At 44.3% G+C, this 144,179-nt stretch overlaps 2 protein-coding genes, 1 long non-coding RNA gene and 1 other non-coding gene across 10 annotated transcripts; 2 read left to right on the top strand and 2 right to left on the bottom strand.

Annotated features, from left to right (window-relative positions):
• Window positions 1-7,116: 7,116 nt before the first annotated feature.
• On the top strand, window positions 7,117-13,307 carry LOC124016616 (uridine-cytidine kinase 1-like). Its single transcript, XM_046332147.1, has 7 exons — window positions 7,117-7,308; window positions 7,596-7,755; window positions 8,014-8,110; window positions 11,601-11,743; window positions 11,886-11,980; window positions 12,394-12,442; window positions 12,529-13,307. Exons 1-7 carry the CDS (start codon window positions 7,222-7,224, stop codon window positions 12,714-12,716), a joined length of 819 nt encoding a protein of 272 aa, XP_046188103.1. The 5' UTR covers window positions 7,117-7,221; the 3' UTR covers window positions 12,717-13,307.
• A 185-nt stretch (window positions 13,308-13,492) lies between these two features.
• Window positions 13,493-107,997, bottom strand: LOC124016614 (rap guanine nucleotide exchange factor 1-like). Of its 7 annotated transcripts, none has more exons than XM_046332140.1 (28): window positions 107,630-107,997; window positions 64,041-64,186; window positions 51,938-52,116; window positions 49,258-49,414; window positions 48,706-48,794; window positions 48,470-48,622; window positions 45,612-45,671; window positions 39,808-39,922; window positions 39,306-39,492; window positions 36,950-37,492; window positions 34,294-34,511; window positions 31,359-31,526; window positions 28,049-28,210; window positions 27,630-27,713; window positions 25,748-25,833; window positions 25,352-25,454; window positions 20,112-20,187; window positions 19,658-19,742; window positions 19,422-19,514; window positions 19,059-19,173; window positions 18,892-18,962; window positions 17,200-17,284; window positions 16,987-17,081; window positions 16,120-16,198; window positions 15,904-16,005; window positions 15,661-15,758; window positions 15,394-15,522; window positions 13,493-14,678 (listed from the first exon to the last, which is right to left on the bottom strand). In XM_046332140.1, the coding sequence occupies exons 1-28, from the start codon at window positions 107,655-107,657 to the stop codon at window positions 14,528-14,530; spliced, it is 3,657 nt and encodes a 1,218-aa protein (XP_046188096.1). In that variant the 5' UTR covers window positions 107,658-107,997; the 3' UTR covers window positions 13,493-14,527. The 7 variants fall into 7 exon arrangements, with proteins under 7 accessions (XP_046188096.1, XP_046188095.1, XP_046188098.1 ...); XM_046332139.1 differs by having other exon boundaries at window positions 28,049-28,240; XM_046332142.1 differs by lacking the exon at window positions 107,630-107,997 and adding an exon at window positions 72,149-72,251 and having other exon boundaries at window positions 28,049-28,240.
• On the bottom strand, window positions 78,557-78,632 carry trnaa-ugc. Its single transcript has one exon. It is a non-coding gene; the product is annotated as a tRNA-Ala (tRNA).
• On the top strand, window positions 107,167-109,440 carry LOC124016617. Its single transcript, XR_006835408.1, has 2 exons — window positions 107,167-107,774; window positions 107,848-109,440. It is a non-coding gene; the product is annotated as an uncharacterized LOC124016617 (long non-coding RNA).
• Window positions 109,441-144,179: the final 34,739 nt, after the last annotated feature.

The raw sequence follows: 144,179 nt of genomic DNA on the forward strand, positions 1-144,179 counted from the left end.
CTCATTGCAACTCCCCTCCATGTCTCCGACCACTACCTTGTATCCTTTTCCCTCTCGCTCTCATCCAACACCTCCCACACTGCCCCTACTCGGATGGTATCGCGCCGTCCCAACCTTCGCTCTCTCTCCCCCGCTACTCTCTCCTCTTCCATCCTATCATCTCTTCCCTCCGCTCAAACCTTCTCCAACCTATCTCCTGATTCTGCCTCCTCAACCCTCCTCTCCTCCCTCTCTGCATCCTTTGACTCTCTATGTCCCCTATCCTCCAGGCCGGCTCGGTCCTCCCCTCCCGCTCCGTGGCTCGATGACTCATTGCGAGCTCACAGAACAGGGCTCCGGGCAGCCGAGCGGAAATGGAGGAAAACTCGCCTCCCTGCGGACCTGGCATCCTTTCACTCCCTCTCTACATTTTCCTCCTCTGTCTCTGCTGCTAAAGCCACTTTCTACCACGCTAAATTCCAAGCATCTGCCTCTAACCCTAGGAAGCTCTTTGCCACCTTCTCCTCCCTCCTGAATCCTCCTCCCCCTCCTCCCTCTCTGCAGATGACTTCGTCAACCATTTTGAAAAGAAGGTCGACGACATCCGATCCTCGTTTGCTAAGTCAAACGACACCGCTGGTTCTGCTCACACTGCCCTACCCTGTGCTCTGACCTCTTTCTCCCCTCTCTCTCCAGATGAAATCTCGCGTCTTGTGACGGTCGGCCGCCCAACAACCTGCCCGCTTGACCCTATCCCCTCCTCTCTTCTCCAGACCATTTCCGGAGACCTTCTCCCTTACCTCACCTCGCTCATCAACTCATCCCTGACCGCTGGCTACGTCCCTTCCGTCTTCAAGAGAGCGAGAGTTGCACCCCTTCTGAAAAAACCTACACTCGATCCCTCCGATGTCAACAATTACAGACCAGTATCCCTTCTTTCTTTTCTCTCCAAAACTCTTGAACGTGCCGTCCTTGGCCAGCTCTCCCGCTATCTCTCTCTGAATGACCTTCTTGATCCAAATCAGTCAGGTTTCAAGACTAGTCATTCAACTGAGACTGCTCTCCTCTGTATCACGGAGGCGCTCCGCACTGCTAAAGCTAACTCTCTCTCCTCTGCTCTCATCCTTCTAGATCTATCGGCTGCCTTCGATACTGTGAACCATCAGATCCTCCTCTCCACCCTCTCCGAGTTGGGCATCTCCGGCGCGGCCCACGCTTGGATTGCGTCCTACCTGACAGGTCGCTCCTACCAGGTGGCGTGGCGAGAATCTGTCTCCTCACCACGCGCTCTCACCACTGGTGTCCCCCAGGGCTGTTCTTGGCCCTCTCCTATTCTCGCTATACACCAAGTCACTTGGCTCTGTCATAACCTCACATGGTCTCTCCTATCATTGCTATGCAGATGACACACAATTAATCTTCTCCTTTCCCCCTTCTGATGACCAGGTGGCGAATCGCATCTCTGCATGTCTGGCAGACATATCAGTGTGGATGACGGATCACCACCTCAAGCTGAACCTCGGCAAGACGGAGCTGCTCTTCCTCCCGGGGAAGGACTGCCCGTTCCATGATCTCGCCATCACGGTTGACAACTCCATTGTGTCCTCCTCCCAGAGCGCCAAGAACCTTGGCATGATCCTGGACAACACCCTGTCGTTCTCAACCAACATCAAGGCGGTGGCCCGTTCCTGTAGGTTCATGCTCTACAACATCCGCAGAGTACGACCCTGCCTCACACAGGAAGCGGAGCAGGTCTTAATCCAGGCACTTGTCATCTCCCGTCTGGATTACTGCAACTCGCTGTTGGCTGGGCTCCCTGCCTGTGCCATTAAACCCCTTCAACTCATCCAGAACGCCACAGCCCGTCTGGTGTTCAACCTTCCCAAGTTCTCTCACGTCACCCCGCTCCTCCGTTCTCTCCACTGGCTTCCAGTTGAAGCTCGCATCCGCTACAAGACCATGGTGCTTGCCTACGGAGCTGTGAGGGGAACGGCACCTCAGTACCTCCAGGCTCTGATCAGGCCCTACACCCAAACAAGGGCACTGCGTTCATCCACCTCTGGCCTGCTCGCCTCCCTACCACTGAGGAAGTACAGCTCCCGCTCAGCCCAGTCAAAACTGTTCGCTGCTCTGGCCCCCCAATGGTGGAACAAACTCCCTCACGACGCCAGGACAGCGGAGTCAATCACCACCTTCCGGAGACACCTGAAACCCCACCTCTTTAAGGAATACCTAGGATAGGATAAGTAATCCCTCTCACCCCCCCCCTTAAGATTTAGATGCACTATTGTAAAGTGACTGTTCCACTGGATGTCATAAGGTGAAGCGTCTGCTAAATGACTTAAATGTAAATGTAATATGGAGAAAAAGGAGTCCGATAAGCTCTATACAGACAGAGAAGAGCTCCAACTTTATAATCATAGCCTCAATTTTGTCCCACACATTGAATGTAGTTGCGGAGAGTCCCTGTTATCTTAGATTCAGATCATTCAGGTAAGAAAAAACCTCACCCAGATAGGCCAGTTGTGTGAGAAACTTGTCATCATGCAAGCGGTCAGACAATTGAAAATTATGGTCAATTTAAAAAAAAAGTGTCAATACTTTGCCCCTTGATAACCAGTTGTAAAAGCGTTACATGGTCGCTGCCCATATCATTACATAGTGCAGATACACAAGAGTACACAAGAGTTCAGGGGCCTTGCTTTAACAACATTAACTATTTTCAGTGTAGTGTCCAAAACGTCTTTCAAACTGTCAGGCATTCCCTTGGCAGCAAGAGCCTCGGTGGTGCAATGTACCCAAGTAGCTTCGGGAGCATCTGCTTGCATGTGCTTTACCACTCCACTATATCTCCCTGCCATTGCTTTTGCTCCATCAGTACAGATACCAACACATCTTGACCACCAAAGTCCATTTAATGTCACAAAGAAGTCCAATACTTTAAATATATCCTCTCCTGTTGTCCAGTTTCCAGAAGAGGATGTCTTCCTTAATTGACCCTCCATAAACGTAATGGACATATACCAGGAGCTGTGCCAGGCCCGCCACGTCTGATGACTCATCCAGCTGTAACACATAGAATTAACTGGCTTGTATTCGAAGCAGTAATTATTTCAAAACATATCCTGCCATGTCACTGATGCATCCGAGCTGACAAGGTAAAAATCTGTCGATCTGCCCCTGAACAAGGCAGTTACCCACTGTTCCTAGGCCAACCTTGAAATTAAGAATTTGTTCTTAAACTGACTTGCCTAGTTAAATAAAGATAAAATAAATAAATTGTCTGTAGTTTTTTTTGGCCTTTTCCCTCTGCATAGTCCTAGCCACATCCGCAGCAGCAGGAAGAATGAAGTCCTCCACAATAGTATGGGGCTTGCCTGTCCTAGCCACTCAGTATCTCACCATATAAGATGCTTCTAGCCCCTTCTTATTAATGGTATCTGTTGCTTTAGTACATGAGCACGCATGAGTGAAGGTTTCATCAAGTTGTGAGATATATGTGCAAAAGTACTAACACACTGTGGCTGAGGAAAGGCACTACTCCCAATATAAGTGAACCCCAAATCAATGTAGTTCTCATCATATTTGCGCCTCTTCGGTGGTCAAACATCCCTGTCTGTTGTTCGGTGCTTTCCGGGGCAAGGGGGCAGTAGCTCATCGGCTGCAATCAGATTCACAACTGTCAGTGTACACGCTAGCTGGGCTAACAACAAATGGAGAATTACTGATGCTAGCATTGGATGTGCTCGTGGAGGCAGAACAACTTGTGTCGTCGACAGGTGAAGGTGTAGTACTGCTGGTAGTAGACGTACTACCAGTAGAGCTGGTATTTGTCTCTATGGACGTGTGCCTTACTTTAAAAAAAACATTTATCAATTTTCGAGCAAACCGAATGAGCAGCAGCTACGTTTGGCTGCATACGGACTGTTAGTGGAATTCCTGCGAGAGAGTAACGGTGAATGTGATTTTATGTTAATTATTTGACTAGTCTACCTGTATTTGACATTGTGTTGTTATTTCGCTGAACACTAGATGGTTTCATTTTATTTTTGGGAGTAAACGAGGCTACTCAGGCGAGAAAAAAACCTCAGCCAAACGTATAGCCCCGTTAGAAAACATAAATTGACTGTTTGAAAATGTGAAGAATTTTTTTTCAACATTTTAGATTAACATTTTTATTTGGCGTACCCCCTAGGGTGTTTGGGAATACCTGATATAGAGTATCAAGAAGGTATAATGTTGACACTAGATCAAGCCATACTTAGTTCAATTGACCATGAATTGTTAGACTGGACCACTTTAGAAAAGGAAGACATACTGAGCATACAGATTGGGACTTAGAGTGAGGCTGGGGAGTTGTGAGAAGTTGTGAGGCTGGGGTGTTGTGAGCCTGGGGAGTTTGGGAATCGTCCTGTGCAGTCTGATTGGCTAGAAAATTAAAATAATGACAAACATGCAGTCAGTAATAAGAGGTTATCATGACACAAGCTGGTCATTTTCAGTCTTAGAAAAGCTCATATGTCAAAATTATGATTTTAAAGCACTGGAGTTTTGACTTTATGAAGGTTGTGAGAAAGAAATGAGATTCTAACCATTCTTATGATGAACCTCGGGAAGGAGAACTTTTTCATAGTTCCCTTATTACTGTAATCCTGAAAAATAGACACTATGGCTTATAAATCTTCTTACATGATTTAAATAACCTCAATTAAATTGTTCCACTAAATCACAAGTGGTCACAACTACTTACCACCAAACACTTCAAAATAACCATCCAAGATATAGCAATGATTTTGAACCCGAATTGAACTCTTAAGTGACAATTTGCAGTAAAGTGACAGTAATGCTATGGCCAACCACTTAGGCTGTCAACATCTCTAAATTATGACGTAAAGATTGTGATGTGATGTAATAATCCCTTCAGTATCCACGAGCACAACCGTTCCGATTTTAACTGGCGGCATTATTCTGTAGTTTTAGTCAGAATTATCACCTTCCGTGAGAACTATAAAGTAAATGAAAAATACACTCTTACAACCTTATCTTACGAGTGACTTATTAGCTTGGTATAACTCTGAAGTGCTTACATACATAACAGTTTAACCGGCTTTATAACGAGTTCAGAATAAACACATGAATAAAGGAAAAAATTCCTCATTGGCTGCTTATTACAGAAGGGAGGAAATCAAACTTCACACTTATTATTCCTGGCATGAATTCACACTACATCCTAACATACACGCTTCAACCTTTATGAACTACACCCGATGACATGAAAACTTATCTAACGCAGCGCAGGATTGCCTTCCCTCCAAAGGTGTGTTGCTACAATAAGGATCCCCGTTACAACAGTATTAGCTACGTAGTTCCGCTTGTATTATCATTTCCCCCGCACAGCGGACAGGTAAATAATTCAAACAAAAGACAACGACATAACCTGTAAGTCTAACTGTCAGTTACATAATGTTATCATGACCACACACCCACCCTGAAAGACAACCAATCACCAGACCAGAGCGATATAAGCCTATTTTCATTTTGTTTTTTTACAAAAACTATATTTTGTTGTTTGTTTCATTAGTCCATTGCAAAATGCATCATACAGGTCAGGTCTGTGTTTTGAAAGTTAAACATCTTGAAAACTCGATTGCTGATGTGCAAAACATTTTGGGACTATATCAACAGTTGACTAATGAAACAAATACCAAAAGATGGTTAAAGGAAAACTACACCCCAAAACTAATTAACCACTTCTATGCTTGAAATACAATATATCTCATCAAAATAATAAAAACCATACTGTAACAATGTGTATAACTGCACAGCTACGGTCAATGATACTGTACATATTGAATTTGTGTTTTCTCATAGTCCAAGATGCAGTCTGGCAATGTCCTAAAATGGCACCCTATTCCCTACATTGTGTACTACTTTTGACCCGGGTCGATAGGGCTTTGGTCAAAAGTAGTGCACATTACAGGGAATAGTGTGCCATTTGGGATGCATCCTAGAACTATGTAAAAATCACTTCAGACCTCTTCCCCTACAGGCTATTTACTAGTGGGGTACCTGTAAAGAGTAGGCTATCTATGTGAATAGGCACTTCAGAAAAAAAACACCGACCATTCAGTCTACCAGGATATCTTTGTAGGCCTATCTTGTGTTTAGAGGTAGGCTAAGAGCCTAAGCTCCTCACAAGTATATTCTTATAGCTTGTCCACACAATCAGCTTAGCCTCGATATTAAATATTTTTTTTCCAAGTGGAAATTAAGAAATGTCTATAGAAATTCTGGGACAACTGCAATTAGAAAGAAACATGTATTCATTAGAAAAAAATCTAGGCACCTAATTGGGCACCTATTAGGGCTCCCGAGTGGCACAGCGGTCTAAGGCAAACGGTCTCAGTGCGAGGCGTCACTACAGACACCCTGGTCCAAATCACCCTGCCTGCATCTTCGGGATGCAGGCAGAGTTTTGAAAAACCATTGCACTGTCTCTGCAGGTTTTTTAAATACTCATTATGACATAATTGTGAGGTCATATGGGGGACACCTGGTGCATTCAAGACAACTGGGAAAAAACAAGCCCTGACTTTCCTACCTGAAGAGGTCATGATTTGACCCCAGTTCCCAGTTGTTTTGAAAGCACAAACTTTGTCTGAATTTGGAATTTCAGTAGATACTGTGCTGTGTGCAGTTCCCCCCCCCACCCCCTTAGACATTTGAGTCTAAAATAGCCTACATGTAGAAAACGAACACTGGAACAACCGTTGAGTGGTTGTTAATCATCATCGTGCATCCCTCTACATAAGCATGGCATTTGATGCAGTTTATGATTGTTTCTATGAAAACTATATTGGGCTCCTCCTGGTGGTCTCCTGTGTGTATTTTGTCCCTGCTATCTGGGATCCTTGGAACGTCGGTCCGCCCCCCCAGATAACCAGTAGACCTAAGCAATATAAACATGATTATAACAGCTGAATGGTGGCCAATTGAATGGCAACATTACAGAATAAACACATTTAAAGAGTTTCAAATGAGAACTCTTATTTTTACAAATATTAGTTTTGCCCCAGGAAGTGCTTGGCCGTGTTCTCGCGTATTTACAAACATTAGTTTTGCCCCAGGAAGTGCTTGGCCGTGTTCTCGCGTATTTACAAATATGAACGGGAACAGATGATTGTTTTGGAAGAGCAGCTGACTAGCAACAAACGCGTGCTGTTCTTCGACAATTGACCCGACATGACTGCTGCCAGACCGCTTGAGATGGAGCGGCCAAGGCACCGTCCGTTTCTGATCGGTGTTAGCGGAGGAACTGCCAGTGGCAAGGTCGGTAAACGTTAACTAGCTACATAATAATAGCTATCTAGCTAGCTGTCTGGGTAGCTAGCTAGGTCGATTCAACAAATCAGTAATGTAGCCAGCTAACGTTAGCTAGTTTTCGTTTTTCCTATGAACTGAAAGCAAAACACTGAACGCGGACACATCAGGATGTCACTATTAAATTGTCTTGTTTTCTGTCTGTCTGACAGTTTTGAAATGTGCCAGCTACTTCACTCTGCTATGGCTATGCCCCAACCTTATCAAAAAACTCAAATTATGTTTCTTATTTTTAGTCAACAGTATGTGCAAAAATCATGGAGTTGCTGGGCCAGAATAAGGTGGACCATCGTCAGAGGCAAGTGGCCATCATCAGCCAAGACAGCTTCTACAAAGTCTTGACACCTGACCAGAAGGCCAGGGCACTCAAGGGCCAGTACAATTTTGACCACCCAGGTACTACAGGCCTGTATGGATATTGTAATAACATAAGTATAATTGTTGTAATTAACATACTCTATCAGGCACTTATCACTCACTAGATTACATTCATTCAATTAATTCATGCATTTACATCAAGCAATGGCAAATGTTCTTCTAACTATAGCTACAATGTGAAAACTGTAGGTTAACTTAAGTAATCATTATTATAAACATAAAATAAATGCATATCTGGGTGGAAAAAGTGAATAAACGTTGAAATGTTTATTACAGATGCTTTCGACAACGAGTTGATGTACCAAACCCTGAAGCATATTGTGGAGGGGACAGTGGTTGAGGTGCCGACATATGACTTTGTCACACATTCGAGGTGAGGTAAACACTCCATACGGAAACATACCACGGAAATGCCCTTTTTGAATTCAGACAGACCCTACACATTCCAGACCTCAGATTGTTGACTCTTGAACATGACCTTTGACCTAAGATGTCTCTAACCCAGCTCATCTGCAAACACACCGAACAAAAATATAAATGCAACATGTAAAAAAGTATTGGTCCCATGTTTCATGAGCAGAAAATGTTTTAATAAAATGAACACGCACATCAAGCTTATTTTTCTAAAATGTTGTGTACAAATTGGTTTACATCCCTGTTAGTGAGCATTTATCCTTTGTCAAGATAAAGAATCCACTTGACAGGTGTGGCATATCAAGAAGCGGATTAATCAGCATGAACATTAGACAAGGGCACTCTAAAATGTGCGGTTTTGTCACACAACAAAATGCCACAGATGTCTCAAGTTGAGGGAGCGTGCAATTGGCATGCTGAATGTAGGAATGTCCACCAGAGCTGTTTTTAAAAATGTATTTAGCCTTTATTTCACTAGTCAAGTCAGTTAAGAACAAATTCTTATTTACAATGACAGCCTACCAAAAGGCAAAATACCTCCTGCGGGGATAGCGGCTGGGATTAAAAATAAATAACATATAAATATAGGACAAAACACACATCACGACAAGAGAGACAACACAACATTACATAGAGAGAGACCTAAGAGAGAGAGACCTAAGATGACAACCTAGCAAGGCAGCAACACATGAGAACAACAAGGCTTTACGGCAAAAGCACACCATGCGATTATTTGAGGACAGCGCCCCGCATAAAAAAAACATGAAAAACATATTTCCACCAGGCAGGTGTGACACAGCGATATAATAAATGCCTTACCTTTGAAGGTCTTCTTCTGTTGGCACTCCAAAAGGTCCCAGTTACATCACAAATGGTCCTTTTGTTCGATAAAGTCCTTTATATCCATAAAAACTCAGTTTAGCTGGCGCGCTTCACTCAATAATCCACCCAGTTTCCCTCCATCAAAATGCATACAAAATGAATCCCAAACGTTACTAATAAACTTGTCCAAACAAGTCAAACAACGTTTATAATCAAACCTTAGGGAATAGTGTGCTAAACACTGAAAACAGACACCAAGCCATCTATTAAATTATTGGCTTGTTTTCTTTCTGTCTGTCTGACAATTTTGAAACGTACCAGCTATTTCACTCTGCTATGGCTATGCCCCAACCTTATCATCAAACTGAAATTTTGTCTCTGATTTTTAGTCAACAGTATGTGCAAAAATCTTGGAGTTGCTGGGCCAGAACATTTACGTACCCTAATACATAAATAAACAATACAATTTAAGATGGAGAATCGTTATTGTCTTTGACAGAGAAAAATACAGAAGAACGCGCTCTCATTCACGCGCTTGGAAACACTACAGCCAAAATGGGAGCCACCTAGAAAAACTACAATTTCTGGCTCAGAGCTTCCTACTGCCTGAGCTGTTGTTGATGTAAATTAAGAAGAGCGTGGTGCTTAGGATTGAGCCTTGGGGTACTCCCTTTGTGACAGGCAGTGGCTGAGACAGCAGATCCCCTGACTTTATACTTCCTATCTTCTTTGAGGTAGTTAGCAAACCAGGCCAAGGACCCCTCAGAGACACCAATACTCCTTAGCCGGCCCACAAGAATGGAATAGTCTACTGTATACAAAGCTTTGGCCAAGTCAATAAAAATAGCAACACAACATTGCTTAGAATCAAGGGCAATGATGACATCATTGAAGATCTTTAAGGTTTCAGTGACACATCCATAACCTGAGCGGAAACCAGATTGCATACCAGAGAGAATACTATAGACATCAAGAAAGCCAGTCAGTGGATTATTGACAAGTTTTTCCAACACTTTTGATAAACAGGGCAAAATAGAAATAGGCCTTTAACAGTTAGGATCAGCTTGATCTCCCCATTTAAATAAAGGATGAACTGTGGCTGCCTTCCAAACAATGGGAACCTCCCCAGAAAGGAGAGACAGGTTAAAAAGATCGGAGATAGGCTTGGTGATGATAGGGGCTGCAACCTTAAAGAAGAAAGGGTCTAAACCCTCTGACCCAGATGTTTTTTTGGGGTCAAGTTCCAGGAGCTCCTCTAGCACCTCGGACTCAGTGACTGCCTGCAGGGAGAAACTTTGTAGCGGGGCAGGGGAAAAAGAGAGAGGAGCATCTGGGATAGTCGCATTAGAAGGGGTGGGAGATGAGGAAATTTTGGGCGGGCAAGGAGGCATGGCTGAGTCAAATAGGAATCCGACAGAGGGGATCAAGCTGATTCTGTACCATTTCACAGAGGCCAGTTCATAAAGGAAGGCTTGCTCATTAAAGTTTTTTATCAAGCATCTATGACAATCAGAACAGGTTGTTTCACTGAGCAGCCATTATGAAAACAGGCTGTAAAACAGTGATCACTTAAGGTCATTACAGAAAACATCACACTGATAACTATCAGGATTATTTGTGAGGATAACATCAAGAAGAGTAGCCTTTTCTGGGTGTTTGGAGTCATACCTTGTGGGACTGGTAATAATCTGAGAAATATTTAGGGAGTCCCATTGCTTTAGGACTTGGTCAGGTGGTTTAAGCATGTCCCAGGTTAGTTTACCTAGCAGGACAAATTCAGACTTGGTGTAAGGGGCCACGTTTAGGGCAGGTAGGGTACAGGAGAGCGTTTAGGGCAGGTAGGTTACAGGCCGGTGCTGATGGACGATAGCACCCAGCAGCAGTCAACAAAGAGCTATTTGAAAGTTTAATGCTTAAAACCAGCAAATCAAATTGTTTGGGGACAGACTTGGTGGAGAACACCGAGCACTGAAGGTGATCCTTGGTAAAGATTGTCACTCCCCCACCTTTGGAAGATCTGTCTTGTGAACAAAGAGCCGCCCCATGGTGGTGGTGGGGTTATGCTACGGGCAGCCATAAGCTACGGACAACAAACACAATTGCATTTTATCGACTGCAATTTGAATGCACAGAGATACCGTGACGAGATCCTGAGGCCCATTGTCGAGCCCACTGCCGCCATCACCTCATGTTTCAGTATGATAATGCACGGCCCCATGTTGCAAGGATCTGTACACAGTTCCTGGAAACGGAAAATGTCCCAGTTCTTCCATTCCTCTTATACTCAGACACCAGTCACCCATTTGGGGTCTGGACCGATAACATGTTCCAGTTCCCGCCAATATCCACCAACTTTACACTTCTTGAGGTGTACGGTGGTCACACCTACCTTTTAATTTGTTAAGGTATCTGTGACCAATGGCTGAATATCTGTATTCCCAGTCATGTGAAATCCATATATTAGGGCCTAATGAATTTTTCAATTGACCGATTTCCATATTTGAACTGTAACTCTTTGAAATTTTTGCATGTTGCGTTTTATAGTTTTGTTCAGTAAACATACCAATCATGAGAGTTTGTCTGTGTATAGATTGTGTCATTGTGTGTACTAAATGTGTGTGTTCCAGGCTGCAGAACAGGATAACAGTGTACCCGGCAGACGTGGTACTGTTTGAAGGGATCCTGGTTTTCTACTCTCAGGAAGTGAGGGATATGTTTCACATGAAGCTCTTTGTGGACACAGACTCTGATGTCAGACTGTCTCGCAGAGGTACTACTGACACACAAATTAAGAGGATGTACCATCTATAGATTGTCACGTGCACTTCCATACCCATACTTCACTCGAGCATCTTGGATATACATATGTCACGTCTTGGTCCTGATCTGCTTGTTGTGGATTTTACCTGCAGTTCTGCGGGATATGAAGAGAGGCAGAGACCTGGAGCAGATCCTCACCCAGTACACCACGTTCGTTAAGCCAGCCTTCGAGGAGTTCTGCTTGCCTGTAAATGTCCAGCGCTGCCACACTTAACAATACACAAACAGATACTGGACACGAATACATTATCAATAGGCCCAATTATATACACAATATGACACATTGATTTACACAATGAGACGTCAATGAGACGTTTAAATGTGACTCAATTACAAAACTGTCAAGGCAAAGGGTGGTTACTTTGAAGACTAAAATACATCATATATTTGGATTTGTTTAACACGTTTTTGGTTACTACATGATTGATTCCATAGTTTTGATGTCTTCACTATTATTCTACAATGTAAAAAATAAAGAAAAACCCTCGAATGAGTAGGTGTGTCCAAACTTTTGACTGGTACGGTATATTCTGCTCAAAATCCGGTCTTTTCAGAGAATTCGCTACCAAAATGAGATTGATAATGGTTATTTTTTTCCAGACCAAGAAATATGCAGATGTCATTATTCCTCGAGGAGTTGACAACATGGGTAATAATAACACTCATGAATCATGAAGAACCTCCATCCCTCTCTTCTTCCCCTTCCCTCATATTAATCTGCCTTTCTCTCCGCAGTGGCCATCAACCTCATTGTGCAGCACATCCAGGACATCTTGAATGGGGACCTCTGTAAGTGGCACCGTGGAGGAGCAGTCAACGGGCACAGCCGGGGCTTCAAGCGGGCCGCCTCGGAGCAGGGGGACCTGGCCAACTTCCCCCCAGGGAAGAGGGTCCTACTAGAGCCCAGCAGTCGCCCCCACTGAGACAAAAATCAGTGTTTACTGTCTGTCAGTCTGTCTACTATATATATGTGTGTGTGTTTTGTAGTATGTATTTAGAATTGAGGGTTGATGCTTTTACTGACTAGGTTTGGGAGAGCTGGGGGGGACTAGCTCCTGTAACTCACCTGCAGACTGCAGAGCATCCAATCAGATAGGGAAGCCTTGAGAATACATCCAAGATAATTCATTAATATATCACTGATATAGATATCATGAGCAGGTATGACAACTCTTTTTAATTTTTAAAAAATTACTCCGTCTTCCATGTGTACATTTTTAGCCTGCAGTGGTTTGACTACCTCCGGCTGCCATAGGAGTGAGATGGTGGAAAAAAAAGAAGCTTTGTTTTGATTTTGGCTTTGTTTGCTGCTTAAAATGTGTTATATTGCACCTGAACATGTGGAAATCAGATAAGTACAATATTTATCACCTAATGTGTAGGCCTGTTTGGATTGTGACATATTTGCTGGAACATCCCTTGATGCCATGGTAAATTCATGCCTTGTGAATTTATTTTTTAAAGCATTTTCCTAATGACCATGATATTTAAGAAATAAAATACGTTCACTATCAGAGGCTTGTGGTTATTTTTTACCCTAATGTGCGAGCACAACAAGCCTCCCATTGACATCAATGCACGGTAATGTAAAAGTTACGAGTGCAGATCTTGTTGGGATTTGGCCCATAACGAGGAAGTAAGTAGCATAGTATGACAAACCTCTTCCATTCAGTAGAGTAGTAGATGTAGAGTATAGATGTATAGAAACAGAGCAGTTTTATTGGAGTTGGAAAGCACAGTGTGATGAGTTGAATGACACCATTATTCCAAAGGAATAATGAATAACTACAGCACACAATGGACTGAGGAACCCAGACACACACCCCCCCTTACTGGGACACAGGCCTGGTTGCCTGACAGTTCTCTTACTCAAACATGGCACATGATGACAGCATCTTTAGTACTTCTCTTTTTGTGGGTTTAGTTTTTTGCTTTGCTTTATTTGAGTGCACATTTGTATGGCACTTCTCTTAATAGACAATCCTTTTTAAGAACAAAAGGAGCACTGTATATAATAAATCATAACCATATATGATTCATAATATTAATAATAATACACTCTTGTTACAAGTCTAGTCCCTTTGTGGTCCTCCACCTCGCCTAACCCCTCAAATGTCCATTTCCAAAACCACATTCCTGCCCAGTCAAGTCTGCATTGTGACAGAGTTCATGGCAGAATATAGTCCGGAATACTGAGGATTCCAAGGATACAAGGAAGTTAAGTCAGGAGAGGGAGCAGTCGGGACTGACCCCAGGATGGCCCACACTCTGTAGGGCGAGGGAGACACGCACGTTTATACATTCAAATGGGAGAGGACAGGGAGCAGTCTCTTCAGTTGTTTGACATCTCCACCTCCTCTCCTTATATGAAGTCCTCTTCTCCTTGGCACCAGTCTTTCTCCTACCGTTGGTTAGGAATTTGTCTCCTGCCAACTGCAGTTCTGGGTGGAGAGAATCCAATGTAACCCCCAGTCATAATCTCCCCATAATCTCCCAGTGTATTTGAGCAGCGCAGAGTCACTGTAAACCATGGCAGTCTTTTCCGCCCTACTAGCCTACTGTATATCCTCTGGTCTGGTCCAGCCCTAGTCAGTCTTTCTTCCCCTGTTAGTGAGGTCCAGTTGATTGTGTCCATCCTTCTATCCTTTCTGTCCATCTGTAGCACAGTGGAGGTCCCTCGGCGAGCCCTGGCTGTGGTCTCGGGGGCCACGCCGCACCGCTAACCCCCCCCTTCCTAAGTCTTCTCCTCGCGCTCCGTCCGCCGCCGGGTGATGTTGCGAGGCTTGATCTTCAGTGAGAGTTCCCACAACGCCTCCTCGGCCAGATGGTCGCTGAAGTCGTTGAAGAAGCAGACTATGTCGTCGTTGCGCTTCAGCTCGTAATGCCTGGGGTGGGTGGGAAAGACAGAACGAGTCGATCAAAGAGATCCCTATGTCTTTCCATGACTGACTGACCAGGTGAAAGCTATGATCCCATATTAATGTCACTTGTTAAATCCACATCAGTCGGTGTAGATGAAGGGGAGGTGACAGGTTAAAGAAGGATTTTTAAGCCTTGAGACATGGATTGAGTATGTGTGCTATTCATGTGTGCCATTTCTACACTGCTGGGTTTTTCAAGCTAAACAGTTTCCTATGTATCAAGAATGGTCCACCACCCAAAGGACATCGAGCCAACTTCACACAACTGTGGGAAGCATTAGAGTCAACATGGGCCGGCATCCCTGTGGAACACTTTTGACACCTTGTCGAGTCCATGCCCGACGAATTGAGGCTGTTCTGAGGGCAAAAGGGGGTGGGTGCATCTCAATATTAGGAAGGTGTTCCTCAGTGTACACGGTCAACCTTCTGTTGTATGGGGGTTAACATGGAGGTTGTAATGTACACTGTGGATCACTGCTTACCTCGTGGGATAATTATTGTAGTCTTATTGAATTACATTAAATATAACATATTCATCTATCATAATGTGAGGTTACCACACTGTCAATCTGTTTGGAGTTTTGTGGATGCAGTTCTACTCACACTTGTCCCCTCATATCAAATGGGTCTCAATGGGACTTACCTGCTTAAATAAAGGTTAAATAAAATAAATACTCACACTTGCTGGAAGCGCCTCATGCTGTCCAGGATGTTGAACTGCTGCCAGCGCTTGGAGAAGTTGACCTTCCCGTCGATGAGGTCCGGGTTCCCCAGGTGGACGAAGGTCAGGTCCTGCAGGATCAAACCACTGGAAAAGGAGAGAAGAAGAGAAATGGAAGAGATAGAGGCTAAATATAGACAAACAGTCCTAGGAAGAACAGGCAAAACACACAAACACTTTCATTCAACATTACCTAGCTCAGTTGTACATGAAACACAGACTTACAGGTATGGGATGCACGGAGGCTCCACGTAGGCCAGAGCCGCCCGGTAAGCTCTGAAAGACGACGAACTGTCAATCAACGTACAGTATTCCTCCAATCCCTGTGAGAGAACAAGTGTGTTATACCCATAGCACACCACGATACCGGAGTATATTAAAAGTGAGACTCCATAGAAAGTATTGAAACACGAGTATGAATATCTAGATCTCTCTATGTCAGACTTGATCCACTACTGTCTGACTCACCTCTGAGGTCTGTTTCTGCCACTCCAGCCTGCGGATGGGGGCCGAGTCCAGGGCAGACAGTATTGCCAAGTACGAGTTGAAATTGTTCAACTTCCGTAAGTGCTACATGGGAAAAAGAAAAACAGGACAAGAACAGTTGTCCAGAGAGTTAATCATCAACTAAATACACTAGTTAAGAGGAAGAGCTGTGGTTGTATAAATGCCGAGATTGGTTACCTTCATGATCTTGATGAACTTGAGGAGCAGCTTCTCTCGGTCCTGGCCTTTCTCCTGCTGAATGATTAGAGAGCGCACCCTAGAGGACAAACAAAGTGTTGCGTGTGAGAGAATTAGAATCTGAAAATACTTGGAATCAGTTACAGAACCCATTGCCCTTAATGGTTGGGGTCCGCTCACCAACCAAGAATTCACAAAATGGGACAAACACCAAATTGAGACTCTGCATGCAGAATTCTGCAAAAACATTGTGTACAACACAAAACACCAAATAATGCATGCAGAGCAGAATTAGGCTGATACCCGCTAATTATCCAAATCCAGAACAGAACAGCTAAATTCTACAACCACCTAAAAGGAAGCGATTCCCAAACCTTCCATAACAAAGCCATCACCTACAGAGAAATTAACCTGGAGAAGAGTCCCCTTAGCAAGCTGGTCCTGGGTCTCTGATCACAAACACAAACAGACCCCGCAGAGCCACAGGACAGCAACAGCAACACAATTAGACCCAACCAAATCATGCAAAAACAAAAAGATAATTACTTGACACATTGGAAAGAATTGACCAAAAAACAGAGACAACTAGAATGCTATTTGGCCCTACACAGAGAGTGAACAGTGGCAGAATACCTGACCACTGTGACCAACCCACCCCTTTAATGAGTAGGTGTTCAAACCTTTGACTGGTACTGTATGTTTCCCATGCGAATAAAGCCTTTTGAATTGAACTGAAAGCGAGATGGTGTGTGTGTGAGAAAGTGAAAATGTGCCATTGTGAGATGTTGACTGGTCATTACAAAGCCAGGTGATTTATATGGTAATGCATAGACAGGCTGTATGTATAGGCTCAGGTCCAGCTCTCACCAGTAGCTCATGTTGTTAAAGTGCTCTGTGAACTGAGTCAGATTCGGACTCTTCTCCTCATTCTGCTCCTTGGCCCAAAGCAACACCTCAGGAATCTATCAAAATAGAAAAAAATAAGGAGAGATTTGAGTTAAATCAGTCACTGGAGCAGAATGTCAATTTCTCTGCAGCGAAGGTGAAGAAAAGCAGAGATAGTTAGTGGCTCTCTGGTACCTCAATTTTGTAGAACAGTTCTGCATCCAGTAGTGTGAGCTGATCGGCAATCTCATGGCTGCGGAAGTCATGCAGCGTTCCGGGCCTGGAGTATACACAAACAAGTTATGTCCTTCTATTCTCGTGAACCTAAAATCAATTTCCATTCAAAATCCTTTTTTCCCTAACCCCTTACCCTAATTCTAACCCTAAACACTAAGCTTAGAATAGACAATAAAATACAAAAAAACATGGACAACCCTTCAAATGAGTGAATTTGTCCATTTCAGCCACACCCGTTGCTGACAGGTGTATAAAATCGAGCACACAGGCATGCAATCTCTAGACAAACATTGTCAGTAGAATGGCCTTACTGAAGAGCTCAATGACTTTCAACGTGGCACCGTCAGAGGATGCCACCTTTCAAACAAGTCAGTTCGTCAAATTTCTGCCCTGCTCAACTGTAAATGCTGTTATTGAGAAGTGGAAAACGTCTAGGAGGAACAATGGCTCAGGCGACAAAACAGGACTGCCGGGTGCTGAAGCAAAAAGGAAGCGCGTAAAAATCGTCTGTCCTCGGTTGCAAAACTGACCACCGAGTTCCAAACTGCCTCTGGAAGCAACGTCAGCACAATAACTGTATGTAGGGAGCTTCACAAAATGGGTTTCCATGACTGGGTAGATAACACACAAGCCTAAGATCACAATGTGCAATACCAAGTGTCGACCGGAGTGGGTACCAACAAAGCTAAGTGTCGAATGAGGCAATGCCAAGTGTGTTTCCTAAGGCAATACCAAGTGGTACAAAGCTAAGGCAATGCCAAGTGTCGACCGGAGTGGTACAAAGCTAAGGCAATACCAAGTGTCGACCGGAGTGGTACAAAGCTAAGGCAATACCAAGTGTCGACCGGAGTGGTACAAAGCTAAGGCAATACCAAGTGTCGACCGGAGTGGTGCAAAGCTAAGGCAATACCAAGTGTCGACCGGAGTGGTGCAAAGCTAAGGCAATACCAAGTGTCGACCGGAGTGGTACAAAGCTAAGGCAATACCAAGTGTCGACCGGAGTGGTACAAAGCTAAGGCAATACCAAGTGTCGACCGGAGTGGTACAAAGCTAAGGCAATACCAAGTGTCGACCGGAGTGGTGCAAAGCTAAGGCAATACCAAGTGTCGACCGGAGTGGTACAAAGCTCAGGCCCCTTAGTTCCAGTGAAGGGAAGTCTTAACAATACACCGTACAATGACATTCTAGACGATTCTGTGCTTCCAATTTTGTGGCAAATAATTGGAAGCACAGAACATTCCGAACACCTTTGGGATAAATTAGAACGCCAGGCCTAATCGCCCGACATCAGGACACGACCTCACTAATGCTCTTGTGGCTGAATGGAAGCAAGTCCCTGCAGCAATGTTCCAACATCTAGTGGAATGCCTTCCCAGAAGAGTGGAGGCTGTTATAGCAGCAAAGGGGGGACCAACTCCATATTAATGCCTATGATTTTGCAATGAGATGTTCGACAAGCAGGTGCCCACACATATTTTTAGTCATGTACTATAGCTCTCGTCCTCCATGAGACGTGGGAAATGTCCCCCACGAGGGAGAATGTTCCTTGATTTCCTGTCCTTGTGGATAGAATAACCAACCCACCCACATACACAAATGCAAGAAGAGGTCCCATACTCTCCTGACCCTTGACCCCGTGTTGACCCCTACCTGGCGGACACACCCCGGGCGGCCAACGGCTTGAGAGAGTTGGTGCAGCGCAGCAGCTTCTTCTGCTCCACCTGGACAACGGTACGTTTAGAATGACAATGTATTTGACCTGCAGTAGATCGTACGGTGCCTTTCATGTCCAAAGTAATGTGAACCAGAAAACAGACCTTGTCCAGGATGTTCTTGCGGAGCACGCGGGCCAGGCTCAGCTCGCCGTTACACACCAGCCTGAACACCAGGTCCATCAGCTGCTTCAGGATGTCCTCGGTCATCTCCACCAGACTGGGAGGGAAGAAACGAGAGAGAGGAAAAGAGCAGGGGACAAGTGAGGCAACGCCTCAACATCTGGCCATCACCATCCATCACTGTAATATACATGTGTTTAATAACGTGCCAACTAATCCTGTAAGACCAACTTGACAATAAATAAATCATTCCTTCAAAATGTCTTCAATCTGGCTACAGGCCAGAAAAACAGTTGCAGACCCTTTGTTGGAGTAAAAAGCCATTTGTGGGCCATCCATACTCACCACAGCTCATCCACCACTCGAACCAGCACAAAGAAGGTGTTCTTGCTGACCCTCTTCTTAAATGTGTCTGGACTGTGACAGAACCTGGTATATGTGCTTGGTGGTGAAGGAGAATATACGTATTCTCAACTCTTTCTCCTCAATAGTAAATGCACACATTTTCCACTGCCTTTTCCAACACACACAGTATCTAGCCATCGAGACACTGGAGGCGACCAGCGCGTCCGAAAGGATATCTGTAGTGCAGCTTCTTAATGAGGTCCTCTGGGCTAATGAATGTCCTGTATGTGGTCAGGAAGGCTTCACAGTACAACACCAGATCTGTCGGGGAGCAGAGGAGAACCGCTTTAAGTCTGAGGTCGAGAACTAATGATGGATCCTATGAACTTTAGAAAGCATGGAGAGGGGACATTGAATAGATAGGTAAATAGGTAATCTCCATTCTGACAGAACGACCTGGAAAACAGGAATGTTCTATCTATCGCGACATATATCTATTTTATAACTGTTCACGTCAGAGTGAAAAGGAGTAATATACTGACAGACAATTTAACAGACAGAAAGTGTAAATCGGATCCCGTCCAGTATGAAAACACCCACACACACCCACACACATACACAGCCTGTGCCACTGACCCAGACCCACAGTCTAATGGGGGCTGCTGTCAAACTGTGATAAATGCGACCTACCTTTGCGTTCCGTCTCTGTGGCGTGGACTAACAGAATATCCCCTGATCCAGCACGCACGTCAGGACCATCATCATTCTGAGAGAGAGAGAATGAGAAAGACAGATGGAGGGAGAGATGAATAGATGGAGGAAAAAGAGCACGGGGGGCATAGAGGGATAGAGAGAGGGGGGAGGGGTGGGGTAGAGAGAGAGAGAGGGTTAGGTAGAGAATTGATGAGGATTAGGGCAAAAATGCAGTCTAGCCCAAAATGCAGCTCTCTCCTCTCTGTCCATGCTCACCCTCCCTCCCTTCCAGCCCTGCACCAGCTCCACTGACGAGTGAGTGAGTGAGAGAGAGAGTGAGAGAGTGAGAGAGTGAGAGAGTGAGAGAGTGAGAGAGTGAGAGAGAGAGAGAGAGAGAGAGAGAGAGAGAGAGAGAGAGAGAGAGAGCTGGCTGGCATATGCAGGACACAGGCTGATCACACAAGCTGACAGATCCCCAACAAAAATACCCTTGTTTACCGCTACAGCTGTCCTTTGTTGTTTAATCAGACCTCCCTTCTCTTATCCCCTTTCCTCCCTCCCTCCCACCCTTTCCTCCCTCCCTCCCTCCCTCTCTCCTACCCTTTCCTCCCTCCCTCTTACCTTTCCTCCCTCCCTCTCTCCTACCCTTTCCTCCCACCCACCCTTTCCTCCCTCCCTCCTAACCTTTCCTCCCACCCTTTCCTCCCTCTCTCCCACCCTTTCCTCCCACCCTTCCCCTCTCCCTCTCTCCCACCCTTCCCTCCCCCCTCCCTCCCTCCCTCTCCCACCCTCTCTCCCACCCTTTCCTCCCTCCCACCCTTCCCTCCCTCCCTCTCTCCCACCCTTCCCTCCCTCCCTCTCTCCTAAAAATCCCTCTCTCCCACCCTTCCCTCCCTCCTACCCTTTCCTCCCACCCTTTCCTCCCACCCTTTCTTTCCTCCATTTCTCTCCCACCCTTTCTTTCCTCCCTCTCTCCCACCCTTTCCTCCCACCCTCTCTCCTAACCTTTCCTCCCACCATTTCCTCCCTCCCTCCCACCCTTTCTTTCCTCCCTCCCTCCCTCCCACCCTTCCCTCCCTCCCACCCTTTCCTCCCTCCCACCCTTCCCTCCCTCTCTCCTACCCTTTCCTCCCACCCTTTCCTCCCTCCCTCTCTCCTACCCTTTCCTCCCTCCCTCCCACCCTTTCTTTCCTCCCTCTCTCCCACCCTTCCCTCCCTCTCTCCTAACCTTTCCTCCCACCCTTTCCTCCCTCCCTCTCTCCCTACCCTTTCCTCCCTCCCACCCTTTCTTTCCTCCCTCCCTCCCACCCTTTCTTTCCCCCTCTCTCCCACCCTTCCCTCCCTCCCTCTCTCCTAACCTTTCCTCCCTCCCACCCTTTCTTTCCTCCCTCCCACCCTTTCCTCCCACCCACCCTTTCCTCCCTCCCTCCCCCTCCCACCCAACCTTTCCTCCCACCTTCCCCCTCCCTCCCACTCTTTCCTCCCTCCCTCCTACCCGTTCTTCCCACCCACCCTTTCCTCCCTCCCTCCTACCCGCCTCCTCCCACCCACCCTTTCCTCCCTCCCTCCCACCTTCCCTCCCTCCCTCCCACCCTCCCAACCTTTCCTCCCTCCCTCCCTCCCTCCCACCCTTTCCTCCCTCTCTCCTACCCGTTCCTCCCCCCACCCTTTCCTCCCTCCCTCCCACCCAACCTTTCCTCCCTCCCTCCCACCCAACCTTTCCTCCCTCCCCTCCCACCCAACCTTTCCTCCCTCCCTCCCACCCAACCTTTCCTCCCAACCACCCAACCTTTTCCCTTTTACAGCTGTCCTTTGTTGTTTAATCAGACCTCCCTTCTCTTATCCCCTTTCCTCCCTCCCTCCCACCCTTTTCTCCCACCCTCCTAACCTTTCCTCCCACCCTTTCCTCCCTCCCTCCCTTCCCTCCCCCTCTCTCCTACCCTTTCCTCCCTCTCTCCCACCCTTCCCTCCCTCCCACCCTTCCCTCCCTCCCCCTCCCACCCTTCCCTCCCCCCTCTCTCCACCCTTTCCTCCCTCCCTCCCACCCAACCTTTCCTCCCCCCACCCAACCTTTCCTCCCTTTTACAGCTGTCCTTTGTTGTTTAATCCCTCCCTTCTCTTATCCCCTTTCCTCCCTCCCTCCCCTCCCCTTTCCTCCCTCCCCCCTCCCCCTCTCCTACCCTTTCCTCCCCTCCCTCTTACCCTTTCCTCCCTCCCTCTCTCCTACCCTTTTCCTCCCACCCACCCTTTCCTCCCTCCCTCCTACCCTTTCCTCCCACCCTTTCCTCCCTCTCTCCCACCCTTTCCTCCCACCCTTCCCTCTCTCCCCTCTCTCCCACCCTTCCCTCCCCCCTCCCTCCCTCTCTCCCACCCTCTCTCCCACCCTTTCCTCCCTCCCACCCTTCCCTCCCTCCCTCTCTCCCACCCTTCCCTCCCTCCCTCTCTCCTACCCTTTCCTCCCTCTCTCCCACCCTTCCCTCCCTCCTACCCTTTCCTCCCACCCTTTCCTCCCACCCTTTCTTTCCTCCCTCCCTCCCACCCTTTCTTTCCTCCCTCTCTCCCACCCTTTCCTCCCCCCTCTCTCCTAACCTTTCCTCCCACCATTTCCTCCCTCCCTCCCACCCCTTTCTTTCCTCCCTCCCTCCCTCCTTTCCTCCCTCCCTCCCACCCTTTCCTCCCTCCCACCCTTCCCTCCCTCTCTCCTACCCTTTCCTCCCACCCCCTTTCCTCCCTCCCCTCTCCTACCCTTTCCTCCCTCCCTCCCACCCTTTCTTTCCTCCCTCCCTCCCACCCTTCCCTCCCTCTCTCCTAACCTTTCCTCCCACCCTTTCCTCCCTCCCTCTCTCCTACCCTTTCCTCCCTCCCACCCTTTCTTTCCTCCCTCCCTCCCACCCCTTTCCCCCTCTCTCCCACCCTTCCCCGCCCTCCCCTCTCTCCTAACCTTTCCTCCCTCCCACCCTTTCTTTCCTCCCTCCCACCCTTTCCTCCCACCCCCTTTCCTCCCCCTCCCCCTCCCCCCTCCCACCCAACCTTTCCTCCCACCTTCCCCCCTCCCTCCCACCTTTCCTCCCTCCCTCCACCCTTTCTTCCCACCCACCCTTTCCTCCCTCCCTCCTACCCGTTCCTCCCACCCACCCTTTCCTCCCTCCCTCCCACCTTCCCTCCCTCCCTCCCACCCTCCCAACCTTTCCTCCCTCCCTCCCTCCCTCCCACCCTTTCCTACCCCTCTCCTACCCGTTCCTCCCACCCACCCTTTCCTCCCTCCCTCCCACCCAACCTTTCCTCCCTCCCTCCCACCCAACCTTTCCTCCCTCCCTCCCACCCAACCTTTCCTCCCTCCCTCCCACCCAACCTTTCCTCCCAACCACCCAACCTTTCCTCCCTTTTACAGCTGTCCCACCCTTTAATCAGACCTCCCTTCTCTTATCCCCTTTCCTCCCTCCCTCCCACCCTTTCCTCCCACCCCCTAACCTTTCCTCCCACCCTTTCCTCCCTCCCTCCCTCCCTCCCTCCCCTCTCCTACCCTTTCCTCCCTCTCTCCCACCCTTCCCTCCCTCCCACCGTTCCCTCCCTCCCTCTCTCCTACCCTTTCCTCCCACCCTTTCCTCCCTCCCTCTCTCCCACCCTTTCCTCCCACCCTCCCTCCCACCCACCCTTTCCTCCCCTCTCTCCCACCCTTCCCTCCCCTCTCTCCTACCCTCCCCTCCCACCCTTCCCTCCCTCCCTCTCTCCTAACCTTTCCTCCCACCCTTTCCTCCCTCCCTCTCTCCTACCCTTTCCTCCCTCTCTCCCACCCTTTCCTCCCACCCTTTCCTCCCTCCCTATCTCCTACCCTTTCCTCCCTCCCTCCCACCCTTTCTTTCCTCCCTCTCTCCCACCCTTTCCTCCCACCGTTCCCTCCCTCCCTCTCTCCTAACCTTTCCTCCCACCATTTCCTCCCTCTCTCCCACCCTTTCTTTCCTCCCTCCCTCCCACCCTTTCTTTCCTCCCTCTCTCCCACCCTTCCCTCCCTCCCTCTCGCCCACCCTTCCCTCCCTCCCACCCTTCCCTCCCTCCCTCTCTCCTAACCTTTCCTCCCACCCTTTCCTCCCTCCCTCTCTCCTACCCTTTCCTCCCTCCCTCCCACCCTTTCTTTTCCCTCCTCCCCCACCATTTCTTTCCTCCCTCTCTCCCACCCTTCCCTCCCTCCCTCTCTCCTAACCTTTCCTCCCACCCTTTCTTTCCTCCCTCCCACCCTTTCCTCCCACCCTTTCCTTCCTCCCACCTTCCCTCCCTCCCTCCCTCCCCCTCCCACCCAACCTTTCCTCCCACCTTCCCCCCTCCCTCCCACCCTCTCCTCCCTCTCTCCTACCCGTTCTTCCCACCCACCCTTTCCTCCCTCCCTCCTACCCGTTCCTCCCTCCCACCCACCCTTCCTCCTCCCTCCCTCCCTCCCTCCCACCCTCCCAACCTTTCCTCCCTCCCTCCCTCCCACCCTTTCCTCCCTCCCTCCCACCCTTTCCTCCCTCCCTCCCAACCTTTCCTCCCTCCCTCCCACCCAACCTTTCCTCCCTCCCTCCCACCCACCCAACCTTTCCTCCCTCCCTCCCACCCACCCAACCTTTCCTCCCTACCACCCAACCTTTCCTCCCTTTTACAGCTGTCCTTTGTTGTTTAATCAGACCTCCCTTCTCTTATCCCCTTTCCTCCCACCCTGTCCTTCCTCCCACCCTCTCTCCCACCCTTTCTACCCTCCCTCCCACCCTTTCCTCCCTCCCTCCCACCCTTTCCTCTCTCCTTCCCTCTTGCTATTGCTACATCTGACCTTGCAGAGTGGGGACCACCATTTCACACAAATCACACACACACAGACTCTCCTGCCTGTCAGACTGCACCAAACAGAAAAAAGGAAAATACATTTTAATGGAGAAACGTGCCCTGCAGTTCCTGAGAATTTCTTCTAGAGGTCAGTAGTGGACTGAAAGTTCTTATTTGTAGTCTTTTGTTTCAGCGTCTCACTAACATTATGTATCATGAATACCTGGGGCCACGCATTCTTAAAAGGCTTAAAACGGATGACGAACTAGTTTTGAATAAAAGTGTCCGCTAAATGGACTATATTATATTGTTATTATGAATAGAATCCCATTGAAGGAAAGCGCAGTAGCCAAAGACAACCACATACTTTTCTCTATACGATGCTTAGCCAATAGACATTGGTGGTAATACTGTTAGTGCCGTAGTGAGGGATACTTTACCTCTTGTTTTAGTGTAATCCTGGACATGATCTCTTTGTGGTCAATGAGAGAGAGCTCATCCACTTCCTCATCACAAGGCGCAGAGTCTGTTGACTTCTGCCTCCTAGACAGACAGACAGACGCGCCATTAGATCAGTGTACCTGGATTTATATACATAGAAATAGAATGACTACCTATAATAGAATAGTCACCCATGAAAAATGTTCCATTCAAATTGATGAATGGACTTTGTCTCTTCTAATAATTCTCTCTATGCATATAGAATTGGTCATTAATCAGTATCCATTTAATTCAATTGGCGTTTAATCTTCTAGGATTTACCAGATCAAGTAATGACGTAACGGCTGAACGGGGAGAGTGTTTATGCAATGTAACCCTAGTGGTAACCCCGTTACCTGTCCTTGTCCAGAGCCGCCTTGCTATTGGAGGAGGGCATCTGTGGAGAGGAGTCTTCAAGGACTTCGTCAGCAGAGTTGGGCTCCTGTTGGGGAAGAGTGTCAAGGTAGGATGAGGAGCAGGACACATGGAACACCAACACATCATGTACACAAATGCAGTCTTCATAAAGTAACTGTTGGCACAGGTAGAATGGAACAGGTAGAAGACATTAACCACTGATACAGAATCAGATCTTTGATCATCCCCCTAATGGTTACTGTTAGGATTGTGGGTAGAATGATTTGATCCTAGATCTGTGGTGAGGACATAAACTCAGCAAAAAAAGGAAACGTCCTCTCGCTGTCAACTACGTTTATTTTCAGCAAACTCAACATGTGTAAATATTTGTGTGAACATAACAAGATTCAACAACTGAGACATAAACTGAACAAGTTCCACAGACATGTGACTAACAGAATTGGAATAATGTGTCCCTGAAAAAAGGGGGGGGTCAAAACTCAAAAGTAACAGTCAGTAGCTGGTGTGGCCACCAGCTGCATTAAGTACTGCAGTGCATCTCCTCCTCATGGACTGCACCAGATTTGCCAGTTCTTGCTGTGAGATGTTACCCCACTCTTCCACCAAGGCACCGGCAAGTTCCCAAACATTTCTGAGGGGAATGGCCCTAGTCCTCACCCTCCAATCCAACAGGTCCTAGACGTGCTCAATGGGATTGAGATCTGGGCTATTCGCTTGCCATGGCAGAAGACTGGCATTCATGTCCTGCAGGAAATCACACACAGAACGAGCAGCATGGATGTTGGCATTGTCATGCTGGAGGGTCATGTCAGGATGAGCCTGCAGGAAGGATACCACATGAGGGAGGAGAATGTCTTCCCTGTAACGCACAGCGTTGAGATTGCCTGCAATGACAACAAGCTCAGTCCGATGATGCTATGACACACCACCCCAGACCATGACAGACCCTCCATCTCCAAATCAATCCCACTCCCGAGTACAGGCCTCAATGTAACGCTCATTCCTAAGTCGCTCTGGTTAAGAGCGTCTGCTAAATGACTTAAATGTAAATGTAATAAATGCGAATCCGACCATCACCCCTGGTGAGACAAAACCACGACTCGTCAGTGAAGAGCACTTCTTTGCAGTCCTGTCTGGTCCAGCGACAGTGGGTTTGTGCCCATAGGCGACATTGTTGCCGGTGATGTCTGGTGAGGACCTGCCTTACAACAGGCCTACAAGCCCTCAGATCAGCCTCTCTCAGCCTATTGTGGACAGTCTGAGCAGTGATGGAGGGATTGTGTGTTTCTGGTGTAACTCAGGCAGTCGTTGTTGCCATCCTGTACCTGTCCCGCAGGTGTGATGTTTGGATGTACTGATCCTGTGCAGGTGTTTTTACACGTGGTCTGCCACTGCAAGGATGATCAGCTGTCCGTCCTGTCTCCCTGTAGTTCTGTCTTAGGCATCTCACAGTACGGACATTGCAATTTATTGCCCTGGCCACATCTACAGACCTCATGCCTCCTTGCAGCATGCCTAAGGCACGTTCACGCAGATGAGCAGGGACCCTGGGCACATTTATTTTGGCGTTTTTTCAGAGTCAGTAGAAAGGCCTCTTTAGTGTCCTAAGTTTTCATAACTGTGACCTTAATTGCCTACCGCCTGTAAGCTGTTAGTGTCTTAATGACTGTTCCACAGGTGCATGTTCATTAATTGTTAATGGTTCATTGAACAAGCATGGGAAACGGTGTTTAAACCCTTTACAATGAAGATCTGTGAAGGTATTTGGATTTTTACGAATTATCTTTGAAAGACAGGGTCCTGAAAAAGGGTCCGTTTCTTTTACCGCTGAGTTTCTGATCTAGGTTGAGTGTTACTTACTCTGAGGCAGAGTGGCAGCTCCCCGTTGGCCTGGCTGGATGAGTACAGGTTGACATACTCACCCTCGCCACCCTCGTCCACACTCTACGTGAAGAGAAGAGGGACGACCATGGAATTAAACAGAACACATTTTATCTCTATGGGGACAGCAAGCTCAGAGGTAAGATGAGACACGGAGAACCACTTCCACTCAACTACATTGTGTTGTATGGTTTCTACTGGACGTAACTGTCAATAATTGGCCACCAGGTGGTACTGGTGATTAGTGTTTAGTCTGTACAGTATTTCAGTAACATTTGTGTCTGTTACACATGATAGTGAATAGGAGAATAGAGTCACAAGGTAGGGTAATAAAATAGCCTAAATATAAGGTCTGGGAGTTAGATTTGTCTGTCTTGTCTGCCTGCCTGCAAGCTCACCACTGTCGAGGTGTGGAGGAGAGAGTCAGTGAGAAGAGAAGTGGTCTCAGAGGAAGGAAGACAGACGGCCACAGAGCCCAATAGGTCGGTCAGGGAACAGTCGGGCCCATCCCCGCTGCCAGCCAATAGGGTGGCATTGGCCAAGGCGACCTGGTCCGAGCTCTGCGATTGGTGGAGAGTAGGAAGGGAAACCAGGAAGAAGGAGAAAAGAACAAGGTAAAGACAGCAGATAGGATCAGGTCAAAGCTGAAAAGGAAATGAAGTTGAAAGTCTCCAGCACCTCCTAAGCTTCTACTAACTAATGTAATTCAACATACTATAACAATAAATGGAATGATATCAACCTTTCTATGCCTTTCACATAGCCAAGAACACACCTGAACATACAACACACCGAAAGCAATTATTTCACCATAAACACCACCAGATAAAGGTATATTTACAATGCACAAATGTGTGTGTTTGTGTGTCTGAGATTGTGTGTGTTAGTGTGTCTGAGGATTGTGTGTGTTCGTGTGTCTGAGATTGTGTGTGTTCGTGTGTCTGAGATTGTGTGTGTTCGTGTGTCTGAGAATGTGTGTGTTCGTGTGTCTGAGAATGTGTGTGTTCGTGTGTCTGAGATTGTGTGTGTTCGTGTGTCTGAGATTGTGTGTGTTCGTGTGTCTGAGATTGTGTGTGTTCGTGTGTCTGAGATTGTGTGTGTTCGTGTGTCTGAGATTGTGTGTGTTCGTGTGTCTGAGATTGTGTGTGTTCGTGTGTCTGAGATTGTGTGTGTTCGTGTGTCTGAGAATGTGTGTGTTCGTGTGTCTGAGATTGTGTGTGTTCGTGTGTCTGAGATTGTGTGTGTTCGTGTGTCTGAGAATGTGTGTGTTCGTGTGTCTGAGATTGTGTGTGTTCGTGTGTCTGTGATTGTGTGTGTTCGTGTGTCTGAGAATGTGTGTGTTCGTGTGTCTGAGAATGTGTGTGTTCGTGTGTCTGAGATTGTGTGTGTTCGTGTGTCTGAGATTGTGTGTGTTTGTGTGTCTGAGATTGTGTGTGTTCGTGTGTCTGAGATTGTGTGTGCCTGAGATTGTGTGTGTCTGAGATTGTGTGTGTCTGAGATTGTGTGTGTTCGTGTGTCTGAGAATGTGTGTGTTCGTGTGTCTGAGATTGTGTGTGTCTGAGATTGTGTCTGAGAATGTGTGTGTTCGTGTGTCTGAGAATGTGTGTGTCTGAGATTGTGTGTGTTCGTGTGTCTGAGAATGTGTGTGTAAAACGTTGTGCATATCAACCCCCGTCATGTTCCTGCATACATACCAGCACACACAGAGCAGCCAGCACATAGATCACTGATAAACACCACACACACACTGGCATGCATGCTCCCCCCACACACACTAAACCGACAGCACCTAGGGTATGCAAAAGAGGAGGGAAAACGAACTATGATGTTTCCACTGAAAACTTAAGGACAGCTTATTTTGTTTCCATCCAACAAATGTTCTCCATAAACGTACAACCATATATACTTGACAACACAGGTCTGCGCGCACACACAGACAGACAGAGACACACAGACAGACACAGACAGACCGAGACAGACAGACAGACAGACCGAGACAAAGACAGACAGACCGAGACAAAGACAGACAGAGACACCGACAGACAGACCGAGAGACAAAGACAGACAGAAACACCGAGAGACAGACCGAGAGACAAAGACAGACAGAGACACCGAGAGACAGACCGAGAGACAAAGACAGACAGAGACACCGAGAGACAGACCGAGAGACAAAGACAGACCGAGAGACACACAGACAGACACCGAGAGACAGACAGACAGACACAGAGACAGACAGACACAAAGACAGACCGAGAGACACACAGACAGACACAGAGACACACAGACAGACACAGAGACAGACAGACAGACACAGAGACAGACAGACACACAGACAGACACAGAGACAGACAGACAGACAGACAGACAGACAGACAGACAGACAGACAGACAGACAGACAGACAGACAGACAGACAGACAGACAGACAGAGACAGACACACAGAGACAGACACACAGAGACAGACACAGAGACAGACAGACAGACAGACAGACACACACACAGACCGAGACAGACAGACAGACCGAGACAGACAGACCGAGACAGACAGACACAGAGACAGACACAGAGACAGACACAGAGACAGACACAGAGACAGACACAGAGACAGACACAGAGACAGACACAGACAGACACAGACAGACACAGACAGACACAGACAGACACAGACAGAGCGTAGAATAATTATTTTCCACTGAAATTACATTGTTGGCAATAAATCAATTCCTTTAAATGACTCCCATCTCCATGACATCGCCTCAAAACATCATGCCCCGAGGACTTGAGGAATGTGAACATTCCACTGGCAAACACACAGGGTGGGGGGGAGGCAAGATATGTGTATCAGAGAGAGGAGGGAGATGCTGTGATGTTGAAATTAAACTAGAAATAATGTTGGATTTGATTTAAGGGGCAGAAGAGGGTAGAGCAGGAAGGAGAAAGGGGTAGAGTAGGTGGTAGAAGAATGAGAGAGGACGAAGAGGAGAAAGAAGAGAAGGACAGGAGGAGGAATCTGTTTTACATCAGGCCAGGTCCAAATGTCATGCATTCCTCTAGATTCCACAGGAAGATACACGCCACTTCTCTCCCCCCCGACCTCCTCAGTGTGCTCCTCACACCCAGGGGTCACACGGGGTCAGGCCACACCCTAAGACCAACATTATTCGATAGGAGGCGGATGGAGGTTTGAGGTTATGAGATGGAAAACCGTGTCAAGTGTTAACTCGGTCATGTGCTCAGCTACCGACCACAACCTCATTCATCACCAGGTTTCTATCTGCTATCTGCTATAGAGGTCCCTGCTTTGTAAGATTGTCATTTGGGACTCCTCTTTGACTCCACTTGTTCCACATAACCACTTCTGTGCCGGTTGTTTTCAGGAAAAATAAAAGAATAAACATCAGAAATGCATTACTTTGCATCTTATGATGCTAAACCGAAGTATTACAACACACGGCATTAAATACACAAGTCAGTACGAAGATAGCACACCGCTATCGCCATCAATGTCGGAACCATGCCAGAGACAAACAACAAAACACAGGGACCATGTGCCATTCAGGACAATCAGAACCACACCACGTGGATCCAGGGAAATCATACAGGCAGTTCCACACAACACACAAGATCACAGCACCAAACGGAACCAGAACACACAGCACACGGGAGGCCCAGCCTTTGGGCCACCGGGGGCCAATCAGGTAGACTCACCATGGGCGTGGTCAGCGAGGAGTGTCCACTAAGGTAGGAGGAGCTAGAGACCGATAGGCTGAGCCCCAGGCCAGAGCCCACCTCCTCTGCTGCCGCCACCAATGAAGGGTGGAGGTGGCACGGCAGAGAGGAGGATGAGGAAGAAGAGGGGGAGGAAGAGTGGGAGGCCTGAGGAAGAGAGAACGAATGAAAAAAAGGAGAGGGGATAGACAAATAAGAAGAGAGGGGCAGTGAGAATAGAGGGAGAAAAATAAGAATTAAAGAGAAGATGAGAGAGAAAGGTAGAAGACACAGAGAAAAAGACAGAACTTTATCACACTAAGAAGAGAAAGCAGTGTAAGATCAAATCCCGTTTCAGAATCAGAGCGATGAGAGAGAAGAAGGAACTGCCCTTGATCGTATCACTGCTCTCTAATAAGCTTTACGTATCGGCCTCACAGCCTTCGCCAGAGCTATAAAAGACAAGAGTTAAAGAGAGTTAAGATGATAGCATTAGTACAAAATGAAGTCTTGCAGAAACGTCTACCACAGAAGAAGAAACACACAGGAGACTCCTTGTTGCGGACACTGAACATTAAGCCAGCCACAGGGTCAGGAAAGGTCATTGCTAAGCGTCATCTCTAGGGGTTGGAACAACCCAAAAGAGCCGAGACCTGTTTGGCTCAAACAGTGTTTGCATCTGACCATCTTAAACCAGACGTCTTGCTCTCTGAACTGTGTTGCTTCAAAGAAACCAGGCCAAACTACACACCACGAAACAGGAGAAATGTGATTTTCGCTTTCTCTCTTGCCATCTTATTATCCGTCTGGCAGACCATCTAAATTGCTTTAATTTTCTCAAAGCCGTGTAAAGTCAGAGTTTTTAAAGCCTGTAACATGTTGGCTTATTGGAAGGCAGGAGGAGGACTAGGAGATACAAACAGGCTTATCCTACCCAGGCCACACCCTCTTCAAGCCCCCTTCACCACCAGCCCAGATTACCAGGAGAGACGCAGGAGGAGGAACGAGGAGAGAAATACAGTTGGACTGTACAGTACAGTAGAGTAAAGTGTACAACAGAAATCCTCAAACTAAAAGGTTGGTGGTTTGCAGAAGGAAAACAGCGGACCAGAGCTTTACTACTCTGTCGCTCAGTGGTAGGTTATGTATAGTATTGTACTGTAGTGAGGTCTGCAGCGTGAAATCCAGGCATGGAATTGGAATACATACACAAATCTCCCACAGACATCCATGCATGGTTTACACAAGTCTACTCCAGCAGACTATTTTCATTTTCTGGGTTTCTAGTTGTGGATAAATCCGGCACTAAGCGCAATATCCACTCAAGAATCCATTGCACCCTTACTGGCTCGCAGTCAATAGCCCATGAGTCCATTGAGCAGTCCAGTAGCCATCTAGTTTCTACCCATGTGTAGTCTTTAGTAAAAATGGCTGACAAACCACATGACACCAGTGTGTAGAATCTAACCTCTTTTATACCTCAACCCACAGCCGAGTTGAACCAATCTCCATTAACCTGAAGAAGGTTGGGCCAATCAAATCTATCTGACCACCCCCTGACCTCCTTAGCCCCTCCCCCCGGGTTCCCACCTCCATTGACTGATTGACCGAACGGACTGTCAATCAGACAGACGTCTCAACTAACCCAGGGCAACCAGGACTAAGATAAAACGACTGGATTTGATAGAGAGAATGATTTTGAGAAAGGCAAGTCTCAACTTGTCTGGTAGGGGTTATCACCGACATACACCACTTAGAGCGAGAAAGAGAGAGACTAGGCAGACTGCAGAGGACTGGGGGTAGATGGAGAGAGAGAACGAGAGACTGATCTGAACAGAAGAGGGGAGAGAAAGAGAACACTGATGAGGAATGGATTCCTGGAGGAAGGGAGCTCTGAAATTACTGTCCTTCCCAGCCAACAAGCCAACAACCACTACACTAGCACAAGTTACCTCAGAGTTCTTCTTCTGGGTCGTGTTCATCAGGCCTCAAACTGATGAACAAGGACTGAAACAGGAGAGGGACTACCTAGAATTGTCCAATAAGAAATGCTCTATTTAATTTAACTGTTATATGTTGCGTGCCCTCATGAACACAACCTTGCTTCACATTCACCTCCATAGGGGGTAGTTTTGTTTAATTAGTTGTACGGGATACACATGGTATACACCGTACAACTAGAGGCTTACTTGCAGGTTCCTTCTCAGTGATGCAACAACAATAAGAAATAAAACATAAGAATATGAACATTATAAGTAAATGGCTCAAGTAGAATAGAAAACATTTTGGCTTAACTAGAACACAGGAAGGCACCATTTGTAGTCTAACATTTATGTTTTGTGGTAGGGGGATTTGGGGGCAAGTGTTAAAATAGTTTATAGTTGACACATGTTCCACACCACTGGTTGCCAATGACATAGAGACAGGGGTCAACTGTCCTCTGGGGTGTTATACAGCATTTGACCACCGTGGGAATCGGACCTCTCACCTTTGACCTCCAGGCATATAACTACTGTTGTGATCTCCACAGCATGTAGCACCATGACCTCACCGTTTCCCCACAGGGGGCTTTAAACTGTCACCTTTTACATTTCCTCATTTAATTGTTGATTTAAAACTTAAGTTAAAAGTGTTAAATCACCAACCTTAAAACTCCTACAAGTAAAATATGTCATCATTCATTCAGCACTCAATGACATGACTGCATGGATGTCGACCTGGAAAGGAGACCTCACACAAGAAACCTTTGGATCCAAATTCTCCACGCTTTCTCAGAGTGCACTTGCTCACTCCACCATCATAACCACATCATAACCAGTGCATCAATCTCGACGGAGGATTGTGAAATTCCACTGGTGAGGTCTGAGGCGGGGTGAAATAATGTGTGATTGGGTGGTGAGGACTGGAGGAGGAACACACACACACAGACACTCACCAGCTGCCTCTGCTTGGGGGGCAAGGCGGGAGGCGGGAAGAGGGGTACGGGCAGGGGCTCGTGGACCGAGTCGGTGCTGCTGAAGGAGTCATTGAGGCCGCAGACATCCTGGAAGCGCTTGTTCCTCTGCTCGTAGATGCTCTCGCTCTGCGGCGTCTGGTAGAACACGGAGGGCTGGGGCTCCGAGTAGTCCTCCACAAACTGCATATACGCCAGGACTGAGGGGGGGCACGGCGAGACATTAAAAGTTATTTCAAGTGAAATGTTAATTTGCACACTACCATGCATCAATCATAGGTGATGCAGGGAATTATAACTGCAAGATTTAGCGTAATCATAGACACGATAACTCCCTTAAACACAATATTAGCTCTGCATGTTCCTAAGATAGGAGTGAGGTCATTTTATGTAATGTTAAAAGGGGTCAGTTTGACAAGAAATGGCATAGCTTGACAGGAAGTGGCATAGCTTGACAGGAAGTGGCATCATAGGGCAACAGTCCCGAGTGGATCAGTTGGTAGAGCATGTAGCTTGCAACGCCAGGCTTGTGGGCAATGTTCCCTCAAACATTTTTTGGCACTGAGCAAATTTTAGGTTTGCTGAGCGCAAAAACCATCAAAAACTATGGAGAAAATGCCTCCCATAACATTTTAACATGGACATATCTGTTCTATCATTCTGCCTACTATTCAGCCTTATTGTGTTGTTTGATGCAAGAAACCATTTAGCAAAATAAAATGCATTATTATTATTCCCATACCATTATTACAGAGAATCAGACAAATTATGCTGCCCTCTGCCTATTGGCCACTTAGCTTATTCAAGCCCGTCTCAAAATGCAACACTGTCCCTTTAAGGCAAAAAATAAGCTCTTTACCTGATTCACTTTTCATATATGTCTAGAAATGTACACATATCTATAACTGGACTAATAACTCACAAACTAGCAAAGGATATGAACAAAATGCATTCTTGTTCGGGGACATAAAAAAAGAAAAAAAGATTTCAAAATTTGACGTAGGCTATATGATCGCACTGGTAATCAATCTGTTGTGAATTGATCTACGTGTGAAGCACAGCTGAGTGAGCATACATTTAAAGAATTTGCTTTTTATTTTATTGGGCTGATGGTGCCTGCATCGAAATGGTCCGTCTCAGAGGAGGGAGAGAGCAGCAGACTGAGGGTCCACCTCTCATCATCCCTCCGCTATACCTGACCAATAAGGGACAAGAGTCTTCCAGATGATGGCAAAACTAGAGTCGCACCGCATTATTTCTGCCTCATGCTCAAATTCATGTTGTTACTCCAATGAACTGAGAAAGTGAAATATTCCTCAATATTAAAAAAGACCCCGGCCGCTAATCAAATCAAATGTATTTATATAGCCCTTATTACATCAGCTGAAATCTCAAAGTGCTGTACAGAAACCCAGCCTAAAACCCCAAACATCAAACAATGCAGGTGTAGAATAATAGATAACACCACAAGCCTATAGATACACTTTCCTACTCTTTCATTACTGCTGCAGTGCTTGTTGTAGCGCTCAGTGGAAATAGGAAGAACGTGCATTTTATGGCTTAGAACTGTCAACACTTTTCTGAGTAACAACTTCAACATGAACTCACTCATAAAAACAGCAGCTCTTCTCTCTATTCGTTGACAGTCTCTCTCCAGCCATGGTTTTAAACGTTTTGAAATCTCAGAGTATCAACTTTGCTGTAGCTTTCTTTGATGCCTGCTACATTACTGCAGACATGGTCATCTAAGCCATCTGATTGGCCAGCGGTAGGCCTATAGCGCAGTTGATTTGTACTCTGGGCACGCTAGGAAGGCGGGCCGTTCGCCTACCTGGAGTGCAGGGCAGCTGAATCGGTTGCATCTACAGCCAACAGAAATCGGATGCATCTACCGTTGTTTACAGAAATGTTTTGCGATCGACTAGGAATGCCTTGGAGATCGACCATGGTTTTAAACGTTTTTCAGAGTATCAACTTTGCGTTTTGATGCCTGCTACATTACTGCAGACATGGTCAGCAGTTGATTTTACTCTGGGCACGCTAGGAAGGCGGGCCGGCGCTCTTCGTTGGTGACCACTGCTCCAGAAAGTTGAGGAAAATCTCGTGCTTCTCTCTGTGGGCTTTTTATTTTATTTATTTATGAAGTGCTACTGCGCTCACGCAGCTTAGAGGGAACATTGGTTGTGGGTTCGATTTCCGCTCTGGAGCGTCCACTAAATGATAAAAATGTAAATATAAAAAATGTCAACAGGAAATGACATCATAGCTTGGCAGGAAGTTACATATTTGCGACCTCTGTACCCAACTGCCAGTGGATCAGGAGTCCATTGTGCTTGTCCTGGAGTTACCTCCCTCTATTCTCTGTGGCAGATTTCTTAAACATGAGTCATGCATGAATGACACTGCAGCTAAGTTAGCACTCTAAACACCTCTCTCCCTCAGTCTCTATCCTTTCCTCCTTCAATCTTCCTCGTGTTTCATTTCTCTCTCTCTGTGTTTAATCTCCCTAAACCATCTTCTTCCCTTCCTCAATCATCCTCCTGCTCTTTTTCTTTCCTTTTCTCTCAATTTTTCTGTAATTCTCTCTTCCACTCCTTCTATCCTTTTCTCCCCCACACCCCATCTCTCCATCACTCACCGTGCTTGTTCCTCTTCTCGGGCAGCGGCGGTGGACTAGAGGGAACGTCTGCGTTCTCGCTGGCCAGGTACTGGGCCACAAACACGCCCCCCGTTGCTCTGGGGCATGGGTGAGATGGGCGTGAAGAGGGGAAAGGGGGGCGTGGGGTGCAGCAGCTCCTCTTCCGACAGGTTATCGTACTGCGAGGGGAACCTCTCGTAGAGGCCCCCCCCCGCGAGGAACCACCCCAGCACCCGTCCGGATAGGGCGACACCTGGGCACTGCGCCGCTTCTTCTGGGGTAACGCTGGAGGCGCGCTGAGGCGGCAAGGGTGCAAGGGGCTGATGTGAGAACCGGGCTGTGGGGTCCAGTATTCAGAGTGGTGAGGGTGGGGGGCGGGTGGGGAGCTAAAGCGGGTGGGAGGAGGGACGGGGGAGGATGACTCGCTGTGGGACTCAGGGAGGGGCGACAGAGAGGTGACCCCTGAGGGGGCGAGGGGGTCCCCAGTGAAGACTGAGAGGTCCTGGTGGAGGAAGTCATAGTCTGGGTCGTAACTCTCCGTGTCTGAAGAGAAACAGAGGAGAGATCGAGAGAAAGAGGGAAACCGTCTTTGAAATGCAGTATTGGTGGTTACGGTTAAGCTGTTGACATTTGAAGTGAGTATTTTAAAAATAGAGTGCTCTCATGTGTGAGAGACTATGCCTCTGGGTATGATAAGTGCACATGTAAAAAAAATGCCCCGCCCCCAGAATTTGGGGCAACCAATCGCAGCACTCCGTTGGATAGTAACCGTCTCTAACCAAGCCCGTGTCCGTCATCCTCACACAAGCTCTCGTTTCAAATGCATGGAAGCCAATGAGGGCAAACTTCCGACATATATATATATATATGTCTGAAGTTTGCATACACCTGAGACAAATACATTTAAACTCAGTTTTTCACAATTCCTGATATTTAATCCTAGTAAAAATTCCCTCTCTTTGGTCAGTTAGGATCACCACTTTATTTTAAGAATGTGAAATGTCAGAATAATAATAAGACTGATTTATTTCAGCTTTTATTTCTTTCATCACATTCCCAGTGGGTCAGAAGTTTACATACACTCAATTAGGATTTGGTAGCAATGCCTTTAAAAAAAAACTAGGGTCAAATGTTTTGGGTAGCCTTCCACAAGCTTCCCACAATAAGTTGGGTGAATGTTGGCCCATTCCTCCTGACAGAGCTGGTGTAACTGAGTCAGGTTTGTAGGCCTCTTTGCTCGCACACGCTTTTTCAGTTCTGCCCACATATTTTCTATAGGATTGAGGACAGGGCTTTGTGATGGCCACTCCAATACCTTGACTTGGTTGTCCTTAAGCCATTTTTCCACAACTTTGGAAGTATGCTTGGGGTCATTGTCCAGTTGGAAGACCCATTTGCGACCAAGCTTTAACTTCCTGACTGATGTCTTGAGATGTTGCTTCAATATATCCACATAATTTCCCCACCTCATGATGCCATCTATTTTGTGAAGTGCACCAGACCCTCCTGCAGCAAAGCACCCCCACAACACGATGCTGCCACCCCCGTGCTTCACGGTTGGGATGGTGTTCTTCGGCTTGCAAGCCTCCCCCTTTTTCCTCCAAACATAACGATGGTCATTGTGGCCAAACAGTTCTATTTTGTTTCATCAGACCAGAGGACATTTCTCCAAAAAGTATGACCTTTGTCCCCATGTGCAGTTGCAAACCATAGTCCGGCTTTTTTATGGAGGTTTTGGAACAGTGGCTTCTTCCATGCTGAGCGGCCTTTCAGGTTATGTCGATAAAGGACTCGTTTTACTGTGGATATAGATACTGTTGTACCAGTTTCCTCCAGCATCTTCACAATGTCCTTTGCTGTTGTTCTGGGATTGATTTGCACTTTTCGCACCAAAGTACGTTCATCTCTAGGAGGCAAAGAGGCACTGAGATTGACAGTAGGCCTTGAAATAAATCCAAAAGGTACACCTCCAATTGACTCAAATGATGTCAATTAGCCTATCAGAAGCTTCTAAAGCCATGACATCATTGTCTGGAATTTTCCAAGCTGTTTAAAGGCACAGTCAACTTAGTGTTTGTAAACTTCTGACTCACTGGAATTGTGATACAGTGAATTATAAATTAAATAATCTGTCTGTAAACAATTGTTGGAAAAATTAATAGTGTCCTGCACAAAGTAGATGTCCTAACCGACTTGCCAAAACTATAGTTTGTTTAACAAGAAATTTGTGGGGTGGTTGAAAAATGAGTTTTAATGACTCCAACCTAAGTGTATGTAAACTTCCAACTTCAACTGCATGAGTGTGTATATATATATATATATCTCTATCTATATATGCCTGTGTGTGCATTCCTACCCAGTGTCTCACAACTAGTATTTTGGGAGCACCGTCCACTGTCCTGTTCCATGGAGCAGAGATGCTCGTCAGACTTGCTGAGGTTTCCCATGCTGCTGCAGGGCGAGAGGCGCGGGGAGTTGCCCCTGTACGACTGGCTACCGCCTGAGAAACGCCTCTGGAGGAGCTCCTGCTCATAGTCCTGCTGCTGCAGAGACACAGAGACAGACAGGCAGGCGGACAGACAAACACAATGAAAAACAGACACAGATGTCAGCAACACAGTTTCAGGAAATAAGACAGACCTTTGTGGAGATAGGATCTGTTAATGGCCTCATCATGTCTGATCACTAGTCTGTATCGGCCCATTATAATCCACCCGATTCAACACCATACTCTGACACAGTTTCTCTAGACCACTGTACTACCATTACCATTGGACAAGTGGAATATGTGGGTGTTACTCAACAATAACCTTACAAATTACTGGTATGTGTCTCTGGTGAGGTGTGTGTGTTGGTACCCGTCTATGGACGCTGCAGGACAGGCTGGAGCCACGGCTCATGGGGCTCACCACTGCCACCCGGGTGGGCGACGGGGCCGACTGGCGCTTCTTTGGGGGCAGGGCCGGAGGAGGACTGGAGAGAGCGAAGTAGGATGTATGACCATGAGTGAGAATAGACATTTTTCGGCAGTGTATGGAGTCAATTTGAATTTCAGTTTACTTTATGAATTGACTGACTTCAATTCAAATTGACTCCCAACACTGTTTTTCGGGCTTCTGATGCACAACCAGGCTCACAAATACAAGTAGGGGCATTGGTACACACACACCGTTTACTGCTCTTTGAGCTGGATGACAGTAGCTACATTTCCATCCAAAAGGCGACAGATTTTCATGACTCCACTACAATCCACATAAAAACAATAAGCACATTTCCCCGCCAGAGATGAGTTTCCATTAAATTGACCTGTTGCGGATGAAGTCCTCTGCGTAATTACCTAGTGCACATAAAAAAGTTGAATGGGTTTCCACCGTATTTTCAACTTCACTGATGGTTTTAATAAATGTTGTGTATATGCCCACTCTGGTCTTGGCACTCTAGCTAACAGCTGGCAGATACAGGTGGGATGACATTATTATGGACAAAAGAGAGAGATTATTTTTATTTGTCAAAAGGCAGCCAAAGCATCGATCATCATTGACACTAGAATAAGACCCTAGATATTTATTGGAAAGCAGCATTAATCACTGCATGCACTTTCACCACCTTGTGAAATTCATCATAACTTAATGAATGTAATGAATCTTTAATGAATGTATGTAATGAATGTAATCTGTGGCCTAATAAACTGCATTCTTGAGTATCGAGTTGTAGTGGGAGGACCACACAACATATCATCGCGTGAATCTAATTTGACTTCCATATCATGGCTATGATTTCAATATTTGCGCATAAAGGCATTTCCATTGCCATCTCTCGCGTAATACATGTTACAGACCTTGTCTAGCGGATTCTCTCGCGTAATACATGTTACAGACCTTGTCTAGCGTATTTTGTTTCGTCGACATATGGAAAGTTGTGCTGTTTCCAACATGTACTTTGCTCGCATAAAAAGGTTGGATGGAAACCTGGTTACTGAGGGGTTATTATGGTCAAATCCAGAGGTGGGACCAATTCACTATTATTAGAGTCACAAATCAAGTCCCAAGGTCCAAGTCCCAAGGTCCAAGTCCCAAGGTCCAAGTCCCAAGGTCCAAGTCCCAAGGTCCAAGTCCCAAGGTCCAAGTCCCAAGGTCCAAGTCTCAAGGTCCAAGTCTCAAGGTCCAAGTCTCAAGGTCCAAGTCTCAAGGTCCAAGTCTCAAGGTCCAAGTCTCAAATCAAGTCCCAAGTAGAACCGGTCCAGTCTTGAGTAAAGTCCAAGTCGTGCATACAAAGAGCAAATCAAGTTGAGTCAAGTTTTTTCAAGTAAAAAAAAATCTATACAGACAAGGACTTGTTCAACTACCAATCTTTGTCTATTTATTGAGGCTACCAGACAGCCCTTTCATTATTTTGTCTACAACACATTGATTATTAAATTTAAACATATTCCAATTGCAAGCTTCACAAGTAAATTATACATGTCAAGCAACTTTGACGTACCAAAAGCACAGTCGGCCGATGCTAGTAATTGTTGCTTGATGCCCCATTGCTGGTGAGCAAAGTAATGGGTTCATATTCTTGAGCACCTCGTTTATGTGGAGCTGAATATTCATTTATGGCAAGTCTCTCTCCCTACAATTTGACGTTTGCGCCGTACCTGATCCTACAGATCGCTGTACAGAAAATCAGCGATCTGTTCAGTAGTTCAGTGGTTTCCAAACTTTTTGACCTGGGACCCCCAAAAAGCAGTGGTTCAAAGCTTGCGACACCTGGGCATGCGCGCAATCACTGCCAAATTTAGCCTGTCATTACAGCCATAAACGCAGATGCATTTTCAAAACGCAAGACACAGAAATAAACTGCGTTTTACACCTGCATTTTGAGCTTAAAGCCATTCATGTTAGCAGTCAATATCAACTAGGGATGTCACATTGTCACTTCTCTGGAGTCCAGAGTAAGCAGGATGATATGGCCTACCTACATGCGGCAGAGTTTGCAGGACTGAGTGGAAAGCATGATCTGTCTGTAGCCTTTTTCTTCCCCACAAAAATGTATTTTCCAGAATATGTTACATCTTCATCCCGAAGGTAGTACAATGTATCTTTAGACATATAGCCAGTACCACCACTGAGGTATAGAATTATAACCCACCCAAACTAGGCCTATCTGAAATATGAAATCACCAGGTAGCCTATTGTTTTGGCAAAGATACATCCGTAGCACATTTCTAAATGGTACTTTATATGGATTGTATTCATTTAGGTAGGCTACTCTGTTTTCTGCAGGCAAAACCAGAGAAAATTAAACAAGCGCTTTCTGGTCTGCCTTTGTACACCAATGCTGATGACTGGCTATTGGTCAAGAGTCAAGACCTGCAACTCTTTGGTTCTAAAGCACAGATAAGATGTTTAAAAAAAATAAGAACTGCAACTCTTTGGTTCTAAAGCACAGATACAATGTTTTTTAAAAATAAGAATTTGGTCCAATGCCGTAGGCCTATGTTAGAGACCAGATCGAATAAACAAAAACGAAATACAAATGGTAGTCTATATGTAGCCCATTAAAATAACCTTCTCAATGCGCTAGCTTGTTGATTGACAATTTGCTGGTCAAATCAGAGAGCCGAGTAAGCGTTTCACTAGCCAACACACACCCCCCCCTCCCCCAAGTGTGATACGGTCTCTGGCTGCGTGGAGAGTAATCCACGGAGACTCTGTGCACACAAAAAGAGTAACAAACCTGGCCAGATCATTTAAAGCCATTAGTCTCAAGTCAAAGTTGAGTCCCGTGTCTTGACACTCCAAGTCAAGTCTCAAGTTAGTTTATTTTCTAACAGGTCAAGTCATCAAATGTAACTCGAGTCAGACTTGAGTCCAAGTCATGTGACTCGAATCCACACCTCTGGTAAAAATCAGCATTACGTGCTTAATGCCTCGTTTTCAATGACATCCGGAAGTTGGTCCTTCCAGGTTATCACACTGCAATCACCACAAGTCAATGACAGTTTAAAGGCACAGCATAAAATCAGCAAACCATGGAGACCATGACAAGGAAAGTAACAGGGTTGGGGTCAGCTTCATTTCAATTCCAGTCAATTCAGGAAGTACACTGAAATTCCATTTGGAGTACCTTTTTAATGTTACACAAAGGATTTGTTTTAATTTTTCTATTGTAATATCAGAAAATGTCCAATATCCATCTGGTGCTAATTGTGAAATGATAGTGTTTCACAGTATTATTTCCCCACTAGTATGATGGACATTCTCTGAAATTAAGAAAATCCTGTTACATTTACTTATACTTTTAAATGGAATTGACCCCAACCCTAGAAATGGATGACATTCAAGATGTGTACACACCATAGACATACATAGATACAGTTGAAGTCGAAAGTTTACATACACTTAGGTTGGAGTCATTAAAACTTGTTTTCAAAAAACCACTCCACAAATTTCTTGTTAATAAACTATAGTTTTGGCAAGTCTACTTGTGCATGACAAAAGTCATTTTTCCAACTATTGTTTACAGACAGATTATTTCACTTATAATTCACTGTATCACAATTCCAGTGGGTCAGAAGTCAATTGGAGGTGTACCTGTGGATGTATTTCAAGGCCTACCTTCAAACTCAGTGCCTCTTTGCTTGACATCATGGGAAAATCAAAAGAAATCAGTCAAAATTGTAAACCTCCACAAGCAATTTCCAAACGCTTGACGCTACCACGTTCATCTGTACAAACAATAGTACGCAAGTATAAACACCATGGGACCATGCAGCCGTCAGCTCAGGAAGGAGACGTGTTCTGTCTCCTAGAGATGAATGTACTTTGGAGCAAAAAGTGCAAATCAATATATCGGCATAACCTGAAAGGCCGCTCAGCAAGGAAGAAGTCACTGCTCCAAAATCGCCATAAAAAAAGCCAGACTACGGTTTGCAACTGCACATGGGGACAAAGATCATACTTTTTGGAGAGGTGTCCCCTGGTCTGATGAAACAAAAATAGGACTGTTTGGCCAGAATAACCACAGTTATGTTTAGAGGAAAAAGGGGAAGGCTTGTAGGCTGAAGGACACCATCCCAACCGTGAAGCACGGGGGTGGCAGCATCGTGTTGTGGGGGTGCTTTGCTGCAGGAGGGACTGGTGGACTTCACAAAATAGATGGCATCATGAGGGAGGACAATTATGTGGATATATTGAACCAACATCTCAAGACGTCAGGAAGTTACAGCTTGGTTGCAAATGGCTCTTCCAACTGGACAATGACCCCAAGCATACTTCCAAATGGGTCTTCCAAATGGACAATGACCCCAAGCATACTTCCAAATGGGTCTTCCAAATGGACAATGACCCCAAGCATACTTCCAAATGGGTCTTCCAACTGGACAATGACCCCAAGCATACTTCCAAATGGGTCTTCCAAATGGACAATGACCCCAAGCATACTTCCAAATGGGTCTTCCAAATGGACAATGACCCCAAGCATACTTCCAAATGGACAATGACCCCAAGCATACTTCCAAATGGACAATGACCCCAAGCATACTTCCAAATGGGTCTTCCAACTGGACAATGACCCCAAGCATACTTCCAAATGAGTCTTCCAAATGGACAATGACCCCAAACATACTTCCAAATGGACAATGACCTCAAGCATACTTCCAAATGGGTCTTCCAACTGGACAATGACCCCAAGCATACTTCCAAATGGGTCTACCAAATGGACAATGACCCCAAGCATACTTCCAAATGGACAATGACCCCAAGCATACTTCCAAATGGGTCTTCCAACTGGACAATGACCCCAAGCATACTTCCAAATGGGTCTTCCAAATGGACAATGACCCCAAGCATACTTCCAAATGGGTCTTCCAACTGGACAATGACCCCAAGCATACTTCCAAATGGGTCTTCCAACTGGACAATGACCCCAAGCATACTTCCAAAGTTGTGGCAAAATGACTTAAGGACAACAAAGTCAAGGTATTAGAGTGGCCATCACAAAGCCCTGACCTCAATCCTATAGAACATTTGTGGGCAGAACTGAAAATCCGTGTGCGAGCAAGGAGGCCTACAAACCTGACTCAGTTACACCAGCTCTGTCAGGAGGAATGGGCCAAAATTCACCCAACATATTGTGGGAAGCTTTTGGAAGGCTACCCAAAACATTTGACCCACGTAAAAAATGTAAAGGCAATGCTACCAAATCCTAATTGAGTGTATGTAAACTTCTGACCCACTGGGAATGTGATGAAAGAAATAAAAGCTGAAATAAATCACTCTTTCTACTATTATTCTGACACTTCACATTCTTAAAATAAAGTGGTGATCTAACTGATCTAAGACAGGGAATTTTACTAGGATTAAATGTCAGGAATTGTGAAAGACTTGAGTATAAACGTATTCGGCTAAGATGTATGTAAACTTCAGACTTCCACCGTATGTATAATTACATGACATCATTGGTACACAATCATGCACCAAGCTTTCCCCTGATTGGACGTGGGCTTCATTGTGCGCCATGAGGCAATGACGCATAATTAGGAACTCAAACGTGCAAGATACAGCACTCCACTAATCAGTTCCTCTAGCAATCAAGACACTTCTGGGATCCGGATTGGATAGTTATAAAGTGGGCGGGATTTCATGATGCAGGGGAATGACCCTATAGGCTAACATACGTGTCAGTCTTTGTGGATCTCCTTTGGGCAGCTACAAAGTGGTCAGTAGCCAAGTGTGCTCTGTTCTCCAACAGACATGGAGAGAGGGATGGAAAGCACAGAAAAAAATATGAAGTGAGAGAGCGGGAGGAAGAGGAAGAAGGAGAGGAAGAGTGAGAAAAAGAGAGACAGCAGTGCAATTCAAAATCCTAGTTGGCATATTATCTGATCTACTGGCTAAGCCCAAGGTCTATGGATTTGTCAAAGCTCTGCTTCCTTAAGCACATAGTGACCGAATAAGTGACTGCCTGCCTATAACCCTCAGTTTCCAACCTCTTATGACTATCCTTTTCAATTTAAGAGAGGAAGATCTTCTAGGCTTAACAATTCTAGATTATTAGAATTCCCCTTTGAGATAAAATGTTTTAAACGTCTGAACATAGTCTGGTTTTTCCACATTGACAGTGGATGTCCCAAATGGCACCATATTCCCTAAATAGTGCACTACTTTTAACTAAATCACTGTTAAAAACTGTACTACATAGTGAATACCTTATATAATGCTCTGATTTTAACTAGAACACTATAGGGCACTGGTCAAAAGTAGTGCACTACATTAGGGTGTTATGTATTAGGGTGTTATTTGGGATTAGGGTGTTAGGGTGTTATTTGAGACACATCCTTTGAAGCAGATGAGATACTATGAAATTGAGTTTCACAGACTCAATTAGGCTTAGTTCAGAAATAAACCCTCATCTCAAGTCAATAAAAAATTATTAATGTTGACTTAGTCAACGTTTCAGTTGTATCTTCGCTTCACTTCCTCTTTGGTAGAATTCTATACCGAATACAAATATAAACGCTACATGCAACAATTTACTGAGTTACAGTTCATATAAGAAAATCAGTCAATTGAAATAAAATTGTTAGGCCCTAATCTATGGATTTGACATGAGTGGGAATACAGATATTCATCTGTTGGTCAGAGATACCTTTAAAAAAGTAGGGGTGCGGATCATAAAACCAGTCAGTATCTGGTATGTCCACCATTTGCCTCATGCAGCGTGACTTGATCAGGCCGTCTGTGGCCTGTGGAATGTTGTCCCACTCCTCTTCAATGGCTGTGCGAAGTTGCTGGATATTGGCATGAACTGGAACACGCTGTCGTACACTTTGAACCAGAGCATCCCCAACATGCTCAATGGGTGACATGTCTGGTGAGTATGCAGGCCACGGAAGAACTGGGACATTTTCAGCTTCCAGGAATTGTGTACAGATCCTTGCGACATGGGGCCGTGCATTATCATGCTGAAACACGAGGTGATGGTGGTGGATGACAATGGGCCTAAGGATCTCGTCACAGTATCTCTGTGCATTCAAGTTGCAAATTGAAAAAATGTAATAGTGTTCGTTGTCAGTAGTTTGGGCCTGTCTGCCACCATGGGACACTATGTTTACAATGTTGACATCAGCAAACCACTCGCCCCACACAACGCCATATACGCTGTCTGCCATCTGCCCGGTACAGTTGAAACCGGGATTCATCTTGAAGAGCATACTTCTCCAGCGTGTCAGTGGCCATCGACGGTGAGCATTTTCCCACTGAAGTCGGTTACGACGCCGAAACATAGTCAGGACGACGAGCACGCAGATAAGCTTCCCTGAGACGGTCTCTGACAGTTTATGCAGACATTCTTTGGTTGTGCAAACCCACAGTTTCATCAGCTGTCTGGGGTGGTTGGTCTGAAATGATCCCGCAGGTGAAGAAACCGGATGTGGGGGTCCAGGACTGGCGTGGTTACACGTGGTCTGCAGTTGTGAGGCCGGTTGGAAGTAGTGCTAATTTTCACTAAAACGAGTGAGGCGGCTGATTTCCATTTTCTGGCAACAGTTCTGGTGGACATTCCTGCAGTCAGCAGTCACGCTGCCTTAAGACATCTGTGAAGTTGTGTGACAAAAACTGCACATTTTAGAGTGGAATTATATTGTCCCCAGCTCAAGGTGCATCTGTGTAATGATCATGCTATTTAATTGGCTTCTTGATATGCCCCACCTGTCAGGTGGATGGATTATCTTGGCAAAGGAGAAATGCTCACTAACAGGGATGTAAACACATTTGTAAGGAACATTTGAGAGAAACACTTTTTGTGCGTATGGAAATTTGTTGGGATCTTTTGTTTAAGTTCATGAAACATGAGACTAACACTTTATATTCTTGTTCGGTTCACAAACAGATTTACCTACACTGAAGAACAAGTTCAGAAGTTCTAATGCTACAGGATCACAGTCGCTGACATAATGCGGTCTGCAGACCCGCTTCTGCTTTCTCCGACCGCAGACAGTCCAGATTGCAGAACCATGTCCGGTTCCTTCTTATAGACTGTGGGAAGGGGGGGGGACTTCCCTTTCTACATAAGACCATGGTGGGGGAGGTTGCATGGGTCTACAGTACGCCGATAGATGGCAATATCCAGCCGGACGTTCGAAGGGGGTCGGAATGTTCCGCAATGATGAAAAGTTTTTCATGAGTGAAAACGTTAATCTAAATGACCGCTTAAAGACGAACAGACCACTCTCAAATTGGTGCATCTCAATAGTCTAAATTAGCTTCCTCGTTTCCAATGTTTTTTTTAAATATCTCAAAGCAAATTCAATTCATTGCAGATGAAGACAGGTGGATGAGAAGATGAAGCGCTATAAGATTTTAACATTTTGGATACACCATAAATAAGACCCTGAGTTTCTTCTCACCACCTGACTTGACCAGGAAAACTGTGGGCCCTAAAAGCAAAAGGCCCAAAGATTCGGTCTGGTGGGACCTGCTGCATACTATTGACACTGTCGATAATATCTAAAGATGGCCTCCCAATGTTCCTAACCTGAGCGCATCCATCTTCAGGCTAGGGAGGGGGGGTTTGGGCGGGGCTATGTCCTCCTCTGCCATGTCCGTCATAGCCTCGGTGGGCGGGACAGTGGGCGTGGTCTTACTCAGGATCTCCCGCTCCCGTTCCGTCAGGGGCAACTCGGATGTGCTGGAGACATACCAGGAGAATGTGTGAGTGAGAGAAATGGTCAAGTCTGGTGTGTGTAGGGGTGTTTGCGCACGTCCACTTACCTCTCAGGTGTGGCAATAGGTGGTAGTGGTTTGTTGAGAGTGGTGGGCGAGGGCTGCTCCTGTTTCTCTATGGTGAGTTTGACCAGTTCCTTTAAGAAAAGCACGCAACTCCAGTCAACAACTATTGATATTAATTTAATGTACATTACACACTACACCTACTGTTGTAAGTGGTGTCAATTTATTATAAGGGACAGAGGTTAAAATAGTGTCCAATACACTATCATATTGAATGACTGAAAGAATGTGAAAGAATTTGACCAGGTTTCACATGGGAAAGAGGTCTTCCAACCTCAATGGGACTACCTGGTTAAACAAAAATACATGAGATGCACTTGATTCAGTTTGGCATTTGTACTTTTGGGACTTAAACAATGGTTCCTTTGTACCAGGCAAACTAAATCAACTACAGCTTAAGTATTTGAAAGTAGGCATATTTGACAAAATGTATTTAACCCAGGTCTGCAAGGGAGAAACAGGGAATATGACCCTCTGTGAGCCCCGGAGAGCTGAAAACTATCGTTTCACATTCCCACGACCGTCTCGTCTCACCTTGACCCCGTCGAGCACAGCCTTGATAACGGTGGTGACCGCGACCACGTTGTCCTTGTCGTCCAGGTCGATGTCATCCAGCATGACCTGGTCGGACCAGCGGATCAGGTTGGCCAGGCTCTGGTACACACGGTTGTGACACGACGACACCGCCGAACTAAGGAGAGAGAAGGGGGAAGTCACGAGTGATAGGTGGGATAGGGGGTGGGAGGGCGTGGACGCCGACATTTCATGTCAGACTCCATAGATTGACAACACAGACAACTAGACTAAAGGACTACTAGGGTATCTTTTCAACAGCCAGATGTATCCACACTTGGGGTTAACTCAATATTTCCCCTGTGGGGGTATTAAATGCAGAATGTGTTTGTGTGCTGGAGGGAATTGTCTGGTTGGTAAATACAGTATAGTGTCTGTGCTGAATTGAGAAACAGTCGGGTGTGGTGAAGGTTCAGACCAGTTCCAGCACGTTGCAGCTGATTCACAACTCTGGAATATCCCTCCACTGCCTCTACAGGAATCAGCTCATAGAAATATAATCTATAGAACGAGCCTCCCCGTAAGTTTACTAGTCAAATTGTCAGGGTTAGTGGTTCCAAGCCCCGTCTATAGATTATATTTCTATGACACATTTGGGCTGGGGGCTGTATGGGCAAAGTGGAGCCAAAGACTATGGCTAGTAGCCAGGATGAACTAACTACACAGGCAAGAGGAGAATCAAGTAAATAACTTGATTGAATAGCAATAACAACTGGGGCTGTATTCATAAGCATCTCAATCACTTTTTCCTTTTAAATCACAATAATTAAGATTACATGGACAGTGGGGACTTGATCCTAGGTCTGACTCTTTATGAAAATGGGCACTGGTCCCAGGTTCTTCCAGAAGCAGAGGCGTAGGACTTGAGTCCCTGAGGCTGGGGTGTGATCGGTGATCTAGACCTGTAGGGTTATTACGATAGGCCTGTTAACTTGGGGTGTGTGAGTTTGACCTCTAGGGGCCTGAGAAGTATTATCGGGTTTGGGGTCTGCGGCTGGAAAGGCACAAGGAGGCTGATGTGTGCGTGTGTGTGCGTGTGTGTGTGTGTGTGTGTGTGTATATGAGTTGAGGAGGTCAGATCCCCAGAGACCCATTCCTCAACCACTGTAAGCACTATGTCACTCAGCACTAAAAACAGGGTCCGGATACAAAACCTGTCACATCTGACCCCCTTCAACAATGACTGATGGCACTGTGCTAGCAGTATGCTAGTTCTGGCAAGCACAGCCATTCCAGAGGAGAGAACTCCAAGTCTCTCTTTCAGGGCTATACAAAGAAAAACTGTTCTATAAAATATACTGTTAAGTGAAGGATTTGTTCTTGGCCATATTAATTTGGCACCAAACAGAAGAAAAATGACTGAAACAGGGGGAGGGACTACCTGAACTTTGTTTTCTGTGACAAAACATTTTGTTAAGGTGTGCACTAATGAATGCGACCCGCTTCTCTTTCTAACCAGCTGTAAGTGTTCTATGGTCGATTACATTTTTTCCACCACCGGGAGTCAAATTCCAGATGAGGAGATTAATAGGGACAACATGAACACGATGGTATGAAATACCTGACTGGTCAAGATGTACACTGAATAGTCCAGGAAGGTGATTATGCCTCACTATTAGGCTCGGGCAATATACCATACACCACGGTATCTATACATACCTTTGGTATGATTTTCAATACGGGGGTGCATACTATGCCACTGATTAACTATAAGTTAACAGGGTAGTGGGTTCGATCCCGGGACCACCCATACTGATTAACATGATAAGTTAACTAAATGGCATATATTATTATTATTATTATTATTATTATTATTATTATTATGTGCCAAATATATGATATTTGCTCAGGGCTCCAGCTATGTATTTGGTTTGCTAACTTGCTAGACGGCAAGACTAAGCTTCTCGCTTACAGCAGAGACAATCAATCTCCTCCTGGAATCAAGACCCTAAATTGTTTTGTGTGCCCAAATGCATTTTTATTTAAAAAGAAATAGCGCCCCGTGTGTGCACTTCCTGAAATAGCATATGCCCCGGTATGGAACACATATTTGTCAAGTGTAGATCCTGATCCTTTTGCAACATCCGTACCTTTTTTAGAGAAATGTTACTTACGACACATGACTTCTAGCAGGCCACAAACAGCTAGCTAGCAGTTAGTGATCACACCATTGGATTTGTGCTACAAATGCTAAAAATGTTGCATTTGAAACAGTGGCCAGGTAAACAAAACCAAAGCACGGATCGCTGTCATACCTTGTCCATAGACTGCCTACAGGGTAAGGAAACCAATAGATAAAGGGATATCTCACCCAAATCACAAAATGAAGTTACATCTTGGGGCCACCATTTGTTTCTATTATTTTGTGGCAAATCTGCAAGAATGCTTTGTGATGTAGCACAAAGCCCATATCACTAAGTTGCAACATGCCTAGGCTACAATATATGAGAAATGAAAGACTAAGATCCCACTAACCTATGCTAAATACTCACCTAAGCCCATCTACTTTTACCTGCATACTATTTTGCATGCTAGCCCCTTATACATTGAAAACACATTGAAAATGCATCTTTTTGATTGAAAATACATTTTAAACATCTTATGCTCACTATAAGACCTTCTACATTCTCAGCCCACATACCTGTGCGTTATCCGGGCCTCCACCTGCACCAGGGGTAGAATGGCCTCCAGGACCTTGCTGGCCGAGCCAGGCAACATCTCCAGCACCTTCTTCTCCACCATAATCTTGTCTACTATGGTCTTGAAGTAACGCAGAGCGCTCACCACCTCCTTCTCCTGCTCCTCCAGCCGACTCACCTTCTACAGAACAGAATGAATGAAAATCATGGTCAAGCTTAGAGGAAATCTGAGTCGTTTTCAGTAGGCAACAAAAGGATGGAAACAGTGAATCGGGGAGGCACTATTCGAACCTGTTGTCATTTTCTATCGCAATAATCTATCGCCATTGGCTTCGACTAATAGGGATCCTAATAAATCAAATCAAATCATGGCCCCAATTAACACAATGAAACTTGGAGGAAACCCTCTTCATATGATATAATAATTGATGGATGGAAAAAAATGAGCATTTTCAAAGGAAGCTTAATCCAGCCCTTAAACCAGGGGTGTCTAAACTAATTTTGCCGCAGTCGGTCTTCAACGAGGTTGGGAGGGCCGCAATGAAAATGGGTTATATTTCCTTGATGTCAAAATTTGCAGAAAATAGTCCTCTATCCATTGCTTGTGGAATTTAATGCTCCCTGACTGTCTAGTGATCATTAGCGAGCTGCACAGCCATTTTACTGTATGAATATTAGGTCCATTATAATTTCTACACAGTTTTAATTTGGTTTTACTCAAACCACCCGCAGGCCAGATTGGGCAGTAAGTCTGTGACTCCAGCCTTAAAGGGTTAAAGGTTCGGGATGTTGGAGTCGGGTAAACTCATGGATACCATTTTTATGTACCTGTGTCCAGTATGAAGGACATATTAGGTCGTTTTGCAAGCCCCTGCTAACTAGCATTAGTGCAATGACTGGAATTCTACAGGTACAGCTAGCATGCTAGCTGTTCCCATAGACTTGGGGTTATTGCATTAACGCTGGTTATCAATTGCGCTAACGCAAGTTAGCAAATTCCTTCAAACTGAATGCAGACATAAAAATGGTATCCGTGAGTTCATCTGACTCTAGGGAAGTAGAGAAAGGGCGTTATTGCCAAAATCCCGATCTCTCTCGTTAAAAATGACAGCACACATTTTGACAAAAACAATACGAAATGTAGCATTGTCCAAAGAGACAGATTCCACATAAAACACAGTGGTTCCTCCTTTAAAAGTTGTGCCATACTGCGGACACTGCATGCTGCTGCCTGCATTCTGTGGCACGTCATTTAATTCTCTGCCATTTCTTATGTTTCTGCAAGTTATTTCTAGTTTTACCACCAGAGGGCATCTTTGAGAAGCATTTGATAGTATTCCCTATTGGCATTACCAGAGATTTTAAAACCTTTTTTGTAATAACATAGTATATGGGATTGATTTGAAGAAATGTGGCTTAATTCATTTGATTAATATTATGGTGTTTCCATTCTGAGAAAAATTAAACCCTCTGGGTTTCCGTTAGGATGGAGTGGAAAATATGGCGCTGTACAACGTGACAGTCGGGAGTAGGCTACAGGATTGGAGGATTCTAAATTGTTTGCCTTATTGAGACAACTTTGTTCCAATATTTCTGTAAATCAGCGATATTTATTCCCATAGTAATTCGTTATGGATACATAACTAAATCAACATCTGCATTTTTCACCATGCCAGCTCCTATTAGTTCTATTGAGCCCCATCGCACCAACTCGCTTTCCGAACGTTCTATTCTCAGCTTATCGTCAACGTCACAACGCCTGCTTCGCTATTGTTGGCAATGAGACCTGCTCACGTTGTTTTATAGTTAAAATGTAAACTAAATTAATATTGGAATTCTGTGGTCTTCCCATTGTTGCCTATGGGTTAAATATAGGCATGTCTGTCTATTTTGCCAAATATCTTGAAAAATATCTAAATATACACATCGCAAGTCGGACGCCATTTTAAATCATGAGAATATCCTCTTTCTAATTATGTAAGTCTGGGCAGCTAGCTTGGTTGTCATCAAATGCTAGCCCCAAAATACTTTTTGCTCTTGGAATGGCGAGTTCCCCCCATTGTTTTCCTATGGAGACGCATGTCGGTCTATTTCGCCAAATATCTCACTGTGTAGATTTTTTGTTCTTTTTCGAGTCGGGTGTAACCGGTGTGAAATGGCTAACTAGTTAGCGGGATGCGTGCTAATAGCGGTTCAAATCGGTGACGTCACTCGCTCTGAGACCTTGAAGTAGTTGTTCCCCTTGCTCTGCAAGGGCAGCGGCTTTTGTGGAGCGATGGGTAATGATTCTTTGAGGATGGCTGCTGTCTATGTGTGCAGAGGGTCCCTGGTTCGAGCACAGGTAGGGGCTAGGAGAAGAACGGAAGCAAAACTGTTACATGGGCACCATTTTAAAATCAGGAGAATCTCCTCTTTGTAAATATGTAAGTCTGGGCAGCAAGCTCGTTTGTCATCGATCGCTAGACCAGAAATAGTCAGGTTTTATTTTATTACGCAGACATAAGCACAGTTGACACCATCGAGGTGCAAATGTTTACTTTCTACACAATTTTTTTTTCCCCGTTTCGTCCGACGAACATATTGTAGTGGTAAAATAAAGAGATACATTTTTTATGGATTTCTAAGCATCCCTCCAGTCAAAACTCTGGGAACGTTCGATTCCATTGATTTGATAGTGTTCCAGTTTAACGTTCTTAAGCCGTTTCTCAGCTTTGGGTGAATTTTGACTCATTCTATTGTCGTGAGGACAGCGTAGCTAACAAATTGTCAGCCAACATAACATGTAAGGTAGCTTATTTGAAAAGTCATTACTTTGGTCGTTAGGGCAAATCTGGTCTGTGATAGGAGAGGGGGGGGGGGGGGTTCACACCTAGCTCGGCTATTAGACTATTCTTTAGTAAAGGTTGCATAGTCTATTGTTCAGCTATTAGCCCCCTTCCCGAACTTGCAACAAATTGTTGTTGTTCCCATCTCGTTCCTTTCCCTCTTCCACGCGTCATCATTCTGCGCCTGAGTGGCTCACTTGTGGGCGTGCTGGCAGGATAGGGCAGCATCTTCGGTCGTGAGTCAAGAATTCTGCATACAGTAGCAGGTTTGTATGAAGGTGTGGTTATTCACAGGCAAAATGTTATATGCTATGGGGGTACATTTGTGTCTTAGTTTTGAGAGCAAAACTTTATTTTCAATTAAAAATAATTGTTCCGAAATCATCTTTTTTCCGACACAAAGGAAGTCATAGCGGACACCTACGAAGAAGGACTATGTGATGATGGAATCGCAGGCAAGCAGCACTGGGCGTTCTTCCATCCAACTTTTACATAGCTAGTAGTTCGCTTTACTGTGGCAAAAGTGTCCATAACCAGAGGTAATTGAAATGTTCTGTGTTCTTTTTCTCCATCTCTGCCTGTCTTGTTGTACATGGAACCTGTCTCACATGCATTTATTTAAAAACCCTTAAGATGTCAGCTGCTAATTTTCAGATTTACACCACATAACCACAGCCATTCCCTGGGGGTTAGCCTTGCAATAACCAAGTGGTGAGACACATAGCCCTCTATATTTAAATGTTTTAGGTACACTCTGATAGGTGTCTGCGTCACATACAGTATCTTCTATTGACATCATCTTCTATTGTTTGTCCTCATGTGTCTGTTTTTCAGCATAACACCAGGTGAGACCACGCACATACACAATAACCCTCTCTTTTTCACTTCATCCCTCTCCCTAAATCCTCTAGGCTATATCAGCTGTTTTGGTGAACCCCTCCCGCATCTAAACTGGCTGACACAGAGGGCACAGCATGATCATAGGTGAGAGGTCACTTGGTCAGGTCAACAGGAAGTATTATTAAGGAGATGCTTTACATTGAAATACAGATAGAGATGTAGTAGTCCCAGAGTTAATGATCCCAGGACAGTTTATATTATACAGGAAGTATTATTAAAGAGATGCTTTACATTGAAATACAGATAGAGATGTAGTAGTCCCAGAGTTAATGATCCCAGGACAGTTTATATTATACAGGCTTAATCATGCTGTATTATTAAAGAGATGCTTTACATTGAAAAATAACAGATAGAGATGCATAGTAGTCCCAGAGCTAAGGATCCAAGGTCATGTTTTTTGCATTTCACCTCCTGATGATTATGATGAGGTTAGGAGACCGTGTTAGAATAAAAAAAAAGGGAAGGCTTAATCATGCTGTCTCTCTGTTCTACCTCTCTCCCTTTTGAAGAGATGCTTTATTTTATTGCAAATAATAATAAATTAGAATGATAAAAAAACAAGGCATAATATATGCACTTGTGTATTTATCTCTAATGCAGTTCAATGTCACATTCTCTGCAGGCATGTTTTGATGCTGAGGGGAGTATTGGAATGCCAGTCCCATCAGCGCCAGTCTCCTCACCCTGAAGTTTCTAAAACTGTTTGAAAGATGGCTGTCACCAAGAAGTTTTAACAAATTATAATTTGGCCCGGAGGTTCAGGGTGTGACATGGAGACACAGCAAATGTGATGAACTGAGAGAATATTGTTGGAAGCACTGTAATTCATGAATCATATGCTGTCTGCCTCTGTTCTCACCTCTAGCCTCCCTTTCTGTCTCTTTAGTTTCACCTAGGCTGTAATTAGGTTTCTCCTCACCTGAGGAACCACCACGTCATTCTTCCTCATTTTATAAAGTACACCATATGTGCATTGTACAGATTGAACTTGCATTTATAATACAATATTACAATGATCATAATTATAATGCATCTATGTATTTAGAACACCTGGATAATGAACATTCAATAAAGCGTTTCACATTCTCCGCTGGTTGAAATTAAGTGTCTCATTGAAGTACTATCCTGTGTCCTCAGAATAATGCAGATGAAGGGAGTTAGATATGCATAGTTTTTCTTCTTTATATATGAATTACAAATCAATCATGTTTGTATTCTATTGCATAGTTACAATGTGTAATCATTGACGTCCCAGCAGTAGGAGTGGTAAACATTGAAGTGTATAATTGTAATACATAAAGTGGGGCAAAAAAGTATTTAGTCAGCTACCAATTGTGCAAGTTCTCCCACTTAAAAAGATGAGAGAGGCCTGTAATTTTCATCATAGGTACACATAAACGATGACAGACAAAATGATAAAACAAATCCAGAAAATCACAGTATAGGTTTTTTAATGAATTTATTTGCAAATTATGGTGGAAAATAAGTATTTGGTCACCTACAAACAAGCAAGATTTCTGGCTCACAGACCTGTAACTTCTTTAAGAGGCTCCTCTGTCCTCCACTCGTTACCTGTATTAATGGCACCTGTTTGAACTTGTTATTAGTATAAAAGACAACTGTCCACAACCCCAAACAGTCACACTCCAAACTCCACTATGGCCAAGACCAAAGAGCTGTAAAAGGACACCAGAAACATAATTATAGACCTGCACCAGGCTGAGAAGACTGAATCAGCAATAGGTAAGCACCTTGGTTTGAAGAAATCAACTGTGGGAGCAATTATTAGGAAATGGAAGACATACAAGACCACTAATAATCTCCCTTGATCTGGAGCTCCACGCAAGATCTCACCCCGTGGGGTCAAAATGATCACAAGAACGGTGAGCAGAAATCCCAGAACCACACGGGGGCACCTAGTGAATGACCTGCAGAGAGCTGGGACCAAAGTAACAAAGCCTACCATCAGTAACACACTACGCCGCCAGGGACTCAAATCCTGCAATGCCAGACGTGTCCCCCTGCTTAAGCCAGTACATGTCCAGGCCCGTCTGAAGTTTGCTAGAGAGCATTTGGATGATCCAGAAGAAGATTGGGAGAATATCATATGGTCAGATGAAACCAAAATATAACTTTTTGGTAAAAACTCAACTCGTCGTGTTTGGAGGACAAAGAATGCTGAGTTGCATCCAAAGAACACCATACCTACTGTGAAGCATGGGGGTGGAAACATCATGCTTTGGGGCTGTTTTTCTGCAAAGGGACCAGGACGACTGATCCGTGTAAAGGAAAGAATGAATGGGGCCATGTATCGTGAGATTGAGTGAAAACCTCCTTCCATCAGCAAGGGCATTGAAGATAAAACGTGGCTGGGTCTTTCAGCATGACAATGATCCCAAACACACCGCCCGGGCAACGAAGGAGTGGCTTCGTAAGAAGCATTTCAAGGTCCTGGAGTGTTCTAGCCAGTCTCCAGATCTCAACCCCATAGAACATCTTTGGAGGGAGTTGAAAGTCCGTGTTGCCCAGCAACAGCCCCAAAATATCACTGCTCTAGAGGAGATCTGCATGGAGGAATGGGCCAAAATACCATGATAAAATCAGCTAAAACAACAGTAGGGATATAGTGCAACATCAAATGCAACTGGACGCATCATGACAAAAGATAATGTTGAAAGCCTGGGCAGAGGTTAAGTGCAGGCAAAATCTTTTCGAATGTTCCTTTCTGGTAGAAGAGCAGAACAGGTTCGTGCACATGATGGAGCAGTGACTGTGATGAGGAACAGGCTGTTTTATCGTAGTGAGCTAGGTTATAGGCCTACATCATGGGCTGGATAGAGTCAGTCTACAGCCTTCAGAACTGGATAATTGCTTTGTTTGCCACATAGAAATAATAGACCTTCGGCTAGAATATTTGGGAAATAAGCTACTTTTCATAACTTTAAATTGTCTTAAAGCAGGGGTGTCAAACTCGTTCCATGGAGGGCCTAGTGTCTGCGGGATTTTGTTAATTTCCTTTCAATTAAGACATGGACAACCAGATAAGGGGAGTTCATTACTAATTAGTGAACTTATTTCAATCAAGTACAAGGGAGGAGCGAAAACCCGCAGACACTTGCCATCTGTGGAATTAGTTTTTGACACATCAAAGTTTTTCTGAAAATGTATATAAACCCTGGATTGCAGATTGGACAGTGAGATACCGGTTGACCATATTGGCACTCCCCAGAAGAAGTAGTCCTCCATAGGAATGTATGGAATGCTACAGCATTTAAATTAGAATGATTCAAGGACAAAATTACATGTATACAAGTCTTTTTTTGTTGTAGTGGGGACAGTAATATAAGAATGTTCAAAAAAATGATACCTTAAGGAAAATGTTTTGTTTGATTTGTTATGAATGGGGCGGCAGGTAGCTTAGTGGTTAGAGTGGAGGGGCGGCAGGTAGCCTAGTGGTTAGAGTGTAGAGGAGGCAGGTAGCCTAGTGGTTAGAGTGGAGGGGCGGCAGGTAGCCTAGTGGTTAGAGTGGAGGGGCGGCAGGTAGCCTAGTGGTTAGAGTGTAGAGGCGCCAGGTAGCCTAGTGGTTAGAGTGTAGAGGTGGCAGGGTAACCTAGTGGTTAGAGTGTAGGGGCGGCAGGTAGCCTAGTGGTTAGAGTGTAGAGGCGCCAGGTAGCCTAGTGGTTAGGGTGTAGAGGTGGCAGGGTAACCTAGTGGTTCGAGTGTAGAGGCGGCAGGTAGCCTAGTGGTTAGAGTGTAGAGGCGCCAGGTAGCCTAGTGGTTAGAGTGTAGAGGCGCCAGGTAGCCTAGTGGTTAGAGTGTAGAGGCGCCAGGTAGCCTAGTGGTTAGAGTGTAGAGGCGCCAGGTAGCCTAGTGGTTAGAGTGTAGAGGCGCCAGGTAGCCTAGTGGTTAGAGTGTAGAGGCGCCAGGTAGCCTAGTGGTTAGAGTGTAGAGGCGCCAGGTAGCCTAGTGGTTAGAGTGGAGGGGCGGCAGGTAGCCTAGTGGTTAGAGTGGAGAGGTAGCCTAGTGGTTAGAGTGGAGGGGCGGCAGGTAGCCTAGTGGTTAGGTGGAGGGCGGCAGGTAGCCTAGTGGTTAGAGTGGAGGGGCGGCAGGTAGCCTAGTGGTTAGAGTGGAGGGGTGGCAGGTAGCCTAGTGGTTAGAGCGTTGGGCCAGTAACCGAAAGGATGCTGGATCGAATCCCCGAGCTGACAAGGCCATCATTGTAAATAAGAATTTGTTCTAAATGGACATCTCATTAAACAAAGGTAAACATTTTTTCTTCTTAAATTAATGTTTATGTTTAGCTCAAATAACATGACTTTAAATTATGCATTAAGGTGTCTGTAATAGAATGAACCAAAAAACAAATGTAAACATTAATAAGTGCATTTCTATAGTAAATAAAATAAATAAAATACAAATTACAATGGAGAGGGAATGCCAAGATGGAGATCCAATGGCTTTAAAACCTGTCAGTCAACAAGTGTATATAAATCATTGATTATTGGCCATTTGGGTTTTCAACCTCGCAAGGAGGGATTTTCCTCGTTCTCTCTTATTACTAGGGACTGTACATTGTTTATAATGAGGGATATCTGGAGAAAATTGGACCCTGGAAATAAAAATGGATGGTGAGAAACCATGCATAAAACGATGAAGCGCGACTTTCAGTCATATTCATGGCCTATAGAATAGCGAGAAGGGAATATAGGCTGTTTTTTTTAAACAGCTAAACACAAGATTGTCATATATATATAATATAAATAAATACATAAATATAAATTTTTTCATTTCTTAATTTTTTTTAAACCTTTATTTAACTGGGCAAGTCAGTTAAGAACAAATTCTTATTTACAATGACGGCCAAACCCAGACGATGCTGGGCCAATTGTGCGCCGCCCTATGGGACTCCCAATCCCGGCTGGATGTGATACAGCCTGGGTTCAAACCAGGGACTGTAGTGACGCCTCTAGCACTGAGATGCAGTGCCTCAGACCGCTGCGCCACTCGGGAGCCCAAATGCTATAGTCTAATGCTCGACAGAGAGCGAAACAATATTTTTCTGACTGGACATCTCGTGCTGCTTTGAAGGAATTCTCTGCTCTGTCTGGTATAATATATTTATTGAAATAGGATATAGAAACAGGCAAATTACTCAGAATGTCACTTGCTCCCCTGCTGTCAGCTGCAAGACTATTCTATGCGCCAGTCAACCTCAAATAGGCTAAACCATTGTCTGTCACATCACAATGTCGTCCCCATCAACGATCGCAGTCAATCATTGTTGATAGACGATGCTATCGTAATATCACCCAACCCTAAATCAAACACACAACTCCAGTGTTACAAGCACCACCATGAGAATCCCTATCTCATATGGCACTAAGCCATATACAACACTGTTGGGGAAGTCAAGTCATTATCCTAATAGCCTTGGGAATGAGTGTTCATTCATGAAACTGGCCAGCTTCAGCTCCATTCATGTCTGTATGGGTACTCCACCACCCTATCCCCTATATAGTGCACTAGATTTGACCAGGGCTTTATGGGTAATAGTGCACTGTATAGGGTATTGGGTGCCATTTGGGAAGCAGCCTGGGTCTCACGCTTTGAGGCTAGAACCAATACCCCAGCCAGCCCAGCAACACAGAGAACCTCTCACACAAACACACAATATGGCAGAGCAATAGAAAGGTACAGGATGGAACACACACACACTATGGCAGAGCAATAGAAAGGCACAGGATGGAACACACACACACTATGGCAGAGCAATAGAAAGGCACAGGATGGAACACACACACACACACACACTACAGAAACACACACACAGGATGAAAGGCACAGGATGGAACACACACACACACACACACACTATGGCAGAGCAATAGAAAGGCACACATGGAACACACACACACACACACACACACACACACACACACACACACACACACACACACACACACACACACACACACACACACACACACACACACACACACACACACACACACACACACACACACACACACACACACACACACACGGGAGAGCTTGGTTTCCCACGACATGCGAGTACAGCACCCCTCCCACTAGAGCTGGAACCATAAACCGAAAATGAAAGACTCAGACATTGCCCTCCTCTCACCACAATGTCCTCTTCCTGAAGCAATCTGTAATTTCGGTGATTAGGCTACACAATGTCCTGATGATTATTTGGTTATAAAACAATTATTTGGTCAACAGCAACGTGCATGAACCTGTGTGAAGGGAGAAATGCATTCTGATAAGCCCAAGCATACCGTGCTTTCAGAAAGTATTCACCTCTTGACTTTTTCCAAATGTTGTTGTGTTACAGCCTGAATTTAAAATGTATTACTTTTTTATTTTTAAACGTCACTGGCCTACACACCCCATGATGTCAAAGTGGAATTATGTTTTTCAGAGAGTCAATAGGTTTTCAACGCCTTTGTTATGACAAGCCAAGTTCAGAAGTAAACATTTGCTTAAAATGTAACATAATGAGTTGCATTGACTCACTCTGTGTGCAATAATAGTGTTTAACATGATTTTTTTAATGACTACCTAATCTCTGTACTCCACACATGCAATTATCTGTAAGGTCGCTCAATCGAGCAGGGAATTTCATAGACAGGTTAACCACAAAGACCAGGGAGGCTTTCCAATGCCTCAAAAACAAGGGTACCTATTGGTAGATGGGTAAACATACAAAACACAGACATTGAATATCCCTTTGAACATGGTGAAGTTATTAATTACACTTTGTATGGTGATTCAATACACCCAGTCACTACAAAGATGCAGGCGTCCTTCCTAACTCAGTTGCCCGAGAGGAAGGAAACCGCTCAGGGATTTCACCATTAGGCCAATGGTGACTTTAAAACAGTTAGAGAGTTTCAATAGCTGTGACAGGAGAAAACTGAGGATGGATCAAAAACATTGTAGTTACTCCACAATACTAACCTAATTGACAGAGTGAAAAGACAGAAGCCTGTACAGAATAAAAATATTCCAAAACATGCATCTTGTTTGCAACAAGGCACTTAAGTAAAACTGCAAAAATGTGGAAAAGCAATTCACTTTTGTTCCTGAATAAAAAGTGTTATGTCTGGGGCAAATCTAATACAACACATTACTGAGTAATACACTCAGTATTTTCAAGCATAGTGGTGGCAGCATCATGTTATGGGTGTGCTTGTAATTGTTCAGGACTGGAGAGTTTTTCAGGATAAAAATACACATAATTGAGAAAATGACAGGAAAAATCCTACAGGAAAACCTGGTTCAGTCTGCTTTCCAGCAGATACTGGGAAATCAATTTCAGCACCTTTCAGCAGGCCAAGAAGACAGTGAATGTTCCTGAGTGGTCAGGTTACAGTTTTGACCTAAATCCAATTGAAAATCTATGGCAAGACCTGAAAATGGTTGTCTTCGCAATGATCAACAACCAATTTGAAAGAAAGAGCTTAAGGAATTTTGAACAGATAATGGGCAAATGTTGCACAATCCATGTGTGGAAAGCTCTCCAGAAAGACTCACAGTTGTATTCGCTGCCAAAGGTGTTTCTATAAAAGTATTGACTCCGGTGTGAATACTTATGTAAATCAGCCATCTGCATTTCATTTTCAATAAATTTGCAAACAATTCTTAAAATACTTTGTCATTATGTGGTATTGTGTGTAGATGGGTGACAAAACATATATTTAATGCATTTTGAATTCAGGCTGTAACAATATAAAGTGGAATTAGTCAAGGGGTATGAGTACTTTCTGAAGGCATTGTAGGTCAGTTGAGCAACATTTCAAAATTGAATTGCTACTGTAACTTCTGTTAAAAAAAATTAGGATAGACTCAGCTTTATGAGAGTATAACAATTAAAAATTATTTCTCTACTTTCAATATTTAGGAAATAACGGAGTATGTAATTCAGATGAGGCGCTGGCGGAGCAGAGCCATTTGCGGTGAAATTACTGTTAGATCAATTGCATGACTATCTAGCAACAATATCATACTTAGCCAATGTTTTTTCAGTTCCTACTTCCTCAGGTGGTGAATAATGTAGCATAGCCTAGGCCAAAATGTACGATAGAGATGCTGGCAAATTCATCTATAAAGAGCCAAAAAGATGCATCTGAATATTCTGGATCCTATTTTGACATGTTTGCACATCAAAATATCCATCATGCATTTCCTGATCATGTTAGATTAAATAGCCAACTCCTTTTATGTCCTACTTGGCACTGGGAAAAAATTCAGTCTAAAGCCCTAATGGAAAGTAACTGTGCCTAAAAAAAAGGTCAATTTATCACAATATCATTTTTAGTATTGCTTAGCTCTACCTCCCACCCACCCACCCACCCACCTTGTTGACAGGTTTCTCTTGGCTCTTGATGGCTGGCTCGACCTGCAGCTGCTTGCCCTTCTTCGATGGGGTCCTCTTGATCTTTGGAGAGTGGAACCTGTCCTTCAGCTTCATGGTGAAGGAGGAAAGGTGGGAGCGCTGCGAGTCTGAGGAGGAGAGGAAGAGGAGAAGGAATGGCAGAGGGAAGATTGAAGTAACCTATTAGATATGTAGGACTTCGGAACCATAGTAAATGTCAGAGAAGTAGGCTAAAGCACAGACCAGGGTCTTGTGCAGCAAGAAACTGAAACTGGGAGTTACGATCTGAACTTGTCCAAGAGAAAACACAGTTTTGTTTTCTGTTGCAAAGCGTTTTGCTACGGTTCCTTAATGAACACCACCCAGGCTAAAATATAAGGCAGAGAGAAATAATATAATTATAAGCGGAACAATAAGGGAGAGCACCAATCAATGATCATAGCCTTGACAAAATACCACTGCAGTAGATGTGTGTTTGTATTAGTGCAGGGCCTAACAGTAGCAGCAGCCAGGCTGGTGTAGTCCTATCTGTCTGTGTCCAGCTGAGGGTACAACAGAGATGCTATCAGGTCTAATCATGTTCACATTTCCACGCTGTCCTCAGCGTCCCCTGGTCGATAACACTGCTGCTGGTCACAGTCTGGTCGACTCACTGCCAGGTTCTGCTCCTATCTTGGAGAAGCCAGCCTGATAGTGAGTGCGCGGACACACGCAGCCACGCACGCATACAGCAGCTCACAGACACACAGGCGCTCAAGCATCTGCACGCACACATGGAAAAAAGATGTCCTAGACCAAATGTATGAATAATTGTTACGCATGAGGCAGGTAATATTATAATAAAATTATGGCTTTTAAAAAATCTAGGTTTAGCAAAATTACTGTGAATCTTACTAAAAATATAATAGTGAGACAATTGGTTATCATCATTATACAAGGAAATGTATATTTTTCATTTGAAATGACAGAATATGATTTAATTGATTTAAAGACAGAACAATGAGTAAAAATGTGGGTATCATTAAAGCTTGACTCAGCGAGTCTCATTTATTCTAAATGGCTATTCTAGACCCCATTCAGGAAACTAGGCATATGCCACAAGTCACGACATCACAGGAGTGTAACGTCGTTCGTCTGTTGAATGAAGAGAGTCAGACCGAAATGCAGCGTGTAGGTTATTCATGACTTTAATGAAGGAATTGCGGTACATGAAATAACTGAAATACGAAAACTACAAACGGAACGTGAAACCTATTACAGCCTATCTGGTGAACACTACACAAAGACAGGAACAAACACCCACAAAATACAACGCGAACTCAGGCTACCTAAATACGGTTCCCAATCCGAGACAACGAGAATCACCTGACTCCAATTGAGAATCGCCTCAGGCAGCCAAGCCTACCTAGACACACCCCTAATCATACACAATCCCAATTAATACAAACCCCAATACGAAACCCAACATATAAACCCATGTCACACCCTGGCCTACCCAAACATATACCAAAAACACAAAATACAATGACCAAGGCGTGACAAGGAGAGCCTTTTGAACGTACATTTAAAAAAAAAAATGCGTTTGTCAGAAATGCCTTCTCGAACTTTAAAATCAAACTCAAGCATGTCATCTGTAAATACGAATAAAATTGTTAAATTATCTATTTATTGTTAAATAACGAGCCCAGTTGGTTTAGCCACAAAAAAAAGTCAGCAACCTTCTCGCTAGCCATGATTGGCTGAGATAATGAGTGGGCTGGACATGCCGAAAGATGAGTTTGGATTGGTCTGCGGTGTTGCATCTTGTGTCTATAAAAATGAGCTGCTGCGTAGATAATAACTTGACTGCAGTTTTCGAAAGATAATTTTATCCATGGAGAACTGCAAGTATGTTGCTACTGCTCTCAATAACATTGCTGCCCTGGATTTATCAGGAGCAATCGGCAAAGGTCAGTGGGAAAAATGATGTGATGGATGACGACTACTTTCTGGATGACGATCGTCGTGCCATGCAATACGGACTCTCTCATTTAATAACAATTTAAACCAGAAAAAAAAGAGAACATTTATTTGGGACTGAGTCTGGCTTTAAACCTTTATATTAACATGAATTATGTCATCACACATGAGGACACATTCAAAGCACTAATACATGAAATGCTTTATTAATCAAGTCCAAATTTAAGGTAGCCATATAACATTGAGTTGTTTAGACAGTTAATTGCAACTATAGGTTTTTTTTACTTTAATTTTAGCATGAATCATTTTTTGGGTCATAATTTAGCTGAGTTTCCCCAAGCCGCTGAAGTTTGTTAGAGATTTGGGCGAGAGGGGAGTGATCCATGCCCCCCCCCCCCCCCCGGGTGAATTGCCCCCCTCCTACACAACACACACAGACTGACTATTGTAGGAAAGAGGTTAAAGAGAAAGACAGATAGAAATAGATGTCCCCCCCTCTTCACAGTATTTATCTGGCCAATATGTCCGTGTATTATGTATGTTTCTAACATTGTGTTATATGTGAAAATGTGATTGTATTATAAATTGTATTTTAAATGTTTAAGGACTCTTGGAAGATTAGTCCAAATGGGGACTAAAAGAGATCCTAATAAAATCAAATCCCTCTCTTCCTCCATCTCCTCATAACCAGCACATGAATGCAGCCATAGATCAGCAGGCTTCTGAGTAGAACAAGTAGCACGTGTTTGATGTGGTTATGAGACATCCATCCAGTGTGACTCCTGGACACACTTTCATTACAGTGAGATGACGTCACTCACCCCTAGGAGGAGAGCTAGTAATAATATTGAGACATCCATCCAGTTATAGCCAAACGTGACCTGTATCATCAAAACATTTACATAATGTACTGACAAATCATATAAAATAATCACTAATTTTAACCTTTAATTCAGTCCATTTCTCTGAATTGTGATTGAACAGTGTATTATTATTTGATCCAACATTTAGCCTGATATCAACATGATTGGCTGCCCCCAAACTACAATGCTCAGATATTGTCTGACTCATTTTCACACAGAATCATACTGACTATTTGGATTAGAAATGCTTCAAATGACTTGACATTCATTCAAGAGATAAACATTGCATCACTTGTTATCAATTCTAAGGGCAACAAAATTATCTAAAGAATTTTCTATTGCCTGCTCTTTTTGCTTTCTTATATTTGTGGTACCTAATACACATGCAATGGCCTAAAATCACAATGGCTGAAAGACCGTAGAGCTTCAGATAGGCAGCTATGAGCTAGTAGCGAGTGTTCTCTTTAGAGGGGATAGCCTATAAATAGTGTGCGTGTTCGGTCTGTCTGTCCCTTATAGTGCCAGCAGCAGTAAGTGGAACAGAGAGGGGGGGGGGGCACTGTCTAGACACATGCAGTACAAATCCTGGGGGAAGAGAGACAATGCAACACATTGCTGTTCCTGTCTCGATCAATAGTCTCCTAGACTAGGTGCTCCTTTTAGAGCAGTGGTCACCAACCTTTTCTGAGTCAAAATGCAAGCTGAGATTTACCATTCAGATTGTATATATTTTTTTTAAACATAAGCCTATGTAACATGAACATATTTAAAAACAGTACGGTAGTAATGAAGTTGGTACAGTAGGCTTTAGGCTTAAATCATTATCACTGCATATTGGCTTTGCTTGAATTGCCCTGCCAATGCATTGCTGTTCTTCTCAGACCATTTTTAAATTGTATTTCAACATCTGAGGCTAAATGATCACACTGGTAACAGATCAGTTTTTGTATTACTTGTGAGGCACAGCAGAGTGAGCATAGCTTTTTATAATTTGCTTTTTATTTTACTGGGCTGATGGAGCCGAGGGCAGCAGAACAATACTGAATGAACACTTATTTTAACTTAATATAATACATCATTAAAATCAATTTAGCCTCAAGTAAGTAATGCAACTTCTTCAATTTGGTTAAAATAATGCAAAAACAAAGTGTTGGAAAAGAAAGTAAAAGTGCAATATGTGCTATGTAGAAAGCTAACGTTTCAGTTCCTTGCTCAGAACATATGAAAGCTGGTGGTTCCTTTTAACATGAGTCTTCAATATTCCCAGGTAAGACGTTTTAGGTTGTAGTTATTATAGGAATTAAGGGACTATTTCCCTCTATACCATTTGTATTTCATTAACCTTTGACTATTGGATGTTCTTATAGGCACTTTAGTATTGCCAGTGTAACAGTATTGCCTCCGTCCCTCTCCTCGCTCCTCCCTGGGCTCGAACCAGGAACACAACGACAACAGCCACCCTCGAAGCAGCGTTACCAATGCAGAGCAAGGGGAACAACCACTCCAAGGCTCAGAGCGTGCGACGTTTGAAACGCTATTCACTTTGATTACACATGAAGTCATAAACAGCACAATGCTTGACGCACAACGAAGAGCTGCTGGCAAAATGCCCGAAAGTTCTGTTTGAATGAATGTTTACGCGCCTGCTTCTGCCTAGTACCGCTCAGTCAGATACTTGTATGCTCAGTCAGATTATATGCAATGCAGGACACGCAAGAGAATATCTAGTAACATCATCAACCATGTGTAGTTAACTAGTGATTATGATTGATTGATTGTTTTTATAAGATAAGTTTAACTAGCTAGCAACTCACCTTGGCTTACTGCATTTGCGTAACAGGCTGCTTGTGGAGTGCAACGAGAGAGGCAGGTGGTTATAGCGTTGGACTAGTTAACTGTAAGGTTGCAAGATTTGTTCCCCGAGCTGACAAGGTGAAAATATGTCATTATGCCACTGAACAAGGCAGTTAACACACCGTTTTATATATATATATATATATATATATAAAAATACACTTAGCTAGCGAATGCAGCTAACTAGTTTAGCTTACTCATAGACCCGGTTCAAACTGAGAGGGCTGTTATGTTTGCTAGCTGGCTATGGATATCCAACACTGGAACTCTTACAAGTCAAGGTAAGCTTTTGGTTTTATGAAATGTATTGCCACAGGGGCCCGCCGGTGTAACTGCTCCACTGCTTGCTTATTGCACTGTATGATTGTAGCGGGTTTACTAACGTGTTAGTTCTGGTCGCTATGTCCAACAACAGATATAACAATGAGCCAGATATTTCACTGGATGTATAAATGTGAAGCATCCAGTTACACTCACTACCAAATATGGTGTAGAGAGGAAGCCCAGTGGCCGGCAGAGGGAGAAGATGGAGCGAGATTAATTTTGTCAGACATTATGCAAATTTAGTCATTGATTAAACATTTTATTTCCATACAGTTTTCTGTTTCCAAAGCTAGAATCTGTAAGAGTGGACTATGTTTTGTAGACTTCACCCTTTGTTTCTAAAAACTGCATTGTTTAGGAGGGCAAATTGAGTTGTGGCATACGCACATGATGATCTTCATCAGAAGGCACTCCCAGGAATCCCAGTTCGACAATAAATGAATGATTTGTTCCATAAAGTCCATCATTTATGTCCAAATAGCCACTTGTTGTTAGCGTGTTCAGCCCAGTAATCCATCATCATGAGGCACTTCGTCCAGACAAAAACTCAAAAAGTTCCGTTACAGGTCATAGAAACAAGTCAAACGATGTATGGAATCAATCTTTAGGATGTTTTTAACATAAATAAATCAATAAGGTTCCAATCCTATGTCTGAAGAAAAGCACTGGAACAAGAGTTAACTGTCGGGAGCGTACGTCACGAGGCCGAGAGACACTCTGCCAGACAACTGACTCAAACAGGTCTCATGAGCCCTTCCTTTATAGTAGAATCCTCAAACCAGTTTCTAAAGACAGTTGACATCTAGTGGAAGCCGTAGGAAGTGCAACTTGACTCCACAGACGCTGTGTATTCGGTAGGCCAAGCTGAAAAACTACAAACATCAGATATCCCACTTCCTGGTTGGATTTTTCTCAGGTTTTTGCCTGCCATGTGGGTTCTGTTATACTCACAGACATCATTCAAACAGTTTTAGAAATTTCAGAGTGTTTTCTATCCAATACTAATAATAATATGCATATATTAGCATCTGGGACAGAGTAGGAGGCACTCTGGGCACGCTATTCATCCAAAAGTGAAAATGCTGCCCCCTATCCCAAAAAGGTTAACACAGGTGTGAATGTTGACGAGGACAAGGCTGGACATCACTCTGTCATGCTGATTGGGTTCAAATAACAGACTGAAAGCTTCAAAAGGAGGGTGGGTTCTTGGAATCATTGTTCTTCCTCTGTCAAACATGGTTACCTGCAAGGAAACACATGCAGTCATAATTTCTTTGCACAAAAAGGGCTTCACAGGCAAGGATATTGCTGCCAGTAAAATTTGACCTAAATCAACCATTTATTGGATCATCAAGAACTTCAAGGAGAGCGGTTCAATTGTTATGAAGAAGGAAGAAGGCTTCAGGGCGCCCAAGAAAGTCCAGCATGTCCAGCAAACATCTCCCAACCATCCAGGAACAGTTTGGTGACGAACAATGCCTTTTCCAGCATGAAGGAGCACCTTGCCCTAATGCAAAAGTGATAACTAAATGGCTCTAGGAACAAAACATCAATATTTTGGGTCCGTGGCCAGGAAACTCCCCAGACCTTAATCCCATTGAGAACTTGTGGTCAATCCTCAAGAGGCGGGTAGACAAACAAAAACCCACAAATTCTGACAAACTCCAAGCGTTGATTATGCAGGAATGGGCTGCCATCAGTCAGGATGTGGCCCAGAAGTGAATTGACAGCATGCCAGGGCGGATTGCAGAGGTCTTGAAAAAGAAGGGTCAACACTACAAATATTGACTCTTTGCATCAACTTCATGTCATTGTCAATAAAAGCCTTTGACACTTATGAAATGCTTGTAATTTTACTTCAGTATTCCATAGTAACATCTGACAAAATTATCTTGACACTGAAGCAGCAAACTTTGTGGAAATTAATATTTGTGTCATTCAAAACTTTTGGCCTCAACTGTACAGGTGTTTACTCTACATGATAGCTGCATCTCCACCCACTGTTGTGGTCTGAGGAGAGGGGTCACTGTGTTTTGGGTTATTACAGCTGTTCACCCACCATTGAACCACAGAGCTAGTAGGTAATGTTCAATTGAAGTGTGTGTAATTGGAGGCTGCTAGGCTAAATGATGACAGAGTGAGAAACACAGGTCCCGGTGCCAGATGTTAAGTAATGGGAAGAGTTCAATGTGACCGCCAGTGAGAGAGAGCAGGAGAGAGAAAGGGGAACAGAAAGAGGGTGAGAGCGACAGAGAGAGAGAGAAAGAGAGAGAGAGAGAAAGAGAGAGAGAGTGGAACAGAAAGAGGGTGAGAGCGACAGAGAGAGAAAGGGGAACAGAAAGAGGGGGAGAGCGACAGAGAGAGAAAGGGGAACAGAAAGAGGGTGAGAGAGACAGAGAGAGAAAGGGGAACAGAAAGAGGGGGAGAGCGACAGAGAGAGAAAGGGGAACAGAAAGAGGGGGAGAGCGACAGAGAGAGAAAGGGGAACAGAAAGAGGGTGAGAGCGACAGAGAGAGAAGGGGGAACAGAAAGAGGGTGAGAGCGACAGAGAGAGAAGGGGGAACAGAAAGAGGGTGAGAGAGACAGAGAGAGAAAGGGGAACAGAAAGAGGGGGAGAGCGACAGAGAGAGAAAGGGGAACAGAAAGAGGGTGAGAGCGACAGAGAGAGAAAGGGGAACAGAAAGAGGGTGAGAGCGACAGAGAGAGAAAGGGGAACAGAAAGAGGGGGAGAGCGACGGAGAGATAGCGAGAGAATATCAGCTAAAAGTAGCGCAGGGATGATTAAATGAGTGAATCATCCTCTGAACAAAGCAAGACTCCCCCCATTTCATCAAAGCACATTATCACAAATTGGTGTGTGGAGAATGACTAAATTAGAGTTAGCAATCATTTCCCTGTTCGGTTCTCTTCTCTCCGTAGTGAGATGGGTACAATGGGAGGCTGGGAGCTACGGACTGTGTGCGTGCGCGTGACACTATGAAAACACCAGTGATGTAGAAACATGTATAGTTAAAAGCCCATAATAAGAAGCATTAAAAACAGCTTCACTATGTGGCTGACATGAAGAGACTAGACACACACCATGCTCACCAGCGCACGCAGTCTCAATAGTCTAAAATAACTCAGCCGTTGCAATCGTACCCCCAGATCTGAAACGTTGCATTCGTGACGCCGAAGGAGAGAAAGTCTGTCAGCTGCAAAAAAAAAAAAAACAAGCTAGATGTAATGTGGTTAGGAGAGCAGCTTCTGCTATTACCACAATCATAGTACATACACACGCTAGTCTTCGCATAAATGAATACCTCTATACTGGAACGCTCCACCATAATGGGTGTACTACATAATGGCAAAATGAATTATAATACAGGATATATATATAGTGTATTACTGAAATAGTGCCGTGAGACCTCGTAGAACAGAGGCTAGTGCTGGCAGGGCTCTAAAATGCAACCAATTTGGTCGCATATGCGCCAAAATATTTTTCTGTGCGACTAGTTGTTTTATCCTAGATAATAATAGTAGTAATAATGAGGCTTCGCTGTACCATAGTTTCCGTTACTACAGCAAAAACGGCTTCCTTATAGCCCAAACAGGTCAAAATATCTGACCCATATTACCAGTGGAACATTTTTATCTTCCTATAGCGGATTGCAGGAACCGCATTTTACATTCATAAACATTCATAAACATTCATAAACCATTCATAAACATTCATAAACCATTCATAAACCATTCATAAACATTCATAAACCATTCATAAACCATTTATAAACCATTCATAAACCATTCATAAACCATTCATAAACCATTCATAAACCATTCATAAACCATTCGTTAACCATTTTTACACTTTGTTCAGTCATGTTACCTCATTGGCTAGCTAACAATGTGGTAACTTTACCAGTATAACCAAACACTTGGGGGGCAAAGAAAGGAAAAGGCACAGTTTCTTCAGATGATCAATGATCATAGCAATGAATGAATGACTGCTCTCTTGTATGTTGTCATCACAAACCTGACGTTTTTAAAAAAGAGACAGTGTACAATTTAATGTAATGCATCTCAATAGGAAAATTGTGCTTTTACACAATGTAGTTAACCTAATATTCCACAAATGACCTTGTATAATGACCTTTATAATAAGCAAATGTCGTTACAGTGTTACATATTAGTTTCTAGGGCACAACATTCAAAAGCATCTAGAATTCATATAGCCTAGATGACAATCAAAAAAAAAATACTCATTTTCTGGTGCTCCTAAATTTCATGTGGTTCTCCAAACAAAAACTGGGAGCCCTGAGACTATCTGCAATGCATCTCAAGCAGTCTCAGTCACTAATGAAGATCCCACTAAGTAACAGCTGTGAGCCTACGTTTTAAACGAAGACCACAGAAACCTGTGAGGCTAAACTAGGTTCAACCACAATGAGGCCGCAACCAAGTATAATCTTTAAGCGAGAGCATGGCTAACGCTAATGCTGACGTTTTTACAAGTAGCAAAAAAGAAGGAGCACATTTAAAGTATTTAAGGAATAGTTTTTATGATAAGAAATTACTAAAAGTTCATAAATAAAAGGTTTTTGGAGTGTTCCATGCTCAAATCAAAGCACTATGTACCCTCAAATATTTGAGTCACTTAGGTGAGACCAACATGTTCTGCTGCCCCTTTAAGGGTGAGATGTAACCATGGTAAGTAAATGGGGAACTCACATGTCTACCTGCAGGCTACTTGTGCACTAGGCTAATAGATACAGAAGATTGTGTTCTTAATTTCACCTATTGCATTATTTTTTCATTACAGGGCCGTTCCTCAAAGCAACTGATTAAGCTAGTCACATGGTATGTTTGTTTACAAACACGGAAGCAAAAACGGAAGCTTTCGTAATGTGCCTATCCACTGTTGTGCAGCGCAAGAGACAAAGTTACACTTGAATTTCACTGCTAATGCTTGATAAACCCAGCAAAAAAATAAATGTCCTCTGTCAACTGCGTTTATTTTCAGCAAACTGAAACGTGTAAATATTTGTATGAACACAAGATTCAACAACTGAGACATAAACTGAACAAGTTCCACAGACATGTGACTAATAGAAATGGAATAATGTGTCCCTGAACAAAGGGGGGGGGATTAAAATCAAAAGTAACAGTCAGTATCTGGTGTGGCCACCAGCTGCATTAAGTACTGCAGTGCATCTCCTCCTCATGGACTGCACCAGATTTGCCAGTTCTTGCTGTGAGATGTTACCCCACTCTTCCACCAAGGCACCTGCAAGGTCCCAGACATTTCAGGGGGGGGAATGGCCCTTGCCCTCACCCTCCGATCCAACAGGTTCCAGACGTGCTCAATGAGATTGAGATCCGGGCTCTTCGCTTGCCATGGCAGAACACTGACATTCCCGTCTTGCAGGAAATCTGCAATACTGCTGATTCTGTGCGTGGTGGCATTGTCATGTCAGGATGCGCCTGCAGGAAGGGTACCACATAAGGGAGGAGGATGTCTTCCCTGTAACGCACAGCGTTGAGATGGCCTGCAATGAAAACAAGCTCAGTCCGATGATGCTGTGGACACACCACCTCAGACGGACCCTCCACCTCCAAAATCGATCCCGCTCCAGAGTACAGGCCTCGGTGTAACGCCCATTCCTTCGACGATAAATGCAAATCTGACCATCACCCCTGGTGAGACAAAACCGCAACTCGTCAGTGAAGAGCACTTTTTGCCAGTCCTATCTGGTCCAGCGAAGGTGTTGCCTGTGATGTCTGGTGAGGACCTGCCTTACAACAGGCCTACAAGCCCTCAGTCCAGCCTCTCTCAGCCTATTGCGTACAGTCGGAGCACTGATATAGGGACTGTGCGTTCCAAGTGCAACTCGGGCAGTTGTTGCCATCCTGTACCTGTCCCGCAGGTGATGTTCAGATGTACCGATCCGGTGCAGGTGTTGTTCCACGTGGTCTGCCACTGCGAGGACGATCAGCTGTCCGTCCTGTCTCCCTGTAGCGCTGATGACTCGTAATGTCACACAGAAAAGCCATTTCACACAGAAACATTTCGTCTCGGAGTTCGAAAGCACCTTCCCTGGCTTAAACCTCTGTGTTAGGCGTCTCACAGTACGGACATTGCAATTTATTGCCCTGGCCACATCTGCAGTCCTCATGCCTCCTTGCAGCATGCCTAAGGCACATCCCCGCAGATGTTCACGCAGATTTATTTTGGTGTTTTTCAGAGTCAGTAGAAAGGCCTCTTTAGTGTCCTAAGTTGTCATAACTGTGACCTTAATTGCCTACTGTCTGTAAGCTGTTAGTGTCTTAACGACTGTTCATTCATGGTTTATGGTTCATTGAACAAGCATGGGAAACAGTGTTTAAACCCTTTACAATGAAGGTCTGTGAAGTTATTTGGATTTTTACGAATTATCTTTGAAAGACAGGGTCCTGAAAAAGGGACGTTTCTTTTTTTGCTGAGTTTAGTTACAAATCTTAGACCTATAAAAGTTGAACCCTCTAAGATGTGCCAAATCATTTCTCTCCAGCTATGCATTTGGTTTGCTAACGTTCATGCTAATTTCGTACTTTGTTAGCCTTATTTAGCATATCACTAGCTCATAATTTACTTTTTCAGCTCGCACATCTATTTTTAGATGTAAATGTGAGTATATGGTCACACTGTAGAACACTGAGCAGGAGACCTACAGAGAAATGGAAGGGAGGAATGGAATGCTAGACTACTCTAGGCACGTGAGGTGAGAAGTCATGGAGGACTGGGTCGAGTCCAGCGATTGGTGGGGTTGTTCCTGGTGGGTTTCCGGTCTGAGCCGTGCTCCAGAACAATGAGCCACAGGAAGGAGTGCTGGGGTGGAGAGGAAGTCAGACTGTGTAAAGGGGAGTGTTGTCGGTGCACACCCTCTGTGGGACTCCAGTGACCAACCACTATCCATCTACTCCCATATAGAATAGTTGACTAGTGTGACTATGCCACATGTTAACTCAATGACTTGTAGGCATGGGGGGGGAAGCTTCCTTCCTCTGGTGTGTCTACCCATTCTTCTAGGAAGGAACAGCTCTTTTAGGTGAAAGGGACCAAATCGTATCAGTAAGAGTCAATCATTTGGCTCCCTAATGAGCATACCGCTTTTTGCCGATTATATGCAGATAAATTATAAACATTCAATGAAAATGTTGAATCCTCACTGCAGGAACAATAGGTAGTGGAGAAAGGGACCCATTTTGGTCCAAAATATGCTAAAAGAAAACAGATTGACGGTTATTAAAGCTAAAAATATGTATATGCTATTATTAAAAGAGATATAGGCCTACTGATTTGATTTAAGTGTTGACAATGGAGTAGTCAACTTCTGATTTCTGTGTAGTAAAGCCCAGGTTTAACACTTGCTTCATTCTTCAATCATACCTGTAGGACTACCTGTCATGACTACATACCTGTCATGGGCACATGACTTTGTATAAAAGTGGGGGTGCACAATCTTTTTTTTTTTTTTTTGCATTTTTAAAACCATTTTCCTGCAATTCTATATTGTTTCATTAATCCATGTTGACTTGACAGAACATCCTATTTTTTGCCACAATAAACTAAAATTGAAAGAGTAGATTAGACTCATTTTTCTGACTAGATTACTAATCTACCGCCTAGGGCTGGGTGATATCACCATATTTTTGTAATTGCTTATGGTATCACAATGTGTTTTTTAAAAATAATACAAGTTTTAAATATGCTTTATGAGTGGTTAATGACCATAGGGTGGCAACACAAATAAGTGATTTCAATAGTGCTTTCTCCATTTATACTGTTCAATCCAACTCCAAACAAAAATTATATCCAGAATTGATAAATTTCCTGCAGTTTTATAACTTCCACACTGTGCCAAGCAGCATGATACGGGCAAAAAAATATAGGCCTAGTTAATTGGTGAACTGTTGGAATTATGTAAATATAATGATTATTCTAATTCTATAGTTGGAATATAATTTTATATCATGTTGCTAGCTAGACAACATATTCATTACTTGTCTATTCCTCTCTGATAACATAACGTTGCAAAAATATGCTTATCGAGGCCTACACCAGCACCAGGCAGTATTAGCTAGCTAGCTACGTTTGCTGAGACTCTTAGTACATTTAGCAAGATTAGCATTAGCGGCTAACACATTATTTTATCAACACCTTGCTAAGAAAAGACAAAGCAGATAGTAGATAGTAAGACGCAAACTAATAGTGTATAAAACGCTTATGGAAAGCAGCATGTCACCAACACTGTTGCATCCACCTGACCATGTAGAGTTAACAGCAAGAGAGTGAGTACACACTCCCCTACTCCCAGGATGCATAATAACAAATCAACATGAGATAAGGATGTTTGTGCGTCTGAGTTGGTAAGGTTTCAGACCTTGAGGGAAGACGGTAGTACATTACATTTACATTTAAGTCATTTAGCAGACGCTCTTATCCAGAGCGACTTACAAATTGGTGCATTCACCTTAGGGCGGTAAACCGTATTTGGCTATATATCGGTATTGATGCATGTGCCGTTTTGAGTTTTTACTTTACCTTCTATAATGGTATTGCAATATTTGGTTTGTTAAATGTGATATGCAACTCTGGTGCGTATGTCAGTTTTTATAGTTAACTCTGTTTGATACTTGAGTCATCTCTCTCCCTCTCCTCCTGCTGCTGCATACTGCTAAGCACACCAAGCCCGGCCCCCTGTCACTCAAGTAGAGAGCAGTTGCTTGACCATGGAGTCACACGCTCTCTGACCTGTCCCTTACCCCCTCTGCTCCCTGCCCCTCTGTCCTTTCGTTTACCCCCCTCTACCCCCTGTCCTGCCCCTTATCCCCCTCTACAACCTGCCCCTTACCCCCTCTGCTCCCTGTCCTGCCCCTTACCCCCTCTGCTCCCTGTCCTGCCCCTTACCCCCTCTGCTCCCTGTCCTGCCCCTTATCCCCCTCTACAACCTGCCCCTTACCCCCGTGCTCGTGCTCAAATCATTTTGATGCACTGAGAGGTAGGCACGCTTTTTCTGTCTTCAGAAAAGTTTGATTCTTTTAAGCACAAAGTCATACACACAGTGTTTTGTTCATGAATAATGTTGTATATTTAGAGGTTACTCATAAGTGGTTTGTCTTGTTAAGATGCACTTGTAACTGTACTTTTTAGGATGATATCAATATTCTGAATTCAACATGTGGTTAATAGTTAGCTAAGGTATTAGCAGACTATTGTATGTGTGAACGATGGCTAGCTCCTCAAATGATCCCAGTCCCTCCTATTGTGCATCTGTTGTAGAAAGAGGCGACGATTCGCAGAACATAATGTGGCTCTACAAATGTTTTGTTTCCTTTTGGATGCAGAGAGTGAATTCTGCTTAATTAAAACTACCTGATCTCCAACGTCCACGTCTATAGTCTCAATCAACCACACACACAACGCAGCTCTACAGTGGTGCAGTACAGCACCGGTTACAAGTGCATACATTTTCATACTGGTCCCCCATGGGAATCAAACCCACAACCCTGGCGTTGCAAGCACCATGCTCTACCGACTGAGCCACACAGGACCCTAGGCCTAGATGATATCTAAAACTACTAACACACTGAATTCATACATTTTCAGTCATTTTAATTGTAATGTCTTTCTACTCAATACCACAACTAATTTTACTTTAAAGTATTCAATAATTTAGCTGTGTATTTTTGGGATGAATCATAGCATTAGATATGTATTAGAGGCCACCAAAATAAAGCTCGTTCTGCATGCCCCCCCATGGACAAACTCCCAGCCCGGAACTCCCTGCATTTACGGAAAACACTGGAGATAAATGGGAACTGACGGACTGGTGGACCATGTCTAACAGTGAGAATGCAATGAACAGAGGGATCCATATTAGGACTCTATAATAGACAGTACTAGTAGATCTATAGTACTATAATAAAACGCACACCCCGGAATGTGTTTTGATCTCCCTCTATGGTTGTGACACCACTATAAAAATCTATTTTTGACAAACGTGATAATAGCGTAGGCTCTAAACTATTACGTCTACATCTAAGTCTGATGAGGAAGTATGCCTATCATGCCACTATCTGGGGGAAGTCTTATTTAATCACTGCCAAATTAGTCAAGATCACACATTTAGAAAGAGAAGAAAACTAGTCAACATAACGGCAGCCGTGGTGTGGTATACAGCAATCACTGACACAAACTGCGACTCCAAACAGGAAATTAGTAGCTCTTTGGTGAGGAGATTTGAACTATATGTGGGGGGTATTAAAGCTTATAAAAAGGTAGCCTATCTTAAGACACATTCTGTTGAAACAGTACTGAATGAGACATAGCCCATTAATATCATTCCAATACACTGCGTCAGGACTACAATGATACCACTTAGTCATAAAGTCTTCCTTTCGAAGAATAGAACTACGAGAAACATGCGCCAACACCTACTCAAGAGAAGCCATTGTGTCAAAATGTAAGACAGTAGCACTTTGACAGTAAGGAAATGGCTGGGTTAAGGGTTTGTGTGTACATTGTGTGGAGCACACAAACACTGGCCGAGTCTCGTCTCAACGCCCCGCTGTTCAACTAAGTATGGAGCCAAAAAGTCCCCATCACAACCTCTCTCATTCTGCCTTGGGGAGTGACGTTTCTCACTAATGGCATGTTGATTATATGGGTGAGTGGTGCAAGGCACAAGCCGTATTAGGGTTGATTACATGGGTGAGAGGTGCAAGGCACAAGCCGTATTAGTGTTGATTATATATGGGTAAGTGGTGCAAGGCACAAGCCCTATTAGTGTTGATTATATATGGGTAAGTGGTGCAAGGCACAAGCCCTATTAGTGTTGATTATATATGGGTAAGTGGTGCAAGGCACAAGCCCTATTAGTGTTGATTATATATGGGTAAGTGGTGCAAGGCACAAGCCGTATTAGTGTTGATTACATGGGTGAGTGGTGCAAGGCACAAGCCGTATTAGTGTTGATTACATGGGTGAGTGGTGCAAGGCACAAGCCGTATTAGTGTTGATTATATGGGTGAGTGGTGCAAGGCACAAGCCGTATTAGTGTTGATTATATGGGTGAGTGGTGCAAGGCACAAGCCGTATTAGGGCCGGCGCTAAAACACAATGCTACATCATAAGGGGCCTGAGGAGAGGAAAAAAAAAACACACAAAACCCATTAAATCTATGAGTCTCTCCTGTCGCACACACGCTGCATCAAAGAGAATAGCCTAGTGGTACAAACTAAAGGCCTGTGTGTGTCCGATATAGCCTATCCAGCATATTCAAACAGCGCAGCAACTAGCAGAAAGCCTCCTGGGCTTATAACTAATCCATATGCAAAAGGCTGGAAAAAGGCTAGGTCAACTATTTCGATTCCATAGTAAGGCTGAAACTGAAGTACTCCCTCCCCTTTCCAACGTGTTCCCAATAAAGTCTAGTTATTGGATTGAATGTTTCCAAGTGCAGTGGGCGTACCAGGCGTACACATGTGTACGCCAACATAAAATTCATGTAAAAACATTAGTTTGACGGCATGAATTTGAGGGCATGTCACCAGCTCAGGTCAGCCAGTAGGGTAAGATGAGCGATTTTGTACATTCAGCATCACTCCATCAAGGGAAATATCTTTCTAACAAAGATATTTACATGTATTTCAGGATGTTGCATATCCCTGGAATTGAATCAGAATTCATGTAATCATTATATATATTTTTTAAAGTGGTTGCCACTACTGTTATAAAACTATGTCCATCTTCATTTCCCAAACACAATTCAACACAACCACAATCTCTTTTTTTTTTGTAAAATAAGAATCTTTTAACACAGACTTAACACAGAATAAAAAACTGTTTTACCCCCCAAAAATGAACCGTTTTTACATAGGGCAGGCGCTGCTGTTACCCCATATCCCAGCGATAATGCCTTGCATTACATTTAGACTATATTAGCCCACACAGCTATGCAGATGCACTTCATGTTAGGTTCAGGACCTTATATTGAAGCTTATAGGAGACCCCAACTGATGTATAGAACAAAATAATAAATATCAACTTTGGTTTAGATACAAGCGTCATGAATCCTCTAACATAATACATTTGCTAGACTTGGTGAGAAAACTTTGGGGATCTGTTTCTTCTTTCCATGAAATGACGACCTCTTCCTAAATATTTGGTCAAATGATTGATTTTGTATACGTTTTCCTAAAAACAAGGTTGGCTCAAATGACCCCACTCTCCCCTATGGGTGTCCATGGGGGGCAGCACTGTGCCTGGGGGCTGGGTCATTCAATTGTCCTGTATATGCACACACACTCATGGAACAAAAAAAGCAGGCACACACTCATGGAACACACACAGACACGAAGCTTGGGCGGTACCCATATTGTCATACTGACCTTATGCCATATCGGGATATTCGGTAACACAGACACTGAACACATGGGACACTACTTTCAAATCCCACTGAGCATGTGCAATCTGTAGGTTAGCAATGCTAATGATCTTTTGTAATCCTTAGGTTAGCAATGCTAACAAGTTAATGTCAAATACCATAGAGAATGCTCACTAAATGCTAACGAGTGCATTAAGAAAATGATACAGTCCCTGACCTAAAGCATTTGCAGGAAAGATATCCCAGCTGATTAAGTTATACAAGTACAAACAAAACTATATTAGACAGCAAGGCTCTTGATGCAGGAGGGGATTGTCTGCTGTTATGAAGCTTGATTTTGAAAGAAGCTAACCACTACTCAAATGTATACATAAAATAATCTAATACATTGTTTCTACCGCCCAAACCTAAAAGCACGGACAAACACACACAGGCACACACACGGACCCAAAAACACGCTCAAAGTGCTCACACAAAGACCACTCTATGCTATTCATGAGGCTATTCATCCAAACCGTGTAGCTGAGAGGATGCTTCAGGCCCTGCCAAGGACAACAATAACAACAACAAGAGAAAAACAGACCGACTCAAAATAGAGACTAAAATATAGGGGGAATTCCTCAGTAATGGAATTCCGTTGATATTTTTATTAAGATTATATGCCAAACAAAAACCTTTGATTTCAAAATGTAACAAACCATACTACTCTATTGTGGCTAACACCTAACTCTCGAAGTCCTCTCGATTTCAGATTCTGCAAAGGCTCTTTAATGTTGGCACAATCTGTCGATAATGAAGGGGGCTATACTTTTTCTTGTTGGCTCTCTGTTTCTTTCTCACTCAAACACTCACAACCCACGAGCGCCACCCCTTTCCAAACAATGAGAGGTTTCAAAAAACATTTGAGAGAACCAATCAAAGCCCTTGCACAATTTCTGAGCAAATGTTGCATTAACAAACGGCCTCCTTTCCAGACCAGTGTGGTCTAAGCTCTCCCTGCGTCACGTCAGCCAGGCCAATTACTTCAGCTGGCTGGTGTGCGACAGTGGCAAAGTTGGTTTGGCATTGGATAGCCTATCTCTGGCACTAGTAAGGACCATCAATAATGTACACAACAAAACTGGGACAATATTTTCACATTGACAAACAAAGTTATGCAATATCCATCTATACTGAACTAAAATATAAATGCAACAAGATTTTGTTGAGTTAGTTCATATAAAGAAATTAGTCAATATAAATAATTCATTTGATTTCACGTGACTGGGCAGGGGCACAGAAATAGGTGGGCATAAGCCTACCCACTTGGGAGCCGGGCCCACCCACTGGGGAGCCAGGCCCAGCCAATCAGAGTTTGTTTTTCCTCCAACAAAACAGCTTTATTACAGACAGAAATACTCCTCAGCAAAACTGGTGCAAAAGTGCACCTGTATAATGATCATGATGTTAAATCAGCTTGATGTTAAATCAGCCACACCTGTCAGGTGGATGGATTATCTTGGAAAAGTTGAAATTCTCACTAACAGGGATGTAAACAAATTTGTGCAAAAAATGTGAGAGAAATAAGCTTGGACAATTTCTGGGGTGTTTTATATCAGCTCATGAAACATTGGACCAAAACATTACATGTTGCGTTAATTTTTTTGTTCAGTATAGTAGAGCATAGTTCAGTACAGTACATTCGTGAACTCAACACTAGTGTGCTCTACTGTGTACTGTACTCTATTCCACTCTACTGTACAGTATAACAAGATGGCGCCGATAGCTCCAAGCCAACTTTCCAGGATTTTTCTTAAATGATCTGCTCAGAACATTTGTAGTATTAGTACCTACTGCCGAAAATAACTTTTGGACATAAGGTCTTTTTCTGCCATTGAAATCCAGCATTTTTCCGAGAAGTCCATGTCCAAACAGTGTACTTTTCCATTTTTGGGATGGAAAAATGCTCAGTGTACACTTAAATGACTGAAACCAGATAAAAGTACAGTATGTAGACAAGAAAATTGACAAATATTTTTTAATAATATAATCTTTGAGAACTATCAATCAACAAAACAAAAAGCTAGACAGAAGCTTAGTTTCCATCCAATTTACGACAGATTTTCATGCGAATATTCTAGAATACGCATATAAACATTTTCTGACCAGAGAAGTGTTTCCGTCGAAAATGACTAACAGATAAAAGGCTGGCTTAATGACATAGTGCATATAAAAATAGCTTTTGCGGTTGAGTTCCCATGTAACGAATAAAAAATACAAGTTAAATGGGTTTCCATCGCCTCCTCCCTACAGTTGTTTTACTCACTGCTTTAGCACACTCTGCTAACCCTGATGTCCTTGCAGTGTCTGAATCCTGGCTCAGGAAGGCCACCAAAAATTCTGAGATTTCCATACCCAACTATAACATTTTCCATCAAGATAGAACTGCCAAAGGGGGAGGGGTTGCAGTCTACTGCAGAGATAGCCTGCAATGTCATACTTTCCAGGTCCATACCCAAACAGTTCGAACTACTCATTTAAAAAATTACTCTCTCCAGAAATAAGTCTCTCACTGTTGCCGCCTGCTTACAGACCCCCCTCAGCTCCCAGCTGTGCCCTGGACACCATTTGTGAATTGATCGCCCCCCATCTAGCTTCAGAGTTTGTTCTGTTAGGTGACCTAAACTGGGATATTCTTAACACCCCGACAGTCCTACAATCTAAGCTAGATGCCCTCAATCTCACACAAATCATCAAGGAACCCACCAGGTACAACCCTAAATCTGTAAACAAGGGCACCCTCATAGACGTCATCCTGACCAACTGGCCCTCCAAATACACCTCCGCTGTCTTCAACCAGGATCTCAGCGATCACTGCCTCATTGCCTGTATCCGCTACGGATCCGCAGTCAAACGACCACCCTCATCACTATCAAACGCTCCCTAAAACACTTCTGCGAGCAGGCATTTCTAATTGACCTGGTCCGGGTATCCTGGAAGGATATTGACCTCATCCCGTCAGTTGAGGATGCCTGGTCATTCTTTATAAGTAACTTCCTCACCATTTTAGATAAGCATGTCCATTCAAAAATGCAGAACTAAGAACAGATATTGCCCTTGGTTCACTCCAGACCTGACTGCCCTCGACCAGCACAAAAACATCCTGTGGCGGACTGCAATAGCATCGAATAGTCCCCGCGATATGCAACTGTTCAGGGATGTCAGGAACCAATACACGCAGTCAGTCAGGAAAGCAAAGGCCAGCTTCTTCAGGCAGAAATTTGCATCCTGTAGCTCTAACTACAAAAAGTTCTGGGACACTAAAGTCCATGGAGAACAAGAGCACCTCCTCCCAGCTACCCACAGCACTGAGGCTAGGTAACACGGTCACCACCGATAAATCCATGATTATAGAAAACTTCAACAAGCATTTCTCAACGGCTGGCCATGCCTTCCTCCTGGCTACTCCAACCTCGGCCAACAGCTCCGCCCCCGCCGTAGCTACTCGCCCAAGCCTCTCCAGGTTCTCCTTTACCCAAATCCAGATAGCAGATGTTCTGAAAGAGCTGCAAAACCCAGACCCGTACAAATCAGCTGGGCTTGACAATCTGGACCCTCTATTTCTGAAACTATCCGCCGCCATTGTCGCAACCCTTATTACCAGCCTGTTCAACCTCTCTTTCATATCGTCTGAGATCCCCAATGATTGGAAAGCGGCCGCAGTCATCCCCCTCTTCAAAGGGGGAGACACCCTGGACCCAAACTGTTACAGACCTATATCCATCCTGCCCTGCCTATCTAAGGTCTTCGAAATCCAAGTCAACAAACAGGTCACTGACCATCTCGAATACCACCGTACCTTCTCCGCTGTGCAATCTGGTTTCCGAGCCGGTCACAGGTGCACCTCAGTCACGCTCAAGGTACTAAACGATATCATAACCGCCATCGATAAAAGACAGTACTGTGCAGCCGCCTTCATCGACCTGGCCAAGGCTTTCGACTCTGTCAATCACCATATTCTTATCGGCAGATTCAGTATCTTCGGTTCTTCTAATGACTGCCTTGCCTGGTTCACCAACTACTTTGCAGACAGAGTTCAGTGTGTCAAATCGGAGGGCATGCTGTCCGGTCCTCTGGCAGTCTCTATGGGGGTACCACAGGGTTCAATTCTTGGACCGACTCTTCTCTGTATACATCAATGATGTTGCTCTTGCTGCGGGCGATTCCCTGATCCACCTCTACGCAGACGACACCATCCTGTATACTTCCCGCCCTTCCTTGGATACTGTGCCATCTAACCTCCAAACGACCACCCTGGATGGTTCCGACCTAGAATATGTGGACATCTATAAGTACCTAGGTGTCTGGCTAGACTGTAAACTCTCCTTCCAGACTCATATCAAACATCTCCAATCTAAAATCAAATCTAGAATCAGCTTTCTATTCCGCAACAAAGTCTCCTTCACTCACGGCTCCAAACTTACCCTAGTAAAACTGACTATCCTACCGATCCTCGACTTCGGCGATGTCACCTACAAAATAGCTTCCAATAATCTACTCAGCAAACTGAATGCAGTTTATCAGTGCCATCCGTTTTGTTAATAAAGCACCTTATACCACCCATCACTGCGACCTGTATGCTCTAGTCGGCTGTCCCTTGCTACATATTTGTCGCCAGACCCACTGGCTCCAGGTCATCTACAAGTCCATGCTAGGTAAAGCTCCGCCTTATCACAGTTCACTGGTCACGATGGCAAAACCCACCCGTAGCACGCGCTCCAGCAGGTGTATCTCACTGATCATCACTAAAGCCAACACCTCATTTGGCCGCCTTTCGTTCCAGTTCTCTGCTGCCTGTGACTGGAATGAATTGCAAAAAAATCGCTGAAGTTGGAGACTTATCTCCCTCACCAACTTCAAACATCTGCTATCTGAGCAGCTAACCGATCGCTGCAGCTGTACATAGTCCATCGGTAAATAGCCCACTCAATTTTACCTACCTCATCCCCATACTGTTTATATTTATTTACTTTTCTGCTCTTTTGCACACCAGTATCTCTACCTGTACATGACCATCTGACCACCATGATCATTTATCACTCCAGTGTTAACCTGTTGATCCTACCCCGTACTTTTTCGAACGTTCTGTTAAAAATCGCGCAACATTTCAGCGCCCTGCTACTCATGCCAGGAATATAGTATATGCATACGATTAGTATGTGTGGATAGAAAACACTCAAATGTTTCTAAAACTGGTTAAATCACGTCTGTGACTATAACAGAACGTGCGTTTCATCGAAAAGCGCAGGAAAATCTGATCACTGAAAACTGGAAAATATATCAATGCGCCACTTGAACATATTGTTGAATAGAAACCACATTACCTGGAGCCGAGGTTGCAATACCTACAGCTTCCACACGATGTCAACAGTCTTGTCATTTTCCTAGGATTTGTTTCTTGGTCAAACGGACAAGAGGCAGCCCATTTCTTCCGGTCTCAGACCGGATATTTTGGTTGAGATTTACCCGGACATTATTTCAAGACGTACAGCTATAGAATATACATCGCCTCATGAACAATTTGATCGATTATTAACGTTTACTAATACCTAAAGTTGCGTTACAAAAGTATTTCGAAGTGTTTTGTTAAAGTTAATCGTCAACTTTTTAAATTTTAACAAATGACGTTGCGTTATAAAACGCTGTTTTTTTGATCACACAGTCTTCATAGATCGATATCTAGGCTATATATGGACCGATTTAATCGAAAAAAAAGACTCAATGTTTATGGGACATCTAGGAGTGCCAACAAAGAAGATCGTCAAAGCTAATGAATGTTTTATATTTTATTTCTGCATTTTGTGTAGCGCCGACTATGCTAATTATTTTGTTTACGTCCCCTGCGGGTCTTTAGGGGTTTTGCATGCTATCAGATAATAGCTTGTCATGCTTTCGCCGAAAAGCATTTAAAAAATCTGACACGTTGGCTGGATTCACAACGAGTGTAGCTTTAATTCAGTACCCTGCATGTGTATTTTAATGAACGTTTGAGTTTTTTAACGAGTGCTATTAGCATTTAGCGTAGCGCATTTGCATTTCCAGATGTGACGCCTGCTTGTCGGGTGGAGGTAAGAGGTTAATCTGCAAAATTGTAATTATTCGCCTACCTCCTCAAGCCTTTTGCACACAATGTATATAGACTCTTTTTTTTCTACTGTGTTATTGACTTGTTAATTGTTTCACCATGTGTAACTCTGTGTTGTCTGTTCACACTGCTATGCTTTATCTTGGCCAGGTCGCAGTTGCAAATGAGAACTTGTTCTCAACTAGCCTACCTGGTTAAATAAAGGTGAAATAAAATATTTAAAAAATGCCTTCATTTCTCCCCCCCAAAAATACAACTATTAGCTTTCATTTGATGCCAGACTTGACATGCTCCTATGAACTTCAGTTAGTGCTCATGGGATTTTTTTTTACATAGAAATGGCCATAGGCAAGATTGAACCAACTGCTCCGAATTCAAATGGCTTTTGCCATTGATGCTGTGATCCAAATACTAGTGTAAATACTCAATACACAGCCTACAGACAGAAACTAAATACGTTGACAAGCAATACAGTGCATTCAGAGTATTCAGACCCCTTGACTTTTCCCACATTACGTTCCAGCCCAATTCTAAAACGTATAAAAATATAATCCATTTTAGAATAAGGCTTTCCTCAATGTACACACAATACCCCATACTGTCAAAGCGAAAACAGGTTATACATTTTTGCCCATTTAAAAAAAAAAATGTTTATGAAAGAGAACTTATTTACGTTTGCTATGAGACTCGAAATTGATGGTCCCCAAGAACACAGTGGCCTCCATCATTCTTAAATGGAAGAAGTTTGGAACCACCAAGACTCTTCCTAAGCAATCGGGGAGAATGGTGTTCATTCTGCAGAACTCTAGAGTTCCTCTGTGGATATGGGAGAACCTTCCAGAAGGACAACCATCTCTGCAGCACTCCACCAATCAGGCCTTTATGGAAGTGGCCAGATGGAAGCCACTTTTCAGTAAAAGGCACATGACAACCCACTTGGAGTTTGCCTAAAGGTGCCCATAGGATTCACAGACCATGAGAAACAAGAGTCTCTGGTCTGATGAAACCAAGATTGAACTCTTTGGCATGATTGCCAAACATCACATCTGGAGGAAACCTGGCACCCTCCCTACGATGAGGTGTGTTGGTGGCAGCATCATACTGTGGGGATGTTTTTCAGCGGCAGAGACTGGGAGATTAGTCAGGATCGAGGGAAAGATGAACGGAGCAAAGTACAGAAAGATCCTTGATGAAAACCTGCTCCAGAGTGTTCAGGACCTCAGACTGAGCCGAAGGTTCACCTTCCAACAGGACAACGACCCTAAGCACACAGCCAAGACAACGCAAGATTGGCTTTGGGACAGGTCTCTGAATGTACTTGAGTGGCCCAGCCAGAGCCACGACTTGAACTCAATCGAACATCTCTGGAGAGACACTGAAAATAGCTGTGCAGCAACGCTTACCATCCCACCCGACAGAGCTTGAGAGGATCTGCAGAGTAGAATGAGATAAACGCCCCAAATACAGGGGTGCCAAGCTTGTAGCGTCATACCCAAGAAGACTTGATGCTGTAATCGCTGGCAAAGTTGCTTCAACAAAGTTAGTACTGACTAAAGGATCGGAATACTTATGTAAATGTGATATTTCCATTTGTTTTGTTTTAATACATTTGCAAAAATGTCTGTTTTAGAATAAGGCTGTAACGTAACAAAATGTGAAAAAAAGTCAAGGAGTCTGAATACTTTCCAAATGCACTACATCTAGGCCTATACACCCTAACACGATTGTGTCCAAAGAGCCTATCCTACTGCACTATGGATAATGATTTTATGGGTATTCCTGTCACATCCCCTCCAGTCAGTAAGACCTAAACCTGGTCACGGAAGTCATGTTTTCTTCTGTTCTGTGGGAGAGTTAGACGTGCACGCCAGGCTGACAACACACACATAAGTTAGATCCACACACACACACCAGCCAGGCCTTTCAAGTGACCTTTTGTGTACAGTTATTGTAGTTTGGTGCATTTCTCAGCATGTATTTTGGCTGCCAGCCCTGCTGTGTGTTTTAGCGTATTGTTGTGAGAGGCTGGGCTGGCTGAGGTGAAACCAGCAGGCTAACTAAATAATCACAAACTGAAATTTGCATCAGTCAGCTACATGCAGTGACAATGAGATGAACTCTGGTCTTTGTCTCTTATACACTGAATTGTGCAAATTGTTTTGCCATCTTTCCTCCAGTCTTGTCTTCTGTATTGATATAAACACAGTCAATTGCTCAAACACCAGCTGACAGCAGCGAGCCACATAAAATCTGATCCAGGGAGACAAACACTATGGGTCATTTCCATGTAAAAGGACCCATGAGCACCAACGTGAAGTTTATAGGAGCATGTCAAATTGGTTGTGACATGAAAGCTGAGAGTCCATATATTTTTTTAGTTAAGGGATGGCTACATTCAAAAGTATGCGGATACCTCGAACATCTCTTTCCAAAATCATGGGTATTAATATGGAGTTGGTTCCCTCCTTTGCGGCTTCAACAGATTCCACTGTTCTGAGAAGGCTTTCCACTAAATGTTGGAACGCTGCTGCAGGGACTTGCTTCCATTCAGGCACAAGGACATTAGTGAGGTCGGACTCTGATGTTGGGCGATTAGGCCTGCATTGCAATCGGCATTCCAATTCATCCCAAAGGTGTTAGATGGGGTTGAGGTCAGAGCTCTGTGCAGACCAGTCAAGTTCTTCCACACCAATCTCAAACCATTTCTGCATGGACCTCGCTTTCTGCACAGGAGCATTGTCATGCTGAAACAGGAAAGAGCTTCCCCAAACTTTTGCCACAAAGTTGGAAGCACAGAATCGTCTAGAATGTCATTGTCTGCTGTAGCATCAATATTTCCTTTCAATGGAAAAACACCTTGAGGAATGATTATAAAAAGCGTTTGCCATGTTTCTGTCGATATTATGGATATAATTTGGAATTTCGGCGTTGTCGTGACCGCTATTTCCGGTGGATTTCTCAACATTATGTGAACAACAAACAGAGGTATGTATTTTGGGTATAAAATAATCTTTATGGAACAAAAGGAACATTTGCTCTCTAACTGAGAGTCTCGTGAGTGAAAACATCCAAAGCTCAAAGGTAAACTAATAATTTGATTGCTATTCTGATTTTTGTGACCTAGCTTCCTGCTGCCAGCTGGACATAATGCTATGCTAGGGTATCGATAAACTTACACAAACGCTTGTCTTGCTTTGGCTGTAAAGCATAATTTCAAAATCTGAGACGACAGGGTAATTAACAAAAGGCTAAGCTGTGTTTCACTATATTTCACTTGTGATTTCATGAATATGAATATTTTCTAGTAATATTTTTTAACCGTTGCGCTATGCTAATTAGTGTAGTTGATGACAATTCTCCCGGATCCGGGATGGGTAGTTCCAAGATGTTATTAACTACTTCCAGACACACATGAGAGGACAGCTCACTGATCATTTTACTCGCCCTAGCAGAGCTATTTAAGCTGTTTTTATGTTATCCAGAGCATTGGCGAATGCAAATGTGCTGCTTGCAACAATTTGATGCTTTTTTGCCAATGTTTACTGACGCCGGCCATATTCAACAGGTGTTGAGCGTTCGTAAATTTGTCAGTTATTCTGCGCATTCCGACGAGAGCGTTATGGAATCAGAGTAGATAGCCAGAGCGAATTTATCAGCTACGTCTATCAACAGTTTCGCAGTGACATTCCATTGAAATGGTTACTTGCATAAAGGAGTCTTTTAATAGCAAGCTTGGGTGCTTGACTGCTGTTAGAACAGAACGCTCAGATCAATCCTAAAAGAGATGGGTGGGTCTAAAGCTTAAGAGGGTGGGAACGATGCTGAATGGGTGTAGACAAAGAGGAGCTCTCCAGTAGGTACCAAATACATTCAAAGGCCATTTTCTCAAAATTGGAGGATACAAATTTCTCAACTTTCAAAGCAGAAATACTTTCAAAATTTGCTACATATGGCCGAATCGAGCCGGTCGGTCACCTATGAACATCATTTTCTGGCTCAAATAAGATTCCCTCAAGATTTCGACATCAGAACAAAGACTCCAAATTCGAAATGTGATATGTAAATTAAGTTACAAGTATTTGAAACCATCTACATTGGTCAGGGAAAAATTTCCTTTTTTATTCGGTCATGGAAATAAATTAATTTCTTGTTACCAAGTCATTTACTCTATGCCTTTGGACCAATTTAAAATCGGTGAATTCTGAAAAGCCAATCCAAGGATTGTTCCATAAGGTTGTTAAAAAAATATATTATAATAATTGAATTGGCTCCAAATCGGAAATCATAGTCACAAACCACAATTGGGTCACTTGCTACTGTCCTCCCTTCCACTGGCATATTGTTATATTCAGCTGATAACCGTTTCTTTCACTTTCTGTAGTCTGACCACGACAGCCTATAGACAGAAACTAAAACAGGAAACGCCCGTGCTCAGGTCTGTTCAACGCTGGTCCGACAAATCTGATTTCACGGTTCAAGACTGCTTCGATCACGTGGACTGGGATATGTTCCAGAAAGCATCGGACAATAACATTGATGTATACGCTGATTCGGTGAGCGAGTTCATTAGCAAGTGCATCGGTGATGTGGTACCCATGGTGAATTTTAAAATCTTCCCAAACCAGAAACCAGAAACCGTGGATTGATGGCAGCATTTGCGCAAAACTGAAAGCGCGAACCACTGCTTTTAATCATGGCAAGGTGACCGGAAATATAACCGAATACAAACAGTGTAGCTATTCCCTCCACAAGGCAATCAAACAAGCTAAGCGTCAGTATAGAGACAAAGTATAGTTGCAATTCAACGGCTCAGACACGAGACGTATATGGCAGGGTCTACAGTCAATCACGGACTACAAAAAGAAAACCAGCCCCGTCACGGATACCGATGTCTTGCTCCCAGACCAACTAAACAACTTCTTTGCTCGCTTTGAGGACAATACAGTGCCACTGACACAGCCCGCTACCAAAACCTGCGGGCTCTCCTTCACCTTCACCGCAGCCGACGTGAGTAAAACATTTAAAACGTGTTATCGTTGCCCGCCCAGACGGCAACCCTAGCCGCGTCCTTAGAGCATGCGCAGACCAGCTGGCTGGTGTGTTTACGGACATATTCAATCAATCCCTATCCCAGCCTGCTGTTCCCACATGCTTCAAGAGGGCCACCATTGTTCCTGTTCCCAAGAAAGCGAAGGTAACAGAGCTATATGACTATCGCCCTGTAGCACTCACTTCAGTCATCATGAAGTGCTTTGAGAGACTAGTCAAAGATCATATCACCTCCACCCTACCTGACACCCTAGACCCACTCCAATTGCTTACTGCCCAAATAGATCCACAGACAACGCAATCACAATGCCCTAACCCATCTGGACATGTAAGAATGCTGTTCATCGATTACAGCTCAGCATTCAACACCATAGTACCCTCCAAACTCTTCATTAAGCTCGAGATCCTGGATCTCGGCCCTGCCCTGTGCAACTGGGTCCTGGACTTTCTGACAGGCCGTCCCCAGGTGGTGAGGGTAGGAAACATCTCCACCCCGCTGAACCTCAATTGGGTGATGGGGTCCCATTGTGGGGCCCTACTCCTCAGGAGTGCGTTCTCAGCCCTTTCCTGTACTCCCTGTTCACCCATAACTGCGTGACCATGCACGCCTCAAACTCAATCATCAAGTTTGCAGATGACACTACTGTGGTAGGTTTGATTACCAACAATGACGAGACTGCCTACAGGAAGGAGGTGAGGGCCCTCGGAGTGTGGTGTCAGGAAAATAACCTCGCACTTAACGTCAACAAAACAAAGGAGATGATCGTGGACTTCAGGAAACAGCAGAGGGAGCACCTGCCTATCCACATCGATGGGAGAGTAGTGGAGAAGGTGGAAAGCTAAGTTCCTCGGTGTACACATTACGGACAAACTGAAATGGTCCACCCACACAGACAGCATGGTGAAAAACTCAGCATCTTTTCAACCTCAGGAGGCTGAAGAAATGTGGCTTGTCACCTAAAACACTCACACTTTGACAGGTGCACAATCGAGAGCATCCTATCGGGCTGTATCACCGCCTGGTACGGCAACTTCTCCGCCCACAACTGTAAGGCTCTCCAGAGGGTAGTGAGGTCTGCACAACGCATCACCAGGGGCAACGTACCTGCCCTCCAGGACACCTACAGCACCCGGTGTCACAGGAAGGCCAAAAAGATCATCAAGGACAACAACAACCTGAGCCACTGCCTGTTCACCCCGCTATCATCCAGAAGGCGAGGTCAGTACAGGTGCATCAAAGCTGGGACCGAGAGACTGAAAAACTCTATACCATCTACTGCATCTTGCATATGCCATTCGGCCATCGCTCATCCATATATTTATATGTACATATTCTTATTCATTTCTTTACACTTGTGTGTATAAGGTAGTTGTTGTGAAATTGTTAGATTACTTGTTAGATATTACTGCACAGTCGGAACTTGAAGCACAAGCATTTAGCTACACTCGCATTAACAGCTGCTAACCATGTGTATGTAACCAATAAAATTTGCTTTGATCAAAGCACGTCTGGACAACCCCTCCTTCTCTCTCCAATTAATGTCACCTCTCCTGGCTCTTACTGATACCTACCTATAATCCCCCGCTTTCTATTTACTGTAACCACCATCCTCACATTGAAAAGTAGCCGAAATTTGGTCAGGCCACCCTGGTCTTGATTTCAATGTCAACATGTTGTTTTTTGGTCTATTCCGGAACCAGCCTTGATTTCAATGTCAACATGTTGTTTTTTGGTCTGTTCCGGACCAGCCTTGATTTCAATGTACACAGACATCTGGACCGGTCTTCATTTGGCCTAAACATAGATGTCCATGATTGGTTAAGATTTAGTCCAGACAAAACCGAACCAATCATGGACGTCTACGTTTCACAAGTTTGGACAGTACAGTAAAGGTAGAGTATAGTACTCTACTGTAGAGCGGAATATAGTTCAGCACAGTACAACACATGAGTTGAGTACACTAATGTCCTGTACTGGGGGGTGGCAGATAGCCTAGACGTTAGAGCATTGGGCCAGTAACCGAATGGTCACTAGTTCAAATCCCTAAGCCGGCAAAGTGGGGAAAAAAACTATAATCTATGTGCCCTCGAGCAAGACACACCAGGTGTGAATCCACTTCACTTACTGAGGTTCAGTAACCAAAATAGTTTTTTGGAAACTGCTCCACAAACAGAGTAGACAGACCAGCTAGAGATAGATGGCTAGAGAAAGGCCGCCAGGCACTGTAAAGCTCTTCAGTCAGACACTCTTGAGCACAAAGTCCCCAGAAGAGCCAATTACACTTAAGCAGTGCTGAAGTGAGCAAGCACTGATGACTATGAGTAAATGGCTTTTAGCACATTAGCGAGAAGAGAGTACCACTAGCATCTTTCTCACTCTGCCACTCCCTCGTGTGCCACACAATCCTCCTGTTCCTTCAGCTCTCTCTCTGTGTCGGTGCTGAAAATTATCTCTCATTGCTGGCACTAGGTGAGAACGATGGCGGGAAACATTTCACACACAGGAAAGGCTCTGAGTGGGGCAGGACTTGCAAGGTTAGGTCCCTGCCTCGGTCTGGCTTCCAGACGGCCTATTGCAGGGGGAGAGGAGGGGGAAAGTTTTGGGCAATACTACAATAGCATCACCTATCGATGATGATTGACAGCCATCGTCAATGGTGACGACATTGTGATGCGACAATGACAAAAAGCAGTGGAACTGGCTTTGAGGTACAGAGTTGGGTTTGAGGAGTTTAGCCTATTTGAACTTGATTGGCATGGAGTCTCGCAGCACATAACAGGGCAGCAAGTGACATTCCGAGTAATTTAACTATTCGCTATAGCCTATTTCAATAAATATGTGATACAGAATGCAAGAGAGGAATATAGGCCAGACAGAGCGGAAAATTCGACCAAAGCAGCACAAAATGTTCAGTCAGAAAATCTTGTTCTCTGTCGGATGCATGGGCTATAGCCTAAACCTGTTCATTTTTTAAATAAAAACAGATACTCCTTAAATATCTTTAAAAAAGACATTGCCTATATTCCCATTTCTCCACATTCGATAGGCTATATAAATATGAAAGCTACGCTTCGTCGTTTTATGCATGATTTTATTTGGATAGGCTAAAAACGTAAGGTAGTCAGGAGACTAATAATGAGAGAGAGCAAACCATACCAATAGCCTATAGAAAAATAAAATAATAAGCTTACACTTGATTCAACTTGTCAAGAAATGATGCATACAGGCGGGGAAAATCCCTCCAAGCGAGGTTGAAAGTCCAATAACATATCATAAAAATTATGAACAATAGCTTATTTGCCAAATATTCTAGCCTACGAAGGTGCTGTCCTAAAGTTGGGTCTTTCAAAAATAACAAGAATGAAAGCCTATTGCCTAAGCCTAGGCTATTGTCAATCACAGCTTTATGATAGAACAAACCATTTCTTTTCTATAATTTTATGGAGGCAAAAAAATAAATGATCCAGTTCTGAAGACTGCTTCTATTTAGCCCATGACGTCACTATGGTAAGACCGTTTCTCATTAGACAATCACTGCTTGATCACAGCGCGCCACACACACACACCTGCTCCATGCTGAATCTCCACCAGAAAGGAATATTAGAAAAGACTTGCATGCACTTCACCTCTGCCCAGGCTTTCAACGACTGTATATTTCACCATGATTTGTCCAATTTCATTCTATTGGAGGGGGGGGGGGGCAATAGCATTTAATCGAATGCAACAGGGCAAATCATGAGGAAAGATACGGTTTGGATAGCAGGGCTGGGAATTGCCATGGACCTCACGATACTATTATTACTTTATTTAACTAGGCAAGTCAGTTAAAACAAATTCTTATTTTCAATGACGGCTTAGGAACAGTGGGATAAACTGCCTTGTTCAGGGGCAGAACGACAGATTTGTACATTGTCAGCTCGGGGGTTTGAACTTGCAACCTTCCGGTTACTAGTCCAACGCTCTAACCACTAAGCTAACCTGCCGCCACGATGCTTTGGTGCCAATACGCAGAAGTATTGCGATATTGTCAAAATAATATCCAGATATGCAACCGATCACAAAACTCATGGTTCGGATCACAGTTTTGAGTCAGATGTCTAAGGGATTGGTGAGAGGGAAAACCCTGCCATGGGGTTGGGAAGAGAGGGAATGAGGTATCAGACCCCTCTCTCTGCTTCCTATTTCAACTGGGTTCAGAAATGGGAAAATGGTCATGTGATATACTCAGCTGCCATGGAGTGAAGGAATATCCCCCTTCTTTCAAATACCCCCCATTCTGTCTTTTGATACAGCCCTGCCCCGCCCTTTTCCCAGCACGCGCTCTCTCTCTCTCTCACACACCTAAAAAGGGAGCCCTGGAGTTCCACATTCCCCACATGCCTCGTCCCATCCCCTAGTCAGCCTGGGCTGCTGCCATTTATGCTGCCCTGCTCTGCCGAGGCTACAGAAACATAATATTACGCAATACAGCAGAGGTTGAGTCCACATTACATATACAAACTGCTGCAGACAGTGTGTGTTTCTGTGATGGACCCATATTAAGTATATTATTGATTACCCAATATCCAGAGTGTGCATTTGTGTTGGAGAAGATCAAGAGTTGGTTCTGTCACGGCACGAAGCAAATAAGTGGACATGACATATCAGCATGACATTTTTAGGCAGGGACCGCGTGGCTCAGCTGTGGTTGCAGTGGCTAACTATTATAGCTAGCTGGTCTTTAGATCTCCCACCAGTCTGCTGCTTGTCGGACACAGAGTCTATTACTCACACACAGCTGAAGTGACTTAACAGGCCATGGTGGACTCACACACACACACACACACACTAGAGGTCAACAGATTAAATCGGAATGGCCGATTAATTAGGACTGATTTCAAGTTTTCATAACAATCGGAAATCGGTATTTTTGGATGCCAATTATTAAAAAATTGCTGTTACATTGCACAACCTTCAATGGTATGTCATAATTACATAAAAATCTGGCAAATTAGTTCGCAATGAGCCAGGCGGCCCAAACTGTAGCATATGCCCTGACTCGGCGTGCAATGAACGCAAGAGAAGTGACAACTTCACCTGGTTAATATTGCCTGCTAACCTGGATTTCTTTTAGCTAATATATGCAGGTTTAAAAATATATACTTCTGTGTATTGATTTTAAGAAAGGCATTGATGTTTATGGTTAGGTACATGTTGGAGCAACGACAGTCCTTTTTCACGAATGCGCACCGCATCAATTATATGCAACGCAGGACACATTAGATAAACTAGTAATATCATCAACCATGTGTAGTTAACTAGTGATTATGATTGATTGATTGTTTTTTATAAGATAAGTTTAATGCTAGCTAGCAACTTACCTTGGCTTCTTACTGCATTCGCGTAACAGGCAGGCTCCTCATGAGGCAGGTGGTTAGAGTGTTGTACCAGTTAACCGTAAGGTTGCAAGATTGAATCCCTGAGCTGACAAGGTGAAAATCTGTCATTCTGCCCCTGAACAAGGCAGTTAACCCACCGTTCCTAGGCCGCCATTAAAAATAAGAATGTGTTCTTAACTGACTTGCCTAGTTAGACTTAGAGATGCCACCCGTTAGATAAAATACGGAACAGTTCCGTATTTCACTGAAATAATAAAACATTTTGTTTTCGAAATGATAGTTTCCGTATTCGACCATATTAATGACCTAAGGCTCATATTTCTGTGTGTTATGTTACAATTAAGTCTATGATTTGATAGAGCAGTCTGAGCGATAGTAGGCACCAGCAGGCTCGTAAGCATTCATTCAAACAGCACTTTCGTGCGTTTTGCCAGCAGCTCTTCGCGGTGCTTCAAGCATTGCGTTGTTTATGACTTCAAGCCTATCAACTCCCGAGATTAGGCTGGTGTAACCGATGTGAAATGGTTAGCTAGTTAGCGTTTCAAACGTCACTCGCTCTGAGACTTGGAGTGGTTGTTCCCCTTGCTCTGCATGGGTAACGATGCTTCGAGGGTGGCTGTTGTCGATGTGTTCCTGGTTCGAGCCCAGGTAGCGTCGAGGAGAGGGATGGAAGCTATACTGTTACACTGGCAATACTAAAGTGCCTATAAGAACATCCAATAGTCAAAGGTAATTAAATACAAATGGTATAGAGGGAAATAGTCCTATAATAACTACAAACTAAAATTCCTTCTTGGAATATTGAAGTGTCATGCTAAAAGGAACCACCAGCTTTCATATGTTCTGAGCAGGAACTTAAATGTTAGCTTTCTTCTCCAACACTTTGTTTTTGCACTATTTAAACCAAATTGAACATGTTTTATTTGAGGCTAAATTGATTTTGATGTATTAAGTTAAAATAAGTATTCATTCAGTATTGTTTTAAATTGTCATAAATATATAAATAAAAAAATTGTCCGATTAATCGGCATCTGCTTTTTTTGGGCCTCCAATAATCGGAATCGGAAAATCATAAATCGGTCGACCTCTAACACACACAAAAACAAGGCATTACCCCATTCTGCGCTGTGTAATTACCCAATGATGGTCTCAACCACCTCAATTATGGAGCCTCTCTCTCTATGCGAAGCTAGCAGCACACCAGGGTATCTCGGTTCACACACTACTAACTGGCTGAGCCAAAGAGGCAGTTATTACGAAGTTACAAATGAACAGGGCTAATGAGGCTAATGCTAAATATCGCAAGTAAATGTTGCCGCTACTTTTCACATGGCACAGACAATCAAAGCCACTGACTAGTTTGAAACAAAACTGACCTAGAATGAGTGGAATCAATGTTTTTTCAATTATTTTCTACAATTGAGAAAAGCCTGACCAAAGTTAAAGGTTTGCATGTTAAAGCCTTAACATGCAAACCTCACTGGCCACATTGCACGAACAGTGGTTCTATTTGAGACGCTCCATGCGCTGCTAAAGTCCTTATTGGGTATCAGGACCCACGTGGATGCTTGAAGGACAAATGAGGAGAGATTAACTAAAGATAAGAAATTAGATATACAGCACATTTTCAAATCAAACTTTATTTGCCCACGTGCGCCAAATGCAAGTGTAGACTTTACTGTGAAATGCTTACTTACAAGCCAACAGTGCAGTTCAAGAAGAAGAAAATATTTACCAAGTAGGCTAAAATAAAAAGTAATAATAGAAAGTAACACAATAAGAATAACAAGGCTATATACTGGGGGCACCGGTACCGAGTCAGTGTGCAGGGGTACAGGCTAGTTGAGATAATTTCTACATGTAGGTGGGGGCGAAGTGACTATGCATAGGTAACAAACAAACAGCGAGTACTAGCAGTATACAAGAGAGGGGGTGGTCAATGTAAATTGTCCGGTGGCAATTTTTATGAATTGTTCAGAAATCTAATGGCTTGGGGGTAGTTGTTGAGGAGCCTTTTGGGCCTGGACTTGGCGCTCCAGTACAGCTTGCCGGGTGGTAGCAGAGAAACAGCCTATAACACCGCCTATTATATAGGTCCTGGACGGCAGGAAGCTTGGCCACAGTGATGTACTAGGACATTTGCACTACCCTCTGTAGTGTCGAGCAGTTGCCTACCAGGCGGTGATGCAACCGGTCAGGATGCTCTTGATGGTGAAGCTGTAGAACTGATGATCTGAGGACCCATGTCAAACCTTTTCAGTCTCCTGAGTCTCATGCCCTCTTCACAACTGTCTTGGTGTGTTTGGACCATGATAGTTCGTTGGTGATGTGGACACCAAGGAACTTGAAACTCTCAACCCACTCCACTACAGCCCTGTCGATGTTAATGGGGGCCTGGTTGGCCTGCCTTTTCCTGTGGTCCATGATCAGCTCCTTTTGTCTTGCTCAAATTAAGGGAGAGGTTGTTGTCCTGGCACCACACAGGCAATTCTCTGACCACCTCCCTATAGGCCGTCTCATCGTTGTCGGTGATCATGCCTACCACTGTTGTGTCGTCAAACTTAAAGATGGTGTTGGAGACGTCGTTTGGCAGTCGTGGGTGAACAGGGAATACAGGAGGGGACAAAGTACACACCCCTGTGGGGCCCCAGTGTTAAGGATCAGCGTGGCAGACGTGTTGTTGCCTACTTTTACCACCTGGGGGCGGTCTGTCAGGAAGTCCAGGATCCAGTTGCAGAGGGAGGTGTTTAGTCCCAGAGTCTTTAGCTCAGTAGTCAATGAACAGCATTCTCACATAGATGTTCCTTTTGTCCAGGTGGGAAATTGCCTCATCTGTGGATCTGTTGGGGCGGTATGCAAATTGGAGTGGGTCTAGGGTGTCCGGGAGGATGCGGTTGATGTGAGCCATGACCAGCCTTTCAAAGCACTTCATGGCTACCGACGTAAGTGTCACGGGGCGGTAATCATTTAGGCAGGTTACCTTCGCTTCCATTGGGCACAGGGACTATGGTGGTCTGCTTGAAACATGTAGGTATTACAGACCCGGACAGGGAGAGGTTTAAAATGTCAGTGAAGCGCATGCTTTGAGGACACGTCCTGGTAATCCGTCTGGCCCAGCGTCTTTGTGAATGCTGACCTGTTTAAAGGTCTTGTTCACATCAACTACAGAGAGCGTTATCATAGTCATCCAGAACAGCTGGCGCTTTCGTGCATGCTTCAGTGTTGCTTGCCTCGAATGCAAGCATAAAAAAGCATTTAGCTCGTCTGGTTGGCTCACGTCACTGAGCAGCTCGCATGTGGGTTTCCCTTTGTAGTCTAATAGCTTTCAAGCCCTGCCACATCCTACGAGTGTCAGAGCTGGTGTAGTAGGATTCAATCTTAATCCTGTATTGACTCTTTGCTTGTTTGATGGTTCGTCTGGGGGCATAGCGGGATTTCTTATAAGTGTCCGGATTAGTCTTCCACTCCTTGAAAGCGGCCAGCTCTAGCCTTTCGCTCGATGTGGATGTTGCCTGTAATCCATGGCTTCTGGTTGGGATATGTACGTACAGTCACTGTGGGGACGTCATCATCGATGCACTTATTGATGAAGGCGATGACTGAGGTGGCGTATTCCTCAATGCCATTGGATGAACCCCGGAACATATTCCAGTCTGTGCTAGCAAAACAGTCTAGTAGAGTAGCATCCGTGTCATCTGATCACTTCGGTATTGAGCGAGTCACTGGTACTTCCTGCTTCAGTTTCTGCTTGCAAGTGGGAATCTGGAGGATATAATTATGGTCAGATTTGCCAAATGGAGGGCGGGGGAGAGCTTTGTATGCATCTCCGTGTGTGGAGTAAGTGTGGTCCAGGATTTATTTTTTTCTGGTTGCACATGTGACAGGCTGTTAATTTGGTAAAACTGATTTAAGTTTGACTGCATTAAATTCCCAGGCCACTAGGAGCGCCACTTCTGGATGAGCATTTTCTTCTTTGCCTATGACCTTATAGAATTGGATGAGAGCGGTCTTAGTGCCAGCTTCACTTTGTGGTGGTAAATAGATGGCTATGAATAATACAGATGAGAACTCTTGGTAGATAGTGTGGTCGACAACTTATCATAAGGTACTCTACCTTAGGCGAGCAACACCACGAGACCATAATATTAGACATCGCGCACCAGCTGTTAATGACAAAAGACACACACACACACACTCCTTGTCTTACCAGAGGTAGCGTCTTTGTTCTGCTGGTGCATGGAAAATCCCGGCAGCTCGATATTTTTAGTTTCTTCGTTCAGCCACATCTCAGTAAAACATAAGATGTTACAGTTTTTAATGTCCCGTTGGTAGGATAATCTTAATAGTAGGTCTTAAATTGTATTTTCCAACGATTGCACGTAAGAGAACGGAAGGCATTGGGAGTTTGCTCGCTCGCCTACGGATTCTCAGAAGGATCCCTGATCTGCAACCACTTTCCCGGCGTCTTTTCTTCACACATAGGTGGTGGATCTGGGCCTGTTCCAATGAAAGCAGGATATCCTTCTCATCAAACTCGTTCAAGGAAAAGTTTCCAGTCCGCGGTGAGTAATCTCTTTTCTGATGTCCAGAAGTTATTTTGGGTGATAAGATACTGTAGCATCAACATTATGTACACAATAAGTTTAAAAATAAGTTACACAAAAGGCAAAAAAATAAAATGTAACAATTGTTTGGGAGAAAACGTCAGCCATGTTCTTCAGCGCCATCTTTTCAGTTGGTCATTTATAATAACAATGTGCAAACACATTTCCTCATTGAGGCTAATACTGTTTTCAATCTATCTGAAGCTGGTGGATGAAACGAGATGGATCAGATGGATGAAACAATGAGACGACTCGGGGTTGAGAGCCCAGGCCCATATTGTCCACTCTGCACAGGCCAGGCTGTGGAGAGCTGTTGCTAGTGTACTCCTCTGGCTGGCTGGGTCCACCCTAAACTGCAGTACAGCAAATGAGCACCTTTACAAATGCCACAATACACAAAAAGCCCAGGGAAGAATGTCCCCGGTGCTGCATTCCGGCCAGCACTTCTATTTTTCTTTACATAAAAGCTCTAAAAACAGGATGGCTTTGAATGGCTTGACTTTGAGAAGAAAATACGGTTTTTCCATCCATCCCAAAAGAAGAACATATTCAAGCATGGAGGCATTTAGCGCAAGAAAAAAAAGGCCTACTGAGGTGCAAGAGTGAAACAAACTAACAAATACTTCCATTGGTCTTCATCTAATCAACAGATCAAGTAAAATAAAACTGCTCAACCAACGACCACTGTAAATAGAAATGCTTCAATATGAAGCAAGTGTTTGGGGATCACCATACATCCCCATAGTTGTGCAATTACTGTTGATGTGACCAGGTGTGTGTTGGTTTAAACCACCTGATTATTCCTCATCTAGTTCTCCGTGTAAAGATTCTGCATCTTCAGAAGAGCCTTGGCTCCTCCAGCTTGTGTTTCCTATCTAGGAGTCCTGCAGTCCTCCATTCAGACACTTGGTCCAGGTTGTCCAATTTGACACAACCTTGAGTTACTGTCCAACAACTGTTTACAGTCAGCTCAGGGGAATGTAAGCTAGGCTACCTAGATGATGATCACCGACAAATTCACAGAGTAGAAGTCATTTCACAACTGTTGTTGACAGTCAAGCTTCTGCTGTAAGTGTGATGAACTCCACGTAGACAGAAGATTGGCCAATTCAGAGTCTATATGTGTCCATGTTAGTCACTCACTAAACTGCCGTCCTTAGACCACAAAACATGGGTAGAAAGATCATAGGAATAGAATATCCTTAACGATGAGCTGGCTCAAAACTTTCCCTGAATCACGAGAGGTTGAAGAAGAATCCTGTATAAGTATTGAGAAATGGGCTTCAGGGGTAACATACTCCAGTCTCCTTTAGCAGAGGTTCTTAGTAAACAAGTCCAGGCCAGTCATCAAGGGAAGCAGGTCCTTGGCTGTCTGTATCAGTGACATCCAGAGAAGGATTCATTGAATATTGATTGGCATTTAGATCTAAGGGGTGGGAGGTCAGACCCATGATGTAAATACAGGGATCAAATCGCTTGGGTCCTACTGCATCAAATGACCGAACACCACAGATAACCAGGAATTCATTGGAACCGGGGTGGATGCCGCACAACCCCTGAGAGAATCGCTTCAGTGCTAAATGGATCTGTACAAGAGGGGTTTCATAAAAGAGTACAGGGTTGCAACTCCTAGCACAATTTTTACTGGGCTCCCCAACTGATGCCAACAGTGTCCTCTGTAAAGCACTCTGACCATGAAAATCTTCTGTTGGAAGAACAGTACTCCGTCAGTTGCTCTCCTCAATCTATTTGTTTATCCCATCCTTGGTTCCTCCAGATAGGACAGTACTCCGTCAATAACTCCATTCCAACCAAGCCTCCAGTCGGTTTCCGCCCTCTCTGGCTCCCCCTCACACTTGTGTGCTCCCAAACACAATTAAAGCACATCTAAGGTCTACAGAGTAAGTGAAAGTCTCTCATTCCAAGGGACCGCTAAAATACTCAAAATTGCAGCACCACGGCTTATAGCTGAGCACTCTTTCAGTCACCAAAACCTACATGAACCCTGTGAGACATAATAATAATGTCATAATAAAAGCTACTTGGTATTGTTTGTTTGTAGCACACTGGAGAAGGGAGACTATCTCTAGTCTATACAGTGCAGCAGAGGCAAAATATATTTTTCTATGCCGCCAGTATCATCGCTGTGCTGCCTGCTCATCCAGAAGACTTGTGGTCTGGTCTGTAAGGCGTGTGCATGCATGCACACACAGCTAGGGGTAGGGCAGGCAGAGAGGCTAAAATAAGGAAATGGATGGATCAGTTACGCTGTGGCCGGCTGCTCCATTGGCTCTGTCCGGTCAGACAGAAGTCACTGAGCTAATTATAAAGCCTGTGTTTCTACACGGACACTATTACTAACAGTGACATGACATACCACCACTGCCCGCTTACATCAGCTATCTCTATTAGAGGTCGACCGATTAATCATAATGGCCGATTAATTTAAAATATTATGTAATACATTTTAGAATAAGGCTGTAACGTAACAAAATGTGGAAAATGTCAAGGGGTCTGAATACTTTCCAAATGCACTGTACATACACTCTCCCCCTTTAGTTCAAGTATTGCCCGGAGTCAAGGAATTGGACAAATTCTCTCTTCCCGACCATAAGACCAAGTTCTCTGAAGATTCCTCTTACAGCCCACACAGACACCCTTTTATCTTTCCTTCATTCCCTCTCTCTCTGGGGAACAAAACATGTGCTTTTCTCCAGCTCTCCTACAGTAGCTACACATCCAGCCCTTGTGCCACTGGTGTGCCTCAGCTTAGTTTGTTTCCATGGCGCCCAGGCCGGGCCTAGTCCCTCTTTCCAGCTTACTTGCATCCAACATAGTGTGTCTGTTTGCCCTGCCCTGGAGGGACAGATCTGGAATTGATGGACACATATAGAACAGAGCAGCAAAGACAGCAGACTGAACAGGTGACCTGGTAAACATGCGCAGGCGGACAAACCCCAAGGGACCAGCCAGGCAGCCACACATGGCATTCAGTCATTCTCATAAGCGCAGAAAACATTTACTATATTCGGAAAGTATTCAGACCCCTTGACTCTTCCCACATTTTTCCAACCTTATTCTAAAGTGTATTAAATAGTTTTTTTCTCTCATCAATCTAAACACAATACCAAAGTGAAAACAGGTGTTTAGAATCTTTTGCAAATATATTATAGATAAAAACTGAAATACCTTATTTACATAAGTATTCAGACCCTTTACTATGACACTCAAAACTGAGCTTAGGTGCATCCTGTTTCCATTGATCATCCTTGATGTTTCTACAACTTGATTGGAGTCCACCAGTGATAAATGTAATTGATTGGACATGATTTGGAAAGGCACACACCTGTCTATATAAGGTTGACAGTGCACATCAGCACAAAAACCAACCATAAGGTCAAAGGAATTGTCTGTAGAGCTCAGAGACAGGATTGTGTGAATCTTTATGTGTGGACAAAGTGCAGCCTTTAATGTCATATCACTCGGTCATACATATGCACACATCTAGGGCAGCTCAGACAATCAACCTGGTCTCAGAGCATTTAGTATCATTCTGTACGTAAATCTGTGAGGCTCCATTTAGTATGATGTTTTTTCATTGAACAGTATGTTATTTTTTGGATGTCCATCACCCATTTATGTATGATATGTTACAAATTACAATTTGTATTATGTTACGAATTTGCACAACATACTAGATGTTACGAATTTGCTAAATGTAAATGTCACGAATTCTAGCTAGGTGGCCACTGTTAGCTAGCTTGCTGACATTAGCGAGGCTAGGGGTTAAGTTTAGGAGTTTTTGAGTTTATAAGGTTAGCTAACATGCTAAGTAGTTGCTAAAAAGTACTATGAAGTTAGGGGCTAAAAATCTAAAGCTGTTCATAATGAGATTTGAACTGCTACCTTTGGGTTGTTAGATGTTTGTGTTATACACCCACCCAGCCTTAAGTAACCATACCACACATAACATACTAAATTCTGTCTGGTATTTACCTACAGAATAATACGAAATGATCTTAGACCAGGTTGCAACAATCCAATGGCTCTGCTACTGCCATAAGAACTAATAGACATACAGTCGGAAACTTTACACCTGTTTGGTGGGCCGTCTCTCTGTGGACAACACACTCCCACCACTGCCCAATGTGTAGTGTGTGCAACCGTGAGCTGCAGGCATCACCGCGGGGGTCAAGAGGCGAAACAGAGAGACAGCTGGAGGGGTGGGCTACTAGCGGAGATAGTTCCCTTCACCAGGCGATGAAATCAGGCCTCCCGTTGTACTGAACGCCATATTCCTAGATAAGGATGCCTTCACTTTGTATTATTACACATAGTTCACTTTTGCATCACAGCGTGGACACTGTAAATATTGTGTCAGACACTGCTGCAACACATGTCATTGCAAAGGAGATATGCCACGTGCACAATGGAAAGTCAATTTGACAACACCGGGAGGGCGGGTGTGATACATTAGTCCGGTGTGATTGCAACCCCAGTTAAAGCTGGAGGTCAAATTGAGTTACTTAGCCTGCAAATAAGTTGTCTAGCACAGAAGATATGCTTGTTGCTGTATGGCGTTGCCCCACCGGTTTAAAAACTTAGCCAGCACAGCTGGTTAAGCTAAAATGAACTAGGAAACATCTGGTATCTAGATGAAGTTGAGCGAGCTAATACTTAAGTTATTTATTCGAGTACTAGTACTAACGTTATAGTACCGTTACTATCTTACAAGCGAAGGAAAAGTGCCAACGTTAGTTAGCTAGAATGTTGTCGGTCAACATACGCTAAACTGGCGAACATTTCTACACCGTTACCCCGACACAGCCATGGTGTGGAAAACCCGGTTACTCTACCGGGTAAGAAAACGTGTCCTATGGAAAATATGTGAAGAGTCCCGGACGCAACGAGAGCCCCAAAGCCGGGCCTACCCGTCCCCAATGTGTGTGATATCCCCGTCCCCAGGATAGAGCAGTGGAATGAGGCGCCAGTCGGCTGGACTGCTTACCTTGTTTGCTCTCTATTTTCCCCGACATTTCGTCGCCAGCAGTGATTTCACTCGCAATAAAAACAAGAAAATGTCGCGCCGTGTCTCCCTCAATTATCTCCGCATTGTCGTTTCACGCGTGTCCGTGAAGATGAATTCGCTGGAGGTACGAGACCAGATTTGTGGCACACACATGTACATGAAACGATGTATTAAACTGTTTCTTCTCGGTCTCCCAGCAATTTTCACTGAGCGAGGAGCTGAGACCAACACAAGCACTACGGTGAACCGGGCGTCCTTCGACATGGACAGCAGCGCCTCCTGGCGCCTGGAGTTAGCTACGTAAATTGGTCAGCAAGCGGGTGGGTTTCAATTTCAGTGGAAAGTGCCCCCTGTGGCTACGATCTGTGAAGACTTTTGGGCTGCTCAGAGGTAGAAGGAGCAATACAATTTAACCATTTATATAACAATACTCTGACCAAATACTATAGGCATATATAATTGTTGACAGATATATACTGGATATATACTGGATATTTTACAAACTAAGTATTGTATAAGTATTTTATATTATAAGCCTTGTAAAGTATAATTATGTACGAGGTCTCTGTCTGTCAACCCCGGTGGGCCTAACAAACCAGGCTAGCCTATATTATCTTGGTTTAGTGACAAAATAAATTAACTCACAAAGCAGCATGTCTAGCATGAAAAAGTCAGTGTGTGAGAATGCCCTTATCTTCTTGTTCTGAATAATTGATCTGACTGGCAGAGTAGATCTGCATTCCCTTCTGTCAGTGTTTAGTGATCTGGATCATCCTTTATCCACCCACGGCTATCCCGAGGGGCCAAGGGAGAAGCCATAGAATTAGGAATTAGAATACCAATACTAGTCATTTAGGAGAAGCATGGGGTGGAATCTTGGACCTCAAGTGAAGAGGTTGACATTGACCTGACTCAAGCTTTTCTCAAAAATCTAAGCATACCTTTGTTGTATAGTACCTTGTCCTTCAATGTGTGGAGTCAATCTTAATTGCAGCAGAAATATTCATAGTGTGAGTGAGTGTGTAACATGTCACAGGAAGCAGGTCTGCCCTCTGACTTTAGGGAATGTATGTCTCAAGGCTATGGTGAGTGTTGATGCATGTATGTGTGTGGCTGTGTACACTGTGTGTGTGGAATGCATTTGCTGAGGCTATGGTGAAATCACAGAGAGGAAAAACAGAACAATGAGTTCCTGAGCAGAGACAGGCCTGTCAGGACAGGCTAGAGCTCTGCTCACTGACATAATAACTGGCCTCTAGTTGTAGTTCCTTCTCTATGGGTGCCTCAACATACAGCAAAGCCAATGCCTCTGTCAGTTTCTTCACTGTAGCTGTAAGCTCCGCTGTTTACTCCATATCACTGATTAGGCAATGCAATTTCATACAAATGTTTCATTGGCTGCACACTAGTTTTGTTTGATAGTGTCAACCACAATAGCCCAAAGACTAGGACCAAGAGGCGTGGAGGGGTAGCCTTTAGTTACTATACTCCCAGCCCCTGGAAGAGCCTGACAGAGAACCTGACGGGGGTCGAAACAGTGGACATATTTAAAAGAGATCTTAAAACACACCTTTTTAGCTCTGCTTTTCCTTGGGGTGGTTTGTAGTCTTTCAGTTTTTATTGTTATTGTTATTCTTTAGTTTTTTTATCCTCTGATGTTTGTTGTGTAGTAGATATTTCTGTTTTCATTTATATAGTTTTTCATGTTTTTTTTTCTTCAGTGAAGCGCATTGCATCTGTCTGAATTGTGCATCTGTCTGAATTATAAATAAAGCTTGATTTGAATGTGATGTAGAGAACTTAGTGTACTTTGTACAGTGGTGAGTAAAATTACCAACTTTGCCCAGGGAAAGTTTAGTTGGAAAGTGAGAAAAAAGGAAGAGAAAGTGTAATGTTGATAATGTTGATGCAGCTATCTTTTTCTAGGAGGGTAGTCAACTCAAGGGTTGGTCACTTTATTTATATGTTACACAGAGCATCCCAATCTTAGTCCTGAGGACCAAAAGGAGTGAATATTTTTGTTTTTACCCTAGCACTACCACAATTGAACTAATCAACCCATCAGTCCTTTGATTATTTGAATCAGGTGTGTTAGTGCTAGGGCAAAAAACAAAAATGTGCACCCCTTTCGGTCCTCAGAACCAGTATATGGAGGATTGGGAAGAATTTCACATAGTGCTACAGCCACTGCTCATATTTAATTCAAACAGTGACAATGTAACCTATTTCATAACCTTTCTACTATAGTGATTACCTGGAAGTTGTGTTGTTTTGTCACCATTCTCGGTAGAATCCAAGATTGTGCAGTCAGTTTTCCAGTTCCCACTCCTCTGCTCGAATCAGAACCAGGCTAGAATAGCTACTGGCTGACACCTAGAGGCCATACGTTGACAACACACCCAGAGTTCCAAAAAAGAAAAGACAGTGCTGCCATTCATTTCTTTTTCCACCAAGCGTCGCTCACATGCTGCGTTAGAAACGTGTGTTTAGAGCAGAACTGCACTGTCTCCATTGAACAAAATGTGGAATTGGATTGAGTATAAAGGAAGGGAAAGGGGGATACCTAGTCAGTTGTACAACTGAATGCGACTCCGGGATGCTGGCCTTCTGGGCAGAGTTCCTCAGTCCAGTGTCTGTGTTCTATTGCCCATCTTAATCATAATTATTTTTATTGGCCAGTCTGAGATATGTCTTTTTCTTTGCAACTCTGCCTAGAAGGACAGCATCCCGGAGTCTTCACTGTTGACATTGAGACTGGTGTTTTGCAGGTACTATTTGATGAAGCTGCCAGTTGAGGACTTGTGAGGTGTCTGTACCTTCACTTTCTTGGTCCCTGTGCCCAAGAAAGTAACCTGCCTAAATGACTACCGCCCAGTAGCACTCACGTAGGTAGCCACGAAGTGCTTTGAAAGGCTGGTCTTGGCTAGCATCAACAACATCATCCCGGAAACACTAGACCCACTCCAATTCGCATACCGCCCCAACAGATCCACAGATGATGCAATCTCAAACGCATTCCACACTGCCCTTTCCCACCTGGACAAAAGGAACACCTATGTGAGAATGCTGTTGATTGACTACAGCTCAGCGTTCAACACCATAGATCCCTCAAAGCTCATCACTAAGCAACTGGATCCTGGACTTCCTGACGGGCCGCCCCCAGTTGGTAAGGGTAGGCAACAACACATCTTCCACGCTGATCCTCAACACGGGGGCCCCTCAGGGGTGCGTGCTTAGTCCTCTCCTGTAATCCCTGTTCACCCATGACAGTATAGCCAAGAACGACTAAAAAACATTGTTAAGTTAGCTAACAACACAAGGGTGGTAGGCCTGATCACTGACAATGATGAGACAGCCTATAGGGAGGAGGTCAGAAACCTGGCAGTGTGGTGCCAGGACAACAACCTCTCCCTCAACGTGATCAAGACAAAGGAGATGATCGTGGACTAAAGAAGAGGTAGGGCCGAATACTCCCCCATTCACATCGATGGGGCTGTAGTGGAGCGGGTCGAGAGTTTCAAGTTCCTTGGTGTCCACATCACCACCAAAATATCATGGTCCAAACACACCAAGAAAGTTGTGAAGACGGCACGACAATGCCTTTTCCCCCTCAGGAGACTTGAGATTTGGCATGGGTCCTCAGATGCTCAAAAAGTTCTATAGCTGCACCATTGAGAGCATCCTGACTGGTTGCATCACCACCTGATATGGCAACTGCTCAGCATCCGAGCGAAAGGCGTTACAGAGGTTAGTGCGTAAAGCCCAGTACATCACTGGGGCCAAGCTTCCTGCCATCCAGGACCTACAGTACCACTCAAAAGTTTGGAGACACCTACTCATTCAAGGGTTTTAATTTTATTTTATTTTACTATTTTCTACATTGTAGAATAATAGTGAAGACTTCAAAACTATGAAAATATCAGGTTTTAAGGTAAGACCCAGAGGCAGAATGTGTCAAAGTAACAATGTTTATTACAGCAACAGAGGCAGGCAAACAACAGGTCAAGGCAGGTAGGGGTCGATAATCCAGAGGTGGGGCAAAGGTACAGGAAGGCAGGCAGGCTCAGGGTCAGGCAGAGGTCGGTAGTCCAGAGGTGGGTCAAAGGTACAGGACGGCAGGCAGGCTCAGGGTCAGCGGCAGGCAGAGTGGTCAGGCAGGTGGGCTCAGAGACAGGACAGGCAAGGGTCAAAACCAGGAGGGCGAGAAAAAGAGAGACAGGGGAAAAGCAGGAGCTGAGACAAAACGCTGGTTGACTTGTCAAACAAGATGAACTGGCAACAGGCAAACAGAGAGCACAGGTATAACTACACAGGGGATAATGGGGAAGATGGGTGACACCTGGAGGGGAGTGGAGACAATCCCAAAGACAGGTGAAACAGATCAGGGTGTGACAGAAATAACACATATGGAATCATGTAGTAACCAAAAAAGTGTTAAACAATTCAAAATGTATTTTATATTTGAGATTCTTCAAAGTACCCAACCTTTGCCTTGATGACAGCTTTGCACACTCTTGGGATTCTCTCAACCAGCTTCACCTGGAATGCTTTTCCAACAGTCTTGAAGGAGTTCCCACATATGCTGAGCATGTTTTGGCTGCTTTTCCATCACTCTGTGGTCCAAATCAACCCAAACCATTTCAATTGGGTTGAGGCTGGGAGGATTGTGTAGGCCAGGTCATCTGATGCAGGACTCCATCACCCTCCTTCTTGGTCAAACAGCCCTTACACAGCCTAGAGGTATGTTGGGTCATTGTACTGTTGAAAAACAAATTATAGTCCCACTAAACGCAAACCAGATGGGATGGCATATACCCGCAGAATGCTGTGGTGGCTAAATAAATCACTGACAGTGTCACCAGCAAAGCAGCCCCACACCATCACACCTCCTCCTCCATGCTTCACATTGGGAACCACACATGCAGAGATCATACGTTCACCTACTCTGCATCTCACAAAGACATGGCAATTGGAACCAAAAATAAAAAAAATTGGACTCATCAGACCAAAGGACATTTTTCATCGGTCTAATGTCCATTGCTCGTGTGTCTTGGCCCAAGCAATTCTCTTCTTATTATTGGTGTCCTTTAGTATTGTTTTTTGCAGCAATTCGACCATGAAGGCCTTATTCATGCAGTCTCATCTGAACAGTTGATATGTGTCTGTTAAGCATTTATTTGGGCTGCATTAGAGGCTGGTAACTCTAATGAGTCCTCTCCAGCAGAGGTAACCCTGCATTTTCCTTTCCTGTGGCGGTCGTCATGAGAACCAGTTTCATCACACTGCTTGAAGATTTTTGCGACTACACTTGAAGAAACTTTCAAACTCTGAAATGTTCCGTATTGACTGACCTTCATGTCTTAAAGTAACGAAACACTAATTTCTCTTTGTATATTTTGAGCTGTTCTTCTGTCCAAACTTTTGGTTTTTACACTGTTGCTACTCACTGTTTATTATCTATGCATAGTCACTTTACTCCTACCTACATGTACACTGCTGCTACTCACTGTTTATTATCTATGCATAGTCACTTTACCCCTACCTACATGTACACTGCTGCTACTCACTGTTTATTATCTATGCATAGTCACTTTACTCCTACCTACATGTACAAATGACCTTGACTAACCTGTACCCCCGCACATTGACTTGGTACCGGTACCCCCTATATATAGCCTCATTATTGTTATTTTATTGTGTTACTTTCCATTTTATTTTTTACTTTAGTTTATTTAGTAAATATTTTCTTAACTTGATTTCTTGAACTGCATTGTTGGTTAAGGGCTTGTAAGTAAGCTTTTCACAGTAAGGTCTAAACATGTTGTATTCGGCGCATGTGACAAATTCGATTTGATTTGATGATTCCAGAATTTTTCCATGCACCAAAAAATATATTTCTTTCAAATTATGTACACACATTTGTTTACATCACTGTTACTAAACTTTTCTCCTTTGCCAAGATAATCCATCCACCTGAAAGGTGTGGCATATCAAGAAGCTGATTAAACAGCATGTTCATTACACAGGTGTGCCTTGTGCTGGGGACAATAAAAGGCCACTGTGCAGTTTTGTCACACAACACAATGTTACAGATGTCTCAAGTTTTGAAGGAGCTTGCAATTGGCATGCTGACTGCAAGAATGTCAACCAGAGCTGTTGCCAGATAATTTAATGTTAATTTCTCTACAATAAGATGCCTCCAATGTCATTTTAAAGAATTTGGCAGTACGTCTAACAAGCCTCACAACTGCAGACCAAGTGTAACCACACCAGCCCAGGACCTCCACATCCGGCTTCTTCACCTGTGGGATTGTCTGAGACCAGCCGATGAAACTAAGGAGTATCTATGTCTGTAATAAAGCCCTTTTGTGGGGAAAAACTCATTCTGATTGGCTGGGCATGCTTCCCAGGTGGGTAGGCCTATACACTCCCAGGCCCACCTATGGATGCACCCCTGCCTAGTCATGTGAAATACATAGATTAGAGCCTAATGAATTAATTTCAATTGACTGATTTCCTTATTTGAACTGAAACTCTTTAAAATCATTGAAATTGTTGCTTGTTACGTTTATATATTTTTTCAGTATATTAGACATTTGTGTAATTGAGAAATAATGAATCTAATAGAAATAATGAATCCTTTTTTGTGCTTAAAAGCTACATTTGATGTCATATGACGCTTTACTGCTTGCTCTGTAACACGAGTAGTATTTTGATTTCAATAACAATTTTCTTACCTTGATTTATTCATATTGAAAAATATAAACATGAATATTTACTAAATAAAAAGTTGATTTGGCTAATGTTATGTCAAACATAATATACCCAATGGGCATATCAACGTTCCGCAATGGGATCTCTGCTACTTTTAGAGTCATGATCCAATTCAATGGAGTGGATGCGAAAATGTATAAAAAATGGTCGCCCTCTGCTGGTGATTTGCAGGATAGTTACATTGATGACTACACTAACTTTAATTATGCTTTAATGATACAACTGTCAAATTTCTGTCAACAATCCTTCCTCCAAATGACTCTTCTAAGGATTACATTTCGTGAAAATCACCCAAATCATTTATTTATTTATTTCACCTTTATTGTACCAGGTAGGCAAGTTGAGAAAAAACAAACATACAGTCAATAATACAGTCGAAAAATAAGTCTATATACAATGTGAGCAAATGGTCTTTTTTAGCTCTCGTTTTGTGAGGAATCACCTGTATGAATCAAATAATCAGCAATAACTGAACTGATTCTGACTGCTGGACTCTCATCTGGTTTAACTTACAGCCTTATTTTAAAATGGATTAAATTGTTTTTTCCCTCTTCAATCTACTCAGTACAGAGGGAGCAGAGAGACAAAGCCTGTGTTTGATTTCCATAATGGTGGGCTCAGAGCGCAGAGTTCAAACCCAGGCTTCCTTTAACCTTGCGCCGGCCACCGGGACTCTCTGTCCCTCACACGTCAGAGAGTTGAGGAGAGAGGGAGGGATCAATGGGTCTTGAATACACTGAATACATTTTAGGAGGACAAAAAATTAGAACAGCCAACAACAAATGAAGTCCTCTGTCTTTGGCCCCTCTGCAATGACACAATCATGGACTGCATTTCTCAGAAGGGTTTTGTTCAATGGCGGAATTAAGATGTGCGACCCGAGATATAGTCGAGGTGGGGGTTTGAACCACGGGCGATAGATTCTGGAGGTCTTAATTCAACGGCTCAGACATAAGAAGTGTGTGGCAGGGACTCCATAAAATAATGGATTATAAAGGGAAAACCAGGCATGTCTTGCTACCGGACAAGCTAAACACCTTCTTTGCCCGCTACAAGAGAAACACAGCCCCCGCCGCTCCCGAAGACTGTGAGCTCTCGTGAGTAAGACATTTAAGCAAAGGTAGGCAACAACACCACTACGCTGATCTTCAACACAGGGGCCCCACAAGGGTGTGTGCTCAGCCCTCTCTTGTATTCCCTGTTCACGCATGACTGTGTGGCCACACATGTCTCCGACTTAATCATCAAGTGTGCAGATGACACAACAGTGGTAGGCCTGATTACCAACAACGATGAGACAGCCTACAGAGCGGAAGTGAGGGTCCTAGCAGAGTGGTGCCAGGAAAATAGCCTCTCCCACAGCTTCTTCAGGAGGCTGAAGAAATTTGGCATGGATACTCACAAACTTTTACAGATGCACCATTAAGCACATCTTCCTGGGCTGTATAATGTATAGCCAACTGATATGGCAACTGCAATGTCCGCAACCGCAGGGCTCTCAAGAGGTTGGTGTGGTCCCAACACATCACTGGGGGCACACTGCCTGCCCTCCAGGACATCTACAGCACCCCATGTCACAGGAACACCAAGAAAATCATCAAGGACCTCAGCCACCCCAGCCACCGCCTGTTCTCCCATCCAAAAGGTATGGCCAGTACATGTGCATCAAAGGTGGTACCGAGAGACTGAAAAACAGCTTCTATGTCAAGGCCATCAACCTGTTAAATAGTCACCACTAGCCGGCCTCCACCCAGTACCTTGCACTGAACTTTAGTCACTGTCACTAGCCGGCTACCAGCCGGTTACTCAACCTTGCACCTTAGAGGCTAATGCCTATGTACATAGTGTAGACATGCAACACTGGTCACTTTAATCATGTTTACATCTTGTTTTACCCACTTCATATGTATATACTATAATCTAGTCCAGGCCTAACCTATTTGGCTATTGCTGTACATATACATACATTCACAGACACACACGGAGACAAGATCAGGGGACAAGGCGGGCCATAGAACGACACTTACTCAGACCCACACGTATCCACACCCTGTTTCCAATCTAAAATTGTGTTATGTTGTATCTGTCTGTTTTTTTTCAATATTTAGATCATAAAACATTTGATTCTTCCGTTCTCTTAACGTTGGAGTATGATTCTACTTCCAGTATTAAAGTAACAGCTTCGTCAATATAAGTGACAAAAATAATATTGTCCAACCCATTGGGTATCTCACCACACCCCCATGTACTATGTCTTCAAATATGCAGATATCCGGATTAAAAGTACATTTACATTGTACAATTTCTGAAAGCCAGCTTTCTAACCCTGCCATCACTTTAGGACTTTATAGCACTCCCAGAAGGCATGAATTATTGAGTCTGTAGTATATATATATACCAGGTATGCCCCTGGGTGGATATACAGTAGATGGCAGCATAGGCCTCTCCAACCCAGCTACTCCTTAAATATTCTATTTCTATTTCTCCTTTTGTGAAGTGTGAAGGAAAACCACATCGGCTGACGATCTCTTTAAATATTCAAGAGCCTTATGCTTATTTCTTTGGATATCATGAAGCATGTGCAGATTCTTTATAATTTATATAAACAACAACTTACAGACGCACACAAACAACGACTAAATATGGCATAAGGTAGTAGACATCCCATGGATATGGAAGAGTCACGGTATGAATACATAGTTGTCCGTGGCTGTTGGTGCCGTTTAAGATGAGTAAGGACAATTTTTTCATGAGCATGGCCTTATTTCTATTACAGTATATTGGATAACTATCATTCATATTCCATTCAGGGTCAATGTAACAGCGATAGGTTTAGGTTACTACACGATACAAACATTTTCCCTACACCCAACATGAGGTTGCTACAACCTAGCCTATGAATAAAAGTTTACAACGTACATTAAGTGCACATAGGTTGAGAGAAACATTTGACGTGACAGACAGTAACACATGGACAGAGAGTGACACATTCTATACCACTTTGCACACTCTTGCCTGCATCTAGCTGGTCTAAGCTGTAATCATTAGTCCAACAGTTGCAAATGAGTGTTTCTATGGGACATATTCAGGTATGTTTATCCCTTTTTCGTTACATTTGCTTCCGTTTAAGAAACATTTTTTCCAACAGAATAGGTGGAATGAATACACCCCTGATCACAAGAAAACACAGTTCACTTTCATATCAGCCACGTTGTATACCTTCTCGCATCTATGCACTCACCTCGACTCACATTTTCCCTTTGCTTGTGGACTTCATCAGCTGTATGTGACCAGGTGAAAAAAACATTCCAAGACAAACCATATCATAACCACTACACACAGCCTGCATCGTTGTCACCATATTAGCTAAAGTAATGTCATAGTCGACATAGAGAATATAACTAATGTGTTAGTAAACTCACTACAATCATACAGTAACGTTCAAATCAAATCAAATCAAATCAAATTTTATTTGTCACATAACCACTACGAAATGCTTGTGCTTCTAGTTCAATTGATCACCTAATATTTAGTCTTATAAAGGGGATAAGGAAATGTACATAAGGATATATGAATGAGTGATGGTACAGAGCAGCATACAGTATATGGTATAGTACAGTATATACATATGAGAGAAGACAAAGTAAACAAAGTGGCATAGTTAAAGTGGCTAGTGATACATGTGTTACATAAGGATGCAGTCGATGTTGTAGAGTACAGTATATACATATGTATATGAGATGAATAATGTAGGGTAAGTAACATTATATAAGGTAGCATTGTTTAAAGTGGCTAGTGATATATTTACATCATTTCCCATCAATTCCCATTATTAAAATGGGTGTACAGTCAGTAAGCAGTTTAGCACTTACACCAGCGGGCCCCGGGTGGCAATAAATGTGTAAAACCAAAAGCTTACCTTGACTTGAAATAGTTCCAGTGGTATGTTGGATAGTCAGAGCCAGCTACAATGCATTGCAGAAGTATTCATCCCCCTTGGCATTTTTCCTATTTTGTTGAATTACAACCTGAAATTTAAATGGATTTTTATTTGGATTTCATGTAATGGGAATACATAAAATAGTCAAAATTGTTGAAGTGAAATGATTTATTTTATTTTTTCCAAAAATTCAAACAAATATAAAACGGAAAAGTTGTGCGTGCGTATGTATCCCCCCCTTTGTTAAATAAAATCCACCTGTGTGCAATCTAATTGTCACATGGTCTGAGTATATATACACCCATTCTGAAAGCCCCAGAGTCTGTAACACCACTAAGCAAGCAGCACTATGAAGACCAAGGAGCTCTCCAAACAGGTCAGGGACAAAGTTGTACAGATCAAGAAGTACAGATCAGGGTTGGGTTATAAAAAAATATTAGAAACTTTGAACATCCCACGGAGCACCATTAAATATATTATTAAAAAATGGAAAGAATATAGCACCACAACAAACCTGCAAAGAGAGGGCCGCCCACCAAAACTCACGGACAAGGCAAGGAGGGAATTAATCAGAGAGGCAACAAAGAGACCAAAGACAACCCTGAAGGAGCTGCAAAGCTCCACAGCGGAGATTGGAGTATCTGTCCATAAGACCACTTTAAGCCGTACACTCCACAGAGCTGGGCTTTACGGAAGAGTGGCCAGAAAAAAGCCATTGCTTAAAGAAAAAAATTAGCAAACTCGTTTGGTGTTCACCAAAAGGCATGTGGGACTCCCCAAACATATGGAAGAAGGTACTCAAATCAGATGAGACTAAAATTGAGCTTTTTGACCATAAAGAAAAACGCTATGCTAGCATGAATTGAGTGCAGTATATACATATGAGATGAGTATGTAAACAAAGTGGCATAGTTAACTTCTTCGAGATAGGGGGTGCTCTTTTAATTTTTGGATAAAAAACGTTCCCGTTTTAAACAAAATATTTTGTCACGAAAAGATGCTTGACTATGCATATAATTAACAGCTTTGGAAAGAAAAAACTCTGACGTTTCCAAAACTGCAAAGATATTATCTATTATTATTTGCGATTTTCATGAATAGTTAACGTTGCGTTATGCTAATGAGCTTGCGGCGATAATTACACTCCTGGAAACAGGTTTTTTTCGTAGCCAAACATGATGAACAAAACGAAGCGATTAGTCCTACACAAATAATATTTTTGGAAAACTGAACATTTGCTATCTAACTGAGAGTCTCCTCATTGAAAACATCTGAAGTTCTTCAAAGGTAAATTATTTTATTTGAATGCTTTTCTTGTTTTTGTGAAAATGTTGCATGCTGAATGCTAGGCTTAATGCTATGCTAGGCTATCAATACTCTTACACCAATGCTTGTTTAGCTATGGTTCAAAAGCATATTTTGAAAATATGAGATGACAGTGTTGTTAACAAAAGGCTAAGCTTGAGAGCAAATATGTTTATTTAATTTCATTTGCGATTTTCATGAATAGTTAACGTTGCGTTATGGTAATGAGCTTGAGGCTATAAATAGGATCCCGGATACGGGATTGCTCGTCGCAACAGGTTAAAGTAGTTAGTGATACATGTATTACATAAGGATGCAGTAGATGATATAGAGTACAGTATATACATATACATATGAGATTAATAATGTAGGGAACATTATATTAGGTAGCATTGTTTAAAGTGGCTAGTGATATATTTTACATCATTTCCCATCAATTCCCATTATTAAAGTGGCTGGAGTTGAGTCAGTGTCAGTGTCAGTGTGTTGGCAGCAGCCACTCAATGTTAGTGGTGGCTGTTTAACAGTCTGATGGCCTTGAGATAGAAGCTGTTTTTCAGTCTCTCGGTCCCAGCTTTGATGCACCTGTACTGACCTCGCCTTCTGGATGATAGCGGGGTGAACAGGCAGTGGCTCGGGTGGTTATTGTCCTTGATGATCTTTATGGCCTTCCTGTGACATCGGGTGGTGTAGGTGTCCTGGAGGGCAGGTAGTTTGCCCCCGGTGATGCGTTGTGCAGACCTCACTACCCTCTGGAGAGCCTTATGGTTGTGGGCAGAGCAGTTGCCATACAATGCGGTGATACAGCCCGACAGGATGCTCTCGATTGTGCATCTGTAGAAGTTTGTGAGTGCTTTTGGTGACAAGCCGAATTTCTTCAGCCTCCTGAGGTTGAAGACGCGCTGCTGCGCCTTCTTCACGATGCTGTCTGTGTAGGTGGACCAATTTAGTTTGTCTGTGATGTGTACGCCGAGGAACTTAAAACTTACTACCCCCTCCACTACTGTTCCATCGATGTGGATAGGGGGGTGTTCCCTCTGCTGTTTCCTGATGTCCACAATCACCTCCTTTGTTTTGTTGACGTTGAGTGTGAGGTTATTTTCCTGACACCACACTCCGAGGGCCCTCACCTCCTCCCTGTAGGCCGTCTTGTCATTGTTGGTAATCAAGCCTACCACTGTTGTGTCGTCCGCAATCTTGATGATTGAGTTGGAGGCGTGCGTGGCCACGCAGTCGTGGGTGAACAGGGAGTACAGGAGAGGGCTCAGAACGCACCCTTGTGGGGCCCCAGTGTTGAGGATCAGCGGGGTGGAGATGTTGTTGCCTACCCTCACCACCTGGGGGCGGCCCGTCAGGAAGTCCAGTACCCAGTTGCACAGGGCGGGGTCGAGACCCAGGGTCTCGAGCTTGATGACGAGCTTGAAGGGCACCATGGTGTTATACTGCTAAAGCAACACTCGAGTGGTTAAAATGTCTTGGAATGGCCTAGTCAAAGCCCAGACCTCAATCTGTGGTATGACTTAAAGATTGCTGTACACCAGGGGAAGCCATCCAACTTGAAGAAGCTAGAGCAGTTTTGCCTTGAAGAATGGGCAAAATCCCAGTGGCTAGATGTGCCAAGCTGATGGAGACATACTCCAAGAGACTTGCAGCTGTAATTGCTGCAAAAGGTGGCTCTACAAAGTATTGACTTTGGGGGCTAAATAGTTATGCACGCTCAAGTTTTCAGTTTTTTGTCTTATTTCTTGTTTGCTTCACAATAGAAATATTTTGCATCTTCAAAGTGGTAGGCATGTTGTGTAAATCAAATGATACAACCCTCCACCCCAAAAATCTATTTTAATTCCCGGTTGTAAGGCAACAAAATAGGAAAAATGCCAAGGGGGGTGAATACTTTCGCAAGCCACTGTAGCGAACATAGCATCCCTCTGTTTGAGTCTGTTATTTGAGTAGGCTAAGCCAGCTAGCTGTCTTTCTGTCTCTTTGAGTCAACTACTCACCACATTTTATGTACTGCAGTGCTAGCTAGCTGTAGCTTATGGTTTCAGTACTATATTCATTCTCTGATCCTTTGATTGGGTAGACAACATGTCAGTTCATGCTGCAAGAGCTCTGATAGGTTAGAACACATCCTCCGGAAGTTGTCATAATTACTGTGTAAGTCTATGGAAGGGGGTTAGAACCATGTGCCTCGTAGGTTTTGTATTGAAGTCAATGTACCCATAGATGAAAGCTAGCTGTCCTCCAGCTACACCATGCTGCACCCTACACCCTAGTGCTGTCCTCCAATAGCTACAGCTATTGTATACATTACATATATAAAACAAACTATCTGTGAATTATGTCATTGTAAATATATTGGAGAAAGAATGCCAATTAAATAGTTGTCAGTTAAAATAATATCTTACACTCAGCCTCTCTCTCTCTCGCACGCACGCACGCACGCACGCACGCACGCACGCACGCACGCACGCACGCACGCACACACACACACACACACACACACACACACACACACACACACACACACACACACACACACACACACACAAACATGTGTGCTCAGCCAGGCATTATTGTGCTGCTAATCTTTACAGCACTACGGGGCCGTGGCCCTGGCTGGCTTTTGGAGAGCAGAGTTGTCTTTTCAGGATCTCTCTGTCCTATCATTCTGTCAGTGGGGGATTCTCTCCCTCCCTCGCTTCCCCACTCTTTTTTCAAGAAGGGTTCAAACAGAGGGGTTCACCTGCACTCTTTATCTCTCTGTCTTTCTCTCTCTGTGGAAGGTTCAAATGGTGGGGTCAACCCCTCTCTTCCCAGTCTTCCTCACCAGAGACCTGACCATCTCACACCTTCAGCCAGGCCAAGCCCCTGGGCCCCATGGGAACCCTCAGTCTCAGAGGTTAGAAGACCCTGGGTGGGATACAGACAAAGAGGCAGAGGTGAATAGGCCATGGCAAAAGAATGGCAATGGCCCCAAGCCATATTATTATTATATTATTATTATATTATATCCCTGTGTTACACCCCCACTTAACTCTCTCCACTTGTTTAGTAAATGTCATCCATTCATCCTGTCCTCTATTTAACTCTGCAGAACGGAAGCATTCGGGCCAGGTGGTGAAGGTAGGCAACATTACCTCCTCCACACTAATCCACAAGGGTGCGTTCTCAGTCCCCTCCTGTACTCCCTGTATACCCACGACTGCGTGGCCTCACACAGTTTCAACTCCATCAAGTTCACTGACAACATGACGGCAGTAGGCCTGATTACCAACAGCAACAAGACGGCCTACAGAGACGAGGTAGACACTGAAAGCGTGGTGTCAGGTAAACAACATTTCCCGCAACGTCAGCAAAACAAAGGAGCTGATTGTGGACTTCAGGAGGAACCAGGCTGGGCACATCAACGGGGCCGCCATGGCGATGGTCAAAAACATCAAGTTCCTCTGCGTAAACATCTCTGACAAGCTGAAATGGTCAAACCACACATACACCGTGGTAAAGATGGCACGGCAGTGACTCTTCACCCTCAGGAGGATGAATAAATTAGGCTTGCCCCCAAGGGTCCTCACAGTGTCCTACAAAAGCACCATCGAGAGCATACTGTCGGACTGCACCCCCCCCCCCCCGACCCTCCTCTAACCTGGACGACACTGGGACAATTGTGTGCCACCGTATGGGACTCCCGATCACGGCCGGTTGTGATACAGCCCAGAATCAAACCCAGGTCTGTAATGACACCTATAGCTCTGTGATGCAGTGCTTTAGACCTCTGCTCCACTCAGGAGGCCTGTGTCACTCTGGAACAGTAGGAGTCAGTCTGGCAGGCAGCGCTGTGTTGACAACTTTCCAGGAGCGGATTTTGCAATGGAAGCTGTTGAGCCATGACAGACTGTGACAATCACGGTGTCATTCGGGCGGCTTTTTCACTATGATGTTGTCGTGTGAACCCCCCAGGTTTGTTGTATGCACATGGAGTAACCCAGTTCAGACTCTGAAGGAGAAGGGCCCCAATGTTTCACGTAACAGCCAGGGTATTGAACTGGATACTGTTGTTTGTAAAACTGTCAAAAACAAATCCTGCTATAAGAAACATGAAACAGGGGATACAACCAGAGCGATACTCATAGACAAACACACACATACTGGTAGACATCAGAGGCTCTGTCTCTTTCTGTATCCGTCTCTACAGTGTTAAAGAACCTGTCATAAATAGCCCAAAGTCCAGGGCTGAAGAAAGATCTGTGCTAGCTTTTGTGTGTATGTTTGCGGTTTACTTGGGTTGAGGTCACAGCCCTGGGACATTGTGTGTGTTGTTGACACATTTAAAAAAAAAAACATGACCTGATGCTTCATGCCTGTATTCCTGTGGTCATACGAATGCTCTCATATACTCTTCACACTACTGAGTCAAGCCGAGCTGGGCTGCGCTGGCCTGGTTCTTTATGTCAAGATAAATGATCCGAGCCAGCACAGTATGGTTCAGGTCAACACAATAGTGTGAAAAGGGTATTACAGAATGAGTCGAGACTAGATAGTAGCAGAGGTTAAAAGTAATCTAGCATTAATCCGATGAACACTCCATCCACCCACTGGAACAAAGGCAGATTATCACCAGGATTGATAGAAAACAGGAATAGAGAAGCATGAACAGCTGGAATATAAATGTGCAGAAATCGTAATGCCGGTATTTTGAATCATCTTGGTAAGTCTACAAATAATACAGGGGGAGTTGTGATATTTCTGGGGTGTTCAGCAAAGGAGACAACAGGGTGATAGTTACTGTATGTACATACAGTACATGCATAGACTATATCAGTAGTACCCAACACAAAGCGTATGTTTCTGAGTTGGTCATGATTTGTTTTAGACCAGGGGCTCTAGTGTAGTTTAGTTATTCACTCACTGGTGTTGATTTATTCCTGGAACTAAACACTGCAGAACTTACGGCAGAAACACTCAGACCACAGTTGCGTATACCACTGGACTATATGCATATATTCCATATTATCACCTTTTAACACACTGCACTGTAAGTCAACCCAACTTTACAGCAATAAACAAATAACCCACCACAGTCAATACCCACTACGGTTTCACCAGTCTCACCCAGTCAGGATGGTGAGTGCCAGCAACTGAGTTTTTTGTGGCCCCAAAATGTGGGTCAACTCTTAATGTCCAGCCCAGCATCCCATCAAATTGGACATTGAATCAATGAAAACACTCACTGCAACCAGACAGTGCCACTACTGCAGGCATTCCCCAAAATGGCAGCCTCACAGAGAGAGCAGGGGGGATTAAATATGGAGCCAAAATGGTAGCTGTAAGTGATAAATAAATATAAATGGCCCCACTGTTCTAGTCTTTAATCTCTGCTACTGCTCCAAATGAACATTCAAAGTCCTTGTGTACAGCACATTGAGTTAAATGTAGCAAAGCAAAATCCCTCTGTCTGAAAATATGTGGCTGGAGTTCCACTCAAAAGGAATATTTAATGTGTTACGCTTCGATCAGATTCCGAGACAAGGCACTCCAAATAACGCCTCTGTGTGTGTGTGTGTGTGTGTGTGTGTGTGTGTGTGTGTGTGTGTGTGTGTGTGTGTGTGTGTGTGTGTGTGTGTGTGTGTGTGTGTGTGTGTGTGTGTGTGTGTGTGTGTGTGTGTGTGTGTGTGTGTGTGTGTGTGCGTGTGTGTGTGCTCTCCTCTACCAGATGTCAAATACTTTTGTAGTCCCGTCAATATACAGTGCTAAGATACCTAGAAAATGGATGACTGTACAGTACATAACATCACAGGCGTGACACAGCATCTGCAACTAAACGGGACACAGTATGGTGTTACAGACCCATCAAAGATTCATCTTAGGTCACTAATGGACAAATTAATGAATTGGAAACAAATGGAACTCAACTTCCCTGTGAAAGAGTGAACAGCCAGATCTCTTATAAACTGGAAATGAAAAAAGAAGAGGATCTGTCTGTGACTCATTGAAAGTCCTTAATGATGATATTTTTTCCAATTCAAAGGCTGCAGAAGCAGCAGGATATTAAATAACATCTTGACAGAGAAACAGACATGTTAACGAAACCCACTCCTCTTTATAAGTGTATTAAAACAGTTGTCATTCCTCACCAGATGGAGAGCTGTGGACATGCAGCATTTCATACATTTATATTTCACTTATCCAGAGTGACATACAGCAGATACTGGTCCCTCACGGGAACTCACAACCCAGATAGTGTGTGTGCCATGCTCTACCAACTGAGCAACACAGGACCTCAAATCCTCCTTCAAACACTCCATACACTCATTCAAATATATTTTTTCCTGGTCTTCAAATGACTCAGGCAGTTTGTGTGTGTGTGTGTGTGTGTGTGTGTGTGTGTGTGTGTGTGTGTGTGTGTGTGTGTGTGTGTGTGTGTGTGTGTGTGTGTGTGTGTGTGTGTGTGTGTGTGTGTGTGTGTGTGTGTGTGTGTGTGTGTGTGTGCGTGCGTGCGTGCGTGCGTGCGTGCGTGCGTGTAGCCTGGACAGAAAGTGTCATTAGAGGAAGGAGTCATGTATGTGCATGTGTCAGTGTGTGTGTGTGTGCATGAAAACCCTTTTTCAGGACCCTGTCTTTCAAAGATAATTCATAAAAATCCAAATAACTTCACAGATCTTCATTGTAAAGGGTTTAAACACTGTTTCCCATGCTTGTTCAACGAAACATAAACAATGAATGAACATGCACCTGTGGAACGGTCGTTAAGACACTAACAGCTTACAGACGGTAGGCAATTAAGTTATGAAAACTTAGGACACTAAAGAGGCCTTTCTACTGACTCTGAAAAACACCAAAAGAACAATCCCCAGGGTCCCTGCTCATCTGCGTGAACGTGCCTTAGGCATGCTGCACGGAGGCATGAGGACTGCAGCTGTGGCCAGGGCAATAAATTGCAATGTCCGTCCTGTGAGACGCCTAAGACAGAACTACAGGGAGACAACGGACAGCTGATCATCCTCGCAGTGGCAGACCACATGTATCAACACCTGCACAGGATTGGTACATCCGAACATCACCCCTGTGGGACAGGTACAGAATGGCAACAACAACTGCCCGACTTACACCAGGAACGAACACAATCCTTCCATCAGTGCTCAGACTGTCCGCAATAGACTGAGAGAGGCTGTACTGAGGGCTTGTAGGCCTGTCCTCCCCAGACATAACCGGCATCAAGTTGCCTATGGGCACAAAACCACCGTCGCTGGGCCAGACAAGACAGGCAAAAAGTGCTATTCACTGACGAGTCGCAGTATTGTCTCACCAGGGGTGATGGTCGGATTGGCATTTATCGAAGGAATGAGCGTTACACGGAGGCCTGTACTCTGTCACGGGATCGATTTGGAGGTGGAGGGTCCGTGATGGTCTGGGGCAGTGTGTCACAGCATCATCGGACTGTGCTTGTTGTCATTGCAGGCCATCTCAACGCTGTGAGTTACAGGGAAGACATCCTCCTCCCTCATGTGGTACCCTTCCTGCAGGCTCATTCTGACATGGCCCTCCAGCATGACAATGCCACTAGACATACTGCTCGTTCTGTGTGTGATTTCATGCAGGACATGAATGTCAGTGTTTTGCCATGGCCAGCAAAGAGCCCGGATCTCAATCCCGTTGAGCACGTCTGGTACCTGTTGGATCGGAGGGTGAGGGCTAGGGCCATTCCCCCAGAAATGTCCGGGAACTTGCCGGTGCCTTGGTGGAAGAGTGGGGTAACATCTCACAGCAAGAACTGGCAAATCTGGTACAGTCCATGAGGAGGAGATGCACTGCAGTACTTAATGCAGCTGGTGGCCATACCAGATACTGACTGTTACTTTTACTTTTAACCCCCCCCCCCCTATGTTCAGGGACACATTATTCCATTTCTGTTAGTCACGTCTGTGGAACTTGTTCAGTTTATGTCTCAGTTGTTGAATCTTGTTATGTTAACGTTTTCTTTTTTTTACTGAGTTTATGTGTGTCAGTGTGTGCGCTTTTATCCTGGTGTGTCAGAATGTGTGTGTGAGTGTGTTTGTGTGCGTGCGTGTGTGTGTGTGTATGGACATTTGTTAATGATGGTTAGGCAGGCTCTCTCTCTTTCTCCAAAACACCCCAGAGCACTCCTTTAGTACTTCACACAGCTGTCAGACACTCATTAACGATGTTCTCTCATCAGATGTTCTTAACACAAATAGAGTGTTTGATATTTTTAATCAGGCAGGGCTTAGTTATGATTAAAGAGCCATAGTGTGAAATGATTAAAGATCCAAATGATGATAGACTGGTGTGCGTGTTTATTCAGGGGTTCTGTGTGTATGTGATATATGTTTAATGAGTAACAAATTGACATTGCAGCATTGACGGCTATGAGTTAATAGTTTTATGGTCATTCATTATTCACAATGGATAAACTGCAGCTGTGTGTGAGGACGTTCTCCCACGTGGCTACGTGTACCTGAGATTTTGACTTGGATTTTTAGTAATCTCTCCTTCCACCCCCCACCACCCCTAATCTGCCTCTCCATCTCATTCTTTCTTCTCTTTCCAGATTCCAGTACAGACACTCACACACTCACTTTGTGAGCTTGAGCTGGCACAATGCCTGGATGGGATACACACACACACACACACACACACACACACACACACACACACACACACACACACACACACACACACACACACACACACACACACACACACACACACACACACACACACACACACACACACACACACACACACACACACACACACACACACACACACACACACACACACACACACACACACACCCTGGCCCCCAACCCCACCCACAGCTTTTACTCTCCACCATCACTCCAGGTCATCTTCAATTAAGCAGGGGAGATCGAGGCACCAAATAATGGATTCCATTACTACTGTATCAATGTTGAACCACTCACCTTCATTTAAGGTGATTACAGTTTTTGACCAATCACCTTGGCACTTATTTTGGAACCTTGATGTCATTTTTTCAAAACTCTAGACACAAACCTCACAACCAATGATTAAAACGCACATTTTTCCAAACTCTAACACTTTTCAATTGCTTGGATACTATACACATAAAGCTAAGATCATTTGTTCATTGAACTAAAATCACCTGTTCAAAATGACACAACTTGACATCGAAGTATTACCATTTCAAAATGCAATTCACACGTTGCATCTGAGATGACTGTCTATTCATTTCATTACAATGATCTAACTATCAATTCACACATTACATCTGAGATGACTGTCTATTCATGTCATTACAATGATCTAACTATCAATTCACACATTACATCTGAGATGACTGTCTATTCATGTCATTACAATGATCTAACTATCAATTCACACGTTACATCTGAGATGACTGTCTATTCATGTCATTACAATGATCTAACTATCAATTCACACGTTACATCTGAGATGACTGTCTATTCATGTCATTACAATGATCTAACTATCAATTCACACGTTACATCTGAGATGACTGTCTATTCATGTCATTACAATAATCAAACTATCAATTGAAACAACTGCTCAAAATGATAAGAAACTGTTGCGTTACTCTTAATGCATAGTTTTATGGAAACTGACGAAGAATATTTCAGATCATGAAAGTTTCAGGCTAACGAGCTCCATCGACACCAATTACCGTGGAACATGAGCCAATTGGACTACATTATCTATGGATGTAATATTTCATCATCATTCTTTATCAGACACTGTTTCTATGGTCCCATGTACCACTTTTCTAGACCATGTTTTCAGATTTGACATAACTGTACACACTTTATTAGGTACACCTATCGAGTACTGGGTAGGACCCCCTTTTGCCTCAACAACAGCCTGAATTATTCACGGTGTTGTACGTTAAGAGATGCCCTTCTGCAACCACTGTTTTAAACAGCTGTTATTTGAGCGTTTGTGGCCTTTCTGTTAGCTTGAATGAGTCTGGACATTCTCCTCTGTCCTCTCTCATTAACAAGTTGTTACCTTTCTGTTAGCTTGAATGAGTCTGGACATTCTCCCCTGTCCTCTCTCATTAACAAGTTGTTACCTTTCTGTTATCCTGAATGAGTCTGGACATTCTCCTCTGTCCTCTCTCATTAACAAGGTGTTACCTTTCTGTTATCCTGAATGAGTCTGGACATTCTCCTCTGTCCTCTCTCATTAACAAGTTGTTACCTTTCTGTTAGCTTGAATGAGTCTGGACATTCTCCTCTGTCCTCTCTCATTAACAAGTTGTTACCTTTCTGTTATCCTGAATGAGTCTGGACATTCTCCTCTGTCCTCTCTCATTAACAAGGTGTTACCTTTCTGTTATCCTGAATGTGTCATGTTTGTCATTTATTATCATGTCTTGTCCCTGTGCTCCCCATGCTATTCGTTTCCCTCTGCTGGTCTTATTTGGTTCTTTCCCTCCTTCTATCCCTCTCTCTCCCCCTCCCTCTCTCACTCTCTCGCTCTCTCTTCTCTCTATCGTTCCGTTCCTGCTCCCAGCTGTTCCTATTCCCCTAATCATCATTTAGTCTTCCCACACCTGTTCCCGATCCTTTCCCCTGATTAGAGTCCCTATTTATTCCTTTGTGATCCGTTCCTGTCCCGTCGGTTCCTTGTTTTGTATTCACCATGCTGTGATTGTGTTTCGCCCTGTCCTGTCGTGTTTTTTGCCTTCATCAGATGCTGCGTGTGAGCAGGTGGCTCTATCAACTACGGCCTGCGCCTACCCGAAGCGACCTGCAGTCTGTGGCCGCTTCTCTAGTTATTCCCCTCTACAGACTAGAGGATTTTTGTTATTCCCTGTTTGGATTTAAATAAACTCTGTTTCTGTTAAGTCGCTTTTGGGTCCTCTTTCACCTGCATGACAGAAGGAACCGACCAAGGAATGGACCCAGCGACTTCAGACGCTCGTTACACTGCCGTCGAGATCCAAGGAGCCATGCTCGGCAGACACGAGCAGGAATTGTCTGCTGCTCGCCATGCCGTGGAGAACCTGGCCGCTCAGGTTTCCGACCTCTCTGGACAGTTCCAGAGTCTACGTCTCGTGCCACCTGTTACTTCCTGGCCTGCCGAGCCTCCAGAACCTAGGGTTAATAACCCACCTTGCTACTCCGGGCAGCCCACTGAGTGCCGCTCCTTTCTCACGCAGTGTGAGATTGTGTTCTCTCTCCAACCCAACACATACTCTAGAGAGAGCTCGGGTTGCTTACGTCATTTCACTCCTTACTGGCCGGGCTCGAGAATGGGGCACAGCTATCTGGGAGGCAAGGGCTGATTGCTCTAACAAATTCCAGAACTTTAAAGAGGAGATGATTCGGGTTTTTGACCGTTCAGTTTTTGGTGGGGAGGCTTCTAGGGCCCTGGCTTCCTTATGCCAAGGTGAACGGTCCATAACGGATTATTCCATTGAGTTTCGCACTCTTGCTGCCTCTAGTGAGTGGAACGAGCCGGCGCTGCTCGCTCGTTTTCTGGAGGGACTCCACGCAGTGGTTAAGGATGAGATTCTCTCCCGGGAGGTTCCTTCAGATGTGGACTCTTTGATTGCTCTCGCCATCCGCATAGAACGACGGGTAGATCTTCGTCACCGGGCTCGTGGAAGAGAGCTCGCATCAACGGTGTTTCCCTGCTCCGCATCGCAACCATCTCCCTCCTCTGGCTTTGAGACTGAGCCCATGCAGCTGGGAGGGATTCGCATCTCGAATAAGGAGAGGGAACGGAGGATCACCAACCGCCTGTGCCTCTATTGCGGAGTTGCTGGACATTTTGTTAATTCATGTCCAGTAAAAGCCAGAGCTCATCTGTAAGCGGAGGGCTACAGGTGAGCGCAACTACTCAAGTCTCTCCATCAAGGTCCTGTACTACTTTGTCGGTCCACCTACGCTGGACCGGTTCGGGTGCTACATGTAGTGCCTTGATAGACTCTGGGGCTGAGGGTTGTTTCATGGACGAAGCATGGGTTCGGAAACATGACATTCCTTTCAGAGAGTTAGATAAGCCTACGCCCATGTTCGCCTTAGATGGTAGTCATCTTCCCAGTATCAGATCTGAGACACTACCTTTAACCCTCACAGTATCTGGTAACCACAGTGAGACTATTTCTTTTTTGATTTTCCGTTCACCGTTTACACCTGTTGTTTTGGGTCATCCCTGGCTAGTATGTCATAATCCTTCTATTAATTGGTCTAGTAATTCTATCCTATCCTGGAACGTTTCTTGTCATGTGAAGTGTTTAATGTCTGCCATCCCTCCCGTTTCTTCTGTCCCTACTTCTCAGGAGGAACCTGGCGATTTGACAGGAGTGCCGGAGGAATATCATGATCTGCGCACGGTCTTCAGTCGGTCCCGAGCCAACTCCCTTCCTCCTCACCGGTCGTATGATTGTAGTATTGATCTCCTTCCGGGGACCACTCCTCCTCGAGGTAGACTATACTCTCTGTCGGCTCCCGAACGTAAGGCTCTCGAGGATTATTTGTCTGTGTCTCTTGACGCCGGTACCATAGTGCCTTCTTCTTCTCCGGCCGGGGCGGGGTTCTTTTTTGTTAAGAAGAAGGACGGTACTCTGCGCCCCTGCGTGGATTATCGAGGGCTGAATGACATAACGGTTAAGAATCGTTATCCGCTTCCCCTTATGTCATCAGCCTTCGAGATTCTGCAGGGAGCCAGGTGCTTTACTAAGTTGGACCTTCGTAACGCTTACCATCTCGTGCGCATCAGAGAGGGGGACGAGTGGAAAACGGCGTTTAACACTCCGTTAGGGCATTTTGAGTACCGGGTTCTGCCGTTCGGTCTCGCCAATGCGCCAGCTGTTTTTCAGGCATTAGTTAATGATGTTCTGAGAGACATGCTGAACATTTTTGTTTTTGTCTATCTTGACGATATCCTGATTTTTTTCTCCGTCACTCGAGATTCATGTTCAGCACGTTCGACGTGTTCTACAGCGCCTTTTAGAGAATTGTCTCTACGTAAAGGCTGAGAAGTGCTCTTTTCATGTCTCCTCCGTTACTTTTCTCGGTTCCGTTATTTCCGCTGAAGGCATTCAGATGGATTCCGCTAAGGTCCAAGCTGTCAGTGATTGGCCCGTTCCAAGGTCACGTGTCGAGTTGCAGCGCTTTTTAGGTTTCGCTAATTTCTATCGGCGTTTCATTCGTAATTTCGGTCAAGTTGCTGCCCCTCTCACAGCTCTTACTTCTGTCAAGACGTGTTTTAAGTGGTCCGGTTCCGCCCAGGAGCTTTTGATCTTCTAAAAGAACGTTTTACGTCCGCTCCTATCCTCGTTACTCCTGACGTCACTAGACAATTCATTGTCGAGGTTGACGCTTCAGAGGTAGGCGTGGGAGCCATTCTATCCCAGCGCTTCCAGTCTGACGATAAGGTTCATCCTTGCGCTTATTTTTCTCATCGCCTGTCGCCATCTGAGCGCAACTATGATGTGGGTAACCGTGAACTGCTCGCCATCCGCTTAGCCCTAGGCGAATGGCGACAGTGGTTGGAGGGGGCGACCGTTCCTTTTGTCGTTTGGACAGACCATAAGAACCTTGAGTACATCCGTTCTGCCAAACGACTTAATGCCCGTCAAGCTCGTTGGGCGTTGTTTTTTCGCTCGTTTCGAGTTTGTGATTTCTTACCGTCCGGGTAGCAAGAACACCAAGCCTGATGCCTTATCCCGTCTGTTTAGTTCTTCTGTGGCTTCTACTGATCCCGAGGGGATTCTTCCTTATGGGCGTGTTGTCGGGTTAACAGTCTGGGGAATTGAAAGACAGGTTAAGCAAGCACTCACGCACACTGCGTCGCCGCGCGCTTGTCCTAGTAACCTCCTTTTCGTTCCTGTTTCCACTCGTCTGGCTGTTCTTCAGTGGGCTCACTCTGCCAAGTTAGCTGGTCATCCCGGTGTTCGAGGCACTCTTGCGTCTATTCGCCAGCGCTTTTGGTGGCCGACTCAGGAGCGTGACACGCGCCGTTTCGTGGCTGCTTGTTCGGACTGCGCGCAGACTAAGTCGGGTAACTCTCCTCCTGCCGGTCGTCTCAGACCGCTCCCCATTCCTTCTCGACCATGGTCTCACATTGCCTTAGACTTCATTACCGGTCTGCCTTTGTCTGCGGGGAAGACTGTGATTCTGACGGTTGTCGATAGGTTCTCTAAGGCGGCACATTTCATTCCCCTCGCTAAACTTCCTTCCGCTAAGGAGACGGCACAAATCATTATTGAGAATGTATTCAGAATTCATGGCCTCCCGTTAGACGCCGTTTCAGACAGAGGCCCGCAATTCACGTCACAGTTTTGGAGGGAGGTCTGTCGTTTGATTGGTGCGTCCGTCAGTCTCTCTTCCGGGTTTCATCCCCAGTCTAACGGTCAAGCAGAGAGGGCCAATCAGACGATTGGTCGCATACTACGCAGCCTTTCTTTCAGAAACCCTGCGTCTTGGGCAGAACAGCTCCCCTGGGCAGAATACGCTCACAATTCGCTTCCTTCGTCTGCTACCGGGTTATCTCCGTTTCAGAGTAGTCTGGGTTACCAGCCTCCTCTGTTCTCATCCCAGCTTGCCGAGTCCAGCGTTCCCTCCGCTCAAGCGTTTGTCCAACGTTGTGAGCGCACCTGGAGGAGGGTGAGGTCTGCACTTTGCCGTTACAGGGCACAGACGGTGAGAGCCGCCAATAAACGCAGGATTAAGAGTCCAAGGTATTGTTGCGGCCAGAGAGTGTGGCTTTCCACTCGCAACCTTCCTCTTACGACAGCTTCTCGTAAGTTGACTCCGCGGTTCATTGGTCCGTTCCGTGTCTCCCAGGTCGTCAATCCTGTCGCTGTGCGACTGCTTCTTCCGCGACATCTTCGTCGCGTCCATCCTGTCTTCCATGTCTCCTGTGTTAAGCCCTTTCTTCGCACCCCGTTCGTCTTCCCTCCCCCTCCCGTCCTTGTCGAGAGCGCACCTATTTACAAGGTACATAAGATCATGGACATGCGTTCTCGGGACGGGGTCACCAATACCTAGTGGATTGGGAGGGTTACGGTCCTGAGGAGAGGAGTTGGGTTCCGTCTCGGGACGTGCTGGACCGTTCACTCATCGATGATTTCCTCCGTTGCCGCCAGGATTCCTCCTCGAGTGCGCCAGGAGGCGCTCGGTGAGTGGGGGGTACTGTCATGTTTGTCATTTATTATCATGTCTTGTCCCTGTGCTCCCCATGCTATTCGTTTCCCTCTGCTGGTCTTATTTGGTTCTTTCCCTCCTTCTATCCCTCTCTCTCCCCTCCCTCTCTCACTCTCTCGCTCTCTCTTCTCTCTATCGTTCCGTTCCTGCTCCCAGCTGTTCCTATTCCCTAATCATCATTTAGTCTTCCCACACCTGTTCCCGATCCTTTCCCCTGATTAGAGTCCCTATTTATTCCTTTGTGATCCGTTCCTGTCCCGTCGGTTCCTTGTTTTGTATTCACCATGCTGTGATTGTGTTTCGCCCTGTCCTGTCGTGTTTTTTGCCTTCATCAGATGCTGCGTGTGAGCAGGTGGCTCTATCAACTACGGCCTGCGCCTACCCGAAGCGACCTGCAGTCTGTGGCCGCTTCTCTAGTTATTCCCCTCTACAGACTACAGGATTTTTGTTATTCCCTGTTTGGATTTAAATAAACTCTGTTTCTGTTAAGTCGCTTTTGGGTCCTCTTTCACCTGCATGACAGAATGAGTCTGGACATTCTCCTCTGTCCTCTCTCATTAACAAGTTGTTACCTTTCTGTTATCCTGAATGAGTCTGGACATTCTCCTCTGTCCTCTCTCATTAACAAGGTGTTACCTTTCTGTTATCCTGAATGAGTCTGGACATTCTCCTCTGTCCTCTCTCATTAACAAGGTGTTACCTTTCTGTTATCTTGAATGAGTCTGGACATTCTCCTCTGTCCTCTCTCATTAACAAGGTGTTACCTTTCTGTTATCTTGAATGAGTCTGGACATTCTCCTCTGTCCTCTCTCATTAACAAGTTGTTTTGCCCATAGAACTGCCGCTCACTGAATGTGTTTTGTTTATCGCACCATTCTCTGTAAACTCTAGAGACTGTAGTCTCTATCCCAGGAAGGCAGCTGTTTCTGAGATGCTGGAATCACCACGTGTGGCATCAACAATCAGACCACGGTCAAAGTTGCTTAGATTACTCATCTTGCCCATTCTAATGTTAGGTCGAACAACATCTAAAGCTCTCTACTCTATATACTCTATATATTGAGTTACAGGCAGCCACATGATTCGCTGTTCGAATGGAACCTTCCTTGATGAGCTAAATAAAGTCTGTAGCGCTGATGGCATGACCTATGTCATTGTGTGGGATAATGTCAGGTTCCACCATGTTCAATTGGTGCAAGCATGGTTTCAGGCCCAACTGCAATTTCCCATCCTATAGTTAACCCCATTCCTTCCTTTCCTTAACCCGATTGAGGAATTTTTCTCCACATGGAGGTTTTATTTGATTTATTTCACCTTTATTTAACCAGGTAGGCTAGTTGAGAACACCTTTATTTAACCAGGTAGGCTAATGGAGAACACCTTTGTTTAACCAGGTAGGCTAGTTGAGAACACCTTTATTTAACCAGGTAGGCTAGTTGAGAACAAGTTCTCATTTGCAACTGCGACCTGGCCAAGATAAAGCATAGCAGTGTGAACAGACAACACAGAGTTACACATGGAGTAAACAATTAACAAGTCAATAACACAGAGAAAAAAGGGGAGTCTATATACATTGTGTGCAAAAGGCATGAGGAGGTAGGGGAATAATTACAATATTGCAGATTAACACTGGAGTGATAAATGATCAGCTGGTCATGTACAGGTAGAGATATTGGTGTGCAAAAGAGCAGAAAAGTAAATAAATAAAAACTGTGGGGATGAGGTAGGTGAAAATGGGTGGGCTATTTACCAATAGACTATGTACAGCTGCAGCGATCGGTTAGCTGCTCAAATAGCAGATGTTTGAAGTTGGTGAGGGAGATAAAAGTCTCCAACTTCAGCGATTTTTGCAATTCGTTCCAGTCACAGGCAGCAGAGTACTGGAACGAAAGGCGGCCAAATGAGGTGTTGGCTTTAGGGATGATCAGTGAGATACACCTGCTGGAGCGCGTGCTACGGGTGGGTGTTGCCATCGTGACCAGTGAACTGAGATAAGGCGGAGCTTTACCTTGCATGGACTTGTAGATGACCTGGAGCCAGTGGGTCTGGCGACGAATATGTAGCGAGGGCCAGCCGACTAGAGCATACAAGTCGCAGTGGTGGGTGGTATAAGGTGCTTTAGTGACAAAACGGATGGCACTGTGATAAACTGCATCCTGTTTGCTGAGTAGAGTGTTGGAAGCTATTTTGTAGATGACATCGCCAAAGTCGAGGATCGGTAGGATAGTCAGTTTTACTAGGGTAAGTTTGGCGGCGTGAGTGAAGGAGGCTTTGTTGCGGAATACAAAGCCGACTCTTGATTTGATTTTCGATTGGAGATGTTTGATATGAGTCTGGAAGGAGAGTTTACATTCTAGCCAGACACCTAGGTACTTATAGATGTCCACATATTCAAGGTCGGAACCATCCAGGGTGGTGATGCTGGTCAGGCGTGTGGGTGCAGGCAGCGAACAGTTGAAAATCATGCATTTGGTTTTACTAGCGTTTAAGAGCAGTTGGAGGTGGAAGGTATATGAAAGGCGCCCTCACGAACAAGCCGCCCTTCTCCAGGCCATGGATGATGCACTGGTCACTGACCCCCCCCCCCTACCAATTCCTGGACTGCCCCCCCCGGGACACAATTGTGTTCTTTACTGTATTATAAAGAATATACTTTTGGTTTACATATGTTTATGGTTTTGTTGTATACTACTGTATACAACAGTAATGTTTGGCCTAATAAATATTTTCTGTTTCTACATTGCATTGGTGTTTACAGTGTACTTATTACCCCTCTCAGCAGATTACATTCACTGTAGAACATTGTATTGAAATGTAGATATAAGCCTATGAAAGAGCTTTAGATTTAGAACAACGGTGTTTACATGGTATATCCAAAAATGTACTATTATGAAAGCAGTGTTTGCCATTTGATGCAAATGCTTCATTCTGACACGTGTTTATGGCATTTTGAATGCAGTGTTACATTTTGAAGGAGATGTGAGGCATTTTGCATGTTGTGTGTGCAGTTTGGGGAATTGTGTGTAGAGTTCTGAAAAAAGGAGACAATTTTGAAAACGTGTGTAAGCAGTTGGAAAAAACTGTAACAATTGTTCTAACACAGTGAAACTATCGGTATCTTGTATTTGGGTGATCTAAACACAGTGAAACTATCGGTATCTTGTATTTGGGTGATCTAAACACAGTGAAACTATCGGTATCTTGTATTTGGGTGATCTAAACACAGTGAAACTATCGGTATCTTGTATTTGGGTGATCTAAACACAGTGAAACTATCGGTATCTTGTATTTGGGTGATCTAAACACAGTGAAACTATCGGTATCTTGTATTTGGGTGATCTAAACACAGTGAAACTATCGGTATCTTGTATTTGGGTGATCTAAACACAGTGAAACTATCGGTATCTTGTATTTGGGTGATCTAAACACAGTGAAACTATCGGTATCTTGTATTTGGGTGATCTAAACACAGTGAAACTATCGGTATCTTGTATTTGGGTGATCTAAACACAGTGAAACTATCGGTATCTTGTATTTGGGTGATCTAAACACAGTGAAACTATCGGTATCTTGTATTTGGGTGATCTAAACACAGTGAAACTATCGGTATCTTGTATTTGGGTGATCTAAACACAGTGAAACTATCGGTATCTTGTATTTGGGTGATCTAAATGAATGTTCCTATGGTATTTCATGATAAATGAGTTATTTGAACCAATGATTCTGCAAGTGCAAGGTTTCTTTTAAATATATGAACGCACAATGCAATGTTTTGAACATTGGACAGCCTGTGTTACAAGTGATGACCATTTTGAGTTTTGAAAAATGACCACAATGTTCTGAAATTAGTGCCAAAGTGTTAGTTTTTTACAGTGTTTACCAGCTATAGGATATTAACACCTGAACACACCAGGAGTATTTATACGGCTGTCCTGGGATCATAAACTGCCCTGCCCCCTGTTCCCTGGTTTCCCGGGGCAATAACAGATTAGAACGTAATGTGGACTAATCTCCACTCTCTCCCTCACAGGCCCGGCCATGATAGAACCCTACAGCTCACTGTAGTGCACTCATCTCCACACACACAGGGTTACCGGTGTGTGCAAGACTGTGTATGAGTGTGTCTGTCACTGTGTATGTTTGTGTGTGTATGCGCATGTTTGTGTGTATGTGCATGCGAACGCATGCGGGTGTGTATTTGAAACACATAGTAGCATGGCTGTCCCCCTTTTGTTTTAATTTTATTTTTTTAGAGATATTTCTGCAAGATTAATTCCTCTCTTCCCATCTCTAGGCTGTCAACTCTGGGTTCGTAGTCATTTTTTACAGGTCGCTGTTCCTGAGGACAGGAGACTGGTTGAGTTTTCTGAATGGGTAAAAACGGGATTAATGTACAACCCCCCGGACAGCGGGGTAAAACGGGCCCTACAGGCAAAACAAAGGTCAATTAAGAATAGTTTATAAGCAAAAGCGAATTACTTTAGATTAGGTCAGGAGTCTGATGGACTGTGTGTACCCTTTACTCATGTCTGAGATGTGTGTGTGTGTCAAAGATTAACCCCCCCAAAAACTGTTGAGAAGTGATACAGAGTTGTTTCTTTCATGTCGAAAATAACTTTGAAAAAGATCTGACTGATTTTGCAAATCCCTCTGTACAGGTGAATACTTGAAGGTTGATGACTATATTACGCAATTGCGTTGCTGTACCTCGAGGAAGATCTGGTTAGACAGGGACAAAGAGCGACACGTATGATGCAGCCTTATACACATCACTCCAACCCACATTTAACTGAAACTTCGTCTGCCAGGACTAAACTCACGCTCACTCAAGTCCCCCCATAAGACACCAGTGCCAGATACTGGGTGGCATATGATTAACTTAAGATAAGACTTTATCACTGGAGCCCTCCATTCATCTATTGGCTTAGCTTTTTCAGCCTCCTAAATGGGACGTTCAGGAGATGAAGCCATGGAAGAGAGGGAAACGACTGAATGGGAGAGAGGAGGAATCGCAGTGAAGGAGGTGTGTGTTACCTTTTTTCAAAAACATCACTCAACTCTTAATTTATGCTGGTTTGCCTGACCCAGACAATCTATTGGCTAATGACTATTGATTTCCATGTTTATTGACCAATAATGACGTCATTAGTAAATTATGTCGGATTGCATTAGTTTCAATAGGGATCTCTCCCAAATGGCGCCCTATGACCCTACATGGGCCCTGGTCAAAAGCAGTATATATGGAATAGGCTGCCACTTAGAATTCTGTCCTGAGGTCACTTAGAACTCTGTCCTGAGGTCACTTAGAACTCTGTCCTGAGGTCACTTAGAACTCTGTCCTGAGGTCACTTAGAACTCTGTCCTGAGGTCACTTAGAACTCTGTCCTGAGGTCACTTAGAACTCTGTCCTGAGGTCACTTAGAACTCTGTCCTGTGGTCCCCTCTGAACAAAAGGTTTGGTTGTGCTTTGACCTAGCACTAAACAGCTGATTCGAATAACCAACTCATTATCAAGCTTTGTTCATTTGAAACAGCTGTGTAGTTCTTGTCATGCAGGTGAATGAGGACCCAAAAGCGACTTGGCGAAAACAGAGTATTTAATCCAGAATAAACTTTACAAAACAAAAAGCATAATACTACACGTAAAGACAAGAACAGACTGGAGACTTGATCGAGAACTGCAGGTTGCCTCGGGAAGGCACTTGAACCTAGCAGACTCAGACACCTGCTCACCACGCAGCATCTGAGGGAAACACGACACGACAGGGCAAAACATAGACACAGCACGGTGAATTATATATGAGGATCCGACGGGGCAGGTACGGGAAACAAGGAGCGAAATAGGGACTCTAATCAGGGAAAAGGATCGGGAACAGGTGTGGGAAGACTAAATGATGATTAGGGGAATAGGAACAGCTGGGAGCAGGAACGGAACGATAGAGAGAAGAGAGAGCGAGAGAGTGAGAGAGGGAGGGGGAGAGAGAGGGATAGAAAGAGGGAAAGAACCTAATAAGACCAGCAGAGGGAAACGAATAGAATGGGAAGCACAGGGACAAGACATGATAATAAATGACAAAACATGACAGTACCCCCCACTCACCGAGCGCCTCCTGGCGCACTCGAGGAGGAATCCTGGCGGCAACGGAGGAAATCATCAATGAGTGAACGGTCCAGCACGTCCCGAGACGGAACCCAACTCCTCTCCTCAGGACCGTAACCCTCCCAATCCACTAAGTATTGGTGACCCCGTCCCCGAGAACGCATGTCCATGATCTTATGTACCTTGTAAATAGGTGCGCTCTCGACAAGGACGGGAGGGGGAGGGAAGACGAACGGGGGTGCGAAGAAAGGGCTTAACACAGGAGACATGGAAGACAGGATGGACGCGACGAAGATGTCGCGGAAGAAGCAGTCGCACAGCGACAGGATTGACGACCTGGGAGACACGGAACGGACCAATGAACCGCGGAGTCAACTTACGAGAAGCTGTCGTAAGAGGAAGGTTGCGAGTGGAAAGCCACACTCTCTGGCCGCAACAATACCTAGGACTCTTAATCCTGCGTTTATTGGCGGCTCTCACAGTCTGTGCCCTGTAGCGGCAAAGTGCAGACCTCACCCTCCTCCAGGTGCGCTCACAACGTTGGACAAACGCTTGAGCGGAGGGAACGCTGGACTCGGCAAGCTGGGAAGAGAATAGAGGAGGCTGGTAACCCAGACTACTCTGAAACGGAGATAACCCGGTAGCAGACGAAGGAAGCGAGTTGTGAGCGTATTCTGCCCAGGGGAGCTGTTCTGCCCAAGACGCAGGGTTTCTGAAAGAAAGGCTGCGTAGTATGCGACCAATCGTCTGATTGGCCCTCTCTGCTTGACCGTTAGACTGGGGATGAAACCCGGAAGAGAGACTGACGGACGCACCAATCAAACGACAGAACTCCCTCCAAAACTGTGACGTGAATTGCGGACCTCTGTCTGAAACGGCGTCTAACGGGAGGCCATGAATTCTGAACACATTCTCGATAATGATTTGTGCCGTCTCCTTAGCGGAAGGAAGTTTAGCGAGGGGAATGAAATGTGCCGCCTTAGAGAACCTATCGACAACCGTAAGAATCACAGTCTTCCCCGCAGACAAAGGCAGACCGGTAATGAAGTCTAGGGCGATGTGAGACCATGGTCGAGAAGGAATGGGGAGCGGTCTGAGACGACCGGCAGGAGGAGAGTTACCCGACTTAGTCTGCGCGCAGTCCGAACAAGCAGCCACGAAACGGCGCGTGTCACGCTCCTGAGTCGGCCACCAAAATCGCTGGCGAATAGACGCAAGAGTGCCTCGAACACCGGGATGACCAGCTAACTTGGCAGAGTGAGCCCACTGAAGAACAGCCAGACGAGTGGAAACAGGAACGAAAAGGAGGTTACTAGGACAAGCGCGCGGCGACGCAGTGTGCGTGAGTGCTTGCTTAACCTGTCTTTCAATTCCCCAGACTGTCAACCCGACAACACGCCCATAAGGAAGAATCCCCTCGGGATCAGTAGAAGCCACAGAAGAACTAAACAGACGGGATAAGGCATCAGGCTTGGTGTTCTTGCTACCCGGACGGTAAGAAATCACAAACTCGAAACGAGCGAAAAACAACGCCCAACGAGCTTGACGGGCATTAAGTCGTTTGGCAGAACGGATGTACTCAAGGTTCTTATGGTCTGTCCAAACGACAAAAGGAACGGTCGCCCCTCCAACCACTGTCGCCATTCGCCTAGGGCTAAGCGGATGGCGAGCAGTTCACGGTTACCCACATCATAGTTGCGCTCAGATGGCGACAGGCGATGAGAAAAATAAGCGCAAGGATGAACCTTATCGTCAGACTGGAAGCGCTGGGATAGAATGGCTCCCACGCCTACCTCTGAAGCGTCAACCTCGACAATGAATTGTCTAGTGACGTCAGGAGTAACGAGGATAGGAGCGGACGTAAAACGTTCTTTTAGAAGATCAAAAGCTCCCTGGGCGGAACCGGACCACTTAAAACACGTCTTGACAGAAGTAAGAGCTGTGAGAGGGGCAGCAACTTGACCGAAATTACGAATGAAACGCCGATAGAAATTAGCGAAACCTAAAAAGCGCTGCAACTCGACACGTGACCTTGGAACGGGCCAATCACTGACAGCTTGGACCTTAGCGGAATCCATCTGAATGCCTTCAGCGGAAATAACGGAACCGAGAAAAGTAACGGAGGAGACATGAAAAGAACACTTCTCAGCCTTTACGTAGAGACAATTCTCTAAAAGGCGCTGTAGAACACGTCGAACGTGCTGAACATGAATCTCGAGTGACGGTGAAAAAATCAGGATATCGTCAAGATAGACAAAAACAAAGATGTTCAGCATGTCTCTCAGAACATCATTAACTAATGCCTGAAAAACAGCTGGCGCATTGGCGAGACCAAACGGCAGAACCCGGTACTCAAAATGCCCTAACGGAGTGTTAAACGCCGTTTTCCACTCGTCCCCCTCTCTGATGCGCACGAGATGGTAAGCGTTACGAAGGTCCAACTTAGTAAAGCACCTGGCTCCCTGCAGAATCTCGAAGGCTGATGACATAAGGGGAAGCGGATAACGATTCTTAACCGTTATGTCATTCAGCCCTCGATAATCCACGCAGGGGCGCAGAGTACCGTCCTTCTTCTTAACAAAAAGAACCCCGCCCCGGCCGGAGAGGAAGAAGGCACTATGGTACCGGCGTCAAGAGACACAGATAAATAATCCTCGAGAGCCTTACGTTCGGGAGCCGACAGAGAGTATAGTCTACCCCGAGGAGGAGTGGTCCCCGGAAGGAGATCAATACTACAATCATACGACCGGTGAGGAGGAAGGGAGTTGGCTCGGGACCGACTGAAGACCGTGCGCAGATCATGATATTCCTCCGGCACTCCTGTCAAATCGCCAGGTTCCTCCTGAGAAGTGGGGACAGAAGAAATGGGAGGGATGGCAGACATTAAGCACTTCACATGACAAGATACGTTCCAGGATAGGATAGAATTACAAGACCAATTAATAGAAGGATTATGACATACTAGCCAGGGATGACCCAAAACAACAGGTGTGAAAGGTGAATGAAAAATCAAAAAAGAAATAGTCTCACTGTGGTTACCAGATACTGTGAGAGTTAAAGGTAGTGTCTCAAATTTGATACTGGGAAGATGACTACCATCTAAGGCAAACATGGGCGTAGGCTTGTCTAACTGTCTGAAAGGAATGTTATGTTTCCGAACCCATGCTTCGTCCATGAAACAACCCTCAGCCCCAGAGTCAATCAAGGCACTGCATGTAGCACCCGGACCGGTCC

This window comes from Oncorhynchus gorbuscha, linkage group LGY (genome assembly GCF_021184085.1).
Source record: "Oncorhynchus gorbuscha isolate QuinsamMale2020 ecotype Even-year linkage group LGY, OgorEven_v1.0, whole genome shotgun sequence".
Lineage (NCBI taxonomy): Eukaryota > Metazoa > Chordata > Actinopteri > Salmoniformes > Salmonidae > Oncorhynchus > Oncorhynchus gorbuscha.

Coding starts and splice junctions, on each gene's coding strand:
- LOC124016616 (XM_046332147.1), top strand. CDS start 7,222: ATGACTGCTGCCAGACCGCTTGAGATGGAGCGGCCAAGGCACCGTCCG. Junction 7,756..8,013: donor GTACAATTTTGACCACCCAG/GTACTACAGGCC, acceptor TGTTTATTACAG/ATGCTTTCGACAACGAGTTG. Junction 12,443..12,528: donor TCGAGGAGTTGACAACATGG/GTAATAATAACA, acceptor TTCTCTCCGCAG/TGGCCATCAACCTCATTGTG.
- LOC124016614 (XM_046332139.1), bottom strand. CDS start 107,657: ATGTCGGGGAAAATAGAGAGCAAACAAG. Junction 64,187..107,629: donor GAAAATAGAGAGCAAACAAG/GTAAGCAGTCCA, acceptor TCTCCTCCTCAG/ACTCGCAGCGCTCCCACCTT. Junction 17,082..17,199: donor AACTGTTCTACAAAATTGAG/GTACCAGAGAGC, acceptor CTATTTTGATAG/ATTCCTGAGGTGTTGCTTTG.